The sequence below is a fragment of the Leptodactylus fuscus genome, chromosome 5 (assembly GCF_031893055.1).
Source record: "Leptodactylus fuscus isolate aLepFus1 chromosome 5, aLepFus1.hap2, whole genome shotgun sequence".
Classification (NCBI taxonomy): Eukaryota; Metazoa; Chordata; class Amphibia; order Anura; family Leptodactylidae; genus Leptodactylus; species Leptodactylus fuscus.
The window spans coordinates 74,494,735-74,638,913 of record NC_134269.1 but is presented as its reverse complement, the minus strand read 5'-3'; the positions used below and the strand labels follow the sequence as shown (position 1 = coordinate 74,638,913).

At 39.8% G+C, this 144,179-nt stretch overlaps 1 protein-coding gene across 4 annotated transcripts; it reads left to right on the top strand.

Annotated features, from left to right (window-relative positions):
• Positions 1–28,177: 28,177 nt before the first annotated feature.
• SEMA6D (semaphorin 6D) lies at positions 28,178–85,251 on the top strand. 4 transcript variants are annotated; one of them, XM_075273430.1, is made up of 19 exons: positions 28,178–28,401; positions 57,057–57,210; positions 58,021–58,132; positions 60,291–60,351; positions 60,471–60,533; positions 60,619–60,720; positions 61,912–62,002; positions 63,192–63,311; positions 63,793–63,881; positions 65,940–66,157; positions 66,277–66,408; positions 66,546–66,701; positions 67,289–67,462; positions 68,816–68,956; positions 69,040–69,117; positions 69,574–69,632; positions 69,974–70,030; positions 71,845–72,006; positions 80,166–85,251. In XM_075273430.1, exons 2-19 carry the CDS (start codon positions 57,102–57,104, stop codon positions 81,482–81,484), a joined length of 3,243 nt encoding a protein of 1,080 aa, XP_075129531.1. In that variant the 5' UTR covers positions 28,178–28,401; positions 57,057–57,101; the 3' UTR covers positions 81,485–85,251. The 4 variants fall into 4 exon arrangements, with proteins under 4 accessions (XP_075129531.1, XP_075129532.1, XP_075129533.1 ...); XM_075273431.1 differs by lacking the exon at positions 69,974–70,030; XM_075273432.1 differs by lacking the exon at positions 71,845–72,006.
• The last annotated feature ends 58,928 nt before the right edge of the window (positions 85,252–144,179 follow it).

The window sequence follows — 144,179 nt, the reverse complement described above, 5'->3', positions numbered from 1 at the left end:
TCCGGATTAGGCCCAAATGAATGGGCCTAGTCCGGAGGGTTCTGACGCGAGGTGGACGCAGGGGCTGAATCGGCCGCAGAATCCACCTGAAGAAAGGGCAGCTCGCTTCTTTTTTCCACTAGCGGGAACTAACTGGTAGTGGAAAAAAGAATGCTACCGGTCTACATAGACCTCTATTGTGAGGGGGCGGATTTTGAGGAGCATTCCTCGCTCCTCAAAATCCCTCTTGCCCCATGTGAACTAGCCCTTAGTTGTAAGACAGCTGTAGGAATGTCTGCAGGTCTCCCTGAGGTCTCATCCAAAAATGCAGCTACTTTACATCAAGTGAGATAGTCACCAAAGAGCTTGTGATAACTAACCCAATGTGAGATTGTACTATGTGTCCCCATCTTTAGCTGCCCGTGCTTTCATTTAGCGATCAACAGTGCCGGATAGTTCCACCACTTGGCAGCAGAGGCCCAAAGTGGATACTGGCACAGAGGAGATTGTCCCATCCACCCATCCTTGGGCCAGGAGGAAACATGCTTCTCTTAGAAAATTTTATAACATATTATACATTAGCTGTAAATACAGATATGATTTGAATTAAGAATTTTTAAGGTTCTTCTATTTAATGACTTTTATCCCCAAGCCACAGGATGAGGTTAAATATCTTAATGCTGGGGGTTTGATGACTGAAATGCTCACCAATCAAAAAAGTCAAGGACCACAAGCCCCATACATCTCCAAGTTCTTCATGTGAATGGAACAGTGGTCCTAATGCTTAGAACACTGGTCCAGTCACCTCTATGGGACTGCTAGATAAAACCCTCCTGGACCACTACACTGAATGAAGCAGTGGCTGAGTATGCTGACCACTACTCCACATGGTGCAGACTGATAATAGAGCGGGTAACATGATCTCTAGTTGATGTTTACGGTTAATACATATTGTGCAAATTTTTTGCCCCACAACACATTCAAGCACGAGGCCTGAAATGTATTGCCTATGCTAGCCCCTATCTGCAAAGGATTTGATCATCATCAGTCCCTGTTTCAGACATTCTTACATGCTGAGGTCAAATCCAAGTAACTAAAAGGAGAACAAACTCCATGTATATTCTGTCCTAGCCCATTAGAACACTAACCTAATGGCTGCAAAGTAGGGCTGGCCACTTTGTTGCCCTATACATATTCTTTCAATATATGTTACACAAATATGAATCTCACCCTGTGCTACACCTATAACAAACTCTCTGCGGATATAAATGTAACACTTTTTATGTCTTATTTGACCCCAGGAGAATACATAGAAATCTTAGGTAAAGTATATAAGCAGCAGGAAGTTAATGCATTTGTAAGTTGAGCTGGTTGATGCCATTCTGTCAGCCATTGTGCTAAATGTTTACAACACATATAATAATGCAGAGGACAGGAGACATTGACAGGTCTAAGAAAAGCACTGGGGGTTGCTTTGCTTCTCTGACTTCAGGCTATGCTTTTCAAGAGGGCATCAAGAAAACAGCGGTAAGAACAATTGGATGAAAAGCATTATATGAGCCATGCTAGCTGTGCTACAATATTAAAAAAGAAAAACAATATTTCTAGAACAGAGTAAAATATCATGCACATAAAATGTAATAAAAAAAACAACTCACAGTACAATTTTAAATATTTCCAGTATATTTGGAAAATTTTACATATAATAAAGTGACAATATTAAACTATATACTAAGGCAACCACTAAGATCTGGACTGTCAGCAAGAAGCCAGACTGAATAAATCTATGGAGCTAGGGAGAACATTTTCATACCACGCATCATATAACACACCTGCTTAACAAACAAACTAAACTGGCCAAGTCATTTGCTATTCATGATGAGCATCTAAAAACAAACTAACCCATGTTATTCTCCACATCCTCCCATATGGAGATGTTTTCAGGAAATTCTATGAATCCTATGGTTTACAAAGTAGCTAACAACCATAGAACAGTTTAGTGGCCTTCATCTGGATTATAGCCAATCCATTAACTGCGCTGAATGGGATATTCCCACTAACACAGCCATATTTACAGTTGTAGACAATTAAAAGTTAAACAGAATCTAGAAAGTTCCTGCATTCATGGTCATATCCATTGGCAACCCTTCAAGATAAAAGACTGTCACCACTGAGAATTATTAGAAAAAAATCTGTAAAACTCTGCAAAATTTTTAACTTTAAAAATGTTTAACTTTCAATTGTTTACAAATTAAATCTGGTTATGTTCAATACAATACCCCTATCAACTACTGCAGATAATTTTATATAGGGAATGTAGATACATAAATATTTTATATATGGTATTAATGAGTTGTATAACTAAGATAGGCCTCAGAGGCGCTTAGAATCTCTATTTAGTCAACCTATTGTCAGTCAGTTGTTGGACGGAGCTGTAGGATGGTATATGCGGAAGCATAGTTTGAGTGCCTTGGACTACCCAGGAGCATAAACTATACCTCATCTTATAGCATACTGCGAATTATAAAACAATTTTTCATTAATAAATAGTGCAAGGGAATATAAGAAACTTTGTTATAGGTCTTAGTAAAGAAAAATGCTTCTTTCACCTATTAAAACATTGTTTCCTGGGGCCACACGGTGGCTCAGTGGTTAGCACTGCAGCCTTGCAGCGCTGGAGTCCTGGTGTTCAAATCCTGCCAAGGGCATAAAACTATCTGCAAGGAGTTTGTATGTTCTCCCCGTGTTTGCATGGATTTCCATCCCATATTCCAAAAAAAAAGACATACTGATAGGGAAAAATGTACATTGTGAGCTCTAATTGGGGCTCACAATGTACATTTAAAAAAAAAACAAAAAACATTGTTTTCCTCCATCTTCCATCATAGTCTACCACTGTGTGTCTATCTTCCTCCAGCAGTCTACTCCTCCCACATACCCTCTCCATAGACCTTAATGTTCTAGCCAAGGGGTGTTCACACTACTGTTGGTGTCCGTGGCTATTGTCCATACAAGATTTTAGCAACAGACACTAGCTGATCCATTTTCAATTTCCATTCATTTCAATGGGATTTTATTTTGTGTCCTTTAGTGTCCCTTTGTGTCCTTTAGTGTCCGTTTACAACCATGTCCGTTTTTTCAGGCGGACAAAAAAATGCTACATGTAGGACTTTTCTGTCATTTTGAAAAAATGGACAGTAAGAGTCCATTATTTTTTTTAACATTGAGATCTATGGGAAACGGACATATATCGGACAGTAACTCATAGCCATAAGTTACTGTCCGTTTGTGTCCGTTATGATAGGTGTCCGTTTTTTTCAGTTTTTTTTTTTTTTAAACAGACACCTTCTGAGCGGACACCAGTGGACACTTAGTAGGGTTGAGCTGATCTTGAGATTTCAGGATCATTTTTAAAATCCGATTTCCGATCATTTTCCTTTCGAACCCAATCCCAATTCCGATCCTAATGCAATTCAATGGGATTTTTTTTTTAATGGTTGAAGATTGGATTTTAAAAACGATCCTATTCACTACACAGCATGGAGTCCAAAAATTGAACGCTTCAATTTTTGAACTCCATGCTGTGTAGTGATTGGAAAAAATTCCCCCGGCTACTTAGTCCCCCCCACTTACCTGCACAGTATCGCTGCCGCTCCCCATTCTTCTCGCTCCTCTTCTCTCTAATTCACATGCCTTCAGAGTGCCGTGCGCGCCCCTGCCTCCCAGGCTAGTGTTAGAGATGCTGGGAGTAGGCGGGGCTTGTTGTGGCTTAGGAGAGTGTAGGCAGGGAGACATGAGTGCATCACTCACATCTCCCCTCCCAGTAACCGCCGACACTCTCCTAAGCCACAAGGCCCGCCTTCTCCCAGCATCTCTAACACTAGTCTAGGAAGGCGGGAGCGCACACAGCGCTCTGAAGGCATGTCAATGAGAAAGAAGAGGAGCGAGAAGAACGGGGAGCGGCAGCGGATCTGTGCAGGTAAGTTGAGCGATCAGTATTGGAATTCCGTTCCCGATCTTTTTTAGGTGGGATCGGAACCCAATCACGATCGTGAAATTTACTCAATCGCGGATCGCTCAACCCTACTACCTAGCTCAATAATGCTGGCAGTCTTTCCTACAGGTTCTATTAGTGAAGGGAGAGAGTTGGAAAGCAGCCTTATAAATGGAAAAATGGCTAAATATATCATATATTACAAAATTTCTCATATTCACTATTCATTTATGAAAATTTGTTTGATAATAGGAGGCACACTTTTTTTTTATAGGTCTGCTTAGATTGGCCAGTTATCACCACAATGTTCCTTCTTCCATATAAGAATCATTGTTCAATATGGAGAAAGATCAACTGTTAACAGGGATCAAAGTGCAAGATTTATGATGAAAATGTTCAGATCCTTTTTTTGCAAATAACTGATCATTCATTTGAGATTTCAAAGCTAGCAGTAGAAGCTATTGCGACCCAGAGCCACTATCTTATATATAGCAATTTTTATGTAGATAGATGAACAATCGGCCCCTAAGATACTGAGGTCGGTTTACAACTGGTATTTGCAATGCCTTTGGGTGTATATAGCAAGCATTAGATTTAATGTTCAGCACTTGCAAACATATTCAATTTCTGTTCATTTCCAAAAGGGAACAACTCCATTTTAATGAAAGAATGTTCCGGTATGTTAAAAACAATTGATTATTTCAAGAAAGGACACTGAACAACCGAATAATCAGAGATGCGGCTGGCTGATTGTTTAATGATCACTCTCACATTGTTGTTTTGCCTGCCTGCTAAGGAGGCATCTGCATAGGCAAACAGTATGGTATTTGCTGCTCTTTATTTGATATGTCTTATATTTCAGCCCTGGGAGAAGGAAGGAGATCAGGCACACAGTATCTTCTGTATTGAAGGCCAAGTTCTTTTCAGAAGTGTCACGCAAAAGCAATGCTAAATCTTAAGTTATCAATGACAAGGTCTCCTGATAGACTATTACACTTCAGGTTTGTACTTTATTCATCTCCAGCTAAATGTCACTTGTTATACTGAATAATCAGTAGAAGGCATCAAATCTGATAGCATGTACTTCAATAAAAAAATGTAACATACACAATGGTAGAACAATGGAAGCTTACTGATTTACAGAAGAGTTACCGATTTAAAGGGCGGGCAACCCCTGACCATATGACCCACTTATCTCATAATTGGAAAAGTTACTGAAAGTTACCCTGGATGTAAAATATCTGTGTTCTTGAACCAGAATACAGATATTTCAACACGCCGATCATTTTGTTCTTGGGGAAATAAGCTGGTAACAGAGGTGTCCGGCCGCAACTTCTCCTTTCCCCCTTCTGACCACATGCACCCTCAGAGGAGCCAGTCATGCATGTATAGAAGAGTATCTGGAGAGAGCGTTCTCATCTGAAGAAGTATTTGTTAAACATCTATATGTAGTGTATGGCCAGGTCTATACATACACACTAGGAGAGAATGTTCATTCCGAGCTTAGAAACATTATTCAACCGACTGCCAACTGTAGAGTTACAAACAGTTTGCCCGATACAAGTAATGGTGACAAATATCAACTATTGTAACCCATTATATGTGTACGAAAATTATTCTCTCCAAATTATTCAACTCTCTTTCATATCAGAGCATTTATATGTGCTTCAAAATTGTTCTTGGTACTTATTTGCTATTGCTACTATTGTGGCTTTTATTCAACTGCCTGAAATTTTTCCCATGTGGGGATATGAAAGCTAACAATTCTAGATTTCCATGGAAACAAGCAAATATGTGCAATTATGATCAATTCCCTGATATAAGATTAGACTATCCCCTTTACGAGCCAGAGCATATAACAATTCCGTAGGGCTGTGTGATAATAACATTGTTTCCTGCTACCCAGATGGCACTGCCAACATATCACCGGTATTGACTATTCATTTTATTGTGTCAGCTGTTATCCATGCCTTATTAAAAATCAAATAGGGAAACCATCAGCAGCACCATCCAGTGACAAGTCGTATGCTGAACAGGCTGGGAAATATCAGGTGACATGAACTACAAAAGTATATGCCAGTTTTGAATTAAGCCTCAAAAATGGTCTCAACAAAACCTCCCCTTACAAAGCCGCCCATAGTATAGTTTTGATAAGCAGACTCTTCTACTTTTATTTGTGTTTTTGTTTTTTTCATAACTTTTTAAAGAAAATACTATAAAATAAAATTGGATTTTCTTCCAGTGTTTTTAGAGGGACTAAACTCAGTGGGTGGTCCTGAGAAATGATGAGCAGACATTTACTACCTATAGTGACCACTTTTATTTCAATCTGACATTAGTTACCCCCCATGATTTCTTAGTCTCAGTCATCCATATGATGGTATGTAACCCAGCTGATAGCCAATCTGTAACAAAGCAAAACAAATACATTGACAAGCAAAAGCGTAACAGTTTTGAACTTTTGACTTTCAAGCTCCATATCTCACCATCCACTACAACATGAGACTGCCATCATTTTATAGACCATCAATTTGACTTGTAACTATTTAACATATGATTAGTTATGAAGATTCTTGTCATGTAACTGCATTGTTACTGTTTTGCTCGTACAAATCTAAATTTTCATGTTTTTATAAATTCAACTTTGGCTTTTAACACTGCCTGGGCATGCTCTCGATTAGATTTAAGCATGTCTCAACCGAAATCTGATCCCAGGTCTCTTCTACATATTCCCAACGTTGCTGCATACTGGTCGACTCACTTGGGTATGAATACAGCTTTTTCGTTAAGTCTACCCACAAGTGTTTAATTGGGTTGAGGTCTGGGGACTCACTTCTACTTAACCATTGAGTCCACTATCGATGTTGGTCAAGTATTCAATGCCTTTGGCTGTGAAACAACCACATATCAATGGGCTTCCAATCAGGCTCAATCTGTTAACCCTCTTCTCCCTTGTTTCTTCCAGACTTATTTGCACTATCAGAGCTCAGCCTATTGACTTTTATCCTATCACTCCAAATCACCCATTCCCAATTTTCTACTTTTCATACTTTTTTTGCAAACTTGATCCAACGCTTCATATGACGAAATTGAAGTTGAGGCTTCTTTACCTTTTTTCACGCAATCATTCCAGAATTGTATAACGCATGTTGCACAGTGCTTGCATGGACGTCTGTGAACTCACAGAGCATATGAGCCACCTCCACTGCCGTGTTTGTCACACCAGCACTGATAGACCTTAAGGTGATTTGACTCGTTCACTCCGTTATTTTGGCTGGACGTTCACCTCTTGATTTTTGAATGGATGGATGAACTTCATATTGTATTCTTCTCACTATAACGGCACTCACATGATACAGTTTGGCAATTTTCTTGGCCAAGAGACCGCTATTGATGAGCTGGATGATGCTGTTTCTCTATTCTTGGGAAATCTTCCTCATGGCTGTTCCTCAATTTGAACCAGTGACCATTCACTTCAGAATCAACCTAATAACACACTGAGCAATTAGGAAACGCGAGAACAGGTTGCAATTTGTAGTAAACAAGAAGAAAAATACTTTTTCACCCCCGTGTGCAAAACAGTAACTATGTAGTTACATGACATGAATCTGAATAACTAATCATATGCTAAAAGGTGTCAGTCAAATTTACATATGAGATAAAAAGATGATTGTCTATAAAATGAGAGTAATCTCATGTTGTAATGGATGGTGAGATATGGAGCCTGAAAGTCAAAAGTTCAAAACATTGTTACATATAAAAGGCACTGTTGCTTAAAATATACAGCTCCCTGCAATAATGCCATACACGATAATCTCACCACAGCAGATCAAAACATTGTTACCCTTTTGCTTGTCAGTGTATAAATAATTTTAAAGAAAAAAAAATACTGTTTTGGCTCTTAAGCCAAGCATGAAATTCTGTGAAGCTAAAACATAACTGAAGGACTATTTGTATTACCTTGGTGGTGGCATCCAGTTGGCACCTTGTGTGCTACGTTAATTTTATTAACATTACTCTTATTGATATAAACAACCCTTTATTATTTTTTTACGGACGTCCACGTCACTGACCCTAGATCACACTTTCATTTTCTGTTTACCACTAAAAGTTATGCTTTATATTAGTTTTGAATTGAAACTGTAATAAAGTAAAATCTGAAATATAGAAATTTCTCAAAAATTGGGGGCAATAAGGCCTGCCTACATGAAAAAAGCTAAAAATATGCAAATTTATGACATCAGGTTATTCTGGATAGTACTTCTTGTCTAATTGTATACAACCTAATGGTTGAATTACTTTGCTTCAACGTAATTGGAATGGACGTTGGTGGATTTTAAGCCAATTCCCATTAAAGGGGTTGTCCCATAACAAGGGTCCTATTTATACTTCTTGTTAATGTGGATTTAAGACTTTTCCTAAGTACACTGCTTCAGCAAAACTGCTTTGTTTGTCCACTATCTTAATTTATTCACTTCATTGTTGACACTGCGTTTCTGTGGCCCTTGGGATTATCTGTTCATTTCCCAAGTGACGTAGCTGCCTGCTCTCAGGAAGGGGAGGGGGGGCTAAGTGCATGGGAGCGAGCCTGTGTCTGTAGCTGTTCCTGTGTCTGCACCACACATGTGACCTAGCTTCCTGCTCTCAGATAAAGGAGGGGGGAAATGAGTGCTACTTTCTTAAATAAAACAGTCTAAATCCTAGTGGGCTAAAGGACCTGGTCCCTCTGCTCACTAGGATTTAGCTTTCTTATATAGAGCAGGCTAAAAGCTAGTGGACAGAAGGACCTGGTTCCTTAGCCCACTAGGATTTAGCCAACTCTATATAGAACAAGCTAAATCCAAGTAGTATAGGACCTTTGTTGACATCACAGGCCCTTCAGTCGTCCCATAGGATTACTCTATGTGCTGGGCGGAGCTACATACTAATTTGGGGGTGGAGCTAAACTGGAGGTAGTCGGACAGTGTGGCTTTGCATATGAAACCCTGCCCACCAATTGACATTGAAAACCAGGAAGAAAGAAGTCTTTACAGCAGCTAAGATTGGTGAGCAAGGGACATGGGAATACCCCTTTAAACTACACCAATTTCCCACAAAGCCATGCAAAACATGGCTGCTGTAAAAAAAAAAAAAAAAAAGCGCAATTGGAAAAAAAGTGGCAGCAATGCATCACATTTCCACACTTTTCACAGAACGACTTACTGCTTCAATTATACCTATGGGGAACTGCCGGTGTTTCCATAAGTATAAGTGACATGCTGCAATTTTCCAAACTGCAATGTTTTTAGAAATTGCAGCGTGTTCGCTGTGCTTATTTTTCTACTACAAATCCTATCCACCTTGTAGTGACTGTACAACGCAACTTTTTTTCTGCTGTGTTTACGCCACATGGGGCCGCAGCGTAAGGCTAAGGCCCACATTGTGGAAAAGCAGTTTTTTTCTCGAAGCTTTTGCTTTGTTGAATTTAGCAGAAGGAAAAAGTATAAGTATTTCTTTTATATTTTACATTATATTCTCCTAGGTTTGCATTGGAGTCTCTGGTGCAGATTTGTCTAAAATCACTGGACAAAAAAAGTCCTACAAGCACAACTTTTTCATCCGGCTATTTCAGTTAAAAAAGTCAAAAAAGAATAATAAAAAAGATAAAAGAATGAAAACAACTATTCTAGTGTAAACCTATGATAATGTGTATGGCCTGCTTTTCTTCATACTAATATATAAAGCAGAGACAAATAAACTGACCATTTTTTGCATAGTACTAAATTTTCATGATCAGATCCCATGGGTTCAAATTAATCTTTTCATCTGGAAAAAATAACAAATCTTTTAAAACTTTGACATTAGTCATAATCCTGACATGTATTTGGCAATCGGAAGAGTTATGAATAACCATTCTTTGTAGGGAACATTGAATTCTCCATCTGTGAAAAAAAGAATTCTTTCTATTGTTATAATTAGAGATGAGCGAACACTAAAATGTTCGAGGTTCGAAATTCGATTCGAACAGCCGCTCACTGTTCGAGTGTTCGAATGGGTTTCGAACCCCATTATAGTCTATGGGGAACATAAACTCGTTAAGGGGGAAACCCAAATTCGTGTCTGGAGGGTCACCAAGTCCACTATGACACCCCAGGAAATGATACCAACACCCTGGAATGACACTGGGACAGCAGGGGAAGCATGTCTGGGGGCATAAAAGTCACTTTATTTCATGGAAATCCCTGTCAGTTTGCGATTTTCGCAAGCTAACTTTTCCCCATAGAAATGCATTGGCCAGTGCTGATTGGCCAGAGTACGGAACTCGACCAATCAGCGCTGGCTCTGCTGGAGGAGGCGGAGTCTAAGATAGCTCCACACCAGTCTCCATTCAGGTCCGACCTTAGACTCCGCCTCCTCCGGCAGAGCCAGTGCTGATTGGCCGAAGGCTGGCCAATGCATTCCTATGCGAATGCAGACTTAGCAGTGCTGAGTCAGTTTTGCTCAACTACACATCTGATGCACACTCGGCACTGCTACATCAGATGTAGCAATCTGATGTAGCAGAACCGAGGGTGCACTAGAACCCCTGTGCAAACTCAGTTCACGCTAATAGAATGCATTGGCCAGCGCTGATTGGCCAATGCATTCTATTAGCCCGATGAAGTAGAGCTGAATGTGTGTGCTAAGCACACTCATTCAGCACTGCTTCATCACGCCAATACAATGCATTAGCCAGTGCTGATTGGCCAGAGTACGGAATTCGGCCAATCAGCGCTGGCCAATGCATTCTATTAGCCCGATGAAGTAGAGCTGAATGTGTGTGCTAAGCACACACATTCAGCACTGCTTCATCACGCCAATACAATGCATTAGCCAGTGCTGATTGGCCAGAGTACGGAATTCGGCCAATCAGCGCTGGATCTGCTGGAGGAGGCGGAGTCTAAGGTCGGACCTGAATGGAGACTGGTGTGGAGCGATCTTAGACTCCGCCTCCTCCAGCAGAGCCAGCGCTGATTGGCCGAATTCCGTACTCTGGCCAATCAGCGCTGGCCAATGCATTCTATTAGCCCGATGAAGTAGAGCTGAATGTGTGTGCTAAGCACACACATTCAGCACTGCTTCATCACGCCAATACAATGCATTAGCCAGTGCTGATTGGCCAGAGTACGGAATTCGGCCAATCAGCGCTGGCTCTGCTGGAGGAGGCGGAGTCTAAGATCGCTCCACACCAGTCTCCATTCAGGTCCGACCTTAGACTCCGCCTCCTCCGGCAGAGCCAGCGCTGATTGGCCGAAGGCTGGCCAATGCATTCCTATGCGAATGCAGACTTAGCAGTGCTGAGTCAGTTTTGCTCAACTACACATCTGATGCACACTCGGCACTGCTACATCAGATGTAGCAATCTGATGTAGCAGAGCCGAGGGTGCACTAGAACCCCTGTGCAAACTCAGTTCACGCTAATAGAATGCATTGGCCAGCGCTGATTGGCCAATGCATTCTATTAGCCCGATGAAGTAGAGCTGAATGTGTGTGCTAAGCACACACATTCAGCACTGCTTCATCACGCCAATACAATGCATTAGCCAGTGCTGATTGGCCAGAGTACGGAATTCGGCCAATCAGCGCTGGCTCTGCTGGAGGAGGCGGAGTCTAAGGTCGGACCTGAATGGAGACTGGTGTGGAGCGATCTTAGACTCCGCCTCCTCCAGCAGAGCCAGCGCTGATTGGCCGAATTCCGTACTCTGGCCAATCAGCGCTGGCCAATGCATTCTATTAGCTTGATGAAGCAGAGTGTGCACAAGGGTTCAAGCGCACCCTCGGCTCTGATGTAGCAGAGCTGAGGCTGCACAAGGGTTCAAGCGCACCCTCGGCTCTGATGTAGGAGAGCCGAGGGTGCACTTGAACCCTTGTGCACCCTCAGCTCTGCTACATCAGAGCCGAGGGTGTGCTTGAACCCTTGTGCACACTCTGCTTCATCAAGCTAATAGAATGCATTGGCCAGCGCTGATTGGCCAATGTATTCTATTAGCCTGATGAAGTAGAGCTGAATGTGTGTGCTAAGCACACACATTCAGCTCTACTTCATCGGGCTAATAGAATGCATTGGCCAGCGCTGATTGGCCAGAGTACGGAACTCGACCAATCAGCGCTGGCTCTGCTGGAGGAGGCGGAGTCTAAGATCGCTCCACACCAGTCTCCATTCAGGTCCGACATTAGACTCCGCCTCCTCCAGCAGAGCCAGCGCTGATTGGCCGAATTCCGTACTCTGGCCAATCAGCACTGGCTAATGCATTGTATTGGCGTGATGAAGCAGTGCTGAATGTGTGTGCTTAGCACACACATTCAGCTCTACTTCATCGGGCTAATAGAATGCATTGGCCAATCAGCGCTGGCCAATGCATTCTATTAGCGTGAACTGAGTTTGCACAGGGGTTCTAGTGCACCCTCGGCTCTGCTACATCAGATTGCTACATCTGATGTAGCAGTGCCGAGTGTGCATCAGATGTGTAGTTGAGCAAAACTGACTCAGCACTGCTAAGTCTGCATTCGCATAGGAATGCATTGGCCAGCCTTCGGCCAATCAGCGCTGGCTCTGCCGGAGGAGGCGGAGTCTAAGGTCGGACCTGAATGGAGACTGGTGTGGAGCGATCTTAGACTCCGCCTCCTCCAGCAGAGCCAGCGCTGATTGGTCGAGTTCCGTACTCTGGCCAATCAGCGCTGGCCAATGCATTCTATTAGCCCGATGAAGTAGAGCTGAATGTGTGTGCTTAGCACACACATTCAGCTCTACTTCATCAGGCTAATAGAATACATTGGCCAATCAGCGCTGGCCAATGCATTCTATTAGCTTGATGAAGCAGAGTGTGCACAAGGGTTCAAGCGCACCCTCGGCTCTGATGTAGCAGAGCTGAGGGTGCACAAGGGTTCAAGTGCACCCTCGGCTCTCCTACATCAGAGCCGAGGGTGCGCTTGAACCCTTGTGCAGCCTCGGCTCTGCTACATCAGAGCCGAGGGTGCGCTTGAACCCTTGTGCACACTCTGCTTCATCAAGCTAATAGAATGCATTGGCCAGCACTGATTGGCCAGAGTACGGAATTCGGCCAATCAGCGCTGGCCAATGCATCCCTATGGGAAAAAGTTTATCTCACAAAAATCACAATTACACACCCGATAGAGCCCCAAAAAGTTATTTTTAATAACATTCCCCCCTAAATAAAGGTTATCCCTAGCTATCCCTGCCTGTACAGCTATCCCTGTCTCATAGTCACAAAGTTCACATTCTCATATGACCCGGATTTGAAATCCACTATTCGTCTAAAATGGAGGTCACCTGATTTCGGCAGCCAATTACTTTTTCCAATTTTTTTCAATGCCCCCGGTGTCGTAGTTCCTGTCCCACCTCCCCTGCGCTGTTATTGGTGCAAAAAAGGCGCCAGGGAAGGTGGGAGGGGAATCGAATTTTGGCGCACTTTACCACGTGGTGTTCGATTCGATTCGAACATGGCGAACACCCTGATATCCGATCGAACATGTGTTCGATAGAACACTGTTCGCTCATCTCTAGTTATAATTATTTCTTTTAAAGGACATTTGGTCTATAACCAGATTCATTCACTGCTTTTCATCGAAAAACCCTTATATATTCTGCATCATGTATAAGAAATGGAAGTCCAAATGTATTAATAATCATGACCAAAAAGTGTAATAGTGACATTTGTGTTCGTATAATTGGACTAATTTAATTAGAATGACTTTTCTGTACAGTTCACATGGAAGCAATGTTCAGAGATCAAAGCTCAACAAGTTTGATGGTTCCTGCTGATACATGTTGATACAGCTGAGCCAAGGTTTAGCATTTGACTCTTTGAGACAATCTAGCTATGCTTTCAGTTTGATGGGCCAAAAGGAGCAAACATTTGCTATACTATCCATAAGCTGAGACACACTAATTCTTGTCACCTTTGGGCAATTATAGAACATCTCATCTATACATTTAGTAAAAGGGACCATACACATTACATGAATGTCAGCTAATCATGTAATGCACATAGTATATAGATGTAAGGGTTAATTTACATCTGGTAATGGTAATCCATTCGGGGAGTCTGCATGGGGACCCCCTGAATGGACTACCGAACGCATTGGCAAGCGGTGTGCAGTGAAAGCACATGGACCCCATAGACTATAATGGGGTCCGTGTGCTCTCCGTGCAGTGTCCGCATGGAATATGGGGACAGAAAAGTAGATCGTGATCTACTTTCATGTCTGCATGATTAGTGCGGGCAGCACACGGAAAGCACACGGACCGCATTCTAGTCTATGGGGTCCGTGTGCTTTCACTGCACACTGCTTGCCAGTGCGTTTGGTAATCCATTCAGGGGATCCCCATGCGGACTCCCGAAACAGATTACCAAATGCAGATGTGAACCAGGCATAAAAGAAAAGAAGGATCAAGCCGTTGGAATTTACCATGTCCAATCATATATCACTTTTTGATCTTCTGTTTTTATTTTCAGATTTTTTTTATTCTGCTTTCTGTATGTGATTATATGGGCTGGGATCTTGCCTGACTTTCTTGTCAGTTTTGTTAACATCAATTTAGGGATATGCTTTCCTGCATCCTCATGGTCATAGATAGCCATAGACTGGAGCTGACTCATTGAGGTCTATGGGTGAGTTTTTTCAGCAAGTTCTGAGCAGATAAGCTGCAACATCATCAGGGCTAGTTCACACAGAGTTTTTTACAGGAGAATTTTGACGTGGAGTCTGCCTAAAAATCTGCCTGCAAAAAAGGCTTCCATTCATTTGATTTTCAGCTAGCAAGAAAAAGAAGTGACATGCCCTCTCTTCCCACTGATTCCGTGGCTATGACACCAATGGCATACGTGGCAGAAGACTCACTCCCAATTAGGCCCATTTATTCAGGCCTAATCAGGAGCATGATGCTGTGACAGGATGCCAGTGCACTGCATCAGCATCCCGTCACGGCTAGCCGTGCGGCGAATTCACATGGTGGAAAAGGTTTCCACCATGTGAATATAACCTCAATTGCCAGTAGTAGTAGTATTATAGTAGTGGTGGTGTTTTCTATCGAAATGTTATCTTCTATTATAATCCTGTCTGTCTTACTTTTGACGTAAATGAGGCAACTGATGTAATTTAATTGATTTAATATAGATAGTGACTGATGGAAATCTTTTAAAATATCATCAAGAATTCTTAAAGGGGGCTCTATTATTGGGAAAAGTCATTTTTAACTAAGCATATACTTGCATAATCTTTAGAAAGGCTATTCCACACCTACCTTTTGTATGTAAATCGCCTCAGTGGTTTTTGAATTAACCAGTTTTTATTCATATGCTAATTAGCCTCTTGGTGCAGTCTCATCGTGCACTCCTCTCTGCTATTCTTTCCTATGTATGTATGTGTACAGCACAGGCTGCTGCTGCTGCTGATGACTTCCTGCTTCCTGTTTGCATGCACAGATAGGAGAGAGTAGCAGAGATACAGTGCTGCTGGGAACTTCCTGTGCTGGCTAGAAGCTAATTAGCATATGAATAAAAACGGGCTCATTCAAAAACCACTGAGGCAATTTACATACAAAAGGTAGGTGTGAAACAGCCTTTCTAAAGGTTATACAAGTATGTGTTTAGTTAAAAATGACTTTTCCCAATGATAGAGCCCCTTTAAAAAATATGTTTAAAAACGTGATTTAAAAACTAGGTAATTTTCAGGTGACACATTCCCTTTAAGGAAAAAATGCAATGAAAAGAATAACATGCTCAAGTATACCAGCTGTGTAGCCCAAAGGTCTTAATAAAATAGCATTACATTGTAAGCTGTTGTACATCAAAGTATGACACAGCCATGTTTTAATAGCTAGCAATGGCTTCAACAATCAGCTATGACGTAGGTTTCAGTGTAGCTGCTACTTGCTACAATCCAATATCATATCCAAACTTCCCAGAGGTTAAATACATCATGAGTCAAACTGATTTCCCATCTCTATATTTAGAATATGAGGTTGAAACTTGTCTTGTATTATTTTTAGCTCCGTTTCACGTAACCTAGTCTTTATCACTTCTTGTTCCTTTCTCATCCTGTTTACAGATTAAAGTTTCCTACCAAGAAAAAGTCTATGAAGGAAATATACTTTTCCAAGAGACTATTTCTACTCATTGGTTTTGATCCATTAAAAGAGGGTTAGAAAGCGGCCCCTACATTACGCCATTGCCTGTGGCTGTGTCACAGTGTGGACAGAGAAATGTGTATAACCCTTTGTACTGATGTGAAACATACTGTAGCAGAAAATGAAATTACTTTTTCCGTTTTCCTCTACAATATCTAATTTAAGGGACTCTGTTTGTATTTCATGGCCATGTTTATTGTCAATACGTGATTTAATCTAGAATATGGTGCACAGTTCCAAGGCATACCTTATCACCTAAATCAAAGAATGGCCAAAATCTCAAGGCCGGCAATAAATGAATTGCTTTCTAACATGTTTAAAAAGCAGAACGAGACCATGCATGTTCACATTCATAGCATTACCTTTTCCAGTATACATAAATATAAGAAAAAGACAGGTGTACAGCTTGGCCAGACAGTGCCGCGCAAATCACAGCCACGAGAAAAATCTATTAAGCTTCATTTACACACAAAAAATGATGTTTCTACTAAACCATTCCAGGTGCCAACATATGTTCCTTTAAACAACAAACAAGCTCTTTTTTATGCTTTTAAGTATTGTTCTTTATCTTATTACGCGCTGCCTGCTATGTGTATGTGTTTATATATGGAAACTCTAAATGTGGTCACTGTAAATGCGCAACGTTCACGAAGCACGCGGAGCCTGCTTACAATTATAGAGCTACAAAACAGGATCTTGAAGATCTAATTAGGAACACGAAAACTATAATTTGGGTACAGAAAAAGAGTTAAACTTAGAAACACTTCTTTAACTGACCTACAATATCATGAGGAATTGTATATTATGAGTCATATCCTGTTTATACCTTTGTGTATAGGAATATTTTTATGTACATATTTCACAGCACCATATGATCTAGATCCAGCTCTTTTACACACTGAATTAGTTTTAGCTGCATGGAAAGGAAATTAAAAAGTCCCTGTCATGTAATGACTCTGGGATTGTTCCCGTAAGCTGTGTGATATTTACATTCAGTGTATACATGACTGCTAGGCTTTCATCTATAATGCATACAGCGACTCTAACAAGTGTGTATAAATGTTTTTCTCTGTGTAATCTACATAAAGAATTTATATTCACTGCCTTTCATTTATCTGGAGCCTTGTTTTGATTTCTGCTCAGAAACCTGTCGAGAGTAGCAGACGTGTCACATACCTTATGTAGACAATTCATGGCATATTAGCTGTGTCACTATCATGATTCTCCTGTTATTACTACAATGCTATTTGTTTATACAGAGTCAGCATTTTCTTAAGCGCATGTTGATAGAAGCGTTAAGACTGGATCAAAATCAGTAACCGGGTTGTTTTTGGATACTGGTGACTATGCACAATGGAGAGACACAGGAATAGATTACATCTACCCGGGGTGCTTAGCTCTGGCTTTAGATACTGGAACATCAGAAATTTAAATGCAAAGTATAGTCTGCTATTGATCATTATTAGAAATTAGCAACTATTGAAGAAGACTTTTTTAAACAAAGTTTTTATGCTAAACATAAACTTTAAAAAAAATAGTGTTACATTCCTTTAAAATTTCTATATATCAATGACTATTTTAAAAAGTATCTTCTGTATAGAGTTTTCTTAAAGGGGTTGTTCCATCTCAAGGATCCTATCTATACTGCTAGTTTATGTGGATTTAAGACTTTTCCTAAATACATTGCTTCAGCAAAACTGCTTTGTTTGGCTCCTATCTGAGATTATTCACTTCATTGTTTGTAGCATGTAAGTTTGGGATTCTCATCACCTATCAAATCCAGCTCTGCTACATCAGCTTCAGATTGTGCATCTTCCAGTGATACTGTGCTAATTTATTTACAACTAATCCCTCATTACTAACTGCAAACATGTACTGCTAGGGAAGAGAGATAGCAGAGTCAGCTTTGCCTGTGAGACAGCAAGTGAAACCCCGCCCACCAATGTACTGAGAAAACCAGGAAGTGAACACAGCACATAGCCTGCAAATAGGTGAACAGGCAAGGTGGGAATACTCCTTTAAATTAGGCTGAGGCCCCACATTGAAATGCACCTTTTTTGTTGGAGATTGTGCTGTGGGGTTTTTTGAGCCAAAGTCAGGAGTGAATGGTGCAGAAGGGAGAAGTATAAGACGTATAAGAGAAGTAGGAAGTGCATTCCTATTGGAGCCAGTCTTGGTTTTGGCAAAAAAAAAAAAAAAAAAGAAGCAAAATCTGCAATAAAAAAGGTGGCATTCCACAATGTGGGGCCTTAACCATGTGGCATAAATACAATGGTTTGGGTGTGACGGTATCGCCATGGCAAAAACTGTAGCCCGCTACGTGGAGCTTTAGCCATAAGAATTCATGCGAAATCTGGCATTTTTAAATCTATTCTACTGTTTACAATTGTGATGAGATTAGTATGCAACTGATAAATGCTTAAGACATACAAAACCTCACAAGATTTGTTTCGCTGAATAGTTTTGGTTTCGGACTTGTTCAGTCTGAACCATATCTGCTGTACAGTCATCCTTCCTGGCTGATAATGGATTACACTAAAATCCAAAAAGTTATATTTGTGGACCTTGTGGGACAGGATTCCCATGGATAAAAAGTAAACAGCATGTGCCATATGTCGTACAGCTAAAGTTACCCTTTTCATCCATAAATGGACTCCATTATTATTATGCTTCTTTCCTTTATATATTTCCAGTTGTTGCTACTTCCAGCTGCTTTTGGCTATGAATAAGACAAATGTTAGGCTTGGCTGACACTAAATGTAAAACACGATGGTAGATTGCAAGTGTAATGATATAAGTGCCTTTAAAATGATCTCATTTGCAGCCATCCATGACAGTAGCTCAAGATCTTTATCTGCAATTAGAATTTTGGAAAGCATAAATTATTACCGAGCAAAAGAGTTTTGAAGCAAACTATACATTATATTACATTATAAACTGGTAATATAATGAGAATTATCACAAAAAAGCATACATAATAGCAATGAGATATAGTGACTATATCATATAGGATTAATATTCATAGTGCTATATAATAGATAATTTTTCAGCCCATTCTGAAAGCATTATAAGTTCTGACATACCTACCTGTAAACAAACAATATTGTAGGTAAGTCATACCATATAAGATATTGCTATTCTATAGAAGCAGTGGAATCTATGGGGCTATAAGCACCACAATGGAACCAATATACTAAGTTTCTTGCATCTAGATTGTGTTCTAATAATCCTACATACAGGATTTTTCTGTCCGCTTGAAAAATTGGATGTGGTTGTAAACCGACACTTAAGGATACCCACGGACACTAAAGAACACAACATAATAATTGGAATAATTAATGGAAATTGTAAACGGACACAGCTAGTGCCCATTGCTAAAATCTTGCGCCGACGTTAGCTACGGACACTAGCTGTCGGACACCTAAGGTAGTGTGAACCCAGCCTTTAGAGTGTAAAATGCCCTTCCAAAATGAAAACTACTTCTTAATCTTTTTTTCAGCCACCAAAGCACTACTCAACGTATCTAAAGCAAAATAAATAAAAAAAAACCCTATAATCTGATAGCTATATTTGTAATATTATACCGATAAATTCCTCAATCCTTCTGTAAAGACCACATCTAGAATATTGCATTAAGTTTTGGGTTCAAAGGTGGCAACTAGATTAATAAATGGGATGGGAGATCCATGTTATAATTATAGGCTGGAAATGCTGAGTTTGCTCAGTTCGGAAAACAGCTGTAAAGGTGATGTTGTTTACATATATAAGTATATGCGTGGTCAATACACAGATATATAAAGGATTTATTAATTTTAAGAACAAACAATAGAACAAGGGACAATCCTTGCATTCCTTCCTATAAGAAATTTGCAATTAGAGTCGTTAAGGGTGTGGGTATAGGGTTTGCAGAAGTTGCTGTCACACCCGGGGTCATGTTTCTGAGGGGACTCAAAGGCCCTTTTGTGCATAAATAAGCCATCAGTAATGTAAATGGTATGTGGAGGACCCTAAAACAGATTTTGAGTTGGAACTGATGGAACTTCAAGATGCACCTCTAAAAGTAGTCAAACTATTGAATACCCTACACTAGGAGGTAGTGATGCCATATATTATGACAGCATTCAAAAATACTTATGAAATGGACATGAGTCTTTCTTAAACCTATTTAACTATATTAGATAAATGTGTGCTGACAGTTCACTGACTGAGAGAAAGTTGGATTGGGTATGTTGGGTATTGTATTCCTGTGGGTTTAGCAGCATCTTGTACCTCTTTACATGCATACTCACAATCATTTGATCCAATAATGTATATGTATGGGTGAGCTGAGCATAATGTATACCAATAGTTATTTCATTAGTATGTCAAGCCGAATGGAATTCAATAATGGCAAAAAATTTTCTGAGCGGGGACTTCAGTTAGTGCATGCTCTTCCACTCTATTTACACATGGAACTCAGAGAACTATGTTCGTAAAGGGCTTGTCTCTTTAAGGACACTTATCCCCTATGCAGAGGATACAGAATATGTTTCAGATCATTTGGGGGGGATAAGGGATAAGTATTCTTAATGGTGTAACCTCTTAAAATCTCTGGGTTTTGTGTGCAGTCTCTTATTTGTGTTAGGGCTTGGTTTAGAGTATGGGTCCTTGTAGTGGTTTTGGTAGTGGACATAGGTTCTCACTAGTCTGTATAGTCTAGGCACAGTTATCACTTGGGGTCCTGGTGATCAGATCATTGATCAGAGCATTGTTAGAAGGAAAACCCCTTTAATATAATGTTCCTATTTAATCAATATGTTCTGAAGTCATTGTAGAGCAGCTGCATAAACAGAGCACTTTACATTATGTAAAAACTATTACTGCTGGTAATGCTTCACCACTATCCCCAGGGGCTGCAAGTTTCTGCATATACATGTTCCCCTCCTCACTTTCAGTGCTCTGAGTCTTATGCCCTTTAGACAATTAGATTCTTAGATGTGTCCTCCCCCACACTTCTCTTTGCTTCTCTGTTCCATCCATCTCGGATCTGTTCTTACCTGCTATCAGCCTGCACTCCTCCACATACACAACCCAGCTGCCACATACTGCTTGTGACAAAAGGAGTGAACTATTAGCAGCAAATTTGCCGCCAAAGAGCCAAATTAGAGTAGAAAAGATGTGCAAATACTACCATTACCAGCTACCGTGTTATATGTCTGTCTAAGGGCACCAAACATTATGGTTTGTAGTAATGTACCTTCCTGATAGACAATCTGCTAAAATTGGCACTTGGAGTTCTCAGGCTTCTATCTATATTACATACCGATTACTGATTTTATGCCTGGGATTCCTGTTGGTAAAGTATACCTTGGTGAAACAGGTACCCAGCTGATATTTTACATTATAGAAACCTGGAAATGCTGTTCTGCGTTCTCATTCCAAACAATAGAAGGGGATACTTGCTATATATAGTAAAGTAATGCTAGAGTACACAATACAGTCAATCTGAGCAAACAAAGCTAAAAGCAATTAAAACAGATTTTAGCCCGTGGCCAAAGTAACTGTATTTATATACTTACGTGCACGTCTGTAATTCTTAACAGTAAATAAAGCAGCTGGTTTAAGAAAACCTATTTCACTATAAACATTGCTTGCAACGGTTGTTTTCGTATTGGGTAAAGAGCCCTAGACCTAAAAGCTAATATTATCTTGCATCTTCTAAAACATGGCTTTTTGTGAGCTTTATGTAGAAGGATATGTGTATTAGAAAAAGGGACATGAAGTAGAAACGGTTACAACTAGATTTAGGCTGCTCACATTCACTGGAGACTCCGCCAATGGAGGACTGTACAGAGGACTTTTCTCTCGGCTGGTTTCAGTATAAAAATGGCAGATACCTGAGGGTCTCCCGGATTTTGTGGGTAACCTCTGTTTTGGCGATTGGGTTCTTCATTGTTCGGATCCCTGAACAACAGAGAGCCCAGCGCAAATGTAAGCCTTACATAACAAACCATGGGAAATGTGGAAGGGCTGGCACTAGGAGCAAGGATGGTTCTGCTTGGGAGGATTCTCACTATTATATAAGGCTATTGTATACAGTCAAGAGCTACGGTAACGGCAACAAAATGGCTCTTCAGTGGGGGCACAGAACGGGAAAGCTGATAGTGCAATGAATTCAGGGCACCGTCGGCTTTCTAGTGGTGTATTACACTGCATATGCCTGAGGATGTGAAAGCTCTTCTTTAAGTTCATTTCCTAAAGCACCAAAAAAGTTGAGTTTCACTGTCACATTCAACCTTTTCTACTCCTATTGTACTTTCCATTTGCTCTTTGCTGGCTTACTCCTAGCCATATGATTGGTCTACATAAAGTTATATTCTCTACATGTTGAGCTACATTACAGAGCTGGAGGGTTGATAGTATCAAAACTATGTACGTCAAGAAGAAAAAACAGCTATACTCTCGCAAGACGAGTCATTTCTAAAGAATGAAAATGTGTGCATTTCTGGGATGGTTTCACCCATAATTGTTTACAAGAAACACATGGAAGAAATGTTATCACATCAGTGACAACTTATGGTCGTAATTGTTTCGCTACAGTTACTATATTATATCTGCTATACAGTGCTATCTATTGTATACTATCATATAAATATTCATTTTATAGATTATGAATGATAAATGCGTCACAGACAGCAAATTGCATAAACATGTGTACGGTCCTTTAAGAATTCTTGCCAGAATTACCATACCCATGTAATATAGTGCACAGCTTTACCTCTCATCCCCACTACATTTTGTAATATACCCCCAGTGGATTTCAACAATACTAAAGAGGTCAAACTATTAACCTTAAAGTAAAAAAGGAATACAGGGAGCGCAGTACGTGAAAAGCTGCCATTCACCACCTTTATTACCCACTGTTCCTTGAATTAAAGTGTGAGCATTTTATTGACAGTGAAAGTGTTTTGCATATGAGAAGTGACATTGTGGCAAACTTTACTCTCCAATCACATGGTTGGTCAATAAAAGTAACTGTAGCTGCTGTAAACTTTATAGGTGTAAAAGTAAGTCACATTTACTCTCCACAAACAAAATAATGGAGAAGACATTACAAAGCGATACTATACAGCTTTAACAACCTGTGACTTTTTATACATTTAGATTTAGCAGAGGTAAGCTTAGCAAGTTGGTGAAACGTCTTGTGATTTTATAATTAGAGATGAGCGAACAGTGAAATATTCGAGATTCGATATTCGTTTCGAGTAGAGCCTCAATATTCGACTACTTGATTGAATATCAAATCCCATTATAATCTATGGGAAAAAATGCTCATTACAGGGGAAACCACTATTCGACTAAAGGAGAGTCACCAAGTCCATGAATAGCAGGAGGAGACTGTTTAGGGGGAGCGCTGTGCAGTTAAAGCACACGGACCCCATTATAGTCTATGGGGTCCGTGCGCTTTTAATTGCACATCGCTTGCATTTGCGCTGATAAAAAGTCAGCTCCCTCGTAACCGCAAGCTGCCAGCTCTCCCAACTAGCAAAGACGAGCCTGCAGCAAATCAACGCTGGTTCTGCAGCAGGCTCCTCCTTGCTAGTCAGGAGAGCTGACAGCTTGCTGTTATGAGGGAGCTCACTTTTTCTCATAAGAATGAATTGACCAGCGTTGATTGGACAGTGTACAGCATTTGGCCAATCAACGCTGGTTCTGCCGGAGGCTCGTCTGTGAGGAGGTGGAGTCTAAGATCGGACCACATTGTAGACTGCAGTGTGACATTGTATTCTATCCACTCCGTGGATAGAATAGAGCCATAAAAAATAATGGGTAAGTGTTCTGATCGTTAAAGAAGACCTTTCATGTCCTCTTTCATATGCAGTTTTATATACCACTAGAAAGTGTTCTGAATTCAGCGCACTGTCAACTTTCCCACTATGTGCCCTAGGGCTGGAGGTATTGGTGGCGTTAATTTCGGCACCGATCAATGCCCACTGCCAGAAGGGTGTTCCTGACAGTGTAGTGTCTAGTCTAGAAAAACATCTGGTATTGCCAAAGCAAAGAATGGTTGGGGGTGGGAGTGGGGTGTGTGGTTTGGGGGTACGTATGTCCTTGGGGTCTCGTCGTTCTTGTTTGGGACATGTGGGTATGGGTGGGCGTAGAGTGGTTGGGGCAGTTTAAAGGTCTTTGGGGTCTTTTGGTGGTGGGTGGGGGTATCGCAAAACCACCACATTCACTTTTATTAGCTGCAATGCAGTTAATGCAACACTGTGATCTTTAGTAGTACACACATGTTGTGGCCAAATTCTATCTGTAAACCTAGCCTAATGGGGGTAACTAAGGGCAGCCATACTTTCCTGGCAGACAACACACATGGTATTACATGGCGCACATTCAAATGAAAGCACGACTATGCAATACATCGCTGTGTTAAGTCTTCCGTAATAAGGCACTCTCTTCCTTGCCTGCAAAACTGCATAGGGTAAAATCTGTGGCAATTCTGCAAGTCAGACATTCAGATTTCGCAGTGAATTTTCGGAGGTGTAAAGTTCTGGTATGTGTGATGACATGACCATACACTTGACAAAAATATTAAAGAGCAGTCACAGCATTAGCTTATGGTGACAAGACAGTCAATGAAAATGTTTTTTCTGCAGTTGAAAAATTTGTCAGACATGCCAGGAAACTTTTCTTACGTGTTAAGCTATTATCACTATAATCTTATCACAGTTATAGGTCAAATCTGTCCAGAAATGTCACACTGCAGATAATTTCACTGTGAGTAAAATAATTTCACCTTAGAAAATTGTTCAGATTGCAGAGTATTTGTATGGGGTAAAGATTAATATTCTAATATCAGCATGACCTGTGTATATTAGTGTCTTAAAGGGGTTATCCAGCTTTAAAAATATCTTCCTATCCCTAAGATAGACCATCAGTTTTGCATTGTTTACATGCTGGGACTCGCACTGCTCGCTCATCGTCTCTTTTACATCCGCAGTCATGAGTATTACAGTGATATCCTATTGAAAGGGAATCTGTCAGGTCCAAAATGTCTCTCAAATCAGTGATAGCGCAGAGACTTCATCCTTCTATGGATATGCATATCAGCCTGTAAGTACATCAGAAGTGGGCATGAATTGCCAGATTTACCTACAGTCACATGCAAGTGCTTTGGCTCGCCTCTAGAATCCCAGCCTAATGACACCCCTGTAACTGTGAATGATATTTTCACTCTGCTTGCATCATAGCTGTCTTGTAGGCCAATCTTCCAAAGTAGGCCCCGCCCACTGTGCATTTGTTTTCTGATTTGCATATCTATAAAAAGATAATTATCTCTGTATGACTTCATTGGTTTGTGGACACAAAACTATGTTTCTGCTCCTACTGAAGGAGGTTATATGGCACTATTATTGGTTTGTGAGGCATTTTGGACTGACAGTCTATGGAACACTTCTGCAGTACCTGTGCTAAAAGTATGGCCAGCAAGCAGTACAGCAAAGTACATGCGGGTTTCCATGGGTAACTGATTTTTTAAGCGGATTGAGTTTCCATTTTCAGGTCCCCAAGTGGAGCCAAAGAACGGAAACCTGAGTGCAGGTGTGAACCTAGCGTTAGTAGTACGCCATCTCTAAAGGACAGGCACATGGCACTGCAGCTAGTTTATGGGGTATCATTTTTCTATAGGTTCATATAAGGGGAGAATTGCTTCACAATATGACATACCACTCTTTTTTTTCTCATGTATTCAGTATAGAACCAGAACCCACAGTGTGGTAACGCAACTTTTTTTGTTGCAGATTTTGCTGTGTTTATTTAAGTCAAGCCAAGAATGGCTACAAAAGGAATGGGAGATACATAGGAAGTTCTTATACTTCTCTCTTCTGCCCAATCCACTCTTGGCTATGGCTCAAAAAACCGCAGCAAAATCTGCCACAAAAAAAAGCTGCGTTTCCGCAATGTGGGGCCTCAGCCTCAACCAGTCCTCATAGATGTCACAATGGAAATATCAGTACATACAGTCTCCTTGCTGCCATAGTTTTATATCTCCAGATAAAGGTGATGAATGCTTCTACTATTCTACAATGTCATATACATACTAATGCCCTTAAGTGAGAGGATTATACAACCATCATAATAATGCTAGCAATAAGAGATGGTAAAATCAATATAAAAATGTATTATTTTTTTATTTATATAGCACCAACATATCTCATAGAATTTAGATTCAACAGGTTCGAGATTTTCCGGGAACCAGAAGAATTGTCATTTTGTAGAATGAACAGAGAATACATGCCATTTGGGCAAATAAATAATTGTGCTCACTGCTGAATATCCGCACACTTACTAAAATATGGACATAGATATGCAGAGAGCCGCAGAGAACCAAAAGTCTCTGATCTCTGTGGCTTGTCGTCTGTGTGATATGACTGACCCAGCTCTACTCTATGTACCAGTAGCAGGAGTAGAGCTGGGTCTCTATGTGACCGTCAGCAGCAGAGGCAGAGACTTCTTCCCAACACAGCACTCCACAAATCTATGAATCGGCGTATCAGGAGGGCCCCTTTAATGGTTTGCTCATCTCTATACATCATTTATCTCTGCTTAGTCTGCCGTGTGTATCCAGGACAAGTACATTTTCTGTTGCAGTGTCATACCATGTCAATGTCACCACAAGAAATCAGGAAAACATTTTCCTCTCTATAGCGACGTATGACCATTGTTTGGACCACAGATGAGTTTTCAGAAGTAGCAGAGCTGACTTTGTCATCTCCCTCTATCTTTATACAATAAGGTACAGTAGAATTACTAGCAGTCCCATGTAAAACCTCAGATAAAACACTGTTATCTTGGTTCCTATGGTCAGTATATCATCATTGCCAGTTATTATTGTTTATTTATTATTAATATTGTTTATTTATATAGCCTCATTAATTCCGTGGTGCTTTACATTTGAGGGTTCACATGCAGTACACAAAATGTACAAACAGATATGATACTAACAATGACCGACTGGTACAGTGGGATAGAGGGCCCTGTCCGCGAGGGCTTAGTCTATGAGATTGCCAGTTGTGTACGTGTGGATATACAGTATTTTATTGGTGTTTGTATGGTTTAGGACCCAACATGAGCAATGACAAAGGTAAAGCTTGCTGCGATTCCATGTACCCGGCCTAGTGATGGTGCCGGACCACCTTTACGCAATTTCCAATAATTCTGACTATTTGCGACCGCTGGCATCAGACATATAATGGGTCTTTATAGCGTTACAGCTTTTGCTGTTACTTCGCAGACGGCAAAGTTTTCAGCATCTTATTTTCTAGCAAATTGCTTTGCATTCGGCCATGTCAGTAAATCAGAGTTCCTATTAGCCGCGCTGTAAATGACACGCTACTGCTGGAGTTTACCTCAGAAATAAATGAGAATGTGAGGCGGCCATGTAAATAGCAGACCCTGCTCTCATCTCTTTTCCTGCCAAACAAAACTAAGGCTGAACTTTGCAGCAGCAGAAGCACAGAGGGAAGGATGACTTGTCTTCAGGATGATGAGGATAATGAGGGAAGAAGAAGACATGACTGGCACCCTCCTGGCTGAGGGGGATGGGATGAGAGGCCACTATGGGGTCACTAGGAGAGGAACAGACAGAGGGCTGGAGAGGACTGGCCAAATCTATTAGAGCTAGGGGTGGCTCCCTGGCTCATGGCTGCTGGGCTGACTGGAGATGGATCGTGTTACACCATTTGCCTGCTGTTTTCCTCCTCTCTGACTATACTGGTGTGTGAGTGAGCCGGGGAATAGATAGAAGGCGGGCAGCAGGGCACGGTGCCACTCTGAGGGGGGCGCTGCAGCGCGGGCACTGCCTCCTCACTCCCGGGCACCCTCTGCTCCCTGGGATAAAGTTTCTCCGCACATTCTGTGACTGGAAGAAGCAGCAGCAGCAGCGGCGACGGCAGCGGCAGAGCATTGTGTGGTGAAGTTGTGTTTACTGTGAGGGGGATGGGAGTGTGGAGGGGGAGGAGGAGGAGGTGCTGGTGCAGGCAGGGGGGTGAGGGCAGTCCACTGTCTCTCTGCCATTTGATCAGACTGGAGCTTTGAAGATCAGTGAGCTTACAGCCGGGCCTCTCTGGGACACTGCCGGGGTCTATGGGATATTGGGGATGTGCATTGGATTTGCAGCTGGATGGGAATCCTTCGTTGGTGGAGCAAACTTAGCTGGATAGCAGGGTCTGTGCCCGGGAATGGAGCAGTAGAGGGGCAGGCGGCCAAGTACTTACTATAGGTAAGTTGTCTCGATCACTCTCATCAGGCTCGTCATTGTGTATTGTATGGACTGGAGATCGCACTGTGTGCACTGGGATGTGCGCTTCTATACGTATAACTGGGGGTCGTACTATATATGTGCACTGCTCTAGAAATAACTGGAAACCGCACTGTGTGCACTAGGGATCGTACTATATATGTGCACTGCTATAGAAATAACTGCAAACCGCACTGTGTGCACTGGGGATCGTACTATATATGTGCACTGCTATAGAAATAACTGGAAACCGCACTGTATGGACTGTAGACGTAAGTGGAAATCGCACCTTAATATGCGCACTTCTATAGACATGAGTGGAAATCGCACTGTATATGTGCACTTCTATAGACATAAGCTATCGCACTGTATGGACTGTGTATGTGCACTGCTACACCTAGAACTGGAAATCGCACTGTATATGTGCACTTCAATAGACATAAGCTATCGCACTGTTTGCACTGTGTATATGCACTGCTATAGCCATAACCAGGGAGCCCACTGTGGATACTATGTATATACAAGTGTCAGATACACATCTAGGTATTGCAGTGAGTATGGTGTAATATACTTAATGTAGTGGATGTATGTAACGTCCACTGTCATAAACATAACTAGAGATCGCACAGTGTGCACGGTGTATATATACTGTGCATTGTGCTGGCTAGAACTAGTGGCTACAATGCAGGAGACTTGCTCTCTGGATTATTCCTAGGCTCTGAATATGTGATGCTAGGAGCTGGATGAATAGGGATCATGATGCAGTTGTCTCTGCTGCTATTCGTGTCTGGTGTATTAAAAGCTCCATGTATTCTGGGCTGTAACTTTGGAAGCCAGGAATGATTTAGTGCTGGGGAGGGGGCTGCAGTCTTCCCCAGTGCTGAGGACTAGGGAGCAGCTCTATTTCACAGTGGATATCAATTATGCATGGAAACAAATAGGTGCTATCAGTGTACAGTGCTGGAGGAGAGCACCCCAGGCTGCCAGGCTCATGGCTTCTGCTTTGTCCAACTACATACAGCAGCAACTTTTTTTTTGCTTTGTTCAAGCCCATAGAGATGTATGTGAGATGGATCTGTTGTTAGAGATAACGCAGGTTTATACATGTCATACGTATAGGCTGATGGGTTATATGAGCTTTATGGCTTTATAGATCCAGAAGTGGAACGCTGGCTTTAGTGCAGTGCACCACCTATTGATACCACACCTCAAAGTATCAGCAGCTACTGGATTATAGATTTGGTGTAGAGAAAGCCAGGACAGACCGGAGCTGTCGAACTACAAGTACTAGAATAACTTGTCTACACAGATATCCACAGGTTGGATAGCTCATGGGCTGTACATATGATTCTAGATTGTGTATATACAGTAGTTGTACTATATCTTTGTGTTGTCTTTGCCCTTTTTGCAAAGTAACAAAAGTGTCCCTTTAACTGTGCTGATGCAATGTCTGATGTTGTATCTCATAATATTCATTGTTTCATTGTATTTTCCTGTTGCTTTCTTGTTTTTCTTAATATTATTACTGTTGCTATTTTTATTATCCTCAGCACAGTCTGCTCAGTATATCGTGTCTCCAGTTACAGGATAAAGTGCTATTTCTGTACAGTAATAAATAGAAGCTTATTTTCACTAGCCCAAGGCTAGGCATTCATGTGGTTAATGTAACCATACACCTAATGAACATCCTGCGAGCCGCATTGGTTGATGACACAACCGGTAAACATTTACCTTGCGCCAGGGAAATTCATGGAAAGATGAATGTGTCCTGTCATTCTTATCTAATTGCATAGTTGGAGCATCTAATTATACCGGCGTAAATGAAGGAGAGCACTTTATAAGTCACCGTAGAAATTGTCAGATTTCTGCCCCCACATATAGTCGACATATTATTCATTTAGTACAGGTAAAAATAGCAAGGAATCGGATGCAGGCTTGTCTCTAATGAGAACTGTTCTTCATTGACTTCATTAAGAAGGTAGCAGCTTGTGAACTACTACTCTTATCATTGCTTGGAGTTTTCTTGTAGCAACAGGTAGCCAGCCAGAGGCTTGTTTGGTGCCAGTCTCATCTTATCTTTAGATGATGTGTCCCATTGGGATATGAATAACACTAGTTCCTCAAGGCATTGTTAAGAAAGAAATGTAATATAGAGATTGTAAAATGACGGATCGGAATTGCGTGACCTACTGTGAATCTAATTATCGCTGAATAAATTAGGGCTTGTGAGGTCACGACTTACTACTCCAGAGAAAGCATTGCATGCCTGTCATCATCCTAGGCGGCTGACGCACTTATTTCAACATCATATGCCACAAGACTAAAGTCCATCAACTACCATTGCTGTGCCAACTATTGTTCTCTGGAAGCAGCCATATTAGGTGGAGGTGAGGCAGTCCATAACGTTCACGATTGGTAATACTGCCGAAAAGTGGAGAAAAATGTCCGACCCCATGATAACTCCTCCTCTTATCTATGTATATATATGACTAGCTACAAGTTTCGAAGCCTTGGACACGATAATGGTCGCATTGAATCTGGAATATAAAAATAATCTGTAACTGAGCACGGCAAGATCGTAGTAGGATCATTGTACATTTACCAAGCCCAGAAATAGAAAAAGGCGTTTTAATGACGGCTCGAAGATTCATGGCATAAAAGTGAATTGTTTACTCCAGTTAGATGAGTATTTCCTCAAGCAGTAGCTGAGTCTATGTAATTAAAATAGTGAAGGCATTGCTCACGTCTGTTAGGAGAGATGATCTGTTTTCATACATTAGATAAGCCATTACGGTTACAGTCAGAAATCCGTGTAAGCCATTAAATTAAGTTCTTACTTACTGGGAGAATAGCTGCCAATTTCTGCTTCACAAGAAATTGTGTTCAGGTTTTTTTTCTTGTCGCTGAGAAATGTTGGAGGAAAATCATATTTTAACGGTCCAATGCCAATTCCAGGAGCCGCGGGAGGCTTGTCATGGTCTAGATTCAGTGTCATACGTACAAGACTAATAATAATGATAATGTGGAAAGTGGACAACTAGTAAAGTGTTTCCTATAGGCTAATGTATGAAGAGCCATCAAGTGGCTAGTGCACACACATAACATGAGGGGTGCCTGTCCCTCCGAACTTTTCTGTTCCATTGCTCTTTTGTTAACTAACCCATATTAGCATTTTAACAGCGGCGCATTGAACTTCTGTCTTTCTTCCTCAACTTGGGCACAGTATGTAGATCATCCATCATTCTGTCCTTGGCCACAACAGGCTACTGGCCCCATATCCATTCACAGCTATAGAGAAATTACCCGACTGTGAACAACACAGCTGGCTGTAGCATTTTCTTCCTTTTCACAGCACTGCCAGCACAGTTGTGCCTAGCAACAAAAGTGAACTTAGCCATCATAAAATTTGTTTTGTTGCAGAGAAGGGACATTGAGCTGAACCGTGTTGACGCTGTGATGCTCAGCTAGGTCCCGAGCGGTGGGAGATGTGGTGCTACTATAGTTTGGTGTCCCAGGATTTTCGTTGTAGACGTCTTTGCTGCTCGCCCCCCTTCATTTGGAAGCCTTCTCTTGGCAATTACACAACAGCCAACCTCTCAGCATGCCCGCTTTCAGCACTGGATTAAGTGGCTTAGTCTTAGGCCATATTAAAACTTTTTAACATAGTATTTAAGGAAGAATACTTTTTTGTCCATTACGTGTTTCTTGTCCTACCACTGGTAACTGGTATCCTAAGCGAAGCCTGTAGATGACGGCTTTCCCTGTTAAGACTTGCATTTATTGCTTGTGTTTGGGCATCATTTCCCATCTTACAATCTCTAGACAATGGAGGTTTACCTACCTCTGCCATAAACTGAATGTTCTGTAGTTTATTTTCCTGTTTGAGTTGCAAGCGCCATAAACTTGTAAAAAAAAAATCCATGTACTGGTTGGTTACAGCTCGATAAATGTGTCATTGTTCTCTTTTTGTGCTGAAAAAGCTTTAGGAACCATAAAATATTGTCTAAATGTGTTAATTATCTCCTTTTTAAAGAGAAATCAATGGTAACAAGTGTTTTTTTTCTGTGGTGCTGTCATATACTGTAGTTACAGTGCTGTGGAGTTGATCCATAGTTATCTTCAGTTTCCATTTATTTCCAGGGACACATTGCTGCTGGACAAGTGAAAATGTACAAATCAGATTGTATGCGGTTGGTCCCATTGCTGTTGTTTGCAGGCGTTATAGTACCATGCATTTTCTATTAATGCTGTATTTCTTATAAATTTATAGTGGCAAAATACATGTAAAACACTATACACCTACAGTTAGCAGAGCTTCCAGCTGTTGGTGCAGTCAGGATTGACAGACACTGGTGGTGTTTGTAGGGATATTTATACCCTAATGTTCCCCATTCTGCTGTTTTAGCCTTGCAAGACCAAAAAAGCTTTCAGAGGACTCATATCTGTGAGTCATACCTGCTCAGGAAATACTTTATGGGGCTTTTCACATTGCCCTGTATGAACATGCCCAGCGACCGATCACATCTTTTATGCTGACCTAAGCCTCATCATTGGTTGGCATAACATCCATCTATTTATATGTATGTGTCTGTCACTTGTAAGGGAAACAGCATGAGGAAAGCATGATGAAAGATGAGCAGCCATACAAATAATCATATAGACAAATAAATGTAGGAATATTGTTCCAGGTGCTTGTAATATGGATGTGTTATGGGGTACATTCATGTATTATACTGTATTATCTTATTCTTACATAGTAAGGCTATATCCATGCATTTGTGTGTTATATCTGTTTTTACCGGATGGCACACTGACCCATTCTTTATTTACGGTCTCATACACATTACCCTGTATTATTACAGGTCCATGTGGGGGAGTGGGAGCCCAGGATGGGTCCTATTCCTGTCTGTGCTCATTATTGAAATGTATGGGTCCATGAAGGGTACAGATGGCACATGGATATCATTCATGTGATGTCCATGACATTTTCTTATGAACCCATACATGCGCACATTCTTGTTACATATAGCCTAACATAGTAGATGAGGTTAGAAGACACGGGTCTGTCAAGTCCAAATGCTAACCCTACAGTGTTGATCCAGAGGAAGGCAAAAAAAACATGAGATTGATACCAGTTGCCTCGTTTTCCCAAAAAAATTTGTGACTAATAATAATATATATTTTCAGTCTTTTTGTTATTTTGGTATCTCACCATTAAACCACTTTTTATCTAGTAGACTAAATATTGATATCTTCTTAATATACTTCAGCTCAGTGCACATTGTACTGATTTCTGGTCAGAGGAGAAGTTGTCATTGCTGCCATATACGTAGGCCTTAAATCCCTTGTACTATACAAATAATAGAACATGTCTCATATAACTGAGCCCTTTCATGTGACATGTAACTAATCTCTATAGCCACCATTTCTCTAGCCCTCTTTACGTGTAATTTGCTTTCTTTCACAGCCCCAGGCCAGGGAAGTCACTTTTCAGATATCAAACCAAGCTAAGGTTGGGATTAAAGGCAGCTCCATCAGTTGCTATCTATTGTCTCTGTGTCTAGACCAGTCCCGTCATCGACAGAGATCAGACAGCCAGGCTCTTTTATCTGGAGGTTGAGGATATTTCAGCAGTCCTGTCAAGCATGACTATTTAGAGGGTGGGTCCATCCGTTGTTGTCCTGGGGCTGTGTATTTTTACTAGACCTAAACCAAAACATAAACAGAGCACCAGCCTGTTTATTCCATGCCCTTGGGTGTGGAGAGATGTGCCGTGCCATCTGCGCCATCCAGTTTTCTGCGAGTTTCCTGAAAACTTTGACAATGTGTATTCAGCTGATGAGCCATTAGAAAGGAAATATCTTCTCATTGCCCGCTGCCAGTGATATGTCCAAAATTGTTACTGTCGCTTTTTAGCCTCCTACATCAAGCAGGCTTGCCATCAAACTAAATGAAAACAGCACCCTGTCTGTGCCCTTATTGATGAGGCTGGATATAAGCTGCTTACAAGCTGGCAGATTTCCACAAGAATGATCTTCTGCTCTCATTTCCTTCTAGCTAATAAATATTTGGTCATTCAGGAGCAGACAGACACCAATTTGTCATCTGAGATCTAAGAAAATGAAATTAGACAATTAGAAATATAGGCATATTCTACATGTACGTGGTGGACATCTGCCATACCAGTGACCACTAGACATACTGGCACTAAAACATCTTCTAACAAGGCCATGACAATTATTTACTGGAATCTTACTCATTTTCCTTTGTTCAGAAGCTAAAGTCCTTCAATAGATTGAATACAAATAGCTCAATGTACGTAAATGTCCTCCTTTAGACGTATTAGAATTTGTGGCTATGCTTAATAAACAGCCAGAGCTCAAGGAAAAAATCTCCATCTAAGGAGTAAAGGATATTGTTGTTTTTTAAATATGTATATATCAGGGTTATAGGAACCAAAAAAACAAAAATAACATTAGTGCCGAATCCATCAAATGATAAATAACAAAAGAGTTTACGGGATCTCAGTGACTATAATGGGGTCTGTAGGGCCTCCATCATGGTGTCTTTAATTTTACTGCGTAAAATAGTGCTGAACCTTATTGTCGTTTTTTTATGAATGTATGTATCAGGGTCATAGGAACAGAAAAACAAAAACCTCAATCATGTCGGGTCCATGAAATGATAAAATAAAATGGAGCAGAATGGATCCCAGTGACTTGGGGTCTATCGGGGCTCCATTATGGTGTCTTTTGGTTTACTGGGTAAAATAGTGCTGAACGTTATTGTCGTTTTTTTTATGTATGTATGCATCAGGGTCATAGGAACAGAAAAACAAAAATCTCAATTGTGTCGCTTCCGTCAAATGATAAAATAAAATGGAGCATAAAGTATCCCAGTGACTTGGGGTCTATCGGGGCCTGCATCATAGCATTAAGGCTTGTTGAAAACGTCGGGCATGATGTTTAAGGGGGCTGCCCCTAGAGAGCAGCAAACAGAGACACTGTTTGCCTATTTACATCTTGGAAAACAGATTTGCATATTTTTTCCCATAATCCCCCAGTCGAAAAAAAGGCTTTTGTAAGTCTCCAAACGCATGTAAAGGTGATCTCTCCTTAAGGAGTGATATTATCCCCAGAACCTGGCTCCATTATGGTGTCTTTCATTTTACTGGATAAAATAGCGCTGCATGTTGCTTTATATTTTGCAGGCAAATTTGATGAAATTTGTGAAAGTGACTGTTAACTGAGCGTAAGGCCACTTTAAGTACTTGGTCAGTATTTTTCCTTGGTCTTTATAGATATCTATTGAGTAACTTTGTAAATATATTGCAGTACATTTCTGCAGCTTGTGGTGTTTAGATCAGAGCCACGTTAACAATTCTGGGATTAAATCTGTGAGTATTCCTTGGTGGCTTGGTGTTGGCTGCACATAGCAGGCTCATTCTGTCCTTACACCTGGCACACTGCACTTCTGAATATAAACCAAAAAGATCCTCACAGCAAAGCTGTTACATCAGTGTCTGTCTACTAGCTTGTCGACTGTTTCCGTTAGCAACAAGATGAAATCTAGACATCTAATATACTTCCTTCAGGCATTAGTGTTTTAGTCATTTTTTTTCCTTCCGTGTTTAATCTAGAACCAGGAGTCTACACAGAGATCATGTATAATGGACTTGTTCTGAGTTTTTGACATACTTCTGGTTTTGGCATATATACACTTATGAAAAACAGTGAACTGACGTATGAAGGCCTCAGTCATAATATATTTTTATGTATCAATTATATTGCAACCATTGTTAATCTCTTCCACCTTTACTTGTCTGTAATAGAGATGAGCGAACACTGTTTGGATCAGCCGATCCGAACAGCACGCACCCATAGAAATGAGTGGAAGCACCTGTGAGGCCGGCCGGCCGCCGGCAAAGTCAGTGTCACAGGTGCTTCCATTCATTTCTATGGGTGCGTGCTGTTCGGATCGGCTGATCCAAACAGTGTTCGCTCATCTCTAGTCTGTAACATTCCTGAAGTTTGTGTGAAAATATGTTTACTAATGAAATTTATAGGAATGACTAACAGCTGACGCGTTCTTCTACAGCTCCCTTTCCGAAGTGTCATACACAAGTGAGCTCAGTTTGGCAAAGTGTGTAGGCCAAACACCTTAGGGTTGGTTCACACTAGCGCTTGTATTCTGTCCGCAAGGAGTCCACATGGAGACACCCCCCCCCCCCCCGAACGGAATACCAACGCTACTGCAAGCGCTGTGCAGTTAAGCACACGGAGCCCATAGACTATAACCATAGACTATCCGCACAATTCATTTGTGCGGGCAGTGCGCAGCAAGCACACTGAGCCCATTATAGTCTATGGGCTCCATGTGCTTTGCAAGCACATCGCTTGCAATTGCGATTGCATTCCGTCCGGGGGGATCTCCATGCGGACTCCTTGCATACGGAATACAAGCGCTAGTGTGAACCAACCCTTAGATGGAAGTGGACACACATTGAATGGAAATCGGCCTATGTTAATTGTAATGTGTATGTCAGCAGAAATGTGGCTCCCGGAATAAGTCCATTACAGATGGGTGTGTTAAGGTTATTCAGTGATATACATGTCGCCTCATTAATATGTCCTACTAATCGGTCGTCAGTATGAAGTCACAGCTGTGTAGTGTTAATGTGAGGTGGCGCTTGCTGAGTCACTGACTGCACTTAGCATCTACCTGGTGAGAAGACAAAGCTCATTTCTGGCAATATTAGACATTAAGATGGATAAAAATAGCCTAATGACACCTGAGAAAGATCCAAAATTATCCTGAGTGTATATATATCTATAGAAAGAACGAGAGAAAAAAGCATTGTGCCAGTGGAGCTTACAGTATGATTCACACACCGAAGATCGAGTCAGCCAAGTCTGTTTTTAATAACCCCAATGAGTTAGGTTGGAAATGAAGCAAATTTTGCAAGTTTTAGGAGTTTAATAAAATTGTGAAATAACTTGGGATAAGCTTGTGGGTCTAGAGAAATAGACTTCCTTGCCTAGAACTTTTCTAGTCACATTCATGGATACCACACTCTCCTACCTTGGGATTTTACCACCATAAGGCAGTAGTTTTATGAGTTTTTTGACAGATCTTTTCGATTTCTAGATATGTCAAGTGTAAAGTATGGTAATTTTATATCTTGAAACATTACTAAGCAATAAGGATTTTTTTTTTTTGACATTTAGAAGTTTGCTTGCTTCTAAAATTTTGGACTGTGGGAAGAAAATAAAGGGAATATGCTGGAACACATAAGGCTTGTGTTATGGGCTTTGTATTTTGGTATCTGATATTTTTGACAACAAATATAGAAGGGTCTAGAACTCTAGACCATTATTTGTACCATCCAAAAACACTTCAAGGGGTTGCCCAGGTTTTAGGATTTTATGGGCTGTTGGTACCCCAGCGATCCCAGATGCTTCAAGCACCCGTTTTGTACTCAGTACAGGACAAAATGTCAATACCGGTGTCCACCCTCTATATAGAGCACAGAGTCAAGTGCTTCTGGCCCTGTGTTGTGTATATTACTAGCATCAATGGCGGCCCTATACAGCTGATCAGTGCAGGGGGGCCAAACATCAGCCTCCACTGATCAGATATTTACAACTTATCCTACGAATATGCCATAAAATCCTAAAACCTGAACAAATTTTTAAAGCCCAACAGAAAAATGACTGACGCTAATACAACGTTATGATGTTAGTCATTATTTAGCACCGTTTCGCAATGCGTGCAGCATAGCGGTCATAACACTACTATAGTATAGGTGAAAGCCGCAGTGCTAGTGTGAACAGAATCTAGCTTCATCAACATCAACAAACTGTAGTGTTTTGGGGCCAGTGGTCTTTTTCTATCTTCATTTTCTACCTGCCTTCTGGGATTCATACAACTCAGGATTGTTCTGAAAAGTTATTTTTTAACAAGGTCAATAAAATCCCACAAATGAAATTGATGTTTTTAGCTAAAATCATATGATGTAATGGGCCTCAGTGAGATAGTGCTGCAAAATATACCGCGGCGAAACCGCATCATGTTTTTTTCCGCAGTACTTTTCACAGAAAATCCACAGTGTCTTCCTCTGCAGACTTTCTGTTATAATTATACCTATAGGGAAACTGCTGGCATTTCTGTAGGTATAACTGACATTTTGCAATTTCCAAAATCATATTTTGGAAATCACAGCATTTCCACTGTGTGTATTTTTCTGCAATCTGTGACTGTAAAACTGCAGCTTTTGCCATGGCGTTTCCACCATGTGAGGCCCTGGACTTAGTTGCACTGATCCAAAGACATGTCCAATCTTTGCTCTAAATTCTCATTGTCAGTGGAAATGTTGCTTTTTTATGAAGTAAAGTAAAAAAAAACATGATACGTCGTACAAGCAGGACTTTTTCTTCCATGACAAAAGTAAACCAAATGTACAGATTGAGAGTCTTCAGTAGTTGATACCTTTTTAAAGGTTAAAAAAATTGAGGACAGATTGCCAGCTTTCGGGACTGCTAGGTCCCTTCATCAGGCTTGGTATAACACAATTTCTGAAGGCAAGCACATACAGGAATAGAGTGTTTCTTGCTTGCCTTCAGAAATTGTGTTATACCATGCCTGATGAAGGGACCTAGCAGTCCCGAAAGCTGGCAATCTGTTATCATTTTTTGTTAGCCATTAAAAAAGGTATCAACTACTGAGGACTCTCAATCTTTACATTTCATATCCACTGGCTAATATGGTACAAATGTATATTTTTTCTTATACAAAAAGTAAACCAACATGAGGGAAGACAACTTCAGTGGACCCAAACACAGACAGAGCGGGCCATTATTCTGCTATAGTTAGGCCTTACACACATGGCTGTATCGGTTTTCACGGACCTAATGCCCATGAAAAATAGATGTGTGTGTCTGTGCAAATGCGCGGACAGTCATTATTCACAAGGGCGCTCTTCGAAACAGCTGTTGCATGGTCCTTGTAGAACCCATGAATTTCAATGGGTTGATTCATATGGCACTATCTGTGTCCTCTCTCACAGACAAAGATAGTGCATGTCAGTGTTTTTGATGCCCGTAAAAAAACGGACATAGAATAGACACATTGGATTTAATGTGTTCTCAAAATGGACGTCTGACAGGTATTGCTAAAATGGACATCACAGATCCGTTTTTCGCGATTGTCTGAATAAGCCCTTAGTGTGCAATAACCAGAGCATTAGACCAAAAAAGTTTCCCATGCAAATGGAAGACTTTACATTTGTATCCATATTTATTCTCTCAATAAAAATGGAAGTACTTTTCTGGCTAATGTTTTTTTTTAGAAAGGAAACATAACGTTGCAGTCTCTGTTATTTGGAGTAACTTTTCTGATCCTCTGATGGAATGACATCAATAAATCATAAGTTTTATATTCTGTGTAACACTACATACTGTATCAGTCTGCTCAGCTCCTCCTGCTCTATAAGATGCTGCTAGGAGGTCTGGCTGCATGTTCGATAGAACAAGGTCCCTTTGACAATAGCCCTTCATTACTGAATATAATAATATGTGAAATAAAACTTTGCTGTTCAGAAAGTAAATGTGTAACAGCATATATAATATCATCATAGATAGTAATGATGGTGTTTGGGCAGTTTCTTAAAGGAAATCTGTTACCTGAACTGTGCATATTAGCCCAGTCTGACAGACAGACAAACAGTCACTTGGATTGAAATGTGTTTTGCTCTTGTGACTTGGTGCGTCCATTGCTGAAATGTCACCATTTTGTAAATTTGCAGTAGATCTTTGGAGCAAGGAGAGCGCTGACACTTAGCTCTTTAGCTCAGCAGCAACACCCTCATTGCTCCAAACAGCTTATTTGCATATTGACAAAAAAAGTGATCTCAGCAACAGAAGCATCGGATCACTAGGGGAAAATGCAGATTAGTTAATTTAAAGGGGCTCTATCAGCAAAATTATGCTAATAGAGCCCCACATATGCGTAAATAGCCTTTAAAAAGGCTATTCAGGCACCGTAAATGTTATATTCCCCCCCCCCTTTTAAATAAAAGCATTAAAACATATATGCTAATCGTACCTGAATGTGCACCATGAGCGGGGATGCACGGTGAGACGTCAGCTTCGGGCACGCCTGTCTCTTCTGTCTTCTTGTAGTTACGCCCTCTGGTTCCGTGTCTTCTTCCGTGTTCTTGTCTTCAAATCCCGCGCCTGTGTAGTAGCGCTTCCCTTGCCAGTCCCCGTAGAACTACACGAGCGTAATGCACGCTCGTGAACTGCCAAGTAAGTATGGCGAGTGAGCCTGCGCAGTAGCGCTCCGGAGCATAATTTTGCTGATAGAGCCCCTTTAACCCTAACCTTTCTGTGGGGCTGGGTGGATATGCCAGGTTCTAGTGACAGACTCAATGTAATGGTATCCCAAATATAGAAAAATAAACAAGTGTTATACTTATTGTATTCAGTTTTAGTGAATAAAGCAGCCTTTTTCTCCTTATGATTCTTAGTGTCATGGTACTGTCCGGCCTCCACATTGTCTACTGTATTACCACATTATTTCTAGTCCTGTGCTGCCACCCTTTGCTCCTTCGTATTAACATTTCTCGTTTTAATGCATGTGGTCCTGCTGTGAACCTCAAATGTTCTCATTTCGAGAGCCTTCCAAATGTAGTTTCTCTAGGTTATAAAAACACACAATGAATATTTTATACTTGTTGTTATTGAAATCCAGTCATTTCTTAATTCTAGGATGACTGAGTTACTACCCATCTAGTATTCGGGTGGCATGGGAATGGATGCCAACAACTTTATCCTTGTATAACTTGTACCGAAGGTCCATGTCCCTCTCTGCTCTGTGCTAACATTCTGGGGTTCCTATGTATAAATGTGAAGGTTTGCAGGTCATGGTTTATGGGATGTCTTGTTTTCAGCCCACAAAAAGATATTAAAGCCGCGGAAATGTTATTTTAGAATGATTTTTATTTCTTAGCTGTTGTCTGTGTAAATATTCAGAGCTGTGCCGCTCGCTCTAGGCTGGCAGTTTGCAATGGGGGAAACAAATGCCTTCATTATTATTATAATGGAGGCAAAGTTTCACTTTAACTATATTCATGGGAGATACAAAAGTGTATTTCATATGTAAATAAGGCCCCTATGATCGCAGCGTTGACTCATCATTGCACCGTTTCGATTTGGCTAATTTAGAAAGAACCTGCTTTCACTTGAGCTTTTCTCAGCGATGAGTAACCCGGCCTAATTGCTTTATATAGCCCAGATAGTTCTCATCTGACTACATGCGTATTCAATTCATTACTGATGTGCCTTTGGTGGGAAGGTGGGCACTGACATGGCATTGGTATATATCGCTTCTCATTGATGTGCTTGCTGAAAAGTAATGGATAACAGTTCAGCAGCTCAATGGAACAAGTAGCTCTGTAGTTTATTTCTACTCTTTGTGCCAATTGATGGGTATATTGCTGAACATAATGGACAGCCAACCAATTGCTGTCGAAATTCGACATGTAGGGGCCACACAGCAGCTCAGTGGTTAGCACTGCAGCCTTGCAGCGCTGGAGTCCTGGTGTTCAAATCCCGCCAAGGGCAAAAATCCATCTGCAAGGAGTTTGTATGTTCTCCCTGTGTTTGCATGGATTTCCATCCCATATTCCAAAAAAGACATACTGATAGGGGAAAAAAAATGTACATTGTGAGCTCTATGTGGGGCTCACAATCTACATTTAAAAAAAAAAAAAAAAGAAAAAAAAGAAATTCAACATATAAATGAAATGTAAGAAGGTGTTCCCTCTCTATCTGTCTCAAAGCAAATTCATTGATACTGACATAGGGACAGGTTCGATACAATGAAGAAACTGTCATAGATAAGAGCAACATCTGCTGCAGATTTATTACAAAGACTACACCGTTTACAAAGGATGACTACATATAAAACAAGGTCCATGCACATTTGCAGGTAGTGGGTGCAGTAAATGTTTTTTTTTTTGGCACTGTTTCTATGCTATAACATCTTAAGATACAGATGTAGTTTTTGACAATTATTTTACAATGCCACAGTGTAAACTGGAATAGTATGGTACATCTGGCTTGTGGGGTAAATAAAACATCTCACCACATCCCAGAATCAATGTGCAGTGATTACTAGAGTGGAAAATACTACCTAAAGCTTGAGCTGGCCCTAAAAGGGCCATGCATGTTAGATTGAGGTCAGTAGGCTTTGACAATTTTAACAGAACCATTCAAACATGTAATATATATATAGGGGTGTCCTTGATAAGGTTAGAGTCATGTTTATGACTAAATAACCAATAATCCTTGGTAACTGTCGTTGTCCTAATTAATTAGGCTGTGTGCCAGGTGGTAAAGAAGTCACACCACTCTGTGTTGGTATTCGTTCTTCTCTGAGCTAAGGAATGTGTGCTGACACACTTTTATTTAAGACCACGGGGTTAAATAGTAGCAGAGAAAGTAAGAGAGATAACAACATCATAAATTTTCATATTCATTCCTGATTGGTATAGTACATCTCAATCAAACAGAAAAAGAAAGTTTAAGCAGTTCTATATATAGCCAGCTACTCTCGATCCTGCGTGGTAACCTTGGGAGATGTTTTCTGGCGGCAAGCCAAGCCTTTCTTTTTTCTTGCACTCTGAAGTTGAGGTGCCATCTTCTTCTCAACGTATCACTATATCCAGGTTTCGAGCATAAGCAACTATATCTAGCATTCAGCTTTTAAAGATAATAATGTTTTTCATACATTACATAATTATAAACTTCACATCCTTATTTTCCTCAGTGTTAGATGTTGATCTATCCCCACTTGGAGCATATGCAAGGCCAATTGATCCAAGTGTGCAAATAAGAGGGCGAAGGGCCTGAAGTAAAAGCTGTCAGCCAGTATACTGTCTTCACTATGTAAGGTCTATACCCATGTTGTATATTGTGTGGTGTGTCTCAGTTGTAAGCATTATGAATTGTTTGACTCCTATATCTTTGTAAATAGCATTTCAAGAAAATAGCCTGAAAAAAAGCTTGTGTGGAGTTAGAGCGTATAATGGAGTATTTGTCGAGATTAAGGGAGCCTTCACACAGAGTAAACGTGCGCATATTTTTGCAAAATACACGTGTATTTTTACATGTGTAAAAATAAGACTCCCATTGACTTCAATGACATTTTACAGGCGTATTTTTACACATGTAAAAAATATCATTGAAGTCAAAGGGAGTCTTATTTTTACACGTGTATTTTTATACGTGTATTTTGCAAAAATACACATGCGTTTACTCCATGTGAAGGTTCCCTAAGAATAACAAAGTGGCCCATTTCTATGGCTGTTTGTACTGGTGTGACATTGGGCCTGATATCGTGTGGTTCATTTCTAGCACAGGATACTCTGGCTGAACTTTGTGAACTTTGTCTTTGGAATTCATGAAATATTTTGGTTTTATGTACAAGCATGTATTGATTATTGAAACACAAGCTGAGCCAGGGCTGTTGTACGCTGGCAGGAGAGTATGGTGCGTGGCCATTCTCATCACATACTTTTTCTGAGCTGTTGTTCTGGATTCATAGACTGGTTGTACATCTGGTCGGTGTTGTGCCACGACATCACATCAGTTCTGATTATGATAAAATAGAGTACAGTGAACTATTGTCACGACTGGGTGCTCCGTGTCATCTCCTCATTGTAACATTTATGAGAGTCTTCTTATTTCATCTTTGAAGAGTAGTCAGGGGTCTCAGTCATCTAGGAGGTGCCCCATACAATTCTTACGGTCTTGAACATATAGCAAGAAATTCATCTGAAAAAGCTTGCTGACTTGAAATGGAAAATAAAAATGTTAGGCGTTAAAAATGTTATTCAATTAAATTCTATTCAGTTCTATCTATGACAACAGGTGACCGCCATTATAGCTCCCATAGGGGGCGCCATCCTACTTATCAACTATTCAAAGTGGCAAATCTGTATTATGCTATGATTTAGGGTTAAGTGACCTGCCAATAAAGATTTGACAGTCCATAAAAGTTTGCTGATAATAACTGTTGCATGCAGGTTATCTAGTTATGTTAATATGACGCTAGGTTCACACTAGCGTTCAATCTCCGTTCTCAGTTTTCAGACTGGGTCCGGCCGTGAGCGCCGGTGAGCATTTTATGCTCTCTGCCGCGAAACCGGTTTTTTAAAATCGGACACAGAGTACTGCATGTCCGACTCTGTGTCCGATTTTAAAAAACCGGTTTCGCGGCGGAGAGCATAAAACACTCACCAACGCTCACGGCCGGACATCTTTCAAACCCATTCAAATGAATGAGTATGAAAGAGTCCTGCAGGTTTCCGTCTCCTGCTCAGTTTTGTGCAGGAAACGGAAACCTGTATGAACGGAGACCGGGCGCAGATGTGAACGAGCCCTTATCTTGTAGCAACTGTTAGGTTGTGTCTCTTTTTGGATAAATATGCATTTCTTCAGAAACTATGCCTGAGGAAGAGGCCTAGAAACCTTGAAAGCTCGCAATCTGTCATCATTTTAGTTAGCCATCAAAAAAGGTATCAACTACTGAAGACTCTCAATTTTTTATATTTCATATCCACTGGCTAACATGGTACAAAGATATTTTTCCTTATTAAAAACATTATAGTCAATGTATAGTATAATAATGCATATTTAAAATACCTGGCACCCTCCTTTGCAATTTTTGGTCCCCTCGGCTTCTCTATAAAATAGACAATTTCTTAGATGGCTTTGGGGGAGTCTGAGTCACATCCCCCCTGCTTTAAATGGACCTTGTAGGGGGTGTTTTTCAGACAACCAAAATACAATTGGGCAGATTTACTAATACTGTCTAATTTTAATCAACACAAACATATAATAGTCTGAAAATGCACCATATTTATCAAAGTGTCTAATGCTGTTTGATAAACCTGGCATATGTCTGGACTGTCTAATCTAACTTTACACCACTTATTAGTTGTCTTAGATTAGAACAAAAAAGTGCACCAAAACTATGCCGCCTTTTTTTCCACATGGTGTAGCAATTTAGGCCACACCCACTTTCTGATAAAGTACACCCCTTTTCTATTACACATTTATTGTATAATTTTGTATTTACACGGCCCTCACTGGAAGGTGCTAGGAGAAATTCATGCTTACTTGTGTTTTAGCTCCAGAGAGTCAGCCCGGGCACGCAGAGAGCATCTAAAAATGACTAAATAGAATTTTGTAATTTAAGAGAAATGATGAATAAGCTTTTTTCCTCCAAATTATTTTCCATCAAGAAGTAGACCACTGCTTTTCAGATGGTAGAACTTGGTGCCGATCCCAGTGTCAACGCGCTTCGTGATCTCAGGCCTTCGGCACAAAATAATATTATGGGCTCAGTGGAGCAGAGAATCATTTTCGCCTGCAAAATTTCAGAACGCACTCACGGCACTATAGGAGGAAAAAAAATGCTATATATTATTAAAGCTAGTCCTGTCTAATAGGAGAATTATGTAGACTGAGCACATATAATGATCTCACGTTTATGCATTATTCAAAATGAAATTTTAAAATAAAAATGCAGTTATCTTGGGTTTTAGGATTTTTTTTTTTTCTTTGCTTGAAATAGTCTGTACAAAGTGCTTTTATTAATCAAAGCAGCATTTAGTTCTCGGAGTGAGTCAAATGAAGCACTAAGCACCAGCATCATTAAAAAGCATTGAACCTACTTTCAAGAATTCTGCCAGCTTGTTCTTGTTCAAGGGGGAAGGATTGGTTTTCTGTAATATTAAAAGCTGGCAAACAACTGAAATATAACTAGCAGTACCAGAAGCCAATTAAGATCAAAGCCGAGATTTTCAGTAGCGAGGGCTTCATCGTTTTAATATTAAACATTTTTTCACTTTGACACAGATCAAGAGGTGTTAATGCGGATTCTTTGAAACAAGTCAAGTAGTGTTTTTAAGTGACAGAACTGCTATTTGTTCTATCACAATCAATTAGTATCATGCCCCAGAATCCTCTCCATTTCTCCAATGCTGTATCTGAAGTATCTGGTGCTGACAAACAAGAACAGCACTGTAGGCTTTCATTGCCGAAGACGTGTCTATAGCGAAAATAGGAGACTAAGTACACAGTGATGAGGAACAAAGCACACACATTTGTATTCCTCCCTCCCAAATCATCCAAACAAAACGTACACATGTATCTGGTCGGGAAGTAGACAGATGTGTCTGGGGTCTTAATAGTTAAATGTAGTCATAGCGGGCACATTGGCGAGGCAGGGTAGTTTATTATCACATGTTTCCTCGGTCCGGTAGAGTGGCAGGCTGTTAATAAGTGTTAAAACCGACTCGTGTAATGATAAGGAAGTAATGTCGTATATTTTATATAGGGGGACTTTCACAGAAAGTCCTAATTTATGATGTGTGATCATCATCATAGTCGTGGTAAGAGAATAAAATCACAAAAATAAACTCTACATAGCATAAAACTGGATGGATGGCTAAGGTTAATAATAATAATCATGTGCACACGCATGGATGAACATGGTTTCGAGACCTGGGGTTGCTAAAACGCTTTAAAATGGTATCAAATAAAAAAGTAACATTAAGGACTAGTTCACATGGGGCAAGTTGGCAGCAGATTTTGAGGCGGAATCCGCCTCAAAATCCGTTGCTCCCATCGACTTCAATGGGAGCCGCTCGCTTCTTTTTTCCGCTAGCTTTTAGCGGAAAAAATAAGCGAGCGGCCCTATTTTGCGTGGATTCCACGGCTGAATCAGCTGCGGCTCCGGCCCATTCATTTGGGCCTAATCCATTGCAACGGAATGTGTGCACGTGGAACCCCGTGTGAACTAGCCCTAACAACCGACTACATCCCCTAAGGCCGCCAGTACGGTGGTCCTCATCTGTCTTCGTTCCTTCTTTAGCCTAGTTGCTGCAAATCGTCAAAACCCATTTAATTATGAATATTGTCGTCTACCTTTTTTAGGAATTGAAAATCCTACTAATATTATAAGTGTGAAAGTTTGTGTGTTTGGATGTTTGTGAGTTTGGATGTTTGTTCCTCAATCACGCTAAAACGCCTGGACGCATTTGCGTGCAATTTTCCACAAACATAGTTTTCCCTCAGGATTGAGTCACAGGCTACTTTTGGTGCCACTAAACAACATGGCTTCCTAGCAGGAGACTCACAAAAGCAGGACTCCTAGCCCCAGCTATAGACTCACACACACTGCCTGGCATTTCCTGCCTCAACCTGCCTGCACACTCCTTACTGTCACCTCAGAAGTAGCCCTCACTCTACTCACTCACATTTACATATAGCTTTCCACTATACATACACAATACAACACATCACATTGTAATTACATGTATCTCCTATCACTGCTATATACAGTACCTGATACATATATACTCCTGTACACAGGCTGTACATACTATATATTACATGTATTACCTATCACTGCTATATACAGTGCCTGATACATATATACTCCTGTACACAGGCTGTATATACTATATATTACATGTATCTCCTATCACTGTTATATACAGTACCTGATACATATATACTCCTGTACACAGGCTGTATAACACATCACATTGTCTGTATTACTACATACACAATATAACACATCAAATCACATTTGCTAGCCCACCAAACTTTTTAAAGCACTTTTACAGTTTCACACGTCTGTGTCCGCCCAATTCTCAAATCACCGCAGACGAAGTCGCGGGTAAAAGCTAGTATAGTCATAATATGTTATACCATACTTTCAGTAGGAATCCATCGATATGTTCTGATAAACTTTTATATAGTCATTAATAATATAATAAACCTATAGCAACAAATATAGCAAAAGTGAAGCTCTTTAATATGGGGATGGGAATGGGGGTGGATGAAATACTGTAGACTTTAGAGCCAGCTAGAACAATGTCTAACCCTTCCTTTATAATGTAATTGCTTGCCAACAAGAACTTTCAGGGAGATATCAGCCAAAAATGTAGGTGTCAGTATCAAATTTATAGGCACATTGTCTACCTGGCTGCTGGGATTTGTCCAGCTATGACAGAAGGAAAATTTAGTGTTTACCAGCACAGCTATATCTCCTGTAATAAAGGGCTTTTGGACTGTCGTATGTGACAATGGTTGTGAATTTTGATCTACTACATTGCTAAAATAATTTGACCTAAGTTTATTAGGTTCCTTAGAACACAGAGATGATGGAAAGGTATAGGGAATAATAAAGGCTATTGATTTTTATGGTGCCATACTGATGCTCCAAAACCAATTCACCAAGTCCACATATTGAAGACCAGATGGCTGAGCTAGGCCTTTGCTTCTAGGGTTCATTTATTCTTTATTGTGCTTTGTATGATATGTTTTCGTTGACTTTTGTAAGCTTGCTGAGGCACGTAGCTGACTTCCACGAATGGCTCTCTTTTCCTGGCAGATGACTTGATCAATAAACAATAGGGCTGCTGGCTAACGTTTTCAGCGTAGAGAATGACCAAATTCTACATCACTTGATTGTTTTGCAGTTAGATCATTCAACACTTGTTCCAAAATGATTTTATGGATTGCAGTTGAATGACTGCGAAACACAAAGAAACTTCTTGTTGACTTTCGACAGCTGGGCAAAATGTTCCAACAGTACCGATCAGTTTTCTGAATGATATTGACAGCAAGAATTGATAGCTTTTTAGTGTCGACAAGGCAGAGTATTAACACTTTGGTGGAATTTGACAAGTCAGTATATGTTTATATTCCACAAATATTGTTTTATGATCTATCATTTGTGCTAAGTTTATTTGTATGGTCATTTGTAAGCGACATTGCAAGATTTTCTATTAGTAGCCCCACTTGGTGCTGAGTTTTAGCTGTAACAGCATATCATACTGGTATTGTGCATTTTGGGGAGTGTAGTTGACTCCATTTTGGTTGTACATGACAACTATCTGCCCAAGGTGGATATTTATTAGGGCATAATATGGATGAACTGGACTCCACTTGAGGCCCAGGTCCAGAGAGACTAGACTATTTCTTGTGTATGCTAAACATAATATGGCTGAAATCCACTTGCCCTGAATTCATTGGATGCCAAGCCAAGAGAGAGGTGAGTCATTCTAGTGTGGGGTCCCATGTAAAAGAGGGCACACTATAGTGGTAGGACTTTCTTTACTTATATTACACTAGGATCTGCCCGCGACTTCGTCTGTGTGTTGTTGGCGTTAATGATCCACCTATATTCAGCAAATTGCTCCCGTCGATGGTTTGACTGCTCTGCCGTTTCGTCAGCTTTTAAGCTGTCCTGCTGCTGAACTTGTTCCTCACACTGTGCCTGTGATTGTTCCGGCATCTCAGCAGCTCACTGGGACGCCATATAGTGAGTATGTTGTTGGCGTCAATGATCCACCTGCTGCAGCGTTTCAGCAGCTGTCAAGCTGGCCTGCCGCTGAACTTGTTCATCGCGCTGTACCCGTGATTGTTCCGGCATCTCAGCAGCTCGCTAGGAAGCCATATAATGATAATATTAGTAGGAGTGCATATCTTGACTTGATGGATTTGACACAATGCATGGTACAGGGACTTTTCCTGGATTTTATCTCATGACATGATGCATTGACGTCCCCTTATAAATAAAAATTCCTGTGTATCTCCAGTCTTAAAGAATTGCTTTCTTAACATTCTTAATAGATATTGATATCTTCCATTTAAGAAAAAAAACTATTCTAGGATTTTGGAGATTTTGTTTTTCTGCTTAAAGGGGATGTCTGGTCATTACACATATATTTTAAAAGCAGGCACAGAATTCTGTCAAAAAATTATAACAGGCTTTGTGACTGTTGTTGGGCCTTTGACCCTCATTCTATGTTTTATTGGGACCTTCCCACATCCAACTGGAAAATATATTATTGTCTATGAAAATTTGGGAAAACAAAATCTGAAAAACCAATAAGAAGATTATTGATAAATAAAATTACAAAAGTTATCCTCACCTTATCGATCCCCAGCCAATCCCCTTTTGATGTTTTCAGGGTCCCCAGACAGTCTTTGCCTCCTAGTCTCTCTTGATGTAGATGACGATACTGACTGCGCTGTCAATCGCTGGTTGTGAGACAGGTCATTGATGTGGTCGTTGATCGACTGCACAGCAGGTTCCTGTATGTTGAGAGGGACCAGGACGCAGATAACAGCAAGGGTCAAAAGAGTCATGGCATGGGAGTAGCAAGGCATCAGTGAGGTGAGTATTGCTTAGTATTGCTTTATAGATTTATATAGCATTCTGACCATTTTTTTGGTAAGTTATTAATTTTACAACCCCTTTATGTTTATAGCAGTGCTTATTTTTAGACCAGTGCAGAAAGTCAAATTACCTCCTGGATTAGTGGTCCAATGCAAAAAAAAAAAAAAAAATCTTACCTGTCACTGACACACAAGGATAGATCTCCCTGCCATGTGAGCCGTGTCAAGCATCACTTCATGCTGCACATCCATGAAGATGTTCCTTGAAGTTTTTAAATTTGAAGTGTATTTTTTACATTTCCTTATTTTACACTTGAACACCACAGAATAGATTTTTGGCATGAGACAAATCTTGGGCCTAGCACCCTAAATCTGCAGTATTTTGTCAGTTCCTCACTAGTGGGCTCATAGAATATTTCCTTGCTGACCCTCTTGTTTAACCCATTTCTGCAAAATTATTTTCTGTCTATTAGAATAAGAGTCTGCCTTGTTATTGAGTAACCACTAACCAGTAACTAATGGCCAAAATCATCATCATCAATGGTGTATGGAGTGACCCATCACAGGAAGTCTTCAACTATCCATAAAACATAGCCTAGGTTAAGAAAGTAATATCGTTGCTACCCTGACATTTAGATAAAACTAGGAAGTACTGTAAGTAGCTGTCAGTAAAACATTAGATTGACATAAAAAATAGGCTACCATCAACTAAAAGAATGATTTGGTTGCTCATATACCTGCCAGCAAAACCACAACTTGCGCCATTGGGTCATCAATGAAAAACCTATGTCTGGGCTTAGTATGTAAATGTTGTATCATCTTGTCTAGGAACTATGTATAAATTAATAAGGTGGCATAATAACAATAATAATAATAATAATATATTAATAATGTATATAAAATATATAATTTTACAAACATTTTAGTAAAGAATAAAGTTAGTTGACCTTTTATTGGCAAATAAAGAAGCCATAACTATAAACTAGTAGTCTGTGCCTATTATCATTTATAACATTCCTGGACAAATTCATCTCCAAATTTCTGCTCTTATGCTGCTATGAAAAAAGATATCAGGACTCAGCAATGGATGGTTTTAATGATATTTGCAGCTCCAGACTTTCTGCACAGATTTCTTTATCTGCAAGCCTCATCGGATTTTGGAGCAGGGGCCAAAGTGCTTATGTCAGTAAATGCTTCCAACAAGAATACGCTGACCTTTTTGTGATATAGTTAGCATTCTGCCTTTAGGTGATTGAATTTTAATAATTTTAATAATTCACTTAAGTGGCTTCATGACATTGGTTGATTGTTCTGCTGCTTTGTGTGATTAAACTTTGTTCATCGCCACGAGACGATAATTCATTTATGTAAACATATTCATTGAAATGTAATTCTACATGGTAGTCTCAGCAGTATAAAGTTAGACTCACTAGAGTATAGCATCACGAAAACTGCAAGAGCCACAAAAACTATTCAGGTGAAGATTGCTGTACACATATATTTAGCTTTTCATTTATTTCGCTTATTTGTATTGGGCCAACATTTACTGCAGCGCTTTACAGAGATTGTCAGTCGCTGTCCCGTGTAGGTCTGACAGAGTACCCGGATGAAACCCACACAAACATGGGAAGAACATACAAAGTCGTTGCATATGTCCTTATATGAATGTTAGTTAAACTCACTGATGACGGCTTACTGTATATTGTACATGGGGGGCTGATTCTCCTGATGCAGATGTTGGAGGAAGAAGGGTCAGGCATGTTGAATTTAACATGCTCAGTCTTTTTTGTTCTGTGTCTGGCTGTAGATTATTATCCTCTACCTGTTGAGAACACTTGGCCAAGCCAAGGATATATATGTATGGGAGGAGCAGGTTGATCTAGAGGAAGAGCTGACAGCTGTCTAAGACTGTGGACAACTTAAGGGCTCTTCACTTATTATGTAAATGTAGATGACTTCCTTAGTGGGTTTATGAGGGTCTGGGCACCAGTACCCTCTGTAGTAACATATCAGTTTATGTGCTATAATGGCAAAAATATGGACATTTTTAACTAGTAGTATTGGACCTTTGGATGTTTATTTGTAATTTTTCACTTTGTGAAATATGCCATCCCCTGTGTGAACTAGACACAGGTTCACGCCAACTATTAAGATCCTACATAATCTATACTATATAAATGTTGCAAATTTTAGAACTGATACTGAGTTATGTCGCTTTAAATAACAAAAAAAATGGAAAAAGTGATTTTTATGACCAATGACATTAGTATTATTGCACTTCATAACATCAACTAAACCTGTGTATAGGCACCATAGAATTGCAAAAAAAAACTAAAATGAGAGGACATTTTCTTCAATGATATCATTTACCCCTACTATGAATTATACAAACAATACAAGCCACTCAGAGTTCATGGGACTACGAGGTAACGTCTTATATTCCTAGCTATAAATAAGACGGATACATTATTCCTTAAAATGCCCTCCTTAATAGCTTTCTGTTTTTGAAGAAAAAGCAGGAACTTCATGTTAGTTCCGTATATAACTTTTATGACGGGTTATTTCTGCCAGAAAAAAGATACATAGTGCCTAGTTTACAGCATTGTTCACTTTTGAGAATGCCACATTTTGACATTATGGTACAACAGCACAATTCAAGGGAAAAGGTTCATTGACATGTAGTATAAAAAATGAAAAATCTCATTTCAGAGCCCCTGGTGTAAGATAAAGCCCCAATAGGAGAAGAAATGTCTGACTTGTAATGTAAGGGCCCCTGTATGATGTATGCCCCACAATAAATAAAAAAAGATAGGAGCTCTTCTAGTGATATACTGTAAAAATGTTCAATATAGTAGGAATGCGAAATAAAAGACTGATAAGACTGCCATGAAAAGGGATTTGGGAGGAGTGTATGTTATCAGCAGGTCTGAGGAGTAGAGATGAGCGAGTAGTACTCGATCGAGTAGGTATTCGATCGAATACTATGGTATTCAAAATACTCGTACTCGATCGAGTACCACTCGCTATTCGAATGTAAAAGTTCGATGCAGAACCAGCATTGATTGGCCGAATGCTATACAGTCGGCCAATCAACGCTGGTTCTTCTCCTACCTTTAGAAGTCTTCTCCGTGCAGATTCCCCGCGGTGTCTTCCGACTCTTAATTCACTCTGCCAGGCATTGGGCCTGGGCAGAGCTGACTGCGCATGTCCGCTTGTAGTGCGGGCATGCGCAGTCGGCTCTGCCCAGGCCCGATGCCTGGCAGAGTGAATTCAGAGACGGAAGATGCTGCGGGGACGCTGCAAGGAGAAGACTTCTCGGAGGATCCAGCCCAACCCTCACTCGTGGACTTTGTAAGTATAATTTGATTGAATGTTGCCTACCCCTGAAACGAACATTTTCTCCCCATAGACTATAATAGGGTTCGATATTCGATTCGAGTAGTCGAATATTGAGGGGCTACTCGAAACGAATATCGAACCTCGAACATTTTACTGTTCGCTCATCTCTACTGAGGAGTTGTATCATGTAGTTTGGGAATAAGGCCCGGTTCACATCTGTGTTCGGTATTCCATTTGGGGACCCCCTGAACGGAAACCTATACGTGTTAAAAAGTGGTTAGCTAAGAAACCACACAAACCCCATAGACTATAATGAGGTGCGTGCGGTTTCTGCATGAAACATGTAAAGAGAAAAGGGGGGTATATCTATAGGGGGTGCAGAGGTAGCCATCCCTACAGGTCCATGGAACCCAAGTAGGCCCCAAATATCTCTCTGCCACATAAACTATACCACTATTCTGAATGGGACAAAGTAGGTTTGGGTCCCATTACAGGTTTGGCACTAGGCCCCAGGAGCTTCAAGTTATACCTGATGATGTATTACACGAGCTCTAGGACGGCCAAATAGACAACGTGGACTCAAGTGCAGTAACCCCTTTAAGTCATTCTCATATAGTCTACTAGAGAGGATAAAAAATTTTGTAAGCCAGTTTGGGGGGAAAAAATCCATTTAAATGCCACTTTAATATCATAGTGCCATATTTCAATAAAGTAATGGAACTGACAAACGCGTACATGGATTTGTAACAAATAACATTTAACCCAGCCGCCCGTGTAACATGAATTGTTATTGTAGATAAATCCGCGGGGAAAGGACTGATAAATTAGCGGTTAAAATTGACAAGTGACAAGACATTTGGAAACATCATTTGTCTTCTCTCAACAGTGAAGGTGATATCCATGCATTTCAGATAATGCCTTTTCCTGCATCCAAAACTGTGAAAATAACAGGCAGCAGGTAGTGTAAACGTGCCGTTCCTCCCAAATCCCTTTTTATAACAGTCGTATAGTGCACCAGGCTATTATTCCCCATTGCTACTAAATTGAACATTTTTCCACTATATCACTATTACCGAGTCCATAGCTTTTTCTGCTTATTGTAGGGCATACCTCAGCATGGAGCGAGGCTCCGGCAAGTATCTTCCGTGCAGTCCCGCACCTGCGACTTCTATATGTCTTTCTGGATTAAACAAACTATTTATTAACCTTTACTGGAAGCATACCATAACTGAAGGGGCTTAAGTGTAGGATCTCACTATAACACAACCCGGTCTTTGTGGAATAGTAAGAGTTTCCATACATTTCAGTCTCATTGGGGAAATCTGTATGCCGCTGGAATTTGCTGAGGTGAAACAGGATCTTTAGTTATGTGGCCTCATGCACACAGCTATAAGACACATCCATACAACCTCCAAATTGTATAGAGCTCTAATAGGGTACTCATAGATTTCTATGAGGCCCTGCTGAGGTTCATATCAAATAAGACATACTCTATAGCATCCCATGTTATAGAAGTGTTCTGACCTATTTCTATTACTTCTAGTGTACAGAATCTCAATTATATAGTGGCCTAAATAACTTCTTTCTTTTATAGAGTCTTTTTCGCTGCCTGGTTAGTAAGTGGTGATCCTAGTTCCAACCAATGGCCTGAACATTTAGTATTGTCCCTCACGTTCTGCTTGAAGGAGTAAAGTTTTTGACTTGTTCTCCTTTACCTAACTTTATCAGTGTCAAATATGTTATACTTCCAATGGTAGTGATTAAAGGGGTTCTATTTAGTTATGTGCCCTTCATTCTCTACTGTTCTTTTCCCTTGTAATCTTGTACATTAGAGTTCTGTAGTGCTGAGAACAGATTACCAGTGTGGTGCCAAGTGTCAAACCACCAAAATCTGATATTATAATATATTATAATATTCCCCTCGCCCTATTGAGAATACAGCAATACTACGACATCTATAAACCCTGCATTTTCTTGATGCAGAAAGCAGAAGTATACGTTCTTCAGCTGTATTTCCCATTACCTTTGAATCCACTTTTGGCTTTGGCACAAAGGTTAAAAGATGATCTATGAAACCCCATTTATGATAGCCAAAATATGTATACTTGTTTTTAATAATCAGTTCTGTAATGACAAGATATTTTACATTTATACATGTTTCACTGGTGTCCATATAACATCACGTACAGCCGCGTTTGCTTCTATTTGCAGAACTCTATGACTTGTAAACTTTCCAGGGCAGGACGTGTATACTTTATATGTTTGCTGTGTACACTGAAAGGTTTGCACAAGTATGTACGTACGTGTGGGATATTTTACCAATTTTTTGATAACAAGTGCAGTCTATCAAATGTTTGTTCAGGGTTAGTAATGGAAACTGGTGCACAATTGCTAATATTACGTTACTTTATTATATCATTGGTATTAGTAATGTCTTTATTTCAACTTGATTTTATAGCAGACTATTCTAATATAGTTGTATTAATAATTAAATAACTCTCTGTTGTGATGTTCCTACGTTATTCTTACTGGAAATGCATTAGTTTACCAGCCTGCATTGGTCAGTTCACCTCACTTATTTGTAGGTACCCTTCACATTGAAGTGGGCCATATTGCAGGGTACATAGGCTGGGATCCATGACGCTGGTGGTTTAGTGTCCCCAAACCAGTTGACAGTTTCCCTTTAACAGTAATAATATCCATTCAGAAGTTACTCAGCATATATTTTTTTAGTATCATTGACTAACTACGATGGTACGTGCTTAGAATATGAATACAGTCATAAGAGAAGAAATCTATTTCAGCTGACATTTCCCAGAATGATGATCTATTCTATTACGATATGTCATACTGTAAGTTTGCAGGATGATATACACCGTACACGTTGCTTGATATTACTTCTTATATGTATGAACAGATAATATCTTAATTCAGTGTTATGTAACCATTTGTCCATCATTCTGAAATTGGGCAGGTTGAAAATAATATTTTTGTGAATCAATGAAAAGATGATTTACAGGTTTGTTTTTCTCCTAGGTAATAGCCTGTTATCCAACTGTGGACTCGTCCATTTTATAAGCCATGACGCTGTGTGTGCTTCATGCTGGCATGGTGCTGGTAATGGCGTCATTGGTCTATGCAGTTAGCTTCCCTGAAGATGACGAGCCTATTAACATTGTAGATTATCACTGTAAGTATTTTTTTACCATTAACTCTATATTGTGCATGTATCAAGCTGCCTAAACTATAATACATTTGTTGCTCATGGGATAAAGACATGTTGCCCTTCTAGCCCAAACTTATCACTGCTGTGGGTCCCACCATTGATGCCTTGTCCTTAGCTTGATAGAATCAATGGTCATACACGTGTGCTGCCCCCTAGCCTCTCCCTACTATTTGGGTAGCAAATGTCCTCCATTCCACCCCACACTAAGTGTTCTCTGCACCCCCAGCTGTAAAGGTGACCGAGAGAAGGTGACCACATTTCTAGTCTGTCTTGCAGAGTTACAGATAGGCAATTTGCTCCTTTCCTTTCTTATCTTTTCCCTTTCTGTCCCTTTAGTCAGTACTTAAATATATGATGAATTTGCTGTCTTATGCAGACATAGTTCTGTTCTGATTCTCCCAGACGGCTTCATTGTTCAGCCTCTCGGTACACTGACTTATTTGCATAGAATCCTATAACACAGATTAATTTAGCTAAAACCTCTCCAGTATATTGTAGTCTGTGTTTCCAGGAGAACATGACTGTCCCTAAGAACTTTCTAGAATGTGTATAATATACTCTGCAGTTGTCTTTTGGAGGACCACACGTAATTTGTAAGAGAAGGAAATCACATTTGCTGACATTGGTCATATTTTATTCATTTATATTCAAGATGGTACAGCAGGGATTTAGCTTAAACCCTTCTACACCTAGTATATACAGCTAATCAATTCTGTATATTGATTCTTTAGCTGTGTAATCCAGAGTGATGGTGTATCCCATTTTAACTTGCAGATTCAAGGCAATATCCAGTATTTAGAGGACGCCCTTCAGGCAATGAATCACAGCACAGCTTGGACTTTCAACTCATGTTAAAAATTCAAGACACACTTTATGTTGCTGGAAGGTAATTTCTTTTAATCTGTTTATATGAATTGGACTTGTATTCTATTTTTCCTTTGCAGTCATTTTTAAGGCTGTGAGAAAAGTTTCGATTTAGGAAATGAAAATAGTAATCTTTATCAATATATTAAGTTTTGTGCTCTGAGAGGAATGGAAGTGACATAAAAAAAACAACCGCGTCATATAGTGGCGTAATGCGTATTTAGTGGGTGTGACAGTGGAAATTTCCAATTGTAGTTTAATGATTTGTAAATTCTCTTTACAATAATAAGTTAAATAATTAAGATCACATGGAATAACTCCTCACTGCATTAAATGGACAATTCATTTCATACACCCTTCCACTCTTGAGCACCATCTTGTTAGATGGTTTTCCATTAATTTTAATGTCGGATGATGCAGTAGCTTGTGACACTGCAGGGAAAATGTTTGGCTGGTTTCAGTTTATCCTGGCCATCAAAACTTATAGTTGTGGGTTTATGAAACCATTCCTGCGGTGATAAGCGGATTGCCATGTTGGCTTCAAGTTATAAGGGTTCCTTTGTCTAGCTAAACCATTCTGATAATACCTTTCTATCATGGACTGACTGTTTAGTTCTTTTCTTACCTTAATTTTCATTGAAGTTCAAAAACTTTTGTTTCACAAAATTAGTGTGATGCTGGAGCAAAATAGATGCTTTCAATCGCAACCAAAGTACTTTGTTCACATCAATATTGGTCAGTATTTCTCCATATGACCTGTGTGGTCCTGGGGCTGTTACTGAATACAAGACAGTTGTAAAATAGATGTATTGTGTGCAGTTTATGGCAGCATGTAGAGGGGAAAGTGCTAAAAATACAAAATACATCTTAAAAAGGTCTTATAAATGGCCAAAAATAGTCCTTCTCTAAATGCACACACAAGGCACCTGATCCCGAAATCTCAAATAAAATAATACGTATGCTTTAAACTTCACCCAATCCCTCTCCGAGTAGCTAGTTGCTCAGTATTCTAGAAGTCACGCTAGTAAAACACAATGAAACATATTTCAGGGTTGATAGAAACGGTGTTCAGATTTACTAAACCTGTCTATTATTTAGATAGCGTAAAATGTATGCAGTGACTCACGCCGTTTGATAAATTAATGGATCTTGTAAGACATGTTATGCAATTGAATGATTAGGCTAACAACATTTCTTATACTTACTTTACACCAAAGTTTTGTGCATGTAGGGAGCAAAATGTGTGTGACAATGTAGCATTTTGGCCGCAAAGTGGACGGGATTCTGTCTAATTCCATCCACACGTTGCAGAATAAAATCTGAGGCGGAAATATTGCAATTTCAAAAACGTTTACGTTTTTGTAAATCGCAGCATGTCAGTTATATCCAAGGAAATGCTGGAGGTTTTCGTATTGGTATAATAGTGGTAGAAAGTCCGTCAAGTTTTCCTTTCTGTGAACAACGCTGTGTTTTTTGGCTGCGGCTTCCCATGTGGCGCCTTATCCTAAAACACGTAATTAGAGATGAGCGAACACTGTTCGGATCAGCCGATCCGAACAGCACGCTCCCATAGAAATGAATGGAAGCACCTGTGACGCCGGCCGGCCGCCGGCAAAGTCAGCGTCACAGGTGCTTCCATTCATTTCTATAGGAGCGTGCTGTTCGGATCGGCTGATCCGAACAGTATTCGTTCATCTCTACACATAATAAATGGGCAAAGCATGTATACCACATTTTTTTAATGCAAATTGAGACAGAAAATCTTAGCTAATCTGTGTTCCTGTTTTGTTGTAAATTTTATGGTTAAGAAGCATAGAAAAATCTAGTAATGCCTGTTGTTCACCTTTACCTTGGAAGGACATTGACTAAATCGCTCTGGTTTTTGCAACAACAGCCTTCTAAAACATGAATAGCCCAGATCTTAGGAACACATGGAAAGAAGGTTAGACTGCCCTGTTATAAGAAGAAAGCAAATGAAAGCGATACTCTTAGTAAAGAAGGAAAAATGTAATCCCGCAATAACCTTCTTTCCCCAGACAAAGAAATTCAGTAGGGCTGCAGAACATGTGTATTGTCTGACAAGGGCCTTGAAAATACATTTGTCATGCTATGCATGAATAACTCTAAGGCCAGCACTTTTCTCCATTTCCTGAAGTGGCTTCTTTCTTTATCTTCCATAGAGATCAAGTTTATGCCGTAAATTTAAATGAGGTGCACAAGACTGAAGTAACACCAAGCAGAGTAAGTGAACGTACTCTACGAGTGCCATCAAAAAGCCACTTTGACTTTTAAAGGATAAAGAAAAAAAAAAGAAAATGTCATTCACGTTCCTTTCTTGTTTGCTGATTTTGTTTCTTCAGAAGTTGACATGGAGATCGGGTCAAGCAGACCGAAAGAATTGTGCAATGAAAGGCAAACACAAGGTATTTCTGGACTCTTGAAGACATCAAAAGATGACGTTGATAGAGGAGCGTCTGATTTCTAATGTTTCATGTATTTGTGATTCAGGATGAATGCCATAACTACATCAAGGTTTTTGTTCCACGAAGTGATGAGATGGTCTTTGTCTGTGGCACAAATGCGTTCAATCCCATGTGTAGATACTACAGGGTAAGTAGGGCCTTTTAATCTTGATATACTCTGCAAATCCTTTCAATCTTTTACCTTCTGGAAACGTACAGACAAGTCGGAGAACATGTATTGGATCTGACTGATAAGACCAAGGGCACAGAAGGCTTAGTTCTGAGGCTAAATTATAGATCAGGCATCTGTTTATCTTGTCGTCGTAAAATCAACTAGTAGCTAAAATAATTTGGATTTAAGACGCCCATACACCTTCAGCAGCTGTCGACAGCCATTCCTCTTACACATGCATGCTTAGTTCATCAACGAATTATCACCAGGGAGAGAGAAGTAAAGAAAATTATGTTTACTGAGATCAAATTGACTGGGCAATGAAATTCTACATGCCTGATCAATCCTTTCTGGGTTCGCCGACTTTTCTGTTATGGGTCTGGGTACCTTTAAAAACGTTTCAGAAACTCATCAAAGTGACTTTTTCAGTTCACTTCAGCAAGAGTGTATCTGAGTGCAAATACTCTATAAGATGTGAATGGTACTCTGATATCGTACCCACAGTCGCTACTGTCAAAGATACGGAGAATGAGCACCGCATGAACAATGGCAGGAACTGTACACCCAAAGCAGCCACTGATCCCAACAGTCAGAACTCTACCAGTCTAAAATTGATGGACTATCTTAAGGATAAGCCATAAGATTGAAAAGCTGGATAAACCCTTTACGATTTCTTCTTCATTTCATCTTTCTACCTTTAAATTTACCAGACCTTGATGAATAAAAGTATTTGCAGACATGTTAATACTGATAATCTAAGATTAGATAAATCAATATCTTATATCTTTGTAGTTACACATCGTACTGTATGATATATATTATAAGATTTATGTATTAGAGTTGTTTTTTAAATTTCTTACTTTTATAGACATGTCATGCTTGTTAGTGAGGATAAAAGGCCTAAGTAGGTGGATTAACCTAGTACATGAACCACGAAGGCCAAATATACACATGATTAGCTGCTCAGAGCCGCAGGGGGTTTGGGGGGACTTAAAATGTGAAATCTTTCTATGGTAATTGTTCTTTTGGGTTTCCTTCGTCATTGGCACTCTAAACTTGTAACAAAATAGTCCATAAATTCATCACTGTCATTAAAGTTATTTATAAATGGAGTAAGGCTGAAGTGCTCTGTTTTGTTGCTGAATTATATATCTTGTACTTTTGCAGTTAAGCACTTTGGAATATGACGGGGAAGAAATAAGTGGCTTGGCTAGATGCCCATTTGATGCCAGACAAACCAACGTAGCCCTCTTTGCTGGTAAAACATTAGCTGTCATTTTTCTGTCTCGGACTAATTGCTTTATAGTTGCTAGGAACAAGATACTTAAGCAGACGTCTTAGGTTGAGACTCATTTGTCACATTTCAAGTACTGTAAGGTTGATGTTTAACTGATATAATGTTAGTATAGGAAGGATTGTTTATCATAGCATTTTACACAGCTACAAAAGATTCATACTTATATATAACTATAGATGTACTCTATGCTATACCTAGTATCAACCACCACATGGCAATTTGTAAAATAATTTTTACTATCACAGCTAGGCTATGACATCTCTAGGATATACCATTCTTTATTATGTATTCTTGTCTTGAGTATGAAGAGATGTCACTGTTACTCTATCCCTGCCACCCTATTAAAAGTGGATCAGGCCAGGATAGGGCTACAGATAGACTGTCAGTATCAACTTGGTTGGGGTCTGACTGCTGGACCCTGAACCGATCAGCAGTTTCAATATCCAAAGCCATGTACAAGGTATAGATTGGAAGTAGCCATGTTCCTTTTCAAGAGAATGGGAGCAGAAATGCATTTGCCACTGATCTAATATATGGTACTCTGCACACTTCATATATCTTTCTTTCCATACACTGTGGTTGTGGTGCCTGGAACTGCAGCTCTGCTCACATTCCGGCAGCCAAAACATCCGATCGGCTTGGGGTCCAGGTGTCAGACCCCAATCAATCTGTTACTGATGACCTATCCTGTGGATCAGTATGCAGCTTTGCTGGGTCGTAGACAACCCCTTTAAGGCAAATGATCCAGAAATATTTGATATTTTTACCAAAATGGTCTGCAACTGGCTCAGTGTTATAAGAACATCATAGTCTTTTCTATTGCATAGTCCCTCCAGTATTTTCTGTGCTAGACATTGTAGCTTTGCTGTTAAATACAGATTTTATGTTTGTTTTGCTGCCAGTATTCCTCAGTTTTGTTCTTGGCACCTTTATAATGCAGTCATTTTTATAGTAGGCATCTATGGCCAGATATTATGCTCTCAATGCAGAGTTTATATTGCTTTCTTTTTATATATTGTATTCTATAGTGCCTAAGGTATTTTATATCATTGTAGTATCCGTGCATACTTCTAAGAAAACGAGCTAATCCAATAATTTGCTGTGTGTATAGCTGGTTATATAATGAGGCATTCTTTTTTTCCTCACTCAGATGGGAAGCTGTACTCTGCCACCATGGCCGACTTCCAAGCCAGTGATGCTGTAATATATCGGAGCATGGGGGATGGATTTGCACTGAGGACAATTAAATATGACTCCAAATGGCTAAAAGGTACTTGAAACCAAGCTTTTGTTAATAATGACTATGAGATCAGACACCTACTTGATATGGGAATGAAGCGTAACACAGTTTAATAGTATTTCTCAGAAATATGATGCATATTAAGTACCTTGGACCCTTTTAGGTTTGACACCGCTATATGATGAAGCTAAATCTTGCATGCTGATACATCAAGGTCTTTACTCCGAATGCATATTTTCCCTCTTTGCAAAATGGTTTATGATTGATTCTGCTGTAAAAAAAAATAAAAAAATCTTAACTGTAATATAAATCCTATGAGGCCCTTTTACACTCCATTAGACAGCATTACAGACTGGAAGATCAATTAAGCTTGAATCCCCTCGTATATACGCATCTTCTTGGAGATATCTAAGCTCAGTGAGCTTGTATCTTAGTTTATACATTCAAGACATGTTTTGTGTATCTTATACAATTTAACTGATATACATTGCTTGTCTTCCTGACTTTCCAGAGCCGCATTTTCTCCATGCGATAGAGTACGGCAACTACATCTACTTCTTTTTCCGGGAGATCGCTGTGGAGCATAATAATTTAGGCAAGGTAAGTGCAGATTTGGGGGTGTTCCAAGTTGTAGCGTTTAACACGGGACAAGCAAAGACAAGGAGTTCAAGTTCACAAATTTGGCATAACATTTCGAGCAAGTCAGTGCTTGATAAATCTCTCTGCTATTATAAAATTATCCATTAGCCTAGGGGCTGTTCATTTTCATCTGCTTCTTAACCACAATCTATTACCGAGATATTTGCTTCACTCTTTTCTTTAATTAATCTTCAAAGACGGACTTTACATGACCTAGAAAATGAATGGATCTTACTCAGCCTAGGTGTGTTATCAATTCTTAAAAATGTGCAGAAAATAATACGTGGCTTTCTGCAAGACCAAAATGGCTGGCAGATTCCTGCATGACCCTGATTAGAAAATCACTTTATTTCTTGGCAAGGATTAAATGCATAAATATGTTTATATTTCAACAGAGGTTCCATTGTGCCTCCCAAATGTTAAATATTTAAATGACACAAATGCAGTTTACGATACTTTGGCTACATTATAGACATTCCAGTGTAAATTATTAAACCATTTACGCATGGTTAATTAAAGACTTCACAAAAGGTGGGAAATCTGCGGGAATGTTATGGGCTCTGCTCGGTGGTGCATGAAAATGGACATCAGGCTGCAGTTAAATACTGTCTGCTTTCTTTCACTGCCTAATTCAGACAAACTAGAGCTTGCTGAAAGCATACCTGTACAGAATGTTGTGATCCAAGGAAAAGAAAATTGTGCATAATACACATTCGGCTTTAACATTTTTTTGCATAGAACTTTTTAATATGGAAGTAGTTTTTACTCTTATAGAATATCATAAAATGACAGTAGAAACCAGAACTAGAAATAATTGATTTAATGAATTACAAGCACAGATGGAAATCATCTTCATATTTTAATACTTTACTTTTGTAATGATAAATCCCTTTGCATTTAGAAGAGGTTGTCCAGGATTATTATTATTATTTTTTTTTTTTTTTTATGCTTAGGGTAGATCATAAATAGGGTTGAGGCAATCTTGAGATGTCAGGATCGATTTTAAGATAATTTTCCAGCCGATCCCTATCGTGAAATTTACTCAATCGACGATCGGTATCCGATCTTTCCCAATCCCGATCCCTCAACCCTGATCATAAATATCTGATCCTTGGAGTCTGACAGCCAGCCCTTGCACAGATCAACTGTTTCTGATTATGTCTGGTCCTCGTACTATACCAGGCAAGACACTTGCGCTGTCAAGTTAGCAAATTAAATGGAATATCAACAGCCAACCATTATACAGGGCACAGAGCTATCTGCTTCCGGTCCATGCAATGCATAGTACAGGGACTGGACGTACCCCTTGAACACCTGATCTGTATGGGGGCTGTCTGTCACCCCAACATCGATCAGATATTTATAGCCTATCCTAAGGCTAAAAAAACATAATAAATAAAATCCTGGAGAACCCCTTAAAAGTTTGTACTTATTTAGATATTGATCATGGCAGTATTTGCTCAAAATCATCATATTCTGTTTTGTGAGTGGTACCACGTTTATCCATGGCAGACTGAACATAAGACCGTTGACAGAAGTGGGGTTTTCTGATCTTGTAAGGAGACAGTTTTCTGTTCATCTGTGATACTCTTAATAATAGGGCACCACATGGCAGGCAGGGCAGACAATATAGATCCAGAACCACAGTCTAATACAGAAACCGGCTTAAAATGCTGAAATAAAATTTGAGGACTGTGAAACTGAGATAGTAATATTAAGATTACAAAGGAATAATGACTATGTAGAGAGGTTTTAATGCCAACAGGTTTTCTTTTGGATGGAAAGCCACTGGAAAATAAGATGTACAGAGTCCAATAATATACCATGGAATTGCTTTTTCATGCTAGGCCAATATATTAGTGGCTTGACGGATGTTGAGCTATTTTTTCTGGTATCTTGTGAGCTAAGTTAACAGCATAATCCATACTTTTGGTTCTGGCAATTTTATTCTTTTATGTTGTGACTTCACTTACACATATGTACTTCCTCACCCTTCATGGATGTGATTCTGTTTTCTAGGCTGTACATTCCCGTGTAGCACGCATATGCAAAAATGACCTTGGAGGGTCACAAAGGGTCCTTGAGAAACATTGGACTTCATTTGTGAAGGCAAGACTCAACTGCTCTGTTCCAGGAGACTCTTTCTTCTACTTTGATGTTCTGCAGTCTATAACAGACATAATAGAAATCAATGGAATTCCCACTGTTGTTGGCGTATTTACTACACAGCTAAATAGGTAAAGAGAAGAAGAGACTGACATCAAATAGAGTCCTTCACTTTCTTCATGCTTTTGCCATTGTTTCTATTGTGTAATATGCACAAGAAAGATTTTCCTATTTTCTGTTCTTTTCTCAGCATACCAGGTTCAGCGGTTTGCGCTTTTACTATGGATGACATTGAGAAAGTGTTCAGAGGAAGGTTTAAAGAACAAAAGACTCCAGACTCTGTTTGGACAGCTGTACCTGAAGATAAAGTACCCAAACCAAGGTATTAAAGAAAAAAAAGATTAGCTTCAGAGATATTTAACAAAAGCGCTCAGAGGTGTGCTTTACTTTGTAAGGTAACTGATGGAAATACGTAATATTATATCAGGGTCAAATATCATGTTTTTTTTACATTTTTAGGCCTGGCTGTTGTGCAAGACATAGCCTTGGTGCAGGTTATAAGTCTTCCACTGAATTTCCAGATGAAACCTTGGCCTTTATAAAGTCCCATCCTTTGATGGATTCTGCAGTCCCTTCTATTGTTGAAGAACCTTGGTTCACGAAAACCCGTGTCAGGTACTTTATATAACACAACACTTTAAAAATTTTTTAAAAAAAGTAAAGTGATAGATGTGAGGGATTAGCAGCATTACCCCAAATTTCATTATGACTAACTTATTTTCTAATATATGGAATTTTGGATGTGTTATTGAGACAACCTCTTTAAAGAGTCAGTCTGGTAAATAGCAGTTTTCTCTAGTAAAGGATCAGAATTGGCTAAAAACGAAATTAAGTTTTAGATCTTCTTCCATGTTTCTGTTAAGACACTGCCTGAGTTCCCTGCTGGTCTCTACTTCCTGGTCTGTCTGGGCATAGAGGAAATACCCTATAAACCAATCACTGCAGCTCTTCCTCAGTGCCAATAGGGACATGATGGTAGAGACCAAGGCAGTATCAGAACAGGGGCAGTAGGATATCAGTGAGGTGAGCATTGATTCTTTTATTATTTTACTAATTCTGAGACTCTTGTAAAAATAAAAAATAAAGACAACCCTTTAATATTTATCCTCCAAATTAATCATCTTCATCAATTCATGAAACTGTCAAATTGGAATGGTGACCATCGTGAGATACTATGTAACATATCTGTGTTCTCCTTTCAGATATAGATTGACGGCTGTGGCGGTGGACCACCTCGCTGGACCTTACCTTAATTATACAGTCATATTTGTAGGATCCGAGGCTGGCATTGTGCTAAAGATCTTGGCTAAGACTAATCCATTTTCCCTGAATGACAGTGTATTACTGGAAGAAATTGATGCCTACAACCGTGCAAAGTAAGCATTACCCTGTACAAAACAAATGTATTGATTTCACATGCAAGTTAGTCTCCTACACAATTGCACATTTTCAGTCTATTTACTTCTAATGATATAACTAAGAAAAGAATGTTCTCAATTATACAAGAGTATAGGTTTAAGAAGCAGTAATAAACCTGGAAAAATACTGTTCATGTCACAATCCATATGATTATAATGATAGAAAACGAACATCATTGTGTTATATAATTCTACAGCGGCATTCATAGGGGCAGAAAAATACGACATGTTTAATCTTTACAGATGAGACAATATTATAAAGTAAATGTTAGGCAGAATACATTTTGAGATTGTTTTTTATGGTTTTTGGACCAAAGCAATTTGCACATTAGTTGGTAAAGATCCATGTTATTCCCAGAGATTTGACCATTTCTGAGTAAAATATCATATATTGATCGATCCATTTACTCTACTGCCCATCCCAGGGGTTGAGCAGGGTTTTTATTGTTTTTTTCAATCTAACATTGCGTCCAGTTTGTAACCCACACTGCATATTTTAGATAACATTTCTATAGGTGTGCAAAGGCTACGTGCATCTCTGTTCTATGAGAAGCGTAGGCTTTACTATGTGTGTTTTATTTACTTAGCAATTAAGAATCTGTTCAGACTGGTTCAGACTTTCCATGAGGTGTGTATGGAGGGTGTTAAGTACATGATTACTGACCAAATCCATGGAGGGAAAGAAATTATGTCATACAGTTAATGTTGAAAATTGTAATTGCTTGTGGGCTGCAGTTTTATGTGTTAGGAGGTTTATCTGGAGCTGTTATGGCTACAGTCGGTACGAAAATGCAAATAGTAATAATAATTGGCTAGAAACGCCACTAGGAAACAGTAAGGCCTATATTCTTCATATAAACGCAGATCAATGTCCCAGTTTTTAAAACATATCTGCCAAGTGGGCCAAAGTTGGAAAAAAGGAAAATTTAAAATTTTGCACCAGTTTCTATGTAGTATATGTGACATTATGTCCGCAGGTCAATGTCCAAAGAGTACAGGGAGCAGAGATGTTCTGTGTATAGAGATAGCAGCAATTGGGCATAATGTACATATCATATTCTAGCAAACAAACCATGGATGGATGCCAATCCAAAGAAGGCTTAAATATTGACATTTTAATTTTTATATCCTGTTTGTTCAGCTTGAATCTATGTTTTGACATAAGACAACCCATTTAGTTATCACAACATCCATCTGAATAAGGAGGGGAGATGGGAGTTCTGCATCCAATATCATTACAGTCCCGCATTCTCATTGTTAATTCATATTTCTTAGTTATATCTAGAAATTGTTTTAATTCTATCTCTGTAGGTGTTACGGTGATAGTGATGAGGACCGAAGAGTCTTATCCTTGCAGATGGACAAAGATCACCATGCCTTATTTGTGGCCTTCTCAAGTTGCATCATCAGGGTCCCACTGAGTCGATGTGAACGATACGGCTCATGCAAAAAGTATGCCATATTTTCTGTGAGGTTGCGTATCGTTGCTGGTTGCAGAACAAATCCTTAACAAAAGCATTCTCATTAACAAACAGGTCTTGTATCGGTTCAAGAGATCCTTACTGCGCTTGGCTAAACCATGAAACCTGCGGCAGAGTCAAGCCTGGCATGTTGTAAGTGTGATTACACTCTCTTAATGCTAACAGTAGTGATATATCTGAGATTATAGGAATATGTAAACCGTTTTATTAGGATTATGTATTTCTTTCTTCTACCACAAGGCCTGTAGATGTGACGGAAATTATTTGTGCTTAGTGATAAAAATTACTCTGTGTATTTTATATTGTATTTCTACCGTAATACTTTGGAGACAGAAAACATTAATCCTAGCGGGAATTGTAATATCTGCTTTGAATCCAGTTGGGAGGTAAAGTATTGCTCCTCTGGAGATTCCTATTAATTATCGCAAAGCAATTCTCCTGTACAAACAAGCATAAATTGGCTTTCTATGTTTACACAATATTTTGTCGCTTTTGTAGTTGCTGTTAGAATGTATTTCCTATATATTTAAGAGCGGAGTCTGCTGGTTCTTTTAATATTTCACAGTAAATCTCATTTTTATTATGCAGCTTTGGATATGAACAGGATGTGGAACATGGTAACACGGCGCAGCTTGGCGATTGCCATGGTAAGGACTAAGCCCTGAATGCTCATTACAGTCCTTTAGTTTGTGCTTGGTAGTAGTAGAATACAGTGCTCCCATAATGCACATACCACCTTTGACCGTAACCTATTTTTTTCTTTTTCATGGGCTAAGCTGTTTTGCATTTAATAGCAGTAGTGAGATTGTTTTTTGTTTTTTTCTCCTTTGTATATTACGTTTTTTTTGGCTATGTGCAACTGCTTAAGGACATAGAGGAAAAGAATCTTTTATTATCATAAACAAACTTTTTTGTTTTCCGTTAAGATTTAACTTTTTTTTTGTTTGGTTTCGTTTCTTTTACTGATGACCTGTTCCTTTAATTTTAGAAAAAATGCCTACTACAACTACACCAGATTACAAAATATTTGGCGATCCAACATCTGGTTAGTTTTATTAATTTTATCTAAAATTAACTGCCTTTATCTTTCGGTTCAGCATTTTCTGCTCTTATGACCCCCCACCCACCCCTTTCGCAGTTGGCCTCATTTTTGTGCTTCAACCTCATGCACTCACTAATTGCAAGGATAGATCTCTGTCCTTTTTTGTTTGTGATTTTTTTCTTTAAGAAACAAAGTAATTCACCTATGTGTGACCGCATGTTGCCCAATTGCCCGTCATTGATTGATGCGTCAAATCTTTTATTAAAAGTCTAATTAGTATGTGACATTTCCACAGCATGAAAGCCAGCCAGCTTTCATTATTGCTCCCCATACATTTGTCAAAGCGTGTTTCTCATCTATTAGTTATAGATGACGGTCACATTTTTCATACAACATCTTTATCTTTGATTGCATATGTACTTTACCGTGTACTGCTGGGCTTTTAACGTTTGTCTTATCCTGTTATGTATGACTCTAATAACCCAAAGTATTCAATGAAAATAGCAGTCTAAAAGGAAACTTTATCCACAATGAATAATTTTCCTATTATGTTGATATTTATATGTCACTATGTTAAATGTTGATAAAGTATTCATGAAATTCCGGCAGCTCAAATGAGCCACAACCACTCTGTTGTACTGAAAATAATAAAAAAATAGAAGGTGTCACGTCCATGCCCCTATCACTAACATTGTTACCATACACAGTTTGGATATCATTAAAAGGTAATTCCATCCAAAACATGGTATTTATCGTTTTTACAAACTGGTAACATATCATAGGGATGCATGAAAAGTTTTGACCAGTGGAGGTCCATTAAGCTTTAGAACAAAGGGGTGGAAGTGCTCACTCCTTAAAAAGGACCTTTTACCATTTGGGGCACATGCAGTTTAATACACCGCTAGAAAGCGACAGTGCGCTGAATTCAGCGCACTATTGGCTTTCCCTTTCTGCGTCCCTTGGTGCAGAGCTATCGTTGCCAGTACCGTAACTCTTCACTGTCAGAAGGGCGTTTCTGACAGTCAGTCAGGAACGCCCTTCCTCACAGTAGAGTCTATAGCGCTGTACTGTGAGAGGGGGCGTTACATTCCCTGTGAGAGGAATGGACGAGCACTATCAGGAGGGTAGGGAGCATTCCTCACCACTCTCACAGTACAGCGCTATAGGATCAGTGGATAGCACAGCAGCCTTGCAGCGCTGGAGTCCTGGTGTTCAAATCCCGCCAAAGGCAAAAAAAAACATCTGCAAGGAGTTTATATGTTCTCCTCGTGTTTGCATGGATTTCCATCCCATATTCCAAAGACATACTGATAGGAGGAAAAAAATGTACATTGTGAGCTCTATGTGGGGCTCATAATCTACAAATATATATTTATGGAACAAATATTTACAAATTCCATTCCTTCTATCTGCCCATTCAGCTGGGGCACTCTTTCGAAATAATATATTTCCTGGTTCTACAATTGCATTAGGAAGGGCAACATATTTTCTAGCCACTGGATTGGTAGTTTGGGAGGTATTATATGCAGTTATGCCCCAAAGTCCAGTTTTGATACAGCCTGTGCAAAAAGGCAACCTCAGAAAGAAGCTCATATGAAAGTGTTTCTTGAAGAACGATTTATCCATTCTATTTTAATATTTACGTGACAACACAGAACCGCATTTCTTTTCATTTTGGATGGAGATAGCTTTTAATGACTTCATACTGTGCCTGGTTCTGTGAGTGTATAACAAAGTATATTGGATATATTGGTATAATCATTATAATAAAGCTGTGTAATGAATGAATAGTAATAAACATCTGTTTGCTACCACAGACATTGAAGCACCTTCTACTTCTGTAACCACAAGTAGTCCAGTCATTCTTCCTAAAGTGATTGGTTCCTGGAAACCCAGAATGACTGGTTCACGGAACTTTGTGTATGAAGATGACCCAAACTCCTCTGATTACATTGATACATTAACAGGTGTCAAAAATGGTAAGGCCTTAAAGGGGAGAATATAAACTGAGTGGAAACCTGCAATCTCCATTGTATTTACAATACCTCCTGTAATATGACACTTAAAGTAGTTCCTGCCTATGGGAGGTTTGGCAGGTTTCCACTCAGGCATGGCAGTGTACTTTTGTTTTGCTTCAGTTATTATGCTTTGTTTGCTTTTATTTTGTTTGATATCATTTTATTTTACATAACTTGAGGTTTTTTATCATCATAAATTAAGACAATTGTATAATATGACATCAGTTTTCCATCACACATATGTCCTACATACTTAAAGGGAATCTGTCACCATGAAAATGGATTCCCATCTACTGGCATCATGTTATAGAGCTAGAGAAGATTAGTATAGTGTTGTGGGAACAGGTTGAGTAGAACATGTAATTTATTGGTTGACTTTCTTGCTCTTGCTAGCTTTAGAAGCCCGGTGGGTGTCTTTATGGTGGACAGTCTTTTTTGTACAAGCAGCAAAACGGAGATGGCTGTTAGTTATTGATTGGGACCACCCACTGGACTCCTAAACATATAAACGGACTTTACTGAATATATGACAAGTTATACTGAATCTTCTCCCACAAACTCCTATATTAGCCTGCTCAGCTCATTCTGCTGTATATCATAGTGCTGGCATATCAGATTGCATCTTCCCCTTAAAAATCACTACTAAAAATAACTGTTAGGGAGACTAGGGGTATCATATCTTATAGAAAATATGTTCTTATTTGAGTATTAGCCAGTCAAAATTCAGCTATTGCTGTCAGATATGCAATAAGAAATTTAAGTTAAGCTTGGGCAACAAGAACATTTTTCCCAAATCCATAATCCAGAAACCTCGGCTCAGTCACTGGGGGCCTTTAATACAGACTCCAGTATAAGTAACTACAATGGAAACTTGATGTCTTCCATATTCTGCAAATGGTGTATCTGTAGGACTGAAAAGACAAGTTCCTTTAACAATTTTACAAAGTTACAATAATTCACACAACTTGCCATATCTTTGTGCTTCATAAAACACACAAAATATACACTTATAATAGAATCTAGACTAGATACATTATTCACCCATGATCCATACATAAAACAACAACATGTTTTCATTTATGGTTTCTTATGGTTTCTACTACTATTCTGAATGCATGTATTTTTTGTATGCATTGCTACCACCATCTGCTTTTTTCCATATTGAGTTCAGTATTTTCTTTTACCTTTTATTTTTTCATTTTGTCTTCAAGTTTTCTATTTACTTTCCGCACTGCCAGTAGACTTGATAACCCGGAGCATTTCTTGCTAAATGTTCAAAGGCCTTCCCACTAACAGAATCTAGTTCTCTTTAGAATTATAACATCCACTAATTCTTAGTAAAAATCTGTTCTATAGCAGAATGTTGTAAGGTCAATTGAAAGCAGCCATCTCTTAACCAACTGTGTTTAACTATCAAAGAACTTCTATTGTAGTCTTTACTATGTGTGAAGAACTTTGCTTCTTGTATGTCTGTGGTTGCCAACTTACCTTTCTGATATTCCGTACTAATCTAAATGCTTTCTTTCTAGGTTAGATTGTACATGCTATTGCTTTATATAGAATATATTTAAAGATTACTAATGTGTAATCCTGTAAATAAATGTTGACCACTTTTAGGTTGAAAGTATTATTGTATATTATAACATAGAATGACTTCTGATCTTCAAACAAACTTCTGAATTTATTACTGCATTGGTTTAAGGGGCTTTTCTCTACAAGTTATTAACGAATACAATCTTCATGAAGAACCTGTATGACCTATAATAGCTGTCATTCTTGCAGACATGGCTTCTCAATGCATTTCATGGATGGCCATTTTGTAAAATGGCCAATCAGTATCTATAGCAGGGGGCATGTATGGTCAGGGGATAGGTTTAGTGAAACCAGACCTGCACCATCTTAAATGGGGTTGCCTTCCAGAGAAAATATTTTCAAATTATGTGCTACCATATTACCCATGTAAAAATATTTCCTTAAACTGTCTGTATTGCATAACAGTGGGTTGTACCATATATAACTTCCTAAAACTTGTTATCCGTCTTTTACTGATAGGACCACTCTAGAACCCACTGCATGCTGGACCATGAAATTAACTATTTTTATATTCTCAAGATCGGCAAGCCAAGGAAATTCCAGGAAAAAAAACAAAAAACTTGCAGATTTATTAAGCTTTTATAAACCATTTATGGGGAAAAAGAGTAGCAAACCTAAGATTTGTGACTTTTTAAATGTTGCAGGTGGCATTTTTTTATGTCGCCTTCACCACTTTTAAAAAAGGGAGTATGGTAATGACATTCTGTGGACAGAGCCAATAGCTAGCTTTATGGCATAAAAGTTACCAGAAAATTACACCAGCTACTAGTAGGCAATTGGCCCAACATAAATCAGCTTGCTCCTTGTCATAAATCAGTCAAGAACTCAAAACTCCTGTCTTGATAAATTCCCCTCCACAGTTAGTAATTATATTAACTTATAAAGAGTTACTTGACTTTTTCTAATATGCTCTGATTATTGAACCACAGGAAGTGGAATGGTCTCCAAGAGTCTTACTAAATATTCCCTGGTCATGGTCAGCCTGTTAAAATTACTGTAGGGCAATGCAACAATTCATCCAAAAAGGCAACAAACATTGAAGAAAAACGTCCATGACTGTAGGCTTAGCTAATATTAGTGCTTATGATGCCTTGAGAAGAAAAAAAGGGAAACATTGGATTAGTAGAATAGTTTTAAAGGGGCTCTATCAGCAAAATCATGCTGATAGAGCCCCACATATGCGTGCATAGCCTTTAAAAAGGCTATTCAGGCACCGTAAAAGTTAAATTAAACTACCCCGCCGTTTAAAAATAATAACCTAAAAAAGAATGTTCTCTACTTACGGAACGTGCACCCTGGGCGGGCATTCAGGGTGCGCCGTCTTCTTCTTCCCCGCCTCTTCTTCCTCTGACGTCTTCGGGTCCCGTCCTCCTCCGGCGCTTGCTCGCAGACACCGATAAAAAAAAATAGCCCGGGCGCATGTGCAGTAGCACGCGGCTTCTACTACGGCTACTGCGCATGCCCCCGGGCTATTTTTTTTTATCACTGTCCGCGAGCAAGCGCCGGAGGAGGACGGGACCCGAAGACGTCAGAGGAAGAAGAGGCGTGGAGGGAGATGAAGACACACCCAGAATGCCCGCCCAGCGTGCACGATCCGTAAGTAGAGAACATTCTTTTTTAAGTTATTATTTTAAAAGGGGGGGGGGTAGTTTAATATAACATTTACGGTGCCTGAATAGCCTTTTTAAAGGCTATGCATGCATATGTGGGGCTCTAGCAGCATGATTTTGCTGATAGAGCCCCTTTAAAGCAAAATAAAGTTTCATCTAGAGTCTTCAAAATAAACTCTTAATCTGGAAGAACAATGGTATTTGGAAGATGAGTCAAATAGAAATAATCTTATTAAATAACATTTTGTGAAATAAATCCATAAATGCATAGCTTTAATGAATCCCACTATAGGATGTCGGGATGTTTTAGTGGAAAACTTACGTAACAATGCAAACGACCAATTTACAAAAGTAAGCCTAGACCTTATGCCTCATGCCTGTGAACGTGTGCAAGTGTCAGGTCTGTGATTGATTGACATGGATGGCACATGGAATTGATGTCTGTGATCCCAGGCCACAAAACAGTCGGGAGTAGAACCTGTCCTGAGTTTTGCCTTGGACTCATGGCCTCATAGACAGGCCTATCATAATATGTGTCTAGAATATAATGGGTCAGCTTGCTAACAATGAAAAATACGATTAGCAAACTGACAGTACACACAGTCCTATGCATGAGCTCTAAATATCTAAAAAGAAATGAGATCAGTCCCGATATGAACCCAAGGGAAATGCTGATGTAAGATCTAAAGACAATAGTTCTTAAATGCGTCCCATGAATTGGCTAAACATTACTTAACAGAGTTGTGCAAAACCTAGTATCTAATATTTGGAAGTGTTTGGTTTCTTGTTGTTCTAGGTAGTTGCAATCAGTTATTAACTGTTAATAATGAATGTCTAGCTCAATGACTACATGTGTTACTGTCTCATTTGTTATAGTGATTGGTCACTACCATATTTCTGACTAGTGGGTTTGTTGAAGTATGTCATGTTACACTACTAGATATGTGGGAATTTATTAAGTCTAGTGTAGAAAACCTAAAGTGACATAGCACCTGTTCTTTTACCACATTTTGTATAAGGGCTCGTTCACATCTGCGGCCCGGTCTCCGTACTTAGGTTTCCGTTTCCTGCCTAAAACACAGGCAGGATACGGAAACCTGCAGGAGTCTCTCTCACCCATTCATTTGAATGGGTGAGAGAGATGTCCGGCCGTGAGCGGCGGTGAGCGTTTTGCGCTCTCCGCCGCGAAACCGGGTTTTATAATCCGGACACAGAGTCGGACATGCAGTACTCTGTGTCCGGATAAAAAAATCCGGTTTCGCGGCGGAGAGCGCAGAACGCTCACCGCCGCGCACGGCCGGACCCGGTCATGCAGAAGACGGAAACCATAGAACAGAGACCCCAGACGCAGGTGTGAACCCAGCGTTACTTAGAAATTTATACATAAAATCCTGAATGTTTTCTGACATTTCTTGCATATGTAGCCATGGATACTGTTTCAGTCTACAAATATTAATAAGAAGACCAATCTTATTTACAGTAGGGTTCAAATGTATATAAGAAAAGCTTATGCAGAAGGAAAACATCACGACGATTTATAACATAATCCTACTTGCAATCAGAGAGAGAAAAGACTCCATTGCAGTGTCTATTAGAAATTGGCAGAACAAAAAGTCCTGCACACCCAGCGTTTTCATCTGTCACTTTCAGTTTAAAAAACAATGGACTCTCAATGGACCCCACTATAGTCAATGGGGTAGCCGTATATAAGTCCATAAGTAGCCGCTATTTTAGTGGTCCACCTGTCCGGTGTTCTAGTCCTCCAATGGACCAGAACAACAGATAGACGATGTTAGTGTGAACCTAGCATTAGTGTAAAACTCTCAACAAACAATCCCTATATCTCAGATTTGTGTGAACATCTTGCTGGATTCTGCATTGCCATCATTTGTAAAAGTTGCACGATGTGTGATGTTTAGGTCACTTTTATTTTATAATGATACTGTACTTTCTTTGTCACTGCTCTAATAGAAGCAAGATTTCAACAAACTTTGTATCTTATTAAAGTATCACATTTGATCAATCGAGTCATCAAGTTAATCACTTTCACTTTCGTAAAACACTTTTCAAAAGTGCAGTGAACAGTTTAAAAATTTAGAACAAATGGCACCAAAAAGACTCAAATCGTGATTTTGATACTTTTTGAGGCAGAATTCTTGAGCTCAGGACTTGATAAATGTTTACAAGTTGATACCAGTAGATAATAACTTATTATTAGTAATGTCCTTCTATGTCGGTTGATATCACAGTGATCTTCCCATGAATATGGCCATATATAAATTTGTAGACCAAATTAAATTAATCAAAAATTTTGCAGAATTTCAAAGATTTTCTCTAATTGTTTCAGTGGTGACCAGCTTGATCAGTTGTCAATGGATACAACCATCAATGCAGGAACTTTCTATTGTCTGTTACTTATGAGAAAGTCAGCCATGATTTCCTTATTGTAGCTGGATTATCAGGCAGGAACACTACATGCATGAGAAGATAACCCAGCCACAATAAGGAAATCATGGCTGGGATTCTGACAAGTGCCAGACCATAGAAAGTCCCTGCATTCATGGTCATATCCATTGCCAACCAATCAAGACAAAACCACTGTAAAATGTGCCTGGCTACCAGTATAGCATATGCATATGGTGAATGTCACCTCAGCATGTTATCCTTTCATAAGAGCTCATGGCTTACTAGCTAAGTAAGTGCAGTTTGCTCAAGATTGCTTCAGGTACCCAGGGAATGCTCAGGTATTTTTTTTATATTCCCAAAAGTGAAGATCATCTGTATGGCAAATATACAAATTATTTTTAGATCTGAGCACTACTTTTTAGTACAAACTCTATCACCTATCAATTGCTTAGCAATATTCAGACAATAACAGTTAAAATGAGTGCAGGAAACCCAAAAATAGACAAGACATTTTATAAAGTTCAATCTGCATATTATATTGGTTGGCGAATCTGATACTAAATCCCCACCATGCATTTTACAGTACCTGCAAAGTGAATGAGATTCTGGCTAATCCGATCCACACATTGCAGAAAAAAAACTTTCTTTGAGAAAAAACTGCATTTACTAAAACTTATTCATTTTTGAAAATCGCAGCATGTCAGCTGGCGTTTTCTCTATAGGTTTAATAAGGGCAGAAAATGCGCTGAGAAAAACTCAGCAAAAATGGAATGAAAAACACTGTGGAAAAAAATGATGCAATTCTGTGCAGTTTTTTTTTTGCTACATGAGGCCTCAGCCTTAAAGGGTAACTAGCAACATTCAAGTAATTCCTAAATCACTTACATGCTGTTAGGGGCATGGTGGACATGCCTTTTTATGTCAAACTGCAGTCTTGCTGTGGAAATAAAAATCAAATTTTAATCCATATGCAAAAAAATCTGTAGATGGTAGACTTAAGTAAAGATCATTGATGGCTAAGGCCTCGTTCACATCTGCGTTGGTATTCCATCCGGGGGAGTCCGCATGAGGACCCCCCGAACGGAATACCGAATGCAACAAGCAGTGTGCAGTGAAAGCACACGGACCCCATAGACTATAATGGAGTCCGTGTGATTGCCACCAGATCTCCGCAGGGAACAAACAGACAGGAAAGTAGTTCGTGCGGACAGTGTGCGGCAAGCACACTGAGCCCATTATACTACACAGCGATTGCAATTGCGTTTGGTATTCCGGTCGGGGGGTCCCCATACAGACTCCCCTGGATGGAATACCAACACAGATGTGAACGAGGGGTTGATAATTGTAACAACTACAACAATGAACTAATATTTAGGCTTGCACCCACAGTGGTAAAGCTGGGGAATTCCTGTGACTTTCAAGCTATTTATTTGTTATAATGGTAAGAAAGTTACAAGACTTTGTCCGAATATTCAATATTTTTGTAGTGGTTGCTGCTTATTTTTCTTATACAGAAACATTAGCCCTTGAGTAATGCTGACATTTTACCAGCAATTCTGTGTGACTCTGGATCACTGTTTATGAGCAAGCCATGACTTTGGTTATACCTACAATAGAGAAAGAGAATGCAATACATTATATACAGTATAAAATGTAATTGCAAAAAAAAAAAAAATAAAATGCAAAATGTATTCACTGCAATATACCTTCAATGGGCATGTCTTTATTAATTGTAAAATACTATCATAAATTAAATTGGCAACATTGGAAGGCTATGTGAAAAAAATAGTTTTGGTATTTTATGGTTATTTTGTATATTGCTGAATTTTGCAGTGAAGAATTTGGTGTCTGTGTCCACTAATAGTAATAACCTTCCTGTTCCTTTCCGATTTTCTGCTTGACTTTCCTTCAGCTTTGTTGCTTTTTCAGCCTGGACTCCCGTGTAATCTCATCACAGCAGTTAAAATCTCATTAGCATAAGTAGATGTGGCTAAAAGTACAGGTTTCATCACACAAGAGACTAGTACAAATCACATTAAAACTAGGGCTCACATTAGCCTCAGGGACAGGCCATGATACCTTCATCATATTTCCACGGTTAATTTTTGAGAGCGGGTTTGTAATATCCTTTACAATACTCTGGAAGTATTTGAAGGAACATATTTTGTATATTGTACATAAAACTTCTATGGTGACTTTGAAGTTCTCAGTTTCCTAGTGTACAGACTGTTGCTTGACATTGTATACTCCATAACAAGCACAAAAAATAATTGCCACTACGTCTGTTATAGCTGTCACTCGATTTCATTTTTAACTTCATCATTTACCCTTTCCAATGTGTTTTCCCATCCTGATTGACACAAGGACTGATAGAAAGGAGAATGAGAACAGAATGCAAATGATTCGATTACGATAAACACATTTAATGAGCTGCCACCAGTTTGAAGACTGTTGATTTGTTCTAAGTTGTACAGATATTTCCTAAAACTTGACATTTATTTATTTTAACAGGTGTAAGATGGGAAGTACAGTCAGGAGAATCTAACCAAATGGTCCATATGAATGTCCTGATCACTTGCGTCCTCGCTGCATTTGTTCTCGGAGCATTTATTGCAGGAGTGGTTGTCTACTGTTACCGGGAGATGTTTGCACGGAAATCCAGGAAGATACACAAAGATGCAGAATCCGCACAATCCTGCACAGACTCAAGTGGAAGTTTTGCCAAACTAAATGGGTTGTTTGACAGCCCTGTTAAAGAATATCAGCAAAGCATTGATTCACCTAAACATTATACAAATATATTAACTAGTAGGAAGGATTTGCCACCTAATGGTGACACAAAGTCCATGATGATGGACAGTCAAGGACAACCACCAGAACTAGCTGCACTTCCAACTCCTGAATCTACTCCAGTTCTACAGCAAAAGAGCTTACAGCCCATTAAAAACCAATGGGAAAAGGCACAAAATAACTTAAACATTTCACGGAAAGAAACTCAACTTAAAAGTCCCCAGTTTTTTCCTTCTAGTCCTCCTCCCCACTCACCTTTAGCTCACGGACAAATCCCAAGTGCAGTTGTTCTTCCAAATGCCACTCATGATTATAATACATCATTTTCTAATTCAAACGCCCACAAATCAGATAAAAAACTCCACAATATTGAGCATTCTTTGGTAAAACAGTCTAGTAAAAGAGATCGGCGTTCTGTGGATTCTAGAAACACACTCAATGACTTCTTAAAACACCTCAATGAATCCCAAGGAAATCCCAAAGCGATGATGGCAGATATTCAAGTGGCTCATCAAAATTCCCATCCACCTCCAACATTAATGCTTGATACAATGGGGAACATGTCTGAAATACCACCTAAAGTTCCAAATAGAGAGGCATCATTATACTCCCCTTCCTCAACTCTTCCAAGAAATAGCCCGACAAAACGAGTGGATGTGCCTTCCACCCCAAATGGGCAAATTACATCTCTAGAATCACAAAGAAGTTATCATAAAAACTCTTCACAGAGGCATTCAATATCAGCAATGCCTAAAACCATGAACTCACCAAATGGTGTTTTGATTTCAAGACAGTCCAGTGTTAATAGAGGTGGTTATATGCCTCCAAGTCCTAACCCAAGGATGGACTACATGCAAGGAACACCTGTTATTGTTCATCAACAGACTTCCTTGTCACGGCAAAGCAGTTATACGGGACACGGGACTCTCCCTCGTATGGGAATAAAGAGGACACCGTCTATAAAACCTGATGTGCCACCAAAACCTTCATTTGCTCAACAAAACACATCAGTTAGACAGCTAAACAAATATAGCTACTGAGATCTCCATTAAAATGTATATGGTGATAAGGCATGGTGTTATAAAAGGACCTTTTAGGCAGAGACATGCTTGCCGAATCAGTCCCTAAGTGGCCAAAGAAGCTGTCTTTAGTTTGGCAACATCGAGTTGTGCCAAACACAGGAACTTGAAAACAAGCTTGGTAGGAACAAAACAAAGGAAAGTGCTGGTCATTTTGCTTCTTTTGTTGGGAGAAATGTGGACATGTAGCACAGTGGGAGCTACTTCCGTTACGGATACAGTACCAAGTTTTAAAAATATACTTGAAAAAAACGGATTTCATTTTAAACTGCCGCTGTGTGTAGCCATCCCATTAAATGTGAACATATTAATATGTATGCATTCACCTTGCCTCTTGCACAAGTGTCACAAACAGTGTCCCAGTGAGTAAAATTTAGCATTTATGGCCATTAAACTTATGTTGTCTCAAGCCTAAAGCATATCCTTAGTCTTCAGTGGCATCACAACATATGCCACAAATGATATGGCTGTGTGTGCGTGTGTCGTATGTGTGCATAAATGTTCCATACACACAAACATATGTGCACGTTAAGATTCTCATTACAATTTCTATACTATGGAACTGTTTACATTGAGCATGTCTGAACAAACAATTTATTTCCTTCCACAAGTATTCTGCTGGTTGTGCAACTGAGGGCATTGGTTCGTCTCCCCCTCCTTGCCTTCCAATAATTGACTTGGCTGAACATGGTACCTCGTGCAAGAATGTAAAGATTTCTTAGAACTGTTATGCTGCTATTTAACAATATTGTATAATTCACTGGATGTCGTGGGGAGATTCTATGTTCATGCTTGTTCCTTCTTGGTATTAGCTGGTCCTAGGGACAAAGACCATATGTTTTAAGAGGTGTTAGAGAAAGTTCACAATGGTTTGTGTACTAAGGATACTTTTTAAATAAAGCTTCCATGAAAGAAATAGTAGGCCTCCTAACAATATACAATGGCGTACAATATAAGCTAGAGTACCTTACGTGTAACAGTGGTGAAACTTTCAGCCAAGTAAACAGTGGTGAAACCTTCAGCTGAATTTACAGAAGCTGGACAATGAATGAAACGAGACAGTATAGTAGTAACATCGTGGATGGATCCTATGAGAAGTTTGTTATATATTTAGTCCATGTAATATGTGCAGTTGTTACTACAACGATAATCTGTCCATTACATGAAAGCTCTGTTCACACTAATATCATTTCAGTGTGAGGATCTAGTGTGGTTGCATTTAATATCACGAGAATGCATTTTAGTAAAAATGTAGATCCGATTCCTTCAAGGCCAACATATCTTCATATTACTGTATTCTTCAGAAATAAGCTGCGCTACTATTCATTATGAGGGGAAATTGTCTGCGTGTGTATATACGTTTCCAGCCATCAAGGGAGAGTAGTACTAATCCACACCAGTGTTTTCTGTCTGTGGAAGTTGCAGAAATTTCAGTGACCACTAAACTTCTATTATAACTGACCCCTTATGAGACAACAACTGGTAACTGTTATAAATATCTATGCAAAGTTTACATTGTATACACTTGTTTTTTAGCAGAAGGTGTTCAATAGTAAACTAAAGTAGGGAAAATATACCTAAATAAAAAGTGCCCCCACCCAGCCACAGCCTTATTTCACATATATGTTCCATTAATAAATCCCTGTCATCTTACATGTGTGTCTGTGAATGTTGTTTGAAGCTCTTAAATGGCCAATTTCATTTCAGGTTTAATGGTCCTTTCAAGGGCTTTTTCAGTCATGATTTTCTTCTTAAAGATCTAGTGTATGCAATGGCAAACAACTTGGGTAGTGCTGAGCTGCTTTGCCATTCCGATTTCTGGAGTTTGGCCCAGGCCTGGAGCAGTCTGATACCGTCCCGTTGAACATGGTCCACAAATACACACTGCCTGAAATCCATGACTTTGACACCGTGTGCCTGCCACACCATACGAACAACTGATCCTATATAGACGTAGTCATTCAAAAATACCTCCAACTCTTATACCTTACTCCTCCAGAGTATGGGTGTGTCGTACAAAGAAAGGCAATCCAAGAAAGCAGCGTGAGCCTCTAAAACATGAATGGGACATATTTCAGACTGTATACTTTGGGTTATATTTCAAGTAGCGCTCCCACAAAAGATTGTATTCTGTAGCCTCTTAAAAAGGGACATGATGTTAATTGGAAGAAATCTAATTTTATGGTTATTGTATATGTGGCTAGTCCACTCCCTTCTGAACCCTTAGCTCAGCAATAATACTCTCCAGATGACACAGCATTGTGACAAGAAGTCCGTTCCTCTATTCCTAGGAGAGCCTGGACGTGTGTCTCATAGGAATAAATAAAAAGTCTGATTTCCTATCCACACACAAGACACTGTCACTTGGAGAGTCTTATTTCTAGTCACATGACACAGTTGAGGACCAGAAGGGAGAACATAACCCACACATACAGCCACCATTATGAAGATGACCTTATTTACTATTTATATCATGTGCCTTTCTAACAGGCCAGAGAATAAAATCAAATTGTAGGAATGTAACTTCAAGTTAATCATACACTTTAGAGACAAATGGAGACAAAGACTGCCTATAACATATAATGTGTATTGGGTTGTCCCAACTCTGTCCTGGTGTCTGATGTACTAGAAAGGAACAGTTGGCCATACTGGATTCAACATGCCCAGTCCTTTGTTCTCATGGGACATAAGTTGCGACCTGGAAGCTACTCAATATATTCTCCCTGTAGAGAACACATGCATCATGAGCTGTGTGTGTATATTTATGGCAACTGGCAGGAATAGGTGCCAGCCGAACAAGTTCATTTAACGCTATCTATGGCCATTTTTAGCTTCCAAGCTGAAAGTAGTTTGGTACGAATCGACACTTGTCTTTTGCTCAAAACATTAGGTTTTTAGAAGGAAAAACATTGATTGTATAAAAATGGCTGATATTTCCAAGGAGTTTATGTAATGCCTTTAGTAATCAGGACGCACTATGTGCCCTACGCTCAATAGACATCTTAGTCCTTAACGCAAGCAAGAGCGCAACTAGAGCAATATAGAGGCTTAAAATAACAGTACCATTCTCAAACAACTACTGTTTGAGGGTTGATTGGATTAATCTAGAGACTTCTGTGACTAGGTTATATCATAGATCATGGTCACCACTGCCCTGGATAAAATAGGAGGTTTAACAAATGGTGCAATGACAGTATGTGTAACTCATGTGTGCGTGGTTTTATGGGTCATGCCGGTAATGACAATGTTCTGTAAATATATGTGAGGGTACCTGAATCTGTGCATTTTGTGCCTTATTCATGAAAATACAATTTATGATAGTATGTCAAGTGTCTTCTGTATAGCACACTATATTTTCTGAGCGTCAGAAACATTTGGGAACGCCCTTATTGACCTCTCTATAGGACACCATTTGTAAGTATATTCCTTACTAGGGCATATCTGCTCCAGAACAATAAGGGATTAACCCGATCAAGAAAATTACAACTCAGCTAATGCAACTCTTACTTAGTACCTTTCTGAGAGCGATGCTCATCGCGTCTTCGTAACCAAGACGTAATGTTTATTGCACATACACAGACTGTTTTGATGGCGGAGGTTGCATTCATTTTAGCATTACACAAATCTTACAACTAAATCCCATTTAACAAGACTCTATTTTTGAAACTGAAAAACAGAATTCATTCTCTCACTATTTTTGTTCTATAAAATGTATCTATTAAACAAAACATATGTTAAACTGTGTTTCTTGTGGCCAAAGCGGAGAACTCTAATTTTTAGATTTGGGGCAATATTTTAATTTAATTAATACCAGTTATGCAATCTATGTCAACGTTGTCACTCATTTTTTTTTACGTGAAAAATGCCGATGTGTTTTCATGTGTAAGATTGTGGTGTGAGCACTAGAGACTGAATAAGCCAAACCACAAACTGTTAACCTGGATAACATTGTACTGCCTTGTAGATCGTAATGTGAGATCAGTATTTATGTTGATGTTTCTAACATTCAATCTAGGCTAAAAGAAATTAATTTAATTTAAAAAAAGTGCTTTATCCATTTGTGCAAAAGGTAAAAGCAGATTGTATCTTTTTTATATTCGTCCAGCATATAAAAGTAACCTTTGAAATAAGTTGCTCTATCCTGTTCTGTAGAGTACTTTAACGTGTAGATATCTTGTAAAGTTGTATTGTGAATGTGTAAATAATTCTGTACTTTTGGGTTTTTAACACCGCATGTAAAGTTAAAATAAAATACTCAAGTGAAAAAATATGGGGGCCTCATTCAATTTCTATGATCTCTGGTTCAAAAGAAAGAGGATGCGCATAGAAGAAAGGGCCACTTCTCTAAATACAGATGCAGGATCATTTACAGTCCTTGTGGGGGGAGGTAATCAAATCCTGCATGCTACAAAAGCGGCGTAAAATAGTCGTACATAAGCAATTTGCAAGTATTTAAGACCACTTGCAAAATAAAATTGTCAAAAGCAGCATTTTTTGCAATAGCCTCAACATTTTATATGCTGAACATATCCATAGATTTTTATGGGCCAGATGTGCACCAAGTAAGTATATACCAATGAAGGAAGACAGACAGGTAGCACTCTTGTATTTTCAGGGCTGTTGGGTGCACAGTTCCAAGGAGAACTAGTCGACCTATTCCACAAAGATATAAAATACAAGCAAATTTTCTGAGCTTACTACAATTTTAGTGTTGTCAGAATCCATGCAAAGTATAAAGCTGTATAATCAATATTATATAATCATAAGAGTTGAGCAATGCTTTGGGCTATGAAAGCAGGCTAATGATAGTCATAAAAAGGTTTCAAGCGACTGTGAAATCTTTTTATGGCCATCGCTTAGCCTAATAAAAGGCGTTCATAGCCCATGATTGATTCAGGCAATACTACAATTGTTATAAAAATGCAAACTCAGAAAATTTGCTGGGAGTGCTGTTCATCTGTAACACCTCTGTCCGTCCGGGCTTTGGCGTCATCATCCGGCCGCATGCTGCGGAACAGGAGGCGTGTTCGGCTGTCATTTCTTTCTTTGGGTTCTTCTTGCATTGTCTGAACACTGTCCTATTCTTTCACCTTGGTAATTGATTTTCCACTACACCCATCTCCTTCACCTTCATTTTCCTCTCCTCTAATAGTTAAAGAGGACCTTTCATCAGATCGGGCACAGGCAGTAAAGCCCTACGGTACCGGGACCGATAGTGCTTTACACCGGGCACAGATCGGGAAAGCCGATAGTGCGCTGAATTCAGCGCACTGACAGCTTTCCAGCAGTATATAGAACTGCATATGCCCGATCTGATGAAAGGTCCTCTTTAATTTTAGCCTTGCCCTGTGATTGACAGCATGTCTTCCTATCAAATCCAGGGCGGGTTCATCTTCTCTATTTATTCTAGGCTCACATTCACATTGGTGCTTGCTATTGCCTTGTGCGTGGATTTCTCTTGCTGTTATTACTTATATTCTAATCCTTGACCTCTGGCTTTCCCTATTGACCATTCTTTTGGACTTCGATTTGGCACTGTTACCTGACCCCTGGCTAGCTGACCTCCCTTTGTTGTTGTTTGTCTTGTCTGCGTTTTGTGTCTCACGTATATAGGAAGGGATCATCTCCAAGTTGCCGCCTATTACATAGGATAGGACCAGGCAAGCAAGAAGGGACAGTGGGGGGTTTCAGCTTAGGGCTCACTGTCTCTTGTGTCCCATCCCAGGGTTTCCAGCAGCTACTGGGGAATTGCTGTCCTAGCAATTCCCTAACATCATCCTTTGCCAAGGGGACACTTTCTTGGGACATACGTCTTCCAAGTACTTTTTTCGATAACACTGGAAGATCTGTATCACAAGGTGTAAATTTAGTGAAATAAGTGATGATTGCTGAAGGTAAATGGACAGAAAACAGACAGATTTCAGAGGTTGTGTTACAAATATGCATAGCCTACTATCCTTTCTATGTTCATATTTGGTTTTCGATACCCATAAATAGCTAATTGAACCCTGTACAAGTTTTGTTACAAAAATATTTTTCACCTAATGAAGCTGGTTGTGAAGTAGTTAAATTATGCAATAGATGACAATTTTCCAGAGTTTCCATTCATTAATATTAATCACTATGGTTAAAATCCATCAGCCCTGAATAAGCAGGTCATGTAAGAAATAATGTGTCAGATAAAATCCAAGGGATTCCTTGTAAAATAAAGCTTATCTTTTAATAGAGGGAAGCCCCAAGAGGCAGACCTTTTCCATGACTTAACAATCCGTTAGGATGTCAGATGTCGACTGTCACTATGGCAGTGAGTATACTATTGCTAAGCACAGGGTAAGGCTTCATTCAGATTATGTCTTTTACATTCGTTTAGCAGATCCATTTAACAGATACAAAAACGTATCCAAAAAATGGCAATAAACAGATGTAAACAGATTGCCATCCATTTACAGAGATCAATGTTAAATAAAAACATCAGTTTCTGAGTGTTCTTTTTTGACAGGCACAGAGGTACGGTATATTATGTTTCTGTGTCCTTCCAAAAAAGGACATTGATCTTGGACATTGTAACATCAATCTACATGTAAACAGATGGTCATCCATTTATGTCCATTTTTTGCATTAGTTAAACAGATCTACTAAGCAGATGTAAAAAAAAACAAAAAAACAAAAAAAAAACATGATCTGAATGGAGCCTAACATGTACAACATGTCACTGTAAGGGTGCATTCACACGGAGTAAAGTGCCGCGTGATGTGGCACGTATACGCCGCGTGAGATTTTGCGGGCCGTATACACTCCCATTGATTTCAATGGGAGCCGGGATCGTATACGCGGCGCTATTTTGCGGCCGTGACTTTGCGGCCGCAAAATAGCGCCGCATATACGATCCCGACTCCCATTGAAATCAATGGGAGCATATACGGCCCACAAAATCTCACGCGGCGTATACGTGCCACATCGTGCGGCACTTTACTCCGTGTGAATGCACCCTAAAGAATAATCAAAATGATTGATTTTAGTTATCCATTATTTATCTGAGGCTTATATAGGGCCCAATGGATGAATAGAGTGTCCTTTCCATCCAGTAAGCTGGTATATGTCAGTATATCTTTTTATCTGTACAGGAGGTAAATGATTGGTAAAATTGGCAAAAAAATTTCTCCTACTGGATGGAATGAGGGTTTGGGGTTTTTTTACCCACCAGACTATGCATGACTTAAGCCATTGGCATTTGTTGAGGCTGTAGATTCACTGTATATTACAGAAGATTCCCCTGGTATACACTGTTAACCTTTTCGCTGCCAAGGGTCTCTGGAAATTTTGCACCTCCAGTAGCCAGAGTAATTTTCACAGTTTTAAGATGGACAAATAAAACCTAAATTGCAACATTAAAAAAACATCCAACCCCCCCCCCCCATACCTATATATTTTCTTAAAGTAGACACCTGCAGCATTGTCAGAATGCCTCTTGGTACTTTATACGAACAGGCACCTTCATGCAATTTTGATTTAAAGTGAATGTTTTATGAAAAAATGCAAATAAATGTATATTAGTTGTTAAAAGCGGAAACCAAACAAAAAATTAAATGCACCAAACCTCCTAAAAATAAGAGTTCAACATGTGCAGAGTTCATACATATCACTATGGCCTGAACCCGCATGCACGTGTCTTCAGAAAATCGCTAGAACTGGAAGGAACAAAAATCTGCTTTGAAGCTGGAAATGTTAAAAAAGTATCATCCTATAAAATGTAGGGATTACACACCATGAAAAGCAAGTGAACCCCTAAACCCTATATATTTTTTGAAAGTAGACAACCTGAAGATTACAAATGTCTTAATGGGTCATCGATAGCCACATCCACCTTCATGCAACTTTGCGACCAACACAAATAATTTTTTGAAAAAATACGCTAAAACACATATTTGCACCTAAAACTCATGTTCAATCTCAGATTCATATACAAAATACTTTTAAAATAGTAGCTTATGGTGTATACAATGTGTAAATATACTATATGTACCGCAAACATTAACTACAACAAGAGCTCAGACTCCCTAAAACACAAATACAGAAGACAAGCAGGATTTTGCTGTTGTTCACTAATATGTTAAAAAGCTATACTGCACCTACCAAACGGTGACTGTGATACCAAAATCTAACTTTTTTCAGAGTACACAGCATACCGTATATAAAAACACAATTTAATAGTTTATATATACAAGCACCTTCATTCAACTTTGCGGCAAACAGAGATTGCTAGCAAAAATTGCGCAAAAATTCAAATTTGCCACTAAAGTGCGGCTCAAGCAATCCCTTTCTGCAAACATAATGTACTGTACATAAAACTGCAATATGTGAGGAGTTCATACATACCACACATGTATATATTTACAGGGGCGGGTGTTAAAGAATCGCCAAAATCACAGAAATGCGCCATCCCATTTTGTGCATGCAAATTAAATAGGACTTTACATAAAAATGTTATTTTCCATCCCCCTATAAAAATTTTAGCAACCTATATGTTCATCTCTAGTGATAATCATTATTACTATTATTTTAGTGTGTATTTTACTGTAGAAAGCTCAGGTATAGACAGGACAGGGATTGGGTGAAATGTAAACTTTATTTGCGACTTTATGTATATGTTGTGTAAGTGTTTGGTGCAACTTTTTTTTTTTGGTGCTGCGACCTGGACAATGGTAAACGTCTGGGTCACAGCGCCAACAAACTTCCTGGTTATGTTCAGGAGGTATAACATAAGAATACCCCACTAGTAAAGCTCAGGGGGGAATTACATTATAACTGTATGTGACAATCAGAGACAAATGTATAGTATGTTCTCTGATTGGCAGAAGAAGGGTTAATAGGGACAATAGAGTCCCTGCCACCCCCCTCCTGCTGTCACATACAAGTTATGCAGAGAGTCAGATCATTTCTCTATCTCTCTCTCTCTCTGCTGGGCTGCTCGTGTCCCTCTTCCTTTCTTTCACAGAGATCGCAAATTGCTTGCTTAGACAGGAGAGGGGGGACACTTTGGAGCTCTATATCTTTGGACTGCATCAACATATCTTGATGCTTTCAATTGCATTTTAAAGTGGAGAATCTCTTCTTTAAAATGATATCAAGAACGTGATGATTGGATGTACAGTTGTGGAGCAATTCACTGTTGAAATGCTGTCGGGAATTGAGATCTGCAGTCGGATCTCAATGCCAAATAGTGTTTTCAACAGTGAATCCCTCCAAAACTGTACATTCAATCATCAAGATCTTGATATCATTTTAAAGATGAGAGTCTCTTCTTTAAAATGCATTTTAAAGCATCAAGATATGTTGATGCAGTCCAGAGATATCGGCATTAGTAGGGAGGACGTAGTAACTACGTCCTCCGCTACTGAAGTGCCACCTTGGGAGCACGTATAAGCTACGTGCCTGGCGATGAAAGGGTTAAAGTGAAGCCTGAATGCATTCACCCTGCCTCTGCCGTGCCAGTATCACATTAAGTCCAGGTTCACAACTGCTCCTGGTTTCCTATTTGGGGTTTCTGTCTCCGAATACGCATGAAAAATGAGGAGAAAAATGTCTTGCAAGCAGGGCTTTTCTCTCTGAAATTTTTACACATTTTTCAGGTGGAAACCGGGTGGACCCCATTACAGTCTCTTTGAACAGAAACCCAAATGTATGTGTGAACCTAGCGTTACTTGCCTAGGGCCTATATGAATGGGCACAACAGTTACTACATATAGCATTTCCATTAGTTTTTCACATTGTTTCTGCCACTTTATTTTTATTTTTAAGCAGCTTTCTTAATGTGATGTTAAGATACATTAGTGCTCATTTAATTCCATTTGCATGGCCCATATAAACGTCAATATGTGGATTTTCAGTGGTTTTTATTAAAGCCATAAATATCTCATTTGCAGCTTGGTATCATACATCAGTGGGCTCAGGCAAGTAGAACATAATTAGCTGGAGGCTCGCAGTTAAGCACACTGCTGTGGATGAAGAACCCTGCGTATTACGCTGATCTGTGTCATAACTGCCTTCATTTTCCCTGTGCTCGAGAAAGACACTACCAGAATCTGGAAGGCAGCACAAAGGCAACAAGATAAGTTTCACTTTAAAGAGTTATTTGTTCCTTTTTTACATTCACCGTGTGTCACATACCTGACAAAATATACAGTGCTCCAATGTGAAGGTCATTGCAGTACACAGAGTCCTACCAGTTTACTCACGTATTCGAAAAGATGACTTTCAAGTAGTTTTGTACCCCACTGTCATTCAGATATAGGTAGAATTGTGACTTTTTATTTTCAGCCGCCTGCAGGTAGAGAGAAAAAGCGAAGCAGATGTTCAGAGAGAGCTAGTGATCCATCAAATTGTTTGGAGAACTTCTGACTTATCCTGCCGTTCATAGTCGCTAATACACAAAATCCCTATTTACAGAAAGTGCAGAGACGTATTCTTGGAATAGGGTTAAACGACTTAGCTGCATTATTGCCTTGCACTGGTTTTAATGTTATATAGGCAACATTTATTTATAGGCTGTCTGTGCTTTCTGCTTATGCAGCTCTCATCTCAGATGCCCATTCTACAGTTTGTGCTCCGCTATGAATCGATTGAGTCCTGTCTGTCAATTAAGCCGAGGTATAGAAAATAGTTACCTGCAGAGTAAAGCAAAGTAGCTAAGGTAATGCAAAAAGTATTAGATATTGTCAAGTCTGGACCTATTCTGGGATATTAATATTGATAGCTTATAGTTAGGATAGGTCAGGGTTCAACTCTTCCCCATGATCAGTGGCTTGAAAGGGCGACAACCCCTTTAATGTATACCATACACAGCTTTGTACATTTTGTGGTAGGTCTACCTGATTTTGTAGCACAATATCATCATCTCTTAGCGTCTTTTAACAGGCACCACTCCACTGATTCTGGCACACTTAGAGACATGGTGAAAGGTGCACCTTAAAGAAGACCTTTCTTGTCCTCAGGCACACACGGTTTTATATACTGTTAGAAAGCTGACAATGTGCTGAATTCAGCGCCCTGCCAGCTTTCCCGTTATGTGCCCTGGGGCAAGAGATATCGGTGCAGTTTCCGGTATATCTTCACTGTCAGAAGGGCTTTTTTGATAGTCTAACAGGGCTGTGAGGAATGCTCCTCTTGAAAATACTGTCTATAGCACTGCACTGTCAGGGGGCGTTCCTTACTGCCCAGCAATGATGCTAAACTGTGAGGTATCACTGTACTCATCTATAGACTAGTACTGGGGGGGTGTTCCTCACCACTCAGCATCATCGCTGGGCAGTAAGGTACACCCCCTGACAGTACAGTGCTATAGACAGTATTGTCAAGAGGAGCATTCCTCACAGCCCGGCTACACCGTCAGTAACACCCTTCTGACAGAGAAAAGCTATCGGTAACTGCATCAATGTCTCTTACACTGGGGCGCATAACGGGAATTCAGCGCGCTGTCTGCATTCTAGCAGTATATTATTATTATTTTTTATTTATATAGCACCATGGTGCTTTACATTTGGGTGTTACATACAATACACAAATTAAACAGGTAGATATAATACTAACAATGACCGACTGGCACAGTGCGGTAGAGGGCCCTGCCTGCGAGGGCTTACAATCTATGTTGGCATTCGAGCAGTATATAAAACTACATGTGCTCAAGGACATGAAAGGTCCTCTTTAAATGAGACTTCCAAGCACAACCATTACAAAATATATGGTGGTGAGATTAATAAAGCAGCACAATGCTTGGCCCCTTTCTAGTGTCGGACCCCCACTGATCTAATAGGGATGGTGTATCCTGTGTACTCCTTCTTGCTCTAAAAGCTAGCCATGCATTTTAGATTTCAGGCAGCTGTCAGATTGATGATGGGATAGAATGTACAAACAATCCCACCAGCAACATTAACAACTGAACTTCAATTTGGGGGAAGTCTTGTTGTTAAAAAAACAAGTATAGATGTGCAGTGAGTCTGCATGAGTTGGCTGATGATTCACTAAAAGTGGCCGCTCATGCCAGCCACTAGTATTTTCAGCCTACAGCTGGATAACAATATACAAAAAGCCAACTGCAAACTATTGTTCACAGTATCTAAAGGTCAGATAGCCAGCCACTCATCCAAGTAAAATCTAATGAGTAGATAACAAATCATAGATTCATCTCTTCAGGTTTACTTAGGGTGCATTCACACAGAGCAAAATGGAGTGTATTATGGAGTGTAATTTTACACGTGTAAAAAAATTTACGTGCATATTTTGGAGCGTTTTTTTTACACGTGTAAAAAAACACTCCAAAATACGCGCGTAAATTTTTTACACGTGTAAAATTACACTCCAAAATACACTCCATTTTACTCTGTGTGAATTAATTCTCAACATGTGCAGATACAGGAGACTCTGAATGGTTTCAATACCTGTTCACCACCTGTGTAAAAGAGGAGGCGGCAGGACACAGAAGAGAAAATGGTTACGTGGGTAGACCACGTTTACTGCCAGTGGCCACAGCTCTGCAGTGTTTTTACACCCAATATATGGAGAAACATGTTTGGACATTTACATGTTTATGTGCCACAGCTTTACAGTTTAGCACCTTTTCAGAAATAATAATAATAATAATAATAAATTTTATTTATATAGCGCCAACATATTCCGCAGCGCTGTACAATTTGTAGTGTTCAAATACAGACAGAAAGATACATAACAAAGAAAGTCATTTCACACAATAGGACTGAGGGCCCTGCTCGCAAGAGCTTACAATCTATGAGGTAGAGGGGGTGACACAAGAGGTAGCAGGGGCAGCATTGCTTATACAGAGGTCAGACACTTTTGTAATAGAGGTTACTGTCATTACACAAACATAAGACTTTATGAGCCGTCGACAGTCGTGTCCTTTAACATGTGGATGGAGCTTGGACCTATAAAGTTATCCTGATATGGCATCATATCATGTGGGGAAATGTGGGATCTGGAACAGAGGAGGGTTAGATTTTAGGGACTCTAATGACGGTATGGAAGGATTTACATTAGGAATTGTGATAGGCCTGTCTGAAAAGATGTGTCTTTAGTTTGCGTTTGAAACTGTAGAAATTGGGAGTTAATCTTATTGTCCGGGGTAGAGTATTCCAGAGAAGTGGTGCAACTCGGGAGAAGTCTTGTATACGAGCGTGGGAGGTTCTGATAATAGAGGATGTAAGTGTTAGGTCATTGAGTGAACGGAGAACACGGGTTAGGCGGTAGACAGAGATGAGGGAGGAAATGTAGGGAGGTGCGGCATTATGGAGAGCCTTGTGGATGAGAGTGATAACTTTATATTTTATTCTATAATGAATAGGCAGCCAGTGTAGTGACTGACACAGACCTGAGGCATCGCTGTAGCGTCTAGCCTGATAGATGAGCCTGGCCGCTGCATTCAGGATAGATTGTAGAGGGGAGAGTTTAGTGAGGGGAAGACCGATTAGTAAGGAGTTACAGTAGTCAAGGCGAGAATGAATCAGAGAGACAATAAGTGTTAGTGTATCTCTGGTAAGGAAAGGGCGTATTCTGGAGATGTTTTTGAGGTGGAAGTGACATGGGCGTGCAAGTGATTCAATATGGGGAGTGAAGGAAAGGTCTGCGTCGAACATGATGCCAAGGCAGCGGGCATGCTGTCTAGGAGTTATAGTAAGGCCTGAGACTGCAATGGATATATCAGGGACAGATAATTATATACCTGTAAGGTTAAGATCACACTATTGTTGGTCTCTCTGTCATTTGAGTCCTCCATCTAAAAGTGCGTTGCTAAAACAATGAACACCCTCCTTAGACTATAATTACACAGAAGATAGTTCTCCATAACATTGGATTTATATTTGGTGTCGTTGTCCTCCTGCAAAATACATTAAGAGGCAACCCTTTTTTTTTTTTCAAGGTAGATTGTGAACCCCATATACATTTTTCCTCTCAGTACATCTTTGGAGTAAGGGTGGAAATTCACAGAAACACGGGAAGAACACACAAACACCTTGCAGATGTTGTCCTTGGCAGGATTCAAACCCAGGACCTCAGTGCTGCAAGACTATAGTGCTAACCACTGAGCCACTGTGTTGCCTCATTTGGAGCAAACACTGTCTTAATGGTATTGCATGATTAAAAAGGATCTGCCTGTATTTCTCAGCACTAAGGGCACCATTAATCCTGAACAAAATCCCAACTTTCTTTGCTGAAATTCAGCCCTGAGCTTACAATGAACCTCCACTATACTTACTGCTGTTTGCAGTCGTTCATTGTACTGCTCTCCAGGTTTTTCATCAAACAAATTGCCTTCTTTTACACCCAAAAATATTATAATTTGACTTATCAGTTCAGAGCACCTGCTGACGTTTTTCTGCACACCAGTTGCTATGTTTTCATGCACAGTTGAGTCTCTTGGCCATGTTTCCACATAGAAGGTATGGCTTTTGTCCATAATTCTTCCATAAAGACCACTTCTGGCCCAAACAGTAGATGGAGGTATCTGAATCTCACTGGTTTCTGACAGATTTAAGTCTATGGTCTTCAACATTACCTATTTCTTGGTGTTTCGTCACAAGAGCTTGTACAGCACATCTTGCGACTGCAGTCTATTTTGAGATCATTTTCTATGTTAGTAAGGTGTCTCCCAGGCAGACATACAGATAATATAATTATGAACTATGTTAAGCGTAAACAATCTCAGCACTCTCTCTGGGATTACATAAAGAGACAGTAGGGTTTGAGCAAGCCTAGATACACAGAAGATCTGTGCTTACTTCTCTAAGATGTTAGAAAAACCTCCCTCCTAAATTCCTTCAAAATCAAGTGCAACTGTCCCTAGAACTGTTAATGCTCTAGTGAAGGCAAAGAGTGGTCACACAAATATTGATATGATTTAGATTTTTTTGTTCATTCACTTTGCATTTTGTTAATTGACAAAAATAAACTACTATGGGCGGGTTCACACCTGCACCCGTGCATGCTTTAGGCAATCCTGCTCGGTTTCCGTCTTCTGCCCTGAGAAACCAGACTGGAGATGGAAATCCAGCAGTCAGTTTTCAAACCCATTCACTTGAATGGGTTTGCAAAGTGACCGCCAGTGTGCGTCTTCTGCCTGTCCACTGCATGGCCAACTTTGTGTCCAGTTAAAAAAAATGGTTTTGCCGCGGACAGGCACAAAATGCTCACGGGCGCTCACTTTGCAAACCCATTCAAGTGAAAACTGATTTCCAGGTTTCCGTCTCCTGTCCAGTTTCTCAGGGCAGAAGACGGAAACCGGCAGGATTGTCTAAAGCGGGCAAAGGCGCAGCTGTGAACCCGCCCTAACACTTCTACTTTTTAAATAATTCGTTCTTTGCAGCATTTGCACAGTCCCGTATATATCTTTATCAATCTATGGGTACGTTCTCACAGAGTTTTTTGGTCAGGATTTTGAGGCCGTATTCGCCTCAAAATCCTGACCAAAAAGTCGGCTCAATGGGAGCTGCTCAGGAGCTTTTTCCGGGAGCCGGCACAAGCTGGCACAAGGAAAAAGAAGCGAGGTGCTCATTCTTTGCCTCTCAATTCGGCCTGAAGACACACCCTCCTTCTGACTAGGCCCATTCATTGGGCCTAATCCGGAGCAGAGTGCGCGGCTGGATGCCAGTGCAGTGCATGACTTTCAGTCGCGGCTACCCGGCTTTTGGATCGGAAACGGAGGCGGCCTCCGCCTCATGTTCCGATCCAAAAAACTCAGTGTGAACTTACCCTATCTGTGGATTGGCTTGTTAATAAAACTATTTTTGTGGTCATTCATAATCTTGTAGCAGATCCAGGGCTTTTTATAGCATCCCATTTACAAAGAAAACCTAAAATAAAATTTACTAGAAAAAAATGTATTTGCTATTCAGGTTTCCGAGAAAATAAAATAACAATTGATACAATGTAAAGGCTTATTTCCCATCTAGCAGACACAGATGTGCCTAATATGCATGTATTCTGCCAACCTGTTACACGGCTTTGTGGCAATTACTCATTGAAAACCAACTATTGAGATTTTACAACATAAAAAAAAAAACACTTTTGAGATGCTTTTGAAAAGGGAAGTGCCCCAGCTGGAACGTGGGGTGAGACAAGAAAAAGAAGCCGCTCGCTATAATTGATGGGGAATGTGAGTTGCAAGTCATACAGGAACTGTGGAGTGGCACCAGCCCAGGGGGATCACGTTCCGCACAAGGTAAGCAGCACTTGATTAAGGAGGTTTTTTTTCAGACTGAATAGGGAACCCCAGGGAGTTAATTGTCAATCTTTAATAAGCAGGTGAATAAGAAAGGAAAGAATTGTTTTGAATATCTCTACAGAGGGAATACGCCAAGGTTTGTGCCACCAAAGTTGTTAAGTCGGAGCTGTTTTAACCTCTTCCATCCCTGTTAGTTTTTCCCACTGACAAGAAAGTAAACATAATAGCGAATCCTGCTGTGACAGCTTAGTTGGAAATTTGAAGCGAACGTTGACATTAATTCTTTTGCAGTTGTCTCTCCTTCAATAATTATTTCCCTATATAAAAAAATCTTGTGTGGCTTAGTCAGAATCCTTGCGAGAGTTATTTTCCTAATACATTGTTCTCTATCAAGGGGAACGAGGGTTTACAATGAAGACGGCGTTGTAGTTCTAACTCCATTGTAACCTAAAAGTGAATACATTAGAATTAGTAATTAATCCCTTTCCTTAAGGCTGCTCTCATGCAGTAATTTGAAGGTAGGAAAACCTAACTTGTTAAGCCTGTGGGGTTCAGACTGTGGAAGTTATATTGTCGGAACTGAGTCCCTGGAGTTACAAATGTGTTCTTGCTTAGAAATTCTCTCTCAAGTCATTTTCAATTGCGATTATAGTTTCAACTTTGTTGGTTAAATAGTTTTTGCACTGTTTTTGTTAGCATATTGGACACATTCCTATAAGGTACCTAACAACTATGTTAAAGGTGGAAAGGCAGCCCTATCTGTGGGCAACATGTTATGGAGTGGTAGGAGGTGAGCAGATTGATACATAGCTTTGCAACAAAACATTCTGTATAATTTTGCATTTGTTCATTATGTGCTTACAATTCCAGTGAGTAATCCTACTATGTGCCTTACAGCTTTACTTGTTTAGCTCAATCGTTGTGTAGGGCCACACACTAGACTCCTAAGCATATAAAAGGCCAGGATATAAAATAATTGCTAGTCTAATTACAGTTGTTGCTATGATAACTCATTACTTTGTACCTAAAAGTTCACTATAGACTCCGCCTGGTCTAATATTAGAAATCAAGAGATTATGGTGAATGGAGCAGGCAGATAGAATTGTGAGGTTGTTTATGGGTACATGTCCTTCTGTGCCATACAAAAATGTACAATGAGTATAGAGGGTAGAAAGTACTCATTTCTGAGGTTGCTAAAACCAAAGTCGTTTATCAAAAGCAGGCAGCCATGAAGACAACAACCAGGGTATGGCTGGTTCTAAGGAAAAGAAAAATTGAAGGATATGAAGTACCAGTCCAAAGTTAGGACATATCTATTTATAGATATATTTTAGATTCTTCAATGTATCACCATTTTGCTTTGATGACAGCTTTGCAGACTTCTGGCAATCTCTCCATCAGCTTCATGAGGTAGTCACCTGGAATGGTTTATATTTAACAACTATGCCTTGTCAAGTGGAGTTTCGTGTCTTTAAAAGGTATTTGAGATGATCAGTTGTGTTGTGCAGAGGTAGGATTAGTACATAATTCCATAAAGTCTTCTAACCCTATTTAAGTACTGTTCTAATCCACATTATGGCAAGAACCACTAAACTAAGTAAAGAGAAACAGTCCATTTTTACTTTAAGACATGCTAGTCAGTCAGTTCAGAAAGTTTTAAGAATTTTAAAGGCATCTTCAAGTGCTGTCATGAAAACCATCAAACACAATGACGAACCCGAAGACAGCACGTATCGGCTTACATGGGAACCTTTTTCAAGTGCAAACACCCTCACCATCAGCTATTTGATGTGAACATGGTCAATCAGATTGTATAATTAATTGACCAATCAATATTCTTATAACATTAAATCATTCAATCAATTCATATAAAGATGCAAAAATAGATTATATATATACACACATTTCATATATCCATAGTTGTCTCAGCATGTCAATTTTACCTGCAGAATCGTGAGCATTTTCCCTATTGATTGAAGACAAGGTCTCACGTAGCAGGCACAGCAAACAAATGTTGCAGAAAAGACCATGGCAGAATCGCGTTATATTTCCACAGCATTTTTTACAGAAAGTCCACAGCCCTCTGCGGATTTTCTGCTTCCATTATAACAATACGGAAACTGCATTTTCATACTTATAGTTGACATGCTGCAATATGCAAAAATGCTACATTTTTTCAAATGAAAGTTTTTGAATCGCAGCTTGTCTGCTTTGGATCTTTTTCTGCAATGTGTAGATGAGGTTAACCAGAATCCACTTTGCAGGTACTGTAATCCTCTGAGGCCAAATCACAGTGTTGATGCTATGTGGGGCCCCAGCCTCAATAAGAGAATAAAAACTGGGAATAAAAACACGCAAAAATGCAATGCAAAATACTGTGGAAAAAAATGCAAGGCATTCTCACTGTGTTTTTTTCCACTGCACTTTTTAGCTATGTGAGACCTTAGCCTAATAAAACTATCTACATGCCTGTCTCTGCTTCGGCATCAGCAAACTCTCAATTTGCATATGTCAACCTGTAGCATCAAGCACTGCATAGAAACCTCCTATCGCAAGGGCTTATTCATAAGCTCTAGCCAATAGAAGCACTTGCATAATTAAAAAAAAAAATCGAGATAGATAGATAGACTAGATAGATAGATAGATAGATAGATAGATAGATAGATAGATGTACTGGTGAAGGCTGTATTATGAGCTTGGAAATTGTATCATGTCCTGGACAACCTGGAAGTAAAATGCATTCTTTTCAATTATAATGGTTAGGGTTGTCCATAAATCCATATTTCTCTTGATTTTTCCCAATACACAAGGATTTTTCTGTATCAGTGAGTATGCATTAACCAATAATCCATGAACACCATTTTATTCAGTCTCTGTAACTCGTTGCTTTACATCCAGCTCTGAGTTATGTGTCAACAATGAGCAGGGTGTTGCTATCACTATCATCTATACATGTTTTACATTTAAATCGCTTTGTCGCGAGATCCGTGGAGCATAGAAGTGGACATAATGTCCTATTAAATGGAACATTTTGACTGAATGATACAACATCCCTCTGTCTAGCCAACTGTGGACATGATGCACTGAAAGTGAATCTGTATTAGCCAATGTGATATTTTCTCGCTTAGACTGGAAATGGAAAGTCTAGTAAAATATTCCGTACACCCAACAAAGTAAGGCAGCTGGCTAAAACCTATTATAAAGCAATTTGGTGAGTTTAGAAAAGCACAGGAAACTGCATATGGCATGGAACGGAATGGGGAATTCAAACAGGTTGTACATTGTAAGTGATTCTGTTTTCAACAGCAGTGAACCTGCTAATGGAATAGACAAAATGGGAACATGGAGCTTGAAAACTGGCAGATTAAACCAGCCCCGAGGAAAATCTCCCTGGATAGGGTTCTGTAATGATAATGACACTGGCTGTAATGAAGCTAAGAGCTGTAAACTGAATTAGAGAAAATTCTGAGGATAGAACATAGTCTTAAGCAGTAAATTAGATCTTATTTTAAGTTAAGCAAGTACAAGATAATACGGTTTAAAGTATATTGTGTCTCTTAGTCATGGTGACGATAGTAATTTGCAAAATTCTCGAGGAAAGTGAGAAGATCCTAAGTGCAGGCAAGACAATAGAAATGTCACAAGTGGCATTATATGACACGCTGGCAGGGTGAGGTAGAGATTATCCTTGCACTGACCCATGCCAATGTATATTGATGGCTATGGCTTACCAGTATAGTTATCACAATGACTTCTTTCTCTACTATAGCCTACTAGCAATTGCATATTGTTTAGGTTTCTTTTTAGTGAAAAAAATTGCTTTTATAAATGTATTTATAAAACGCCATATAGATAAATGCACATGGTAACATTCAATTGTTTGATGAGATCACAAAATATCTATAACATATATCAGATATTATACCGGATTATGCAGAGGGAACATCAGAAAACCAATGAGACTACTAATATCCTAAAATATTTTGATAATATTACTTTGCACATCTGGCCTCTGCTGTCTATTACAATAAAAGTATGCAGCCTGTCCACATATAAGATATACAATCAATACATTGCTGGGATTTTTCCAAAAATCTTCCTAGTGTAAAAAAAAGACATGTACTTGGCTAGTACTTCTTTAAAGAGATTTTATGGGATGACAGTATTGTTGGATTATCCTTAGGATAGGCGATCAATATTATATCAGTAAGTGTAGTCAATCCACTGAATGAGAGAAATCTACAATATACAGCAGAGCCTCTACTAAGAGGTGTTCAGGTATATAGCGAAGCAAACAATAAGGATTATCCTTCATATAACTCAATGGCAGAGTCGGATCCCCACTGATCTTATGCTGGGGGTAGATCCTAATCTTAGGTCATCAATAGAGATGAGCAAACAGTGAAATATTCGAGATTCAATATTCGTTTCGAGTAGAGCCTCAATATTCGACTACTCGATCGAATATCGAATCCCATTATAGTCTATGGGAAAAAATGCTCATTTCAGGGGAAACTACTATTCAAATAAAGGAGAGTCACCAAGTCCTGTACACTGGCCAATCAATTCGTATTATTCATATTATTTTCTTGTGGCTCGTTTGTATATTCGTGTTCAGTAAGTTGCTCTTGAATTAGTTCCATATTTTCACTTTGAGTTGGTGCAACAGCCGTGTCCTCACATACAACGTACTGCATTGCTTCCAATTGAGTAGTATTAGTTGACACATGCATGCAAGCAATAATCAGAGTTAGCTTCCTTGCCTCATACTCTTGTAACTTCTTTTTCTTGCGTTTGCATGATAGAAAGCACCATTTTCAAATCTTTTACTCATTCTGAAATTAGCTGAACAAATACTTTATTGTCGAGAGCGCGATCCTTCGTTGCTGCTCACCACGTCGAATACAAAGTAGAAGAGAGAGTGACGTACACTGTATAGCATTCGGCCAATCAACGCTGGCACTGAATCAAATATTTACTGCGAATAGCTAGTAGTATTTGATCGAGTACGAATATTTTGAATACCGTAGTATTCGATCGAATACCTACTCGATCGAATACTACTCGCTCATCTCTAGTCATCAATATTTCACCCCTTCATTTCCAAACCTCTTTTGAGCAGTCAATTGAGGTGACTATATTTGCCAAATCATGACTCCATCCCCATCATTTACAAAAAAAAAAATAGTGTATGGTATGAAAAAACACGTGGGCTTGCACCTTTCTAATCCTACTTCCCCTGTGATGACTAGACTCATTCTAGTCTAGTGAAGTTGATCCATCTTGATGCCAGCTGCAATAGTGACATGTTAGTCTCACTGATGTGATCTTCTACACAGTCAAGTCACATTAATGTGACCACCTGTCAAAATCCAGAATAACCACCTTTCGCAGAGCGGACCGCTGTGAGATGTGCAGAAAGATAGGGGATGTTGTGATGATGTTCACTGGGATGCTGAGCTATGCCAACTCCAATGCTGTACCCGCTGCGCTAGGTTACGCGGTTGAGCATCCGTGACGCGAACAACCTGATTGAGGTGCTCCCACAGCTTCTCGATTGCGTTCAAGTCCGGGGAATTTTCTGGCCAAGGGAGTACGGTAAACTCATCCTGGTGCTCCGCGAACCACGCACGTACACTGCGAGATTTATGACAAGTCGCATTGTCCTGCTGTAGGGGTGAACAAGGATAGATACATACTTGTGTTGATCCATCGTGCCTTCCACAATAATGAGTGCACCCAGATGGCTGATGACACGTGCCTTCTACGATTGGTTATTTAACGTTAACGTCAAAAGTAGGCGGTGGTCACATTAATATGACTGGACTGTGTATTACAGGAAATGTGTAGATAATGTTGTATTTTTTCTCTGTGATGGACTTTTAGAGAGTTTTCATTATATCATTATTGACATATCTTTATATTATGCAGCTTAGTATTGAGAATATATATTCATTCACATCTGTTCCTGCCCAACGGGAGCCCACAATGTAATTTCCTCTTAGGGATGCTCAGACAGTAGGGTCAGCTTAGTTAGAAGCCCATTAACCTGCCAGTATGTTTATGGACTCTATGAGAAAGGTAGAACTCCCTGGAGACACCTTAATAGCCCCCTGGCTTCATTCTGTCTAAGCCCCCCAGTGAGGTACTAGTGCAGTCTCATGAAGCAAACCCACTACATTTCAATTTTTTTTCATTATCTTAGATTAAGTAGTAAAAACAATAAGTGTAAGGAAGAAGAAATGACTTGTACATTGGAAAGCCTTTTTGGCATGCTTTGTGTGTGTTCAGTTGTGACTCAAGACAATGAACTTGGCTCTGTAAATGTTTAGTTTATAAATAACTTGCCCCTTTCCTTTGAGTTTTAAAACTTCACAAAAACACACCTGGGAGCGAGCGTTCCCTGACTTGCTGCAACCTGCCCGTCTGTACATTGCTGTGCGGCACATCTCCTCTATACAGCTGTCAGTTTTATGTTGCAGCAGAGGGAGGGGAGATATAGAATCAGCTGCAGCTTAATTGGACAGAGAACTAGCAGGTGTTCGGCGCCGACTCTGGCTGCTTTCCAAACTTTGTTGCTGGAAGCCGATCATTAAAATTACCAACATGTACTTAGTCGAGAGAAGAAAAGTTCTAAAAGTAACTGGAACATTTGAACTATCCAAGAACACTCTAATATTCAGAATAATGCATATATCACACAGGTAGACTCGAGATTACTTTCAATGTGGTGGTTTAGCATAAGGGGTTAAAAAGATGCTATTCTGACCGGACTTCTAGGCCTGTGGGAGACAGCAGGACATCTAAGACGACATCTGTCGCAGTACATAGAAGAGATGACATTTCATACAGGTATCATAGCATAAACCACCTCCCTATGTTTGGCATACTGGTGTCTGTGCCCAGCGCAAAATGCAGGGTGCCTAAGACAATCATCATAGGGTCTTCTGACTGTCCGGATTATAGCATGCAGCAAAGAAATAGCTCCACAGTGCTTAACTGGAAACTACCATTTCAACAAACTGGCATAAATGAATAGTACAGGTGATTTTAAGAAACTTTATAAATAAAATTTGTAAAGAGAAAATGCTTTCTGCTCATATCCAACATCTTCCCTGCTCATCCCTCTGTTAACCTGAGATTCACTCTGAAAATTCCACGTAAATCTGTCTGGAGACTGACTGCCAGTTACATGACTCAGAATAAACTTGTCTTTAGTAAACCTTTCAAAGTAGGAATGAGTGAGCAGAAACAGAGAAAACAGAATTTAGCATCATACTTAGCCTATCTAGCTAAATTTCTATCACAACCTAATGTCTTATTGGTACAGGTAAGAACTTCTTTATATTTGTTATGGATGGTCCTGGGGCTGTTACCATGTGAAGCCCAGAAAGTTATAGAGCAGATTATCCCGTACTTACTGTGTGCACTGTATAACAACTAGTCTGTGCCCTCCAGCTCAGAGAGGAATACAAACTGCACATAGAGCTTGTAGAAGGGGGGGGGGCATTCGAAATAATTGCAAAGTATAAGTTATAAAATGGCCAGATATAGTAGAACTTCTAATGTACACATTTGTACAATGATTTATTTTCACTCCTCGACATTGAAATTGGAACACTAAGAAGAAAAGCCTTGGAATTATGGAAATCACAGGATCAATAGATATGATAATGATATGCAAAAAATTTTTAATGTAAACATTCAAAACACCTTGCTTACCACTTACACACCTAGACAGGCTATCAATGAGGTTATTGATGGTTGTCTGAGGAATGATATGCTACACTAAATGTACTTTAGCATGCAAATTATCAAGATTGTCTGCTGGCAGCTCCATTTGCTATTGCAAATGGAACTGCCAGATGTCACAAATATTCTCAATGAGGGACAAATACGGAGATGCTACAAGTCACAATAGCACATTTAGGCCATGCAGCTGTCAGGAGCCGGGTTGGAACCTCTGTGGCAATGCATGGAGGTTGCCAACCCTTCTTCTTGCGGTCTTTGGCCTGGTACTTCTGGGTTTTTCAGGCGGAGGACAGGAACCTCTGCAGTAGCTTGCAGGGGTTGACGGCTTCCTTCTCTTTACCGGACAGCCGACTTCCGGGGCAGGGCTCTGGCTTGCCACTGTTTATTCAGTTTGTCCTGTTTTTCAACTCCTCCCTGCACTCTTCTGGTGTTCTGCTGTCTCTCCTAACTATGGTGCCTGCCTGCTGATTTTGCACCTCCATTTTTGTCTCCTGTTGTGACCCTGCTTGCCTTCTAGACCACTTATCCTTGACCTGAGTTTCTGTATTGCGTGACCTACAGTGTTTGACCCTGTTTGCCTTAAAACCCTTATGTCTCAGAGTCAACCAAGTCCATCTCCACCATCAGGAGCTCTGGTAAAGACCTCTGGAGCCTAGTTCCACTTCTGTTTGGAGGGCATTGGACGCTCAGCACTGTTATATCTCGGCGTGCAGGGGAGACAGGTGGTTACCCTGTACTAACTATCTGTCTTGTACTGTATTTGCTTCATATTAGCAGCTTCATGGCCATGAGACTGCTGTAAGAAATATCACGAACTGCTGTTAACAGAACAAAAGAGAAACTCAGGCAAGATGGCAGCCCCCACAATCATGTACAGAAAATAATCTACAATCAGAAAATAAAAATAGATTAGAAAGAATTGATATAGTTCAATTTTTGGTTTTAATAAATAAACGATTATGCCTTCCATTTAATGTTCAGCTTACTTTATTCCGTAAAATTGTTCTGAAACCCCTGTGCGATACAAGACCCTGTTATACCAAGTAAGTGGCATCTAATGAAAGCCCCAGCAATATCTATGATGTCAGTAATGGATTTGGCAACTCAGTAGCGGTATAGCAGGTACATAACTGTGCAGAGGGGCTCTCAGTTACAGGAATAAGGAGGGGGAGACTATCTCCAAGATTCAATGCGTTCTGCTAACAGAACTACACATTAGATGATGCTGAAAGCACTTAAAGTGTTGGAAAAGTAGAGATGAACTTTGAAATACGCCGTGGAAGATTTAGATAATGTAAAATATATAAATATTCCCATGACAAGTGCTGTGCAAAACTTTTAAAGAAAAAAGCTGTAAAAAGCCTGTAAAAAGCAGGTCTTAAAATAAATGTGATGTGTACACAGAGCTGTTCTTTATATGATGTCAATCTAACTGAGCGCTCAGGTGAAGATTTATTTGCTAAGGTGTGTGTTTTTGTGTTTGCTTGTGTGCTGGAATGAATGTATGCAATGGAGTGTGCAATAAAGTAAAGTGTACGTCGGTATATCGCGTGCATGTTTACTTCATGTCTGCTTCATCAAATGCCAACATGCCAATAGGTGTGGACTCATTTTAATCATTTTCTTTGCTAGTACTCAGACACAGATTTGCTGACTAGGGGCTTAAAGGGGTTGTCCAGGATAATGCAATATTTTATAGATAAGTGCCCCATGCCTTCCTCCAACTTTGTAATATTTCCCTTTTTAATATATTCTATACTTTGTCAGTAATATATGTAGGTCATGTGATCACAAATGGCTCCACGAATAATCGCCTTCACTATGTCTGCTGGGACAGTGAAATGCCAGCATGCAGAAGCGCAAGTGAACCGCGCTTACGCAATAGCTGACATTCTTTTACAGCTGAGAGAAACGACGAGGGGGAGTGTGTGAGAAAGGGAGGGGGTAGCGAGTGAGAGAGGGAGTTGGAGTGAGGGGGTGTGAGGCATCATGGAACTTGTAGGAAACACAGAACGGGAAGTTAGGGATGTAAATAAATGCAGGAGCTTGCAGAGAACCCCAAAAATCACTCAAAACACTGCTAAAGGTATTTGGTTGCACTTTTTAACCTATTGTTAGCACTAACTGACCTTTTTTTTTTTTTTTTTTTTTAAATGACTATTGCCCAGAAAACCCCTTTAGGCCGGGGCCCCACAGGACGTAAACGCCACGATTTGTGTTGCAGGAAAAGTCTGCGTTTTACAGTCATGGCAAAGAGGATGGGATTATAAGGAATCCCATACCCACTTTGCGGTAAAAAACGTGATGCGGACATGCCACAACTAGCATGTTTTTGGAAATCGCAGCATGTTAATTATACCTATGGGAAAACCGTTGGCGTTCCATAGATATAATCATAACAGAAAGTCTGCAGAGGAAACCTCTGCAAACTTTCTGTCTAAAGCGCTGTGGGAAGAACCGCGATGCGTTGCCGCCACGGTTTTTCACACAGCACTTTTTTGCTGTGGGACGCCTCGTGGGGCCTTAGCCTTAATATTAAAGTTAATCCACAAGCACTGCTGTCTATGGCCAAATGCTGTAAGTTTGCAGTGGGATGTCCGTGGTTCACCTATCCACAGCAAAACTAACTGATTTGTGCTTAGGGTGTTATAGACCATTTTCTATGTGGCTGGCCCAGGTTTTAATCTTTGCATTGAAAAGTTGAAAGTCGCAATTGAAAATGCATTAATTGAAGTGCTGCATGTTCAAAACCCACAGCACTAGATACTTTGCATTGAGCATTGTGTGGCTGAGATTTATCTCCCATGTACTACATTTGCACTGTACTTTGCAGCAGGTTAACTGCCAGAGATTCTGTGCTAACTCAGTGTGAGCTGATAACTTGTCACCTTAGCCTAAATAACTTATAGAATATGGCTAGACAGTGCCATGCCTTATTGCCTACCAACGAAGACACCAGATCAGCATAGAAAAGTGTTGTATGGAAACTGAAAAGTTGCTCCGCTACTACATATTCACTGGGTGATATCTGGTTTATGCAAGTAGAATTAGGTTTTGTAAGAAAAATCCCTAGAAAAAAGGTATCTTTGGCAAATAGATGACATGAACAAGTGAAATGAAGAATTGCGTCACGGCCAAAATCATGAATGGGTGCTGTGCAGAAAAAGGGTTGTCACTCATCTTCTGCTTAATAAGAGGCTATGGAGAAGTGAGGTTCCTTATATGAGAAGGCCATCTAGATTAGGAGAGATTTTTGTCAATTTGACAATTTTAATCATGAAATGATCATTTATGGATCATTGTTGTCTATAAATCCACAACTTCTTTACATGTCAGCTATTTATATTCCCCACTTGGATGTTTGGCAGTCGTAATCCAGGTGTATGGTATTTGTAACGTCCCTTCAATGTCTCACCGCTTTTTTTCCTTACTATTTCTGAAGTTCCAGAACACGGAGCACAAGGTGTCAGAGCTGCTGGCAATTTATTAAGCAGCCATGGCATTATAATGAAAGCAGTGTTTAAGGTGCATTGCCTTAAACACAGTTCTCTTCTTGATAAATAACCCCATTTGTGTGTGCAGTACACATGAATAACAAATAGACCATTCTCTACTCCCAGGGCTTCAAAGATAAAACACCATCAAACAATAAAGAGCTGAAGCTGAAACTCATTTCCACAAAAGTTTTGATTTTGAATATTTATTTTTGTTCTGTAATAGGTTTCACTGGCTTTATAAATGTACGTGCCTTACTGTCCGGAGACATCACACACTTACAATGCAATACCCATAGTGGGCACATTCCCTATGGAAACCATATACACAGTATTATACACTATAGTTATTCTCCAGAACGTAATTGTTTTATTGGTCTTAAGCAATTAAAGGGAACTTATCATTTAAATCAACGTTTATATGAAAGAAAATTTTAAAAAGTGGTGTTTTTGACATTTTTCATATCACTATCTCCTGTATATTAGATTTCCAAGTATATTGCAAGTTTCACATTTGCAGGCTGACATTTTATGTTTTGTAGAAATCCCTTTTTGGCAGTCAGTAAAGTCTGTCCAGCGTCTCCTCCTCCACCTTGCACAATGACCTCTGCACATGTCACCACAACACTCATTCATAGAAGTCAGTCACCAATTTTTGTGCAAACCAGATTTTACACGAAAAGATTGCATCGGTGCCCACAAGACTTTAGTTACGCCACTGCCACTGCTCCCACCAAAATAAATGGAGTAGGGGTGCACTGGCATCCATCAACGGTAGGCCTGAATTCACCGTAGCTACATTCACAATGCAGGTTAAAGCACCTACAAAAAGTTATAAATTATTACTATACATTATCTCTTTTTCTTGGCCATAAGAGGTGGAGGATTGTGGAAGTAGTTAAAGAATGCATCAAGGAATATTTCAAGTAACAGTAAAGGAAATATGCAATGATGAAGGCAGAGAGGGAAAAAACAGCCAATAAAAACATATCATTACCTACATATACATGTTGTAACAGCATCTTTATCATCTCATAAATATGAAAGCTGCTGTAGTATATAGAGTATTTGCCCTCTTTGAACACTGTTGAGTGAATACATGAAAAAGTATCCTAATTCATTCCTCATTCTATGCACACATGTATGATTTTGGTTACAACTAGACACTAGTATAAATATGGCACATCTTTGCTAGCTTTGTTGAATGTTTGGTGCAATGTGGTGCGGGCCGACAGTTCAGGCCACAAAATAGGGAACAGGTCCTATTCCTTTCCAATTATGCAGCCCTGCTTCCGTGGCTCCTATTCATTGAATGAAAGGGGCTGCAGAAGCATGGCCGGTACAGGAGTGGCACACGGTTCACATCCGTGTGTCCCTCGTGTGCTGTCTGTGCCATGCATTACTGGCAGCCGGTTAGCACATAGGCTTTATAATGAACCTGGGTTAGAGCCATTGTTAAAGACTAAAGATGAGCGAGTAGTGAAATATTCGAGATTCGTTTCGAGTAGAGCCTCAATATTCGACTACTCGATCGAATATTGAATCTCATTATAGTCTATGGGAAAAAATGCTCGTTTCAGAGGAAACCACTATTCGACTAAAGGAGAGTCACCAAGTCCACGAGTAGCAGGAGGAGAGTGTTTAGGAGGAACGCTGTGCAGTTAAAACACACGGACCCCATTATAGTCTATGGGGTCTGTGCGCTTTAACGGCACAGTGCAGTTGCAGTATTCCATTCAGGGGGGGAAGTCCTCCTGCGGACTCCTTCCAGACGGGAGGTAAGCGCTAATGTAAACCGGCCCTTACTCGTCCTGCAGAACCAGCATTGATTGGCCGAATGTTATACACTGTATAACATTCGGCAAATCAACGCTGGTTCTGCAGCAGGCTCGTCCTTGCTATTCGGGAGAACTGGCAGCAACTGGTTCTGCCGGAGACTCGTCTGTGAGGAGGCGGAGTCTAAAATCGGACCACAATGGAGACTGCTGTGGTCCAATCTTAGACTTTGCCTCCTCACAGATGAGCCTCTGGCAGAACCAGCGTTGATTGGCCGAATGCTGTACACTGGCCAATCAACTCTGGTCAATGCATTCCTATGAGAAAAAGTCAGCTCCTGCATAAACGCAAGCTGCCAGCTCTCCCGACTAGCAAGGATGAGCCTGCTGCAGAACCGGCGTTGATTTGCCGAATGCTATACAGTGTATAGCATTCGGAAAATCAACGCTTGTTCTGAATCGAATCTTTACTGCGAATAGCGATAGTATTTGAACAAGTACGAGTATTTTGAATACCGTAGTATTTGTTCAAATACCTACTCAATCGAATACTACTCGCTCATCTCTATTAAAGACCAGAGAGAAGTTTGTAATTCTTCTGGCTCCAGGACTGAAATCCTCCAGAATTCCATGGTGGTTCAAGGTTTTTATTGTACACCGATTATTCTGAAGATTTACAGTGCAGTAATTCTGGGGGAAAAACTAAATTCTCACATTTTATTATAGAAGCTGGGGAAAGGGGGCTGTCAGTAAGGAAATAAAAATTTGTTTGTAAGGTGGAGTTTTCATTTAAAGGAAAACAAAAATGAAGCATTCCTACAGTGTTCCCTTACCTTGCTTCCAAGGGTATAAAAAGAAAAATATGGATGCTGAATAGTCCAGAACACAAAATGAGAGATAAGCAACATTTTATAATAATGTAAGTGCTAAAAAAAATACTGCATAAGAAAATTGTGCGGAATATTTTCTAATCCTCATTAGCGAGCACAGAAAACGTCTCCAATTACAAATTCTAACACATAAAATTTACACATATGATAATTATATCGAAAAGAGAGATTCAGAAGGATTTATGAACACAAACTGCAAAGTTTTTTCAAGACTGTAATGTTTTTTTATATATCTGCAGTAAAATACAATATGTAGGAGACATAAAATGAGATCAAATACTAAAATATTGTGGTGCCAAATAAACAAGCGCACATTTTACACATCGCCAGGAAATTGAAACCAGCGTATTAGCATGAGAACCTCGTATAATAGTGGCATTGTGTTATATTGCAATGTGGATCTTGTAGTATTACAGTTTACTAAATAATACACATCACAATCAGTCAAAATTTTACAATCCCAGTGTGAAGTGCGCTAAACTAATTCTTCTTATAAATTTTAGCATAACCAATAAAAAATGGGTCTTCGCAAGAAATTATGCTTGTAAAGGATTCTCTGGGTGTTTATTAAAGGGGTTCTCAGGAGTTATAAATTGTTCTTACTTGTTTAAATGTAAAAAGTGCTGATAATTTCACATGTAACTTTACTTTTCACTTCTATTCAGTCCCAAAACAGTGATTCTAAGAGACCATGTTATACGGAGATGCAGACCTGTGTACACGTATACAGTACCTCCAAATAGCACAATCTATTGATAAACTAATAACTAGAGATGAGCGAACACTGTTGGGATCCGCCGTCCCGAACAGCACGCTCCCATAGAAATGAATGGACGTAGCCGGCACGCGGGGGGTTAAGCGACTGGCCACCGGCAAAATGTACATGCCAGCTGCTTCCATTCATTTCTATGGGAGCGTGCTGTTCGGAACGGCGGATCCGAACAGTGTTCGCTCATCTCTACTAATAACTATGCTCCAGAATTCTGACATAATTTACCGCAGAAAACTGGCTTCCATTCCATGATACAACATGTAGGTGGGGCTTGTTGAAAAGGGGGGTGTGATTTAACATGCTAAACTGAGTGAAAAATTGCACAAAATTTTTGAAAGTTGCATAAAAATTTTGCCCATTTTTCCTTTAAATGGTCATGAGATTTATGGTCCATGGTCATGTGATGAGCACACAGGTGTCGCTCGTTATAGTCACAGCACAATAATCAGACATCTGCCTGGTAATCAGCTGTGCACCTGTGTACTCATCACATGACCATGGACCGTAAATCACATGACCATGGACCGTAAATCACATGACCATGGTCAGAGTTTTATCCTCTAGAGGTAACAGAATGATTGACAACAAGCAGAGATCTAGAAAACCGTGAGAAATTGGTACAGAAAGTATATTGGAAAATTGTATATCTCTTTATTGTACGTTTGTCAATATTGGTCTGAAAGTGGCCAACCCCTTTAATGATGTGTCCAATTGCAGATGTTAGTCTGTTCTTCGGGAAGGAATGTGGTTGACTTGTATGTTCCCAGTTCAAGCAATAACTGACTTAGAACACACACTCGGAATCACAGTCAACAATAATGCTTTCCTTTCCAAAGCCCAGGCTAAAATCTGCAACCAGCCACATCAATAACTGACTGCATTTCAGGTGCCGCAGTGTGGCTGTGCCCTTATGGCAGCTACTTATTTGTTTCTTCCAATCGTGTTATGGTTCAGTGGCAACTGTTATAGGGGCTTTCTGGACTTTTATGATCCATAAGTGTGTCATCAACTTAAGATTAGTGGGGCTCCAATACCTGGGACCCCCACCATATAGCTGTTCAAAGAGGGGTCAGTCCCTGAGTGCTATTTCATCTGTCACATCATGTCAAGTTCATCAGTCAAATGCCCTGTTTGTAGCTCAGTCCGAGTGAATGCACTGAGCTGCAGTACCAAGCAGGGCCATTATTCAAGAATACTGTTTTGCTTGATTTTTTGTGGAAAGGCCACCACACTGACTCAAACACCTGGTGTCAGAATCCCGATGATCTTCAATTGATTTAATAAGCCTGGAAAACCCATTTGGTTGTGGAATTGCATGTGTTAAAGTAATATTCCTGGCAGGAATATTCTACACCATTTTCTACACTGTGAAGCACATTGTAGGACCTGAGAGAGTGGAGTACAACAAGACCCAAGAGAGTGGAGTATGACAAAACCTGAGAGAGTGGAGTACGACAAGACCTGAGAGAGTGGAGTATGACAAAACCTGAGAGAGTGGAGTACGACAAGACCTGAGAGAGTGGGGGTTGACAAGACCTGAGAAAGTGGAGTACGACAAGACCTGAGAGAGTGGAGTATGACAAGATCTGAGAGAGTGGAGTATGACAAAAGCTGAGAGAGTGGAGTATGACAATACCTGAGAGCTCATGGCATGTTACATTGTCATCATGTGTCATCAAGTCTCATACACTACACCATTAGGTATTGCACTTTCTCAAACATCATTTTACAGGTATACATCCATGAACGTTGAAACATTAGCCAAGTAGATCAAAGTCTAATATGTATAGGTGATATTCATAGCACTCTTAATATTTAGATTTCACATCTACTACCCCCATGCCGAAAAGTGGGGGTTGTAAATGTAAATTTGCTCTGTCATCTAGATTTACTAGATACAATTGTAAATTTTCCTCTTTAGTGATGGTACTTTGTTGAGAAAGAAACTACTGAACTCTATCTTGGCGTGTTCTATTAGATAAACTGCTCACACTAATGTATATGAAAGGGATACACAGACCCTGCTGGTAACAAAGTGCAGATGTGAACTGTTCAAGTCTTTTCAGCAGGGCTTTTTTTCTTGTGCTGCACCTACAAAGCTAATTTATCTCACGTGCCAATTTGTGTGAAAGATCTCTGTATCTGGAGATTGTTCGCATGGGAGTAGGTGAAACGTTTCTACTTGGGTGCACATGAAGCATATAAATGAAACTCCTGAGACAGAAAACAATAAGGCATGACTGTAGTCTGACTCCGTGGCAAATAAATATATACCGGTCTTTAAGACAATACACGTGCACATCACCAATAAAAGCCAAATGAAGCAAATTTCTCAGACACTTTAAATGAAAAATGTAATATCATAAAGAAACAATGTGTCCTACAAATATAAGCAATAAAATATGCAAATGTATCTTCCTTGCTCAATGTGTATTCATAAAACATTTTAGAGTGCGAGCCAATTATCAATTTCAGTGTCTGAATACTAATTATAAAAGAAGCGTACACAAGGAGATGGAAATGTGATTAAGGAACGGGGGGAAGAGACAAATGGCATTTACAGAGCCTGAAGTAGAGCAGTTCAGGCCTTAATGGAGATGAGATTTCTGGCAAAACATTGGCTCGACCAAGAGATTCAAACAGTAAGAGGGTTTACAATATGGCTATACAATAGGGCAGAATATGTGTTTTATCTACTTTAACGGTGACTGATGCAGAGGGAGCACTGTCTATCTCATCCACTCTAATGGTTTTTTACCTATGTAGAGTAAACAAACACATGATATTTTTTACATTAGAGGCATTGCTGTGTCTGCCTCCATCACTCTTAGGCCATTAATGTCCACTGTTCTTATTCTATGATGGATGAAAGCAAAGGACATTAATAACGGTAGTCTGAATTTACCCTTACCTGTTTTTTTTATATGTCTCTGTCTCTGCTAGGTAGGTATAGCCTTACCAATAAAGGTTATACAATTTATCCATCCTGTTGGCATTGCAATCTGTGGACCAGAGAGCGCAGATCCCCACCCCTAGCCGTTGGCTTCCTTTACTGCTAGGTAGGTGTACAGTATGTCCAATTTCAGGCACCATTTTACATTTTATATAAAAAGTAGAGATGAGCGAACAGTAAAATATTCGATATTCATTTCGAATAGCCGCTCAATATTCAACTATAACGAATGAATATCGAATCCCATTATAGTCTATGGGGAAAAATGCTTCGTTTCAGGGGAACCCACCATTCGACTCAGGAGAGTCACCAAGTCCACTATGACACACCAGGAAATGATGCCGACACCCTGGAATGCAACTGGGACAGCAGGGGAAGCATGTCTGAGGGAATATAACATGCCCAAATCACTGTATTATGTTGGGATCCCTATCAGCTTGCGATATGCATGAGCTGACTTTTTCCCATAGGAATGCATTGACCAGCGTTGAGGCTCGTCTGTGAGGAGGTGGCGTCTAAGATCGGACCAGAATGGAGACTGCTGTGGACCGCTCTTAGACCGCCTCCACCAGCAGAACCAGAGTTGATTGGCCGAATACTATAGCATTCAGCCAATCAGCGCTGGTCAATGCATTTCTATGCTGAGATGTAGCAGTGCTGGCACTGCTACACCGGAGATTTAGCAGAGCTGAGTGTGCACTGAACCCTGCTGCACACTCAGCTCTGCTGCATCGGACTGCTACATCGGCCAGCACTGCTACATCAGGTCGTGCGCTCAGTTCGGCTCGGCTACTCCGGAGATGCAGCCGAGCAGAGCGCACGCCAAGCACTGCTACATTGGAGATGAAGCAGAGCTGGCCATTGGCTGAGCTCGGCTACTCCGGAGTAGCCAAGCTGAGCGCACAGCCCGATGTAGCAGTGCTGGCCGATGTAACAGAGCTGGGTGTGCAGCAGGGTTCAGCTGAACCTGCTGCACACTCAGCTCTGCTGCATCGGACACTGCTACATCGGCCAGCACTGCTACATTGGGTCTTGCGCTCAGCTCAGCTACTCCGGATATGCAGCCAAGCACAGCGCACGCCCAGCACTGCTACATCAGAGATTGTGAGCCCCACATAGAGCTCACAATGGACATTTTTCCCTATGAGTATGTCTTTGGAATATGGGATTGAACACAATACAAACACGGGGAAAACATACAAACTCCTTGCAGATGGTTTTTTGCCCTTGGCAGGATTTGAACACCAGGACTCCAGCTCTGCAAGGCTGCAGTGCTAATCACTGAGCCACCGTGTGGCCCCTTGCAATAGATATTTTCTGTTGGCCATACAGTATAGATATTGAAGACTTGCAGCGTCTACGCAAATAGGATGCTGGTAACCTGGAATATGGCTTTCTGGTTTGCCCCTCAGCAGTATTCATAAAGTTGCTTCTGCTCACTGTGCTCGAGCACTGAACTATAGCTCAATATGTTCTGAGTAGGCAAAGATGCAGAAAATTCATTATGGCCTTTCCACAAATCGTCCTATAATACGAAAGTCCCTTAAAAATAGGGGGAATCAAAGAAATAGCAAATGCTGAATGTAAAGTAAATGTCACAATTGTTCCATTTACCTGCTAGAACCTTTTGGTAATGGTGTGCAGGGCTGTAGGGAATTGTACATTTCCTATCAGCTTTCCTGCCTTCCCATCAGCTGACATAGGCTGTTTTTACATTTATATAATTGTATAACTAGATATTTTAAGATAGTCCATGGTGACTATTATGTAATATTAATTTTATTTTAGAAATATTTGTGTAATGGGCAGATTTGCAGGTAACATGACCTGTTATGATACATATAAACTTTGAATACCCGATGTCCACCTTGTCCACTTAATATCTACTTATTTAATTTTTCATATATCTATTATAAAGGGGAAGGGAACAAACTTTGCAATATACTTCAATAAATAAAAGTGCCTGTGTCTTTAAGTATTTCTTCTGTCTTATGTGAGTGTCAGTGTCCATACACAAGAAGATTAGTTCATAATGAACCCTATGGAGAGGGGAGGTGAGAAGAGAAGAGAAGAAGGAGCGAGACAGACAGGCAGACACGAGAGGCTGTCTACAGAATTTGATGATTATTTTCTGCCACAAGAAGACTTGATAGGATTTCCTGATAACCCAGCTGTGTTGTGAACACTGGGGTGAGTATTAAAGGGATTCTACCACTAAAACACATTTTTTTCTAGTTACCACGTCGGAATAGCCTTTAAAAAGGCTATTCGTCTCTTACCTGTGGAAGTGCTCTCCGCCGCGCCGTTCGTTCAAAATACCGGTTTGTACCGGTATGCTAATTAGTTCTCTCGCAGCGATGGGGGCGTCCCCATCGCAGGAGCAGCGATGAGGGCGTCCCCATTGCAGCTCGAAAACCGACCGCAGCGCCGCCTCTCTGGTCTTCGGTGTCCTCCCCTTGCTTCTTCAGCGTACTGTCGGACGCCTGCGCAGTACGCTCTGTTCGGCAAAGCTTGCCGAACGTACTGCGCATGCGCGAAATTGCGGTCCCAGCCATAGTGCGGGCACCGCACTTTCGCGCATGCGCAGTACGTTCGGCAAGCTTCGCCGAACAGAGAGCATACTGCGCAGGCGTCCGACAGACGCTGAAGAGGCAAGGGGAGGATACAGAAGACCAGAGAGGCGGCGCTGCGGTCGGTTTTCGAGCTGCAATGGGGACGCCCCCATCGCTGCTCCTGCGATGGAGACGCCCCCATCGCTGCGAGAGAACTAATTAGCATACCGGCACAAACCGGTATTTTGAACGAACGGCGCGGCGGAGAGCACTTCCACAGGTAACAGACGAATAGCCTTTTTAAAGGCTATTCCGACATGGTAACTAGAAATAAAAGTGTTTTAGTGGTAGAATCCCTTTAACCCTTGGCAGCCATGTGTGTTTCACTAGTACTGGTGCACCTGACCAGTGAGCTAAACTGGCAGGGTTTTAGTTGCACCTTGTTCACGTGGAGTGTCACACAGTACACACTGTTCACATTAAGTACCACGATGCAGTGTCTTTGCAGTAGTTCACATTTCAGTTCAGACATACAGCCGCCCACCATTGGGTCTGTGGACCTCGCTGTAGTGTTCTACAGACTAGAGGTTCACTGTAGTGTTCTACAGTCTAGCGGTTCTGTCCTGACATACTGAGGTCCTCGCTGTAGTGTTCTACAGACTAGAGGTTCGCTGTAGTGTTCTACAGACTAGCGGTTTTGTCGTGACATACCTCCGCCCATTGGGCCTGTGGACCTCACTACAGTGTCTTGCAGCTAAGAGGTTCTGTAGCTTAAAAAAATATTTATATATATACACAGAACTGTAACACCGCCACTCTGTAATGAAGTTGTCTCTCTGCTTTAAGGAGCTCTCCTCTTCCTCCCTCTTTCCCTCGCCATAGAGTAATATTGTACAGATCTGATTAGTGGCAGAAGGAGGCTAAACAGAGAAGAAGTAGGAATCTTTCTTACAAAGCTTGTTCCCTTCACTACCACTACTCAGTTCTGAAAGAAAAAGGAAGAACAACAATTTGGCTTTCATCAGTCATCAAGATGTTGTGCTATTTATGTCTGGGCTAGTCAATGTGTTCCTTGACAAATCTAAACCTATCTACAACATTTCTTTTTTTTTCAATAAGCGACCGGTGAGTGGCCATACTCACTGGTAACTTCAGATCTTTGATCTCTCTGGATGTCTCATTGGCTGAGGCTTTGCCATTTTGCCTATCCTTCGGCACTTCAGTTGCTGTGAAACTACAACTCCCAACATGCTCCCTTTGCTTCCATTGGAGTTTTAAGAACAGCAGAGCAAGCATGCATGCTGGGAGTTGTAGTTTTACAACAGCTGGAATGCTGGAGGTTGCCTGCCCCTGTTCCATGCATTCAAACAGTAGTTCCTTGCTTCCTTCTGCGTCTTTCAGATTTTGGTAGCCCCTTCAAGAAACCTGAGATCATTTTAGCTGAGTAGCCTACAAATTGCTGACCTTCTCTATATGAGTATGTTTATCAGAACAATGTCTGGAACAAACCACTTCCCCCAGTATTTCAGAAGGCAATGCACTATAACTAACATATACAACAATACCTCTTGTTATACACAATGTATGACTTTACCAATTTACCTCCTCATTGCTATTACTTTGAACAAGCTCCTTTCAATGAATGATTCAAATACCTAGAATGAACATAAATGAATATATATTTATTATTATTATAAGTTATTTTTTACAAAATGTTTGGAAATCCTAGCACTACCACCTTTATTACCACCATAGTCTAAGTGTTTATGTTTTAAGATGTATACTGTACTTGAAGGACTTATTCACACCCCTCTGGTGAATTCATTTTTCATGCATTATTGAATACTTGAAAACAGAGGCAGTTCCTTTCAATAATGTACCTCACACCACTGTGCTCTGAAATCTTAATGTTGCTTTTAAGATTTCAAAATACAGTATTTGCCATGTTCCCTGCATGAATTAATTTCCGAGGGAAGCACTCGAACAACATTCGAGAACTTCAAGAGCTAAAATAGAGACATAAGAATAAATTATAAAACATAAACAGATACAAATACAGATAGATATATTAGTCATAATTAGATGCCACTCACATTTGCCCGGAGCAGATTGACAAGGTCATAACTACTTGAGCTTAGGGAAAAGGATACAAAGTTTTGCAGAATGCCCTGGTCCGAGGATAATGTTAAGTGGCGATTGCCTCGGGGTGGACTCTGCTTCTATATATCAACATTTGACTACATATGGTGAAACTGTGTACTTATTTAAAGTAACAGATACAATCCGGTTGGCCCCCTGCAGTCCATGGAGTCCTTACTGCTCATAACAGACAATACTAATACACAAGGGGAATTAAAGAGCGGCATTGACATTTATGTTTCAACTTTGATGATAACTTGAGTGCTGGTCTGTCCTTGCACTTATTTACAAGAAGAAAAGCAGAATACAAAGAACAAAGAACATGTAAAAGTTAAAACAATGTGCTAATACAATTCATTTTGTAAAATCATTGGCAGAAGGGTTGGGGGGGGGGTTCACCTATATGTGCTGTTTACTCCATTTTGTGACTGGATACAATTTGGGGTCTTTTGGTACGTATCGCTATGAACACAAAAACATTATTTTATTTAGGTTATTCAAATGGGGTTTTTTGGTGACACATAGGGCAATATTCTTACGTTATTTTGATTTTGGAGTCTTTCTTTTTTTTTCAATAGGTTTTTATGGTTTAACAAAACACTACAAAGTCCTGCTACAATATATTTAAAATTGTTTTCTGTCCATTATGGTTATTTTTACAGGGTTTAGAACATGCGATGTGGATGTGGTAGTGGTGTTCTTTCTTTTTTATTTAGGTTTCTTTTTTTTTTTTTTTACTTTTTTTGTACACATTGAGCACCTCATAAACTCATAGGAGATCTTTGGGTGGAGAGGGGAGCATTTCAACATGTTACATGAGGAATATAACCTAGGGCTAGGAACTAGTAATTCCTGCAGTTACCCAGCACCAGGTGGTCACATAATCACACACCATGTATTTTAGGGTCTTTTTAGGATTTGGCCACCATGCTGTAAAACACATTACAATTCACCTACTCATATAATGTTAGAATGGAATTGACACCATAGTTTTCAGATGTAAAGTCCAGCCCCTTTGTTCAGTATAGTCTCTTCATTGACTGTAGGATACTCCAGTAAAGAATGTATTAGAAGGCACTAGGACATGTGCAGCATCATGCACAATATTACTTACTGGAGGACTGTAATGGATGGGTCTAGAGGCACTGGACACTAATGGATGGGTCTAGAGGCACTGGACACTAATGGATGGGTCTAGAGGCACTGGACACTAATGGTTGGGTCTAGAGGCACTGGACACTAATGGATGGGTCTAGAGGCACTGGACACTAATGGTTGGGTCTAGAGGCACTGGACACTAACGGACGGGTCTAGAGGCACTGGACACTAATGGATGGGTCTAGAGGCACTGGATACTAATGGATGGGTCTGGCATCCATCAATGGCCATTTGCTAAAGAGCCTTTACTGAAAAACAGTCTGGGAGTTAACAAATAAAGGTATAAATACATTTTCTCTTACGGCATTATATGACTAAGTCACTTATAATGGATTATATTGTGATAAGGTGGCTTTAATGTCTCCCAGTTGTGTAGCACAGGATATGAGTTTAAACTAGGGGTTCCCTGGTGAGAAACACTACCTATACCTGTAGTCCCCAACCTGTGACTCTCCAGCTAGTAACAAAACTAAAACTCTGTAGACCACTGCTTTACACAATCCTGCCAGTACATTGGACAATTTTAAGTTTTGGATGCCTAGTAATATACATAGGAAATACAATAAAATAGCAATCTAGGAACTGAACCCGAACATACAACCTGAATTATGTGTCCCACAGAAGCAGCCGCCATGCTGCTGCTGATAAACACCATAATGTTAATGTACCGAGTTTACAGCTTGTAAATGATCCTTTTAGTGTTCCTGCTCATATATTATTCCTGGTCCAGATAAAGAGAAGGGTCAATGTGACAGCTCTGCTGCTTTGCTGTACAACATAAAGGTTACTTCCATGATACTGTAGCAGCGCATTACTACATTTTACCACATGCTAATGTATTCTCATAAATAATGGATCTCAGGCTTCTGCTTATAAACAAAGAGAAATCATTTTTTTACACGATGGATCCTGATTAATCTGTGGTTTGTGTCTGACATATGATTCATGGCTGTTGATGGAAGAAGAAAGGCAAGACTTTCAGTGTGGAGTCAAAGTTCTGAGATGCTTTATTGTAGCATATCTGCAGAACTTTACCTCGGTAATTACACCTTACAATTTAAGAGAACAAAGTGAACTTTGCAGCTAATGTAATCTTCAGTTCCCTCTGCAAATGTTACCATTAATCTTACCTTCAAATAATTAAATACACATTAGTGCAGGCGCACTACACTCTTCTGGAGAATGTGCCTTCCTTGTCTGGGTATTATGCCCATTTTCTGCTCAAATCCTTTAACCTTTTGGCTTCTTTGGTATAGAAGTTGTTTTCGCTGCAGTCACAACATGAACTTGTTCAACCTAAATACATTTGCATACAACATTTCTGGAATATTAGAGAGAAACATTCTGTATTCAGTGAATCACTTCACTTACACTACACGTATATGCTCTATATTATAATGCAAGGCTAAGACTACACGGGTGATTTATAGTCCGCTCATGTGCTTGCAGGTTAGGCTGGGGCAACTCGATAGAATCATAGTTGCACAGTTAAATCTTTTGAGACTGTACATTTAAGAAAACACATTGAAATTATATTCAATATTATGCATCATTTAAACAAGATTTATGCCCCAATAAAGCATCATTATCTGTATTCTCTATATAGTGTGAACATTTCTATAACTGGATGCTTGGATGAGTTATCTGCACTACACACAATTAAATAATAGCTCCACTTCAAATTATTTCCAAAATTTATGGGGAAGGTTGCTAACAATAAATGCTAAGACAGATACCTGTAGTTGTAAACATTAAAAATCCCATATACGCACTGAGATTTATGTTAGTCAGGAAGGTATGCAAATATGTTTTTTTAGCAGGTACTTAATATACCTATGCTTGATTTTTACAGTTAATCCAGTTGTTAAAAGCCTACAATAAAAACCATTATCCTATCAACTCCCCATCACAGAGAAGAGTCTAAAGCATCTCATCTAGCCAACAGGTTACAGGACTCTTACCAAGCCAACCTTGCCCTAGGCATTTCACCTAAACAAACAGTATCCTGTTCTAGGCATAGCATCCAGCAAACCAGTATCCCGCTCTAGGCATCTCATCCAGCCAACCAGTATCCTGCTCTATGAATATTATTCAGCCAACCAGTATCCTGCTCTGAATTCGGAGCTAAATCTTATGTAAACAAGCAGTCATACTGAAGATCGGGAGCAGGATGATAGCTTAATAATTGGAGAAGGAAACTGATTTCCTTAAAGGGATCCTATCATTCAAATGCATTTTTTTTACCACTAACATGTTGGAATAGTCTTTAAGAAAGGCTATTCTTCTCCTACCTTTCGTTGTCTTCTCGGAGCCGCCATTCGCTTGAAATCCTATTTTTTGTCGGTATGCAAATGAGTTCTCTCGCAGCACTGGGGGCGGGCCTCAGTGCTCAAACAGCACTGGGGGCATCCCCAATGCTACGAGAGAACTCTCCACTGCTGCCTCCATCTTCTTCAGGAACGGGTCTTCTTCGTGTTTTCTTCCGGCGGTGGCTTCAAACTTCTAGGCCTCAGGCAGCTGACTGCACATGCCTGCCGGCCACAAGGGAGTGGCCGCTTACAATACTGTGTAAGTGGCCATTTTCTTGTGGCCAACGGGCATGCGCAGTCGGCTTTGCCCTAGGTCCGAGACCTAGAAGTTTGAAGCCAACCCTCAGAAGAAGATGCGAAGAAGACCCGTTCCTGAAGAAGATGGAGGCGGCACTGAAGAGTTCTCTCGCAGCATTGGGGACACCCCCAGTGCTGCAAGAGAACTCATTTGCATAACGACAAAAAGGGATTTCAAGCAAATGGCAGCGCGATGAAGACAACGAAAGGTAGGAGAAGAATAGCCTTTCTTAAGGCTATTCTGATTGGCTAGTAAGAAAAAAAGGTTTTTGAATGATAGGATCCCTTTAAGATATATTACAAAGTTTCTTATATTCAAATGCACTATTGATATATGAAAAGCGATTTATAACTTGAGGTACACATTAACTAGTTCAAGACTGGACATTTAGTACATGTGGCTTTGAAAGCTATAACATGTTTTCTTACATTCATATTTTTGTTTCCTCAGTGATAACTCTTACTGTGCATTGGAATTAGAATTCACATTAGTCTGAACTGCACACGTATGTTACTGGGCAAAAGGAGAAGATTGCTACACGCTGACACTAGTCTCATATTGCCGTTGTTTTATGTGAGTGTTCTACGTTGTTTACTCTTCTACTTAGCTCACATAATTCCATCAAAACTAGATTGTTGAGTTATCCTGTTAAAGCAGAGACATGACTAGGATTCCACTTGGTAAAAGTAAAGGTAAGTGAAATCTCCTATGAAGTTTTTCTTCAGATAAATAGAAAAGAAAAAAAAATTAATCTTTATTGAATCAGTTTATCATAGCATAAAACTATTTCAGATGTGTGAGTCAGTGCAAACAGTAGACAGAAGAATGAATTGGATAAGACAGTCAATAATGGCAACTACTGTACGATGTGTACAAATAAAGTCACTGTAGCTCCTCGCCAGAATGTGGGTGTGTGAATGGTATTCACTGGCATGCATATATGCAGAAAAAAAGAAGAAAGTGGTACAAGCAAGAAAAGGGATAGTATTTTATACAGAACGGTATAAAAATGTATGTGAGTAGTCCACCACACTCAATACATGCTTTGCCAACAGCTTCATCTGGAGTGATTGGTAAAATGAACCAAAACCAAGAACAGTCAATGAAATTTTCATATCAATAAATATCTAATAATAGAGCTAAACCACCACAATTCTCACAATTGCAGCTTGTTGTAGCCATTTTTTCAATGATTATACACAACTAAATATAGGGCAAAAAATTGGCAAAGCAATATAAATAGAACACTATGCTAAAAAAGCGCACTGCCACAGAAAATGTTTAGCAAAAAATATATAAAGCTTTATTTAAATACATTTTAAAACATATATAAGACAGAAATAATGAATGGGGTGATACAACCAAACAGAACAATGAAGGCCCAAGATGGAATACTAATGGTTGATGATGAATAAATGACACTTACATTACATATATATAAGGATATGTGAAACATCCATGGTTTCTAAAGTGCATATATAACATATAGTTTTTTAAAGTGCAAATATTCTGTGAAATAACATGATACCAAGTGGTAAATTACCTATGGGTGGACCTTCATGTAGTGAACGCGCCCCACTACATGAAGGTCCACCCATAGGTAATTTACCACTTGGTATCATGTTATTTCACAGAATATTTGCACTTTAAAAAACTATATGTTATATATGCACTTTAGAAACCATGGATGTTTCACATATCCTTATATATATGTAATGTAAGTGTCATTTATTCATCATCAACCATTAGTATTCCATCTTGGGCCTTCATTGTTCTGTTTGGTTGTATCACCCCATTCATTATTTCTGTCTTATATATGTTTTAAAATGTATTTAAATAAAGCTTTATATATTTTTTGCTAAACATTTTCTGTGGCAGTGCGCTTTTTTAGCATAGTGTTCTATTTTTTCAATGATGTCACCTTGGCTGTTGTCATAGGGAACAGGGATCCTAAAATATGGATTTCCCCGGTTCTTTTTCTTTCTCTACATAGTTTAGAAGTTATAAAACCCATTTCCAATAACTTATTAGGGAATTCTGAGTTAATACATAGTCCCCTGTTCAGGCCCCTCCTCTGTCCACCAAAGTAAAAAGTCAGTACAAAGAATCTCTGTCTCTCATAAGAACACAGTGCCTCTGTTCATTGAGTAAAATGATAACATTGAACATCCAAACCTTCAACACCTCCTGCTGCCTCCAACTTAAGAACTTCCATCAAATCCACTCCTTACTCACCCCTGAAACTATAAAGATGTTAGTGCTTGCCCTCATAATCTCGCGCTTAGATTACTGTAACAACCTCTTATTTGCTCTTCACACAACCGTCTCCAAGATTTATTTATTTTTTTTAAATGCAGATTGTGAGCCCCAAATAGAGAACAGAATGTACATTTTTCCCTATCATTATGTCTTTTTTGGAATATGGGATGGAAATCCAAGCAAACACGGGGAGAACATACAAACTCCTTGCAGATGGTTTTATGCCCTTGGCGGGATTTGAACACCAGGACTCCAGCGCTGCAAGGCTGCAGTGCTAACCACTGAGCCACCGTGTGGCCCCATCTCCAAGATTTCTCTCGTGCATTCCCCATACTTTGGATTTCATTACCAAGACACATAAGACTGATCCCCACAATCACAGGCTTCGAGAAGGCCCTGAAGACTCACCTATTCAGGAAGGCCTACAACCTCCAATAACACTATCACCACACCACCATCCGAAATGGAATCAGTGGTGCTATGTAAATAAACAATAGTAATAATGATAACTAAGCAATGGTTACGTTCTCCTGCCATGGTGCTACAGGCAATCACTGCCTTCCAAATTTCAGCTTACACTTCCATCATCATTGATGAATTTAGAATTAAAGAGAATGTATATCAAGGAGTAAGCCAAGAAGCCCCAAATCACATATTACTGAGCCATGGATAGGTAAAACATACTACATATTGGATAATAATCTCAAGTAAGTGACACAACACAGGGCTAAGGAGAACTCAACAAATCAACATTTAAGTGATATCATCAATCTCCTTTATTCTAACCCTATTTTAAGAATACCAACCCATAATGGCAAACCTTTCTGCAACACTTGCCTCAGTGTAACGGGTCAAATTCCCTGATCTATGCAATACTTTTTCTCCACAAATTAGGCTTCATCAGAGGACCCATAAATCAATTCAATACAATAGAGACAGTCAAGGATACACAGGTAACCATGAAAGGACATTCTTTTCCTGAGCACACCTGAGATAACAGTGGTAATAACAGGCCCACAAAGGTGCCAATTCCTCTAACCCTGTGTCGATAGAAGAGGCCTATTCATAGCTGGGTGACCCTGCAATCGGCTTATTGTCAGCTGCACTAACAAAAACAGATTGTCTAAAGTAGACAGCCCATATTATTACAAATATTAAGATGATCAGTTGAGTAAATGCTTCTGACGTGAACGTGAAAGCCAACTTTGTAGACTTGTCCATATGGCTATTGTTTATGCTCAACATGGCATTCATAGAATGCAGCTGAGACATCTCAAGATAGACACTGCATAGAACTGTCCTATTCCAGGTATAAGAATGGTTCATACGTCTGACAGGGATCACAGGCCAGTGTCAGGTTACAACTCAATGACAAGGTGTAAGTGAGGGGTGGCAGGGCTGTTTATGTTGGGGAAGTCATGTCAAACACCTGGCGGTGCCAGCCGATACACCATACAGCAATGCTCAGAAGTTCAAAGCTTCACAGCTCCACCACTGTCTTCTCACATCACTGAACATCTCAGTGGGATAAGTTCCCTATCTACAGCAAGCACGAATCAGACATATCTTTGTCACTAAAAGCAAATATAAAGAGGCAGCTTACACAGCAAACAACACATCTCCCTTTCCTGATCGCAGCGCAGTGTTTGGTGTGTACTCATCTGTTATTCCTTCAGATGCTACTTTCAGAATACATTACAGTCAAGCTCAGGTAAAAAGTTCACATCTGTCCTTTTATAAGCTCAACAATTCATTATCTGATGTTTTGTTACTTAAGCAGCTTTTCTTTTGAAACTTCCATGTACGGCGATTAGCTTTATATAAAATACCATCTGGGAAGCTATGGTAAGACTTACATGTGTATTTACACACGCTACACGGGTCTTCAGGGAGGTCTAGTTACCTCTGCAAAAACAATGTACCCATACCTGGCTCGTGGCATCTGAACATGGCCAATTATTCTTCAATACACGACTGTCTGACATATTAAATTAATCACCAAGATTATTTCCTTCACATCTACAAGACAGACTTGTAAACAATGTTGGCTGTTACTTGAAAAGGTCATCGATGACGTGATCTTCTTGGGAGTCAACCTTCCAGACGTAGAAGATTTCATTTAACCCATATTCTACAAACAAGCTTCAACTGTATCACTACCAACCAAATAGACCAGAATACTTATCATTTATGTATAATATTTCATCATAGATCCCAATTTTGGCATATAAGCCATGGGAAAATACCACCTCAGATTTCTGCATAATATTTAGTTCCCTCCTTGTTTTGTTCTTATATAATACAGATGGTCCTACATCTCACATGTTCTATATGGCAGTGATTGTTTATATATGGTCTATAGGACCAATGTATTACTTCCATAAACAGTGGTATAACAACCCAATAAATGATTAACATCGTCATCGCCTTGTGCTCCTGTCTACAGTCTCTAGTTTAGGAAGCCATGACAGCTACCATTGTCAGCCATATTAGCACCTTTACCTTGTGGAGGCCCATTAACTTGTGCCAGTGATTGGTCGAGTGAATGTTCTGCTATTCTATGCTCAGACATGCAAGACAGTATCTCTAGAGCCCCCTGAAGAGCCAAATAGGGATCATCAGAGAGTGTAGGAAAAGGTTCATGTGAGGAGGCTGCTCTTTTCAGGACACTTAGATTGAGGTAATTGAGGGTGAGTGAATATACGACTACAGATAATACAGGGTGATACAGTGTAGGGACACTAGAAATCATTATTTTGGGCAGGATGTTATCCCAGGGCCCAACTATAGGCGTGCCAACTATATACAAGCTGTATAGAATAATAGGAACAGAGACTTGAGCCCATACAGCATAAGACTAAGGCCCCACATTGCAAAACGCGGATAAAAAAGACACTGCAGAAAAAACTAAGCAGCAAAGTGGCATTTTTTTCCCACTGTGTATATTTTTGAAAACACAGCTTTTCCACAAAGTTTTTTTTTCCACAATGTGTGGATGGGACTAGCCAGACTCTCATTCACTTTGCTGGCACAGTAAAGCAGGGGTGCTCACACTTTGTCAGCATGTGAGCTACTTTATTACATGCCCAAGTTGAAACATCTACTACCCACTTCTTGTGGGCGGGGCTAGGGCGGGCCTGTGGCAGGGCCGGGGAAGGCCTGTGGACGGGGCGGGCGTGTCTGTGGGCGGGGCCAGGCATGTGGATGAGGCTGGGCGGAGCGTGAGAGCAGGAGACAGCGGCGTTCTGTGGCTGCCCAGGGATCCCCACTGTCTGCTTGTTCACAGCGCAGGCTGAGAGTTATCTACGGACACTGGCAGGCGGGGCTGCCACAGCCCCTGCCTGCCAGTGTCTGTAGATGACTCTCAGCCTGCGCTGTGAACAAGCAGCACCCCAGCCCCCTCCATCCCTAAGAGAGACCTGCAAGTGTCCGGAGTGCTTGTTCACAGCGTAGGCAGAGAGTCGACTCTCAGCCTGCACTGTAAACAAGCATACACCGGGGATCCCTGGCTGCATCCCGCGATCGACCCATACGTCCATTGCGATCGACCAGTAGATCGCTATCGACGTATTGGGCACCCCTGCTGTAAAGCAAAGCATTTTTTCCTGTTGCATTTCAACAGCAGGGAAAATTGTTGCATTTCCCTAACATGGGGCTTTAGCCTAAAGGTCACTTTGATGGACTGTCAGAAAAATAGGACATGTCCAATTTCTGGTTGTTTTCCCGAATCTCTTATAGACATAAAGGGGTTTTGTAGGACTATCAAAACATGGCTGCTTTCTTCTTCTTCAGGAAGTGACATCATGTCCTAGGGTCTCATGGATCAGTCTCAGAAAGAAAGCCATGTTTTTGAAGTCCTACACAACCCCGTTAAGTTCATAAGGTATCTGTGAATTCAGATGCCCCACTGATGCAAAACAACTGTAAGAAATAGGCTGTTTCATCCATTTTTGTTTAGGCACAGTTGTGTGAATATTGCCTTAGGCTTTGTTCTGTGTATGTGCCAAGAAATCTAAATGTGTATGAGGTGAAAGTATCCAAAAGAACACCAATGATTGACAAAAGCCAACAGCATGTCCTTGGGCATATGCCAGACTAGTGCCTTTCTAACGCTACTGGAACATTCAGTCTTCCTCAGTTATCTATATAGAGACATATAGTGGGGTATGTATACCACCCTGTATACTACGGGAAACTATGCACATCATATACCTTTACTGATGAAGCTATATTAGTGCTATTTTCTGTTTTTCACTCTGTTTCAGGATAATGTAAGCTGCTCAAGGGTTTAATTGTTCACAATATAAAGAACACAGCTATAGCATAGTAGTTACAATTGTCACTTAGAAGAGTCTTTGTAAAGCGGTATATACAAGTCAAGGCTAGGTCACACTGTTGAAAGTAGTCTTGTCAGGTTTATGATTAAAGCTTCCAGAGCAAACAAGGTCATTCGAGCTAGGTCAGTGAATGGTACAAACCATAAATTGACCTAATCTCCATCATTACCGCTGGTGTAGTTAATTAGCGGGAACATTTGGTTTCTATCTATAGGATTTGTTTTAATCCGTGCACAGGGCATGAAATAGATAATGCTAATAAAACAAGCAACTCTTTGTACATTTAGTTTTACGTCTTATAAAGTTAAACCATAAAAAACAACTGTTCTGTGGCCACAAGATCCTACTATTATTTATGATCATGTTATGCATGCAATAGCTCTATTGTAATTGTAGATATAACAAACACAGTATGATTGGATATCAGAATTATTTTAGCTGGACTATTACATAACAAAATAAAGTAAGGCAAGCACACCCGAATAAATGTCTAGTGACCCACTGGATTCATTGTCAATAAAAACTCATTTGTTTTCACTGAGGAATTATTTATCGAAATTTACTATGGATTGATAACCGCTATGTTTTATAGAATGACTTCTGAAAGCAGGGAGCTTAAAGGGTATGTCCATCTTGGTAAATTGCTCTTCGTTGTCCTGTAACTCCCATAGAGGAGTAAGGGAGCAACAGAAACAACATAGCATTACTAAGCTATCTATTGGGCTGCATGACTGAGGCACTGTCTTCCTATCTACATCATGGAAGACAGATTTGCATATTCTTCCCATGATCCTCTTCACAGTGGAGTGTCTATGGCTTAATAAGACTCCACACACCTAAATGGTGGTCTCTCCCTAAGGAGTGACGATATCTCCTTAACCCATTACTAAGCTACACAGTTTATGTAGCTTTATGCTTACACAGTTTCTGATCTCTATTATGGGAGAAGAGGAACAACATAGAACACCATTGCTCAGATGTTCTTATAGGTTGTTCCACCTTTGGGGTTAGGATTTAGGAGCCATTAGCAGCGATTTGCCAAGATGGGAATAACCCTTTGAATATTAAGCTAATAGACTCCTGTTCCAATAACGACAGAGCCCCCCAGAGCATTAATTGCTCGGGGGACACATGGTATCATGGCACCATAGAAATAGTTTAGTATAGTTTAATTTTAAATAATTTTAAAGTTCCTTTCATTTAATATTTCCCCTTTTAATTTCTGTCAGGTAATTTTTCCCGCCTATTTTCACTTACCTCAGGGAGTCAGGGTTCAAGTTAAGGTCATCCACCTCAGCTGACGGGGTCTTCGAGAATTTTTGAAGTGGGCGTGGCCTGGAATCAGCTGTTCTTGGATTCCGTCAGCTGATTGGATGTCTGTGGCGTTTTGGCGCGATTTTTGAAAATAAAAAGCCGGCAAATCAGCTGTTCGGGCCATTTGCGTCAAGATCTTCAAGCAAGCCCCCACCCTCCCACCCTTTGTGAAAATATATCTGTGAACTCATCGTCATGGTGTTTATTGAAGGTGGTTAGTCAATCAGCTTATGCTGATTGGACTTTGATTTTATTGATTAATATGATTATTTATTTCGTTATTTATTAAAATTATTTATATTGGTTTTTAATTATTTAATTATTTATTTTATTTATTTATTTATTTATTTATGGTTGAATTCTTGTTATAAAGTTACCTTAATAAACACCGTGGCCAATTATTATCCACTAAAGAAATTGGTTGTGTTGTGTATTTATATATTTATTTATTTATATTTAATTGGAGTAACATTTGAATTAATCTATTAAGATGGTATTTTATGGGAGAAACGGAAAATGGTGCCTATGATACCATGCATCAGTATATAAGTAAATAGCATTCCAATATCTGATATATAGTTATGTACTAAGTGCAGAAATGTATTTGAGGGACCGGAGATAAATCTGTTTTTATCTTTATGGACTTAATTTGCTTTAGCAGGACAATGACCGTGGGCAGTGACAAGTATTAAAGGGATTGTCCACAATTCTGACTCCCAGCACCCTTACTCATCAGCTGTTTGATAGAAGTGCTACATACTTGAGTTATAAAGCTCTATGCGCTTTTTAGCAGTAAGCGCAGTCCCATAAAGTCTTGGTCAACTCCTATCATCCCTAAAGTTGATTGATGGTTTCCATTTGTCCAACTTAGCTACGCAACAGATTTCAGAGTGTTTTTCCCATCATTTGTTCAAATTTCCTCTCTGCGCAGATTGAAATTAAGTTTAAGTTTATTTTTCACTATTATTTGGAATATTTATTACATGTTTTTATCCAGCAGCAGAGTGGTTATGAATCCAAAAATAAGTGTCTTATTTTAAATGCCAGTATAATTTACTGTTGCTGTTAATATGTAAATTGTTTTCTACTGCACCCCACTGCTATGAGAGGAGTTATGGTGAAGAACATAAAAAAGATGTTTCATTAAAAGGAACCCACAGGACAACTAAACAAAGCAACAAGTTTATTTGCAGTCATCTGGATTCTGACACAATAATGTACAACCCACGTAGGACTGGCTACTCATATGAATAGGTTATTTTCTCATACTCACCCTCTTAGGAACACAAAAACCTAACTTCTCTTACTTGAGTTTATAGATTTGTATTAAAAAGAATACAAATTAATAGGGGAAATGTATTATTTGTGTACTTTATCTCAGATAGATTACCATTATATTTACTAAAAAGATGTGAGTGTAAATCTTGCATATTGACCTCAAGGAAATTCCTCTGCTGTCAGATATTTGTTTTTTTTTCACATTGACCATATACTGAAGAGCTGTCATCCCATTTTTCTTTCTTTTCTTAAAAAGGTGCAAATCAACCCAACCACAGATAAACCAATTTTACAAACAATCGAATTTTCATAGACAATCGGCTATACGATCAAATCTCTCCTGAGGATCATAAAACCAAGGGACTGGCGACCCAGGTCATGTGACCAGTAATACCTTCATCCTGTTGGCAAAAATCCGAAAGTGGTACCTGAAGAGACTGAGCATCTAATCAGGATGCACTGCAAAGGACATTCAAAAAAGGGTTTCATTGTTGGGAAGCGCAACTCCTGTGGGTTTACCCTCTATACATCCCAATTTTGCAGACAAACTACAGATAAACCCACACCTCCTAACTGTCCCGGATTCAGTGGGACAGTCATGGATTCTGGGTCCTGTCCTTCTGTCCTAGGCAGCCGGAGTTATGTCTTGGCTTCAACTCCTCTCTGTCCGGATGCAGAAGAGTTAAATACTAGAGATGAGCGAACAGCACACTCGCATAGAAATGAATGGATGTAGCCGGCATGCGGGGGGTTAAGCAACTGGCTGCTGTTAAAGCGGAAGTACCAGGTACATCCATTCATTTCTATGGGACGTGCTGTTTGGATCAGCTGATCCGAACAGTACTTGCTCATCTCTATTAAATACAATGGTGAAATAGGGAGCTGTCAGCTCTCTGCTTCACCATCGGGCTCCTGTCTCTGCTCTAGGAGCAGTATGCAATGTAATGATTCATTTACATCATGCCTGCAGATCCCTGAAAGCTGTAAATCAGAGGCAGAAGAACAGCAGGGGAATGGTAAAGTATTAGTGGTTTTTATTTTTGTTTGACACTGTGGAGAAGTTGAGAGGCATAATACTATGGGGGCAACTGCAGGTGAAATTTGTACTGTGGGGGACAGATGAAGGGAGACATTAAATTGAGGGCAACTGGCGGGTGACATTATACTGTTGGGGCAAGTGGAGGGGGACAATAAAATGTGGGGCAGCTGAAGAGGATATTAAACTGTGGGGCAGCCAGTGGGGCAACTGTTGGGTAGATGGAGAGGAACAATATACTGTGGGTACAACAGGAGAGGGATTTTATCTTGTGGAGGCAACTTTATCTGATACTTTTTACTCACCTGTACACTTTCCTGTGATAGCCACCCTCCACTGCCTCCTCTTAGTGGCACTGCATTTACATCACAATGCTGAAGAACACCAGGACACCGTGTACAGCACCCCAACATTCTTCATGCGTCAGCTATAGCGCACCCTGGAAGCAGCAGTGGAGTATAACCAGGACAGGAGCATGGATAGATGAGTAAAAAATTATCGGCTGCTACTCTGGGTGGAGGTGGGGGGAAAAAGGGAGTCCTGGTGCTGGGGTCATACAATGCATGTGGGCTTTAAGAAAGGGGTCATATATTCTGGGGGGGATATAAAAGGTTGTTATAAACTGAGTGGGTCCATAAATAGGGGGATCATATGCTATGTGGGGAGTGGGTAAAATAAATGGATGTCATATACTCTGTGGGGGCCATTATAAGGGGTCAGATACTGTGTGGGGGCAAAAAAGGGATCATATATCATGGGGGGGCATAAGAAAGGGGTTATATACCGTGTGGGTGAGCAAAAAGCACTTGTATTTCATGTGGGGGTACCCCATCATACAACCAAAGATAGTCAGCTAGGAATCTTTTCCTTTTTTCTGGGGGGGGGGGGGGGAGGGGGCAGGTACCTTTCTATAGTTTGCTTCAGGCCAGAGATAGGTTAAGTTCACCTCCATGTACATAGCATAAAACTTTATAAAGGAGACAGAATTAGGAGAAAATAGGTGCAAGAGGCTTCTTTTAATGTATCAAAACTGCTACATTGGTTGCTTATGGTAACCAATTAAGTTGTATGGGATCAACTATTTGTATGGGATTAACCTGCGGGATGACAATATGACCAACAGATGTGAGAAGCAGAAGTGGAGCTCAGTATCACAATCCAGGAAAACCCTGTTAAGAGGCATACTCTTCTTCATAATTCCGGTGCATCTTGGGACTTCTATGTACGAGAACGGAGTCTACGCCATCTAGGAGTACACATAGTATTCAGGTATAATTTATTCTTGTAATATGACTGGAATATTATGGCCACCTATGTCCTGCCTCTATCTGGACCACCCCCTTTTTTAAAATATGATGAGTGTGATGTGTAATCCCAAATATGTCTGAAAACTGGGGTGCCTATTTTTGTAAATTAGCCCCTTTCTACAGAAAGTAGATTGATGATTTATATATTCTGCTGTGTGGCAGATGATGAGAATTTTAGCAAACTATTGCCTGTAGTTCATGTCTAATGTTTTGTCCCACAAAGGATGGGAAGAGATAATAACAGAACAAGAACATGCCAAACATGTTCAAGCACAAAAGCTCAAACATTAAATACTTTTGAAGATCACAAAACAGCATGAACACTGCTGATTTTCATTACATTTATTATTGTAAAAAGAGTAGAGCTATGTTTGATATCATTAGAATTTGCTTCTTTCATTGTTTTCAGACAAGTTAGAACATTAAACAAATGAATAGGACACAGATTTACAAGCCGTTATGAAGTTAAAGAACCAAACGAAACATAATCCGGATGGTTGGACACTTATGTTTCTTTGTTGCATTTTTTCCGGTGCTTTATTTTAGGACATAAAAAACACTGGTTCAACATTTATGAAAGTGAATGTGCTTGGATACTGGACAAAAATGCTCTACAACTTGGTGCATTTTTGGCACACTAGTGCATCTCAGCCCCTGTGCCCTCATTGCCACTTTTTTAGACAATGGGTGGAGCAGGGCAGGAATCTAAGTAGGCCAGGACAAGAATGTACTGTAACTCACCGTAATGAGATATATCATAAATATGCACCAGTTCCTGACCGGTGTAGATTTGAGAGCAGGTGCACCTTCATGTGCTAGAATTACAGAACCTCATAGTCACACACCTGTAGAGAAATCATTTAAGGCTGGCATAAGAATCACCAGTCTTGGGGAAACACAGTAGCTCAGTAGTTAGCACTGGAGTCCTGGGTTTGAATCCCACCAAGGACAACATCTGCAAGGAGTTTGTATGTTCTCCCCGTGTTTGTGTGGATTTCCTTCCATGCTCCAAAGACAGACAGATAAGGAAAAATGTAGCTTGTGAATCGCCAGTCTTAATAAATTCTCCCCAGTGTATCCACATTACCTGTTATTTCATAGATTTTCTGAAATGCCATACTAACATTGTTTTTTGTAACATCCCTGCTGGTTTTTGCTTCCCTTGTATTTCCAAAAAATTACACCATGCTCTGGATCTGACATTTTCTTCAGTCTTAAATTTTTTTTTCTAGAACTACATGTCACTGAAAAATGCCAACACAAGAAATCATAAAGACATAGAACAACAATGGCTAATGCCCCACGTTGCTGAAATACAACTTTTTTTGTTGCAGATTTTGTTGCGTTTTTTTTTTTTTTTTTTTTTAGCCAAACCTAGTAGTGGCTATATAAGGAATGAGAAATATAGTATAGACGAAGCTCGCATATTTCTCTTTCTGCTCAATCCACACTTGGCTTTAGCTATAAAAAAAAAAAAAAAATCTGCAACAAAAAGCAGTGTTTCTGCAATCTGGGGTCTTAGCCTAAATTATACAAATGTAAACGTTGGCATTTTCTGTATAGGTATAGTAGGGGCAGGAGGTCTGCAGAAGAAAACTATGCAGACTTTTTTTTCTGCATCCTTAGCCTTAGGCTGGTGCCCCATATGGCGTCAACACCGCAGTTGGGTTGCAGTGGAAATGCGTGGCAAAAACTGCTGTGTTTTACAATCATTGCAAAGTGGCCTAGCGAATCCCACTTACACATTGCAAGAAAATATGGAATCCCATCCCCACTCTAGTGGTAGGGCAAATCCCATCCACCCTCTAACAAAAAGGAACTACCCAAGGAGGATGACCCCTTTAATAAGGAGTTAGGGATGCTGATCACATCATACTATGCAAATAAATCAGTATAATACTAAAATAATAATGTGTATAATCCACTTATACCAGACATTGGTAACAATATTATCTATGTTCCTTGACAGATAGGGAATATAATTATATAGAATATCATATTTAGTATTAAGGAACAGATTTGTCCCATCAATTAATTACACAAATGTTCTGCAACAAACCAATCATTGTAGACTAATTTGCTGCTTTGCAACAGAAAGTAAGGTTAACAAGGCTAATTATGTTTACCAGTATTCAGGGAGAAAGAAGTCAACTCCATCTCAGCAAGATTTTGTTTTTATCTTAATAAGGATTACAAGTAGGGAATTGACTGCAGCAATATCAACCTTTATCATGTCATCAAATTTCCTGCAAAGAAACTGTATAACAAAGACAGAATATTACTGAAGGTTAGGAAGGAATCTGCATTGGTTCTCAGCAGTGAAGCTGTAATGGCATATGTGGCTATTATATGTAATGATCCGAGATCACTAATGTCATGAATGACTGTGTACAGTCATGTGAAAGGGAATCTATCATGTTGAACATGCACCTGACCCAAGTAGGTGCTAGAGTTCAGTTGGCGAGGGCTCCTACAGTTTACTGTACACTGTTCCCTGATAAAGCTGCCACCTGGACTCTGACAGGGGTTTTACAGGTTTGTTAATTGATTACCTATCCTTAGGATAGGTCATCTATTCAGGATCAGCAGGGATCAACAACTGGACTCTAAGCCAATCATCTGTTTGAATAGGTTGCAGCATTTGGGTGACTGTTGCATCCTCGTCAGTATTTACCAAGCACAGCGCCGGACATCTGTGCAGTGGTTGTAATTGGTATTACAGCATTTGAATGGGGTTAAGATGCGATCAGGCCATGGGACCAATGACATAACATGGCTTGAGACACAGAAGAACTGCTTATTCTTCAAACAGATGATATGGAGGGTCCCACAGATCCACAAATGTTCACTTGATGACCTATCCTATCTCCCTGTAAACCTAGAAAGAGCAGAAATTTTAGAAGGGAATGCATCTATATTGTTTTTACTAATTAAAAAGAAAAGGGTAAAACCAAACCACATAACTTTAGCATTTTAAAAAAAAAATGTAGAAAATTACACCACATTTTCAAAAAAAGTCAACAAAAATTCTTTTAAAATGTTTAACATAAAAAATTGAAAAATTAATGTAAAAATGTATAATCAGAAAAAAAAATCTGATGATGCATTGCCTTTAAATAGGGGTATAACTTGTGAAGGTGCAGAAGGTGCAGTCGCACCAGGGCCCAGGAGCCTTAGGGGGCCATAAGCACTGGCATCAGTATTGAGATTGCAGCTTGCATCTTGCCCATAAACCAAGGAGATCCATAGATTACCCTAACCACACTAAGGTGGATTAAACTCCTTAGCCCCCATAACCATCACTATCAAGAATTTGCTGTAGGGATCTGGTAGGGGGCTCCAGACAAAAGATTGCACCAGTGGCCACAAAACTTTAGTTTTGCCACTGCCTTTAAATAAATATATTTTACCTTGTGCTGAATGTTCTCCCATATAACTATACAGCAGTCTGCTCAACTCTTCCTGCTCTATAATATGATGTGTGCAGCTCAGAATTTATAATCCATGTGTTCCGTTTTCTTCAAAAAAAGAAGAAATCCAATCAATAATTTGGTTAAACAGACAGATTCAGAAGGGGAAATGTGTGGATTACTGGAGCCCACTTGTGGATCAGGACAAGTTTACTCAAGAGAACAGAAGCATTAAGCACCTAAGTATTTTCTGAGTTGTAGGTAATGATTTCAGCAAACTGTACAGAGAGAATACCATTCAAGTACAGTACGTCGTGGAAGGATTAAAGACATTATCATTTAACAAAGCAGATTTAACTCCTGGTTTTTCTTAATACCATCTGCTTTGTATTAGGCTGCAGACCTCCAGACAGAAAACGAATCGGCCATAATACCCAGTTGCGCTAAGTTTAATACAACACCTCCCAGCTGAACAGGGAAATTTGCCAGATCCCAGGAGCATGGAAGAACATGTGATTGTGGAGAAACAAGCTGTGACCCTTAATTTGAGAGAAGCATTGACTTCAACACGGAAGTTGCTTCTAGGTGATAATGAGGCCACATGAGGAAAAAATATGTGAGGAGGGTTTAGAAATAAGAGAATTTCATGGCAGATAGTTTTATTCCTTCATAATATTATCTTGCAAACATTCTGCATACAGTATATGTATTGGATCCTTAACACACATTGGAAGACATGGGATCCACCTCTAATTCTATATGTGACAATGTAATACAATTGATATTAAAAAACATAAATATGTAAATATACAATGTCATTCAATATAAGCAATAGTGTCCATTCACAGGTTATGGATGGATTTCAAGGGATGTGTCTAAGGTTGCTTTCAGACATAATGTAGACCAGGCATTTTCCGACACTGGAATGTATAATTTGTTTATATTTGTTTGTTCTTTTAATATTTAGATTTTTATAAAAATGTTTAAAAATGTTTAATATTTTATTAGCCACCCCTTTGGTCTTGAACCTGCAACCTACATAGCTATATTGCTATGACAGGCCTAAGAGCCTCATTGGTACAATACCAAGAAGACCCAGTGGCTATGATGACTGCTCTGCATCACAGAGGCCACCGTCTTTAAAGACCTGACATCTTCTAATGTAATTGTCATACGTTTTGGGTAGGGTTGAGCCGATCTTGACTTTTCAGGATCGATTTTAAAATCCGATTTCCGATCATTTTTCATTTGAACCCGATCTCGATCCCAATTCTGATCCCAATGCAAGTCAATGGGATTTTTTTATTAATCGGAGATCGGATTTTAAAAGCAATCCTATTCACTATTCAGCATGGAATCTAACAATTGAACGCTTTAATTGTTAGAATCCACGCTGTGTAGTGAATCACTAAGTAGCCAGAGGATTTTTTTTTTAATCCTCTGGCTACTTAGTCCCCCCTGGTGTCCACTTACCTCCAGAGATGGCTGCTCCGGTGTTCTTCGCCTCGCTGCCGCTCCACGCTGCTCTTCTCGCCTCACTGCCCCCTGCCTCCCAGGTTAGGAGAGTGTGGGCGAGTTAGGAGAGTGTGGGCGGGTACTGGGAGGGGAGATGTCACGTCTCCCCGCCCTGTACCCACCCACACTCTCCTAAGCCACAAGCCCCGCCTTCCTAGCTCTTTAAACACTAATCTGGGAGGCGGGGCAGCGAGGCGAGAAGAGCAGTGTGGAGGGCCAGCGAGGCGAAGAACACTGGAGCAGCCATCTCTGGAGGTAAGTAGCTACTAGAGATGTTAGTTTAGTCTCCCATTAGAATGAATGGAGGCAGCTGGCGCGCAGAGGGTTAAGGCTGTGTGTCGGCTGCTTTCATTCATTCCTATGGATCCGCAGAGGAGCCTTCACACTGAATATACACTATATACTCAGTGTGAAGGCTAAGCAAAGCATTGTGGGAAATAGTACCGATCTTGATCCCACCTAAAAAGATCGTGTTTGGGATTCCGATCGGGATCGTGAATTTTTCTCGATCGCCGATCAGAATCCGATTTTTTTTCCGAACACAATCGCTCAACCCTAGTTTTGGATTCTTTTAATTCCTTAAATGAAGGCACATATTAACATACTGTATAACATACTGAATATAGAGGTATTATTGTAAGAAGCAAAACATAGGCACTATACTACAATCTTACTGAAATCCCATGATCAGCAAAACCATTAATCACTAGTTATTAGATGGGAGCGCAGGTGGTCATGCATGCTAACAGCATTAGGAGATTACGTGGTCATTTGCTGACCTGATGTAAAGTGGTTGAAAATCATTGCTTGCATGTTTTAAGGAAGTATTGAGTATCTCAAGAAATCTTCTTTATTTGATCAATCGATATGCTTCTATTTTGAGCTGCCAGTCTGCTCAACATTTTGGTAGTGTAACAAACTTCTGAAAAAAAAAAAAATAAAAAAATATATATATATATATATATATATATATATATATATATATATATATATTTATCTTCACTCACAAGCCAAGCATACACATGAAACAAATATAGATTTTACAATAAATCGCAAGAGAATGAAGATCTGTTGCCTCAGACACAAATTCCATAGCAGTAATAAATACTGTATTGCATATGTGTTATTGGACAGAGGGATATTTTACATTAGTATCTGGGAAGACTTTCTTGTTTGCTATGGTAGTACAGTTATTCTGTATAGATATGGCTCTTATATCCAGAGGCTGAAACATATACACCTAAGATGAGCTTAGATGAAAAGAATTGTTTCCAGTCTAAACAATCCTTTATTGGATAACTACATCAGCAGCACAAATCTCCTTCCTGTCCTAAGGCCACATTCACACGTCAGATTTTATCAAAAATCCATGGCAGAAATCTAAAGCTGAAACTTAGATATTTACCAGCCAGTATATCCACGTGTGTACTGCATACAGCGATAACAGCACAGTATACAATATACGATTTACCATAGATATGTATGTGGTCTCTGTATCCAGATGGCAGATCCTCCAAACCATTTCCTTTGGTAGGTCTAAGGCAGGGTCATTTTAATAAATTAGGGGGCCCTGTTCAAACCTTTTGAAAGTGGCCCCACCCACGTAATTTGATTTCTCCTGTTCAAGCTCTAAATTTGGCCCCATGCCCCTTCAACGACCAACAGAGAATACCCAGCTAACCCCATTCCTACATACCTGCAGGCTCCGGCTGTAATGATGTCCACGGTTCGGCGCTCATTGCAATTCACTGCCGCAGACATAACCAGCTGGAAGCTGAATAACGGAGCACGGAGCTGCTAGCTCTGCGCTCCACTATTGTATTCAGTCTACGGACACAGATAGAGTTGAAATCACTGGCTGCCACCCAGAAGAGCTCTCACATTTTGGGAGTGATCATGCTCGATCTGGGGCAGTTGAGGGGGGCCAGTGCTAGAGAATGGCCTGGAGCGGATGCACCGTTGGCTCTATGGTTAAAATTAGATATGAGCGAGTAGTGAAATATTTGAAAATTTGAAATTTGATTCGAGTAGACCTCAATATTCGACTATTCGTTCGAATATTGAGTCCCATTATAGTCTATGGGAAAAACATGCTGGGTTCAGGAAAACCAAAATTCGACCAATTGGAGTCACCAAGTCCACAATGACACCACAGGAAATGATGCCAACACCTCTGGAATGCAACTGGGACAGAGGGTGTATCTAACATGCCCAAGTCCCAGTATTATTATTGCTGCTGCTACTAATTTAGCCAGCCAATGACTGTATACGTTTTTTTTTCCAATGCCTACGTTGTCCTAGTTCCTGTCCCACCTCCGCTGCATAGTTATTGATGTAAAAATGTATGTCAGCTTTGCCCAGTATGTGCCCCATTAGTGAAGATATTGGTGCCGGTAATTTTGTCACCGATATCTCCCCACTGTCCAGAGGGCGGTCCTTACAGTCTAGCGTTATTGATGGGCTGTGAAAAATGCCCCCCCCCCCCCCCCCCACTGATTGTACTTGTCCATAGACTTCCTTACAGCTCAGCATCATCACTGGGAGGTGGGGAGGGGTTCTTTACAGCCCAGTGATGACGCTGAGCTATGAGGAACACCCTTCTGACAGTGGGGAGATATCAGTGCTGAATATCTCCACCGCCGGGGTATATACCAGAAAAGGCGACAGTGTGCTGAATTCATCATACTGTCGTCTTTTTAGCGGTATATAAAACTGCATATGCATGAGGACATGAAGGGTCATCTTTAAAATAGTTTTTTGGAATTTTTTAAATATAGGATAAGTATAGGATACCATATTAGATGATAACAAGAACAATATGCAACCTTTGAATGCCATGCTGCTCCACCATGGCCAGTCTGATATCTGCTGGTTCTACAGCGATGGCGTCATATACATTATTCACATGACTACTGCAGCCACTCAGTGGCCTCAGTTGTGATGTCATGTACAGCCATGACCACTGTGGTCAGTGACTGACTGCAGTAGCTACATGAATTATGTATATGATGCTATAAGGAGATAAGGATGGATGATGCTAGAGTATGAAAACATTTAAAGGGTAAGTAATATTCATTATCTTATATGGTTCCCTGCACTTAGCTATTCATTTAATCCCAGAAAACCCCTTTAAACCTATTGCTTGTATTAGCTGTAGACTTGACTTAATGCACCTTTTTGAGGCGAGTGTTTCTGAACTGGTGGGATTCACAAAGGGACTATCTCTATAAAGTCCTTGAAGTCATTTACTCACTGATTTTCACTCATTTCAGTACCTGGCACAACTGTAACAGGAATTTGGCAGGGTGCACTGTATATATGAAAGACCTTGCATTGCTTAATATATCTCCATGTTGTAGATAGTTGTTACAATGTCAGTCAATCTTTGGTTACCATATAATTATTTTTGTACCAAGGTTATTAATAGGATTTCCTTGGTTTTTCGCTCAAAAGATATGTAAATCACTTCTAAAATAAACTCTGCCAAGTCAAGCTGTGAACACAGGACATAAAGGAAGTAAATAAAAGCAAGTATCCTGGTGCTGCTGTGACCCAGTGAACTGCAGATATTACGATCAAAACTGTGACGCTCCAAAAACAACAGATGGCCTCTGTGTTATTTAGGACTACATGACATCTAAGCAACAAAGATGAATCACAATAGATATTTATAGGGTTATATTTCAATCTGTAATACATGTTAATGATAACAAATATTTACATATGACTACCTTCCAATTCAGATTCAGATATCTGTACCTGCTGTATGTAGGTGTACGGGCAGAATATGTTATGGATGGCGAGCCCCCATGTTTTAAAATTAGACACAGGTGCAGGTGTCTCTCTAGTGCTGCAGCAGAAGATTGATTGAAGATGTTCC

Excerpts from the sequence above, each read along its gene's own strand:
- SEMA6D (XM_075273430.1), top strand. The coding sequence starts at position 57,102 with ATGACGCTGTGTGTGCTTCATGCTGGCATGGTGCTGGTAATGGCGTCA. Across the intron at positions 57,211-58,020 it reads TAACATTGTAGATTATCACT|ATTCAAGGCAATATCCAGTA; the intron begins GTAAGTATTTTT and ends TTTAACTTGCAG. Across the intron at positions 69,633-69,973 it reads GCAGCTTGGCGATTGCCATG|AAAAAATGCCTACTACAACT; the intron begins GTAAGGACTAAG and ends CTTTAATTTTAG.